The sequence below is a fragment of the Crinia signifera genome, chromosome 19 (genome assembly GCF_055691185.1).
Source record: "Crinia signifera chromosome 19, ASM5569118v1, whole genome shotgun sequence".
Lineage (NCBI taxonomy): Eukaryota > Metazoa > Chordata > Amphibia > Anura > Myobatrachidae > Crinia > Crinia signifera.
This window is the reverse complement of record NC_139226.1, coordinates 44,887,788-45,031,966: the sequence shown is the minus strand read 5'-3', so window position 1 is coordinate 45,031,966 and position 144,179 is coordinate 44,887,788. Positions and strand designations below refer to the sequence as shown.

The 144,179-nt window shown below is 42.9% G+C and overlaps 1 protein-coding gene across 1 annotated transcript; it reads left to right on the top strand.

Moving 5' to 3' along the window:
* Positions 1–22,812: 22,812 nt before the first annotated feature.
* Positions 22,813–132,241, top strand: LOC146042465 (netrin-1-like). The gene is made up of 7 exons (XM_083162457.1): positions 22,813–23,079; positions 102,897–103,921; positions 109,451–109,639; positions 112,957–113,106; positions 117,774–117,827; positions 119,642–119,722; positions 131,682–132,241. Exons 2-7 carry the CDS (start codon positions 102,928–102,930, stop codon positions 132,008–132,010), a joined length of 1,797 nt encoding a protein of 598 aa, XP_083018583.1. The 5' UTR covers positions 22,813–23,079; positions 102,897–102,927; the 3' UTR covers positions 132,011–132,241.
* Positions 132,242–144,179: the final 11,938 nt, after the last annotated feature.

Sequence of the window (144,179 nt, the reverse complement as noted above, 5' to 3'; positions counted from 1 at the left end):
CCCATCGCCGGTCCCCGCCGCCACCCCTAACCCCCCCTAACCCTGCCCATCTCCCTGAAACAGAGACAGGCAGGGTCAAGCCACCCAGCCACCGAGTGACTGGGACGCTCCTGCAAGGACGTTCTGGCGAGCGCTGGCAATGAAAGAAAGGGGCTCCATCTGTATGTTGGAGATAAATGCATTTATTGCACATTGATTTTTAAAATAGTACTTTGAAAAGTAAAGTTTATAAAACATAAATATTAGGGAAGTGTGTTTTTTTCCTCCAGAAATCTGAATCCATCTGGGTTTTGTGGATCTCGAGGAGATCTGATCTAAACCGAGTCCAGTTTAAGATCTTTCTTTTGTTTGGAACTGAAACTATAATTATGAATTTCAGGTTTTGGATTGCAAATATTACATGATTTTAGCTGTTTTTGTTGATTTTCTTTATTTTTATCAAAGTTAATCAATATTTTAGAAGCAATTTCTAATCGAAGCATAAACCGAATCTGAATCAAGCCACTTGAGTATAGATTTGCCAAAAAACACAACATAAGGATGAATAGGAGCCAAAATTCACATTAAGACAAAGATTTTGTGCCAAAATTCATATTAGGACACAGTTTTTGAGTCAAAATTCACATTAGGACACACAGCATGAGTCAAAATTCACATTATGGGGGAAATTTACTAATATGAATTCATAAAAAATAGGTGTATTCGTAGGCAGAAATACACCTATTTTTTACACATTTGTATTTTCGGGATTTACTATCCCAAAAATACAGCAATTCGTATTCCTAAAGATGGCACATTCGTATTTGTATTTACAAATATGAATGTCTACACCATCGACAGAATACGACAGGAATCACCATTCAAAAGAATGGTGGTTCCTGATTTACTAAGCAGCCGTATTGATAATACGGCTGCTAATTGGTGTAAAACAGGCACCAAAATACGACAGGAAAATACACCTTGATTTCCCTGTTGTATTAGGCTTTAGCCTGCACGGATCAGTCAGATCCGTGCAGGCTGCAGTGTAAAAAAAATAGAAAAGTAAATAAATAAATAAAAAAAAACAACGTGGGGTCCCCCCCACAGCTGTAACCAGCACCAGGCTGAAGGAGCCGGGGCCGGTAATTAAAAATCAGGGAACCCGACAAATAGGGGTTCCCCGATTTTTATCAACCAGCCCCAGGCTCCAGGTCCGGGGCTGGTTCCCAAAATACGGGGGACAAAATGACTAGGTGTCCCCCGTATTTTAAGAACCAGCCCCAGGCTAAACCAGCCAGCAGGGTAATTCCACAGCCGGGGGGGCGACTTTTTATACAAGTCCCCCCGGCCAAAGCATTAACCCTCTGACCAGTCAGCCTGGCCAGGGGCCCTGGGGGAGTGGGGACCCCCCCAATAAAGGGCCCCCCCCCTCCAGGACTTACCTGACCAGGCTGAAGCCTGGTGCTGTCCCCGGTGGCCCTGTGCGGTGGCCACCAGGCTGATAGTGGTGTAAAAAAATAGATGAATAAACTATTGTTTTAAACTGTGGAACTATGAGTCCCAGCAAGCCTCCCCCGCAAGCTGGGACTTGGAGAACCACAACGGTGGACCTGTGGAAGGAAATCCAACTCACCCAGGTCCTCCATGGAAGTTCTTCAAGCTTGATCCGCAGTAGTCCAGGACGGGCACTGAAAGCATGTGACATCATCCGCCGGCCTCAAGTAGGCAGGGGCGCGCCTGCGTTTGCTGAGTCTGCCCAGTGCTTCTATGGGCACGCCCACCATTTTTTGTGGGTATGGACATGAAACGCCAGGTGCCCACCCTAACAGTTTGCTTCCCTTTCTACTTTTTGTAGGTTTTGTAGTTATGAACAGGGGCAGATCCAGGAGAAAATGACAGGGGGGAGGGGGGCACCAAGATATGGGAAGAGGGAGAGGGGGAGAGAGAGGGAGAGAGAGAGAGAGAAAAGGAGAGAGAGAGAGAGAGGGAGGGAGAGAGGGAGAGAGAGAGAGCTAGAGAGATAGAGAGAGATAGAGAGAAAACTGACCCTTGCATTTAAAGTACACAGGCCCACCTTGGCATCAATAGTGAAGGATGTAGTTCACATAATGCTACACGGATTAAGCCAAACTTCACAACATGTGCCACAAACAGTGACATTTTTACACCATAATTCCCATTACACATTAAGCCACACACTATAATGTCCATTACATATTATGCACACTGAGATTACAGCCAGGCAGCTCACCGCTCTCTGCCTGGCTGTGAATTCTTTCTTTCTGGTGGCGGCGGGCGGAAGCTCAAGCAAAATCCCACCCCCCCTAAATCCGCCCATGGTTATGAATCAAGTAAAACAAATGAATTACTGTTCAGCTCCTATTTTATTGATTATGCAACATTCAGTTTGCTGTCATCACTTTTATCATATCCTGAAAGAGTTTCCTTTGTTTAGTCACAATTTTGTGGATTACAATGAAGATTCACAGGGGTTGGAACATTGGGCTCATGAGACATTACCGCTGTTTGATGTTCATCAACAGCTGTCATGTCATGCTCACCAGAGAGAGGAGATGAAGATGAAATATTACTGTCCTGTGATGTATTAGATGCTTGTGCACTCATAAAGGAGAACATGTGTGCAAAACTATCCTCATGTTTCACAATAAGAGACCATGTTACGCCCACATTAGTATTAATTAAGTAGCTAGTTGAACGAACTAATGATTCATTTTCATCATAAATCAATAGTTTCTATAGGGTGTGAGAGGAAGGCTAGTAGAATGGATATTTATTCCTCCGAGATCCCACTTACATTATTATTAGAGATTCTGGACTCGTCTATTTACAACAGTGAAAATATTTTTTACTTTGTCTACTACAATAGCTGGGAGGGGAATCATAGAGTGAGTTCCTCTGTGTTGTTCAATCGAGGAACTTGTGGGTTGTGGGCCCAGGTTCAAAAATATAATTTAGCTTCCCTTCCTCCACACCAACCCAAGTTCACAACATGCAATACGGCAGTGGGTGATAGGGAGAGGAAGAGGGGGTAAGGAAGAGGCAGGGGGAGGCCGAGTCTGACAGGGAAAAGCAGTGGGTGACAGGGGCAGTGGGCCCCCTTGTCTTCAGAGGTCCAGGTGCAGTGCACCTGCTGCACCAATGGTAGTTTCGGCTCTGGTGTTGTTGGGTAAGACAGTCATTCACTTAGACCATTCAGGTTTTGGCCTACCATGGTAATTAAGTGCTGTAGATGTCAGGCACATATGAAAGTAAGGATATCAGTAAGCCTTTAACATCACCTTGCAGAACGAATGGTGTTAAGGCACCTGGGAGACTAATCCTGATCAAGTGTATTTGATTGCACAGATACTGAATCTGTCTAGTGAGCTGGGAACAAGACCAATAGTTCTACTGAAGATGGGATGTAGCCAATATCAACTATACAGAATCTACTTCTTATTCATTTAGCACCTTCTAGAAGATAACAGATATAATCTGATTGGTTGCCCATAGGAACACCCCATCTTCAATAGAACTCCCATCTTTATTAAATAAACCCCATAGAGCTCTGCTTTTTTTCTTTAGTAAATCCTTTCTTCAGTTCTTTTTTTTTTATTTAGGCTCACTTGTGTGGAGGATTTCTTACTATTATCCACAGACAGACTGCGAGGGCTCTAAGTAAAACAACAATTTGGGGCCCCCCTTCTTCAAACAATCCTCACTGGGGCAGATGTATTCAGCCTTAACAAGAGATAAATGCAAGAGTGATAAAGAGAGATAAACGTCCAGCCAATCAGCTCCTTACTGACTTTTTTCAAACACAGCCTATAACATGGCAGTTGGCAGGTGATTGGCTGGACGTTATCTCTCCTTATCACCCTTGGATTTATCTCTTGTTAAGGCTTATTACATCTGCCCCAGTGTGTGCTCACGAACCCCCTTCTGGTATGTGGCAGGCAGTCCCTCGCTATGACAACATATTCAAACACATCTACATTTCTACTATAGATATTTATAAAGTTAAAATAATATTTTAAAGTGGTTGGAATAAAACAATCATTAGCTGTTCAAATAAAGGTCTTAAAAATACAGTTCAAAATCAGGTAACAGACAACACTTAGGGCGGGATGTATTAATATAGATCGCCGCCCAACCGCCACGATGCTACCTCATATGTACTAACATATGCGGCTAGCATCGGGTGCGGTGACGGAGACCCCCGCGATGTCTGTAATGTGGTGTGCGGGGGTCTCCGTCACATCCCGGCAGCTGTCAGTGTCCCCGGCGTCTCCTTCTCCCCCCTGCAGCCGGATGTCCTCCCGGCTGTAACACCTGCTGCGGGAGGAGGAGATCGATGGAGGACGGGAGGGGGGGTCACGCGGACTGCGAGCAGTGGGCGGCGATAGAAGCCCATAGACTTCTATAGGGTATCGCCACCCAGAGGTGGCGATACCCTGCCGGCGGAGACGGGGCAGACGGGTAATGGTACATAGGAAAGTGCGGTAAAACCCCCGTTTTACCACATTTTCCCTTTAGTACATCCCGCCCTCAGGCTTGTGTCAAGGGATCTAATGTGCAAAAATACCCCAAACAGTTGACAGCATCCCCTGTATAAATGACAGCCTCCTCTATATATTGTACAGTAATAGGGTGCGATTTTTACTCATGTTTGAAAATCGTACTAAATCACTTGCGAAAAAATTGCACATTTTGGGAAAACTCACAAATGTGAGTTTTCGGGTACGATTTTTTTAGTAGGAATTCGCATGAGATTTAGTGCAATTTTTAGTAAGGAAAAAGTGTGATTTTTATCGCTGTTCGATTTGCGGAAAACGTGCAAATTCTGCCAAAATTGCCAAAGTCTAAAATTCTCCCTCCATTACATTTCGCCCATACTATGCAGCTCCCCAGTCAGAGCCAATGTTAGGATGTTTGCTGCTTCCTGTCAGTCAACCTCGAGCCACATTCCATTTACGATCCATTGACAATGTCTGTGATTATTCACCCTCATGCATGCACGGTCAATTCTGAATCAGGCCCGGAGTGCCCCAGAGTCATTTACACACCACACCAAACAAACCAGAATAACTGCCTAAGTATCGCATAGAAAAATAGGTGAGTATATCTTGACTATCTGGCCCAGGGCCAAATTGCAAGATAGTCTAAATCTAAAGCACATCAAAAGTGCAGTTAGCCAAAATCGGATAGTCAAAATCGGCCATAAGCCAGAATCACACCATGTGCTGTGGGATTTTTATGGCCATATATGGATTTTTTTCTATTTATGGAATCCCAATACAGTATTTGTCCTCTTTCCGGGTGAAAGTGCTACAATAACGTTTGTCATGTAAGAAAATTGGAATTTATACTATTCATGTTTCCCTTCTCTATATCACAAGACAAAACATTTGGTTCAAATAATAATTGCAATAATCATTTTTACATACATCTATATTCATGTAAAATCAACTGTTTTACATGTGGAATGTTTATAAGTTAAAATTATACTATAGCACCCTGCTGACCATATTCACAATTTGGCGAGGGGGACAGAGATGACAAAGATGTGGTGTAGGAGGGGGACAGAGATGAAAGAGAGAGGATGAGGGAGAAAGAGATGAAAAAAGTGAGGGTGAGAAAGACAGAGGGTGCAGAGATGGTAGTGAGAGAGGAACAGAGTCTCTTTCTCAGAGTGCCCCTCTCTCTGAGAAAGAGAGAGAGGGGCACATTTATCAAGGATCACATTTACATTGCATTCGGGGTGGAATATTACCACCCAGGATTGCATTGTAGAATGCGATCCTATCACCTGTATGTATTGTCAGGGGACAGTGTCCATCCCTGCAATGCACTGAGCCGGGCGCTGGGGAGTCTGTGCATGCACGGTTAGCGCTGACCCCCTGCCGATCCTGCTGACTGTTCTGCCTCGGCGGCAGTGCGATCCATAGTCCATAGGCTACAATTGGCTACCACCAACCCAGAATGGCGGTAGCCCAGGGATGTGAAGCGCTGCTGCCCGATTTTGATCGGGCAGCTTCACATACCCCATAGAAACCTATGAAGGAAGCGGCTGGCGGCGATGAAGGAGGGCAGTGGCGTAACTACTGTAAGGCAGCCCCAGCAGCCGCATGGGGGATCAATCGGTAGCGGGGTCTGTGTGGGCACCAGCACCCGCTCGACGCACTGACATGCAGCAGCCTGCCGCTGCCTGCTGGCTGAGCACCGGAGGCGAGCCATGACAAAGACGACAAATCCCCCCACTGATTCAATTGACTGTACACAGAGATGGCTATTGGCTACTGTGTACAGGATAGGCGTACTAGGGCAACCTGGGACGCATTTGAGCCAGGGGAAGCAGAAGTGTCTGCTGGTCTCTCTGCCTCTTTCCTGCTTCAGCTTCTCCGTTATGTGTGTGACGTCATTACGTCACACACTGGGGAAACACGCCTGAGAGGAGCCGGGGGGGAGGGGGGGTTGGCACAAACTTTTTGGCAGGGGGGAGCAAAATTTATAGTTACACCAATGCAGGAGGAACTGAGATTAATTAAAAATGTTTATTTGGGTCCATCCAGTGCTACCTTTGTGGGTATTATTGATTATGCAGAGTTGTTTATATATACCATAACATATATTGTATCCTATGTTATGCAATGTATTGTAGTGTAAGTACCTTTTTCTTGTTATGATTGAACTATTTTTCATTATGTACTGTGGGAGGGATAGCATACTTCCACATGTAAGGTGGAGGATCCGGTCCAGGTTTTAGAGCAGCAGCAGCAGGAAAACTGATGTGATCAGGGTTGGGCTAATTAGCAGAAACATTGCTTTCCTGATAAAAGTGTTTCCAGGGCAGGATGTATTGCTCCCATGGTGGAATAGCTGCCCAGGTGATAGACCAGGGGTGTGGGCTACGGTAGGGACCACTGAAACATACAAAGAAGTTTGTACTATGCTGTGACATCTCTATGCTGCAATGCCGTATCCATCCTTTTTATTTTTAATTCAATACTTTTTATTAACATTTTGCTTTTCTTTTACATACATACAGATAGACAAATGACAAAAAAGACATACATTAACATGGAAGACTAGCAAAAACAAAAGAAGTCAAAATTGTTCAAGAACAAAAACAAGTCCCTGTGGTTACACAACTACCAAGCAGACAGCGTTCCTGCTATGATATATTAACTGTTAAATCAGCTGTTCCATCCTTGCCTATTCTGTTTACCCGGTATGCTGTTTACCTGCTACAAAATAAAGACCAAGACTTTATCTTATCCAGTGTATGTGATTCCTTGTCCCAGTTCTTTGTAAAGCACTACAGACCCATTGTGGTGCCATAAAAACATGTACAGTATAACAATAATAATAATTAGAAAAAAATAGGTGTATTTAATCCCAGCGGTACAATACATCATACGTACCATTCCCTGCTCCTACAATGTGCACAAAACCAGACATTTTTTAAATGTTGCTTAAATGTCCTCATCTAATGGCAGAATAATAGCTAGTTAAGGCACAAGAGTGATGCCCATAGTATCCTCATGAATCTTTGACTGAAACTAATTTGGTATGACATAAACGTTGGCTTGGAAAGACTGGACGCAGTGGGGTGTATTCAACTGAAATCTAAATTGCAGTGTGAAAATAAATTCTGCACCATCTGCATAGTGTCCATGATGCCACGAAGTGACAGGTAAAAGTGACATTATCTCCTCTGCATTGGCATCCCAAAGAGGCACACAATGACCTGGACAAGCCAGTTTCTTATAGTTCCTGGAATTTGAGACAAAACATTTGGCTTATACAAGGGGGTTACATATGTTTAAGCAATCAAAAATATTAATAATAAGCACACCACATTTTAAAGGTATGTAAAAGGAAATGAAATACAGTAGCTATTCGGCAAACAGATGCTTACAATTAAAAATGCATATAACATATTTAAAGGACACATGAACTTGAACACTTCCTAAAGGTAAGAGACAGGTCACGAATCTCACTATAACAATGGTAAATGATGACAAAGTGCAGAAATATATTTTAGTGTCATTTATGGTGACCCAGGGGGCAAATATGCATTGTCAGTAGTTCACTGCTCAGTGATAGGGCGGGATGTATTAAGCTGAAAACCCCCGTTTTACCGCATTTTCATATGTACTAAAACCCCATTGCACCATCTTCTGCGGGACCATCTCCCAATTTCGGCTTGGGGGATGATCCCTGAAAGATGAAGATTTACTGCCCAGCTGCACCTCTAATGACCACCTCTCCTGCACTTCCACTGACAGAAGGTGTCTCCCAAAATTCTGTTCACTCGATTTCCAATATCACATCTATGCGGATAATACTCAAATCTACCTCTCCTTTTCTGATCTCTCTTCCTCTAGCCCATTTGCGTAACTATAAATTTTGCTTCCCCAAGCCAAAATAGTGTCAGGTGCCCCCCTCCCTATACTACCCCTTACACTATACGCCACACACTGTAATGCCCCTTACACTATACGCCACACACTGTAATGCCCCTTGCACTATATGCCACACACCGCAATGCCCCTTACACTGTACACTACACACTGTAATGTCCCTTAAACTATAAGCCACACACCGTAATGCCGCTTACACTATACGCCACACTGTAATGCCCCTTACACTATATGCCACAAACCGTAATACCCGTTACACTATATGCCACACACCGTAATGCCCCTTACACTATACAACACACCTTAATGACCCTTACACTATACGCCACACACTGTAATGCCCCTTATACTATTTGCCATACCGTAATGTCCCTTACACTATAAGTCACACCATAATGCCCCTTACACTATACACCACACACTGTAATGCCCATAACACTACATGCCACTCACCGTAATGCCCCTTTCACTATATGCTGCACACCATGATGCCCCTTACAGCGAGGCACGCGGCTAATGCAAGGAGCCTGCTGCATTCAGCCACGAGTCTCGCTGTTTCAGAGGCCGCATATGCCGATTCCACCTCGCTCAAAAAATGGAGCGAAGGGGGAATCGGCGTATGCGGGAAGGCAGCCCTGCTCTCTGTTACAGCTTGCCCCCGGCATTGAATATGGGCCTATATGTCATACTGGGTCCATGCCCCCCCCAGCATAGATACAGCACATACACCACATACCTTTTGGACAGGCAGGTAAATAAACCTGTCCCTGCAGCAACTTCGGCACAGAGTTGAGCCGCACGAGAGGATGGGCAGCATCACTCATTCTCACATGCCCCCCTAAAGCAGCAGTGTTTAAATGACTGTGTGCTACTTTGTAGTATAACCAGTCTCTGGGTGCTGGTGCTGCACACGATCTGTTACCGCACAGGCGTGCAGCTACATTATTAAGCTCTTCTAGCACTGTCTGGCGGCCGGGCAAGCAGGGAGAGAGGCTTTTACAAGTGAGGCTGCGCGTGTGTGCTGTGTGTGCTGCTCCCTACCTGCCTCAGCGGCTAAGAAGGAAGCAAACGAGCGCCGCCGGTGGGCTGTAAGGGAAAAAATCAGGGGAGGAGTCAGGGATGCGAGCGCTTACTCCGCATCCCTGACTCACATCAGACCCTGTGGCGCTGTCTCCTCCAAGCCACTGCGGGGTCTGCGGCATTATAGCTACACCACTGCTCTAGTCTCCCTCATTTCCAACTGACTCTCTGCTATCTATTCTTGGATGACCTACTGCTTTCTGAGACTTAAAATGTTTAAGACTGAGTTGATCATCTTCCCACCCACCCACTCACCCACATAAAACAAAACAATCTCCCATCCTAAACTTCTATTTATGCTCACTTCTGCCCCTTCTGTGTCACCGCTGTCTGTCTGACCCTCCCCTTTTGAATGTAAGCTCTCACATGCAGGGCCCTCATGTGCTTTACTTAAAATATATATATCTCTGCCACCCAGGCTTGCCTACCCTCCCGGAATGGCCGGGAGCCTCCCAGAAATTGGGTCCTTCTCCCGGCCCCCCAGGAAGGTGGGCAAGTCTCCCGCTTTATGGAGATAGCCCCTGCTGCTCCCTTGCCCGCTGGTGTAATTACCTGAAATCTCAGGTCCGTGGAGAGGGGGCGGGGCTAAAATGACGCAATCGCGGCATTTCATGTCATTTAAGCCCCAAGTGATGTCAAGGGCCAAGTGATGTCAGACTTGCTCCCGCCCCCCTGATGTGTTGCCTCTCCGGGCTTCACCCGGAGCGGTGAAATTAAAAGTAGGCAAGTATGCTGCCACCCTGATAACTGCTTCAGTGTCCTGTCCCCTGATTTAACTATTTTTATTTACAATGTACTAGTACTAAATTGTCTTGTACTGTCATTCGTTGTATAGGAACAAATTGAAGATGGTCTTACAGTACTGCACATCCTATGATACAAATGAATGTCATATTTTATGAGAACACACAGAACAGGTGAATGAGGACGATATGAAAATTTGTAGGCCATGTTTTTACTACCAAGATAAGAAGACACATCAAAGGATTACACCTCTATCTGGAAACTCTTAATACAGAAAGATTTAAAGTTAAATCCTATATCAAACATAACACCTTGTAAATATTTAATAAAAAATCTCACTTTGGCTTAGCAAAGCATTCAGAACCCCTTGGCAATAAAGAAATTACAGCTCTATAAAGGTTTATTGGGAATATCAATCCTTCTTCTTAAAGCTCACACACAGAGCGCAGCCAATGACAACTTGCGCTACTGCAAAATGAGTTTCTTTTATTTGCAGTACTGCGAAATGTTATTTGTACTATATAACATCTGCATACGGTAATACAGCAAATGTTTGTTCTTAGCAAACTACAGTACTAGGATATGATACCCGCTTTCACCTTTACAGCAATGAGGTAAAGTGATACCTTTTGGACATTGACATTCGATGATGCTTGTTCTGATTTCAAGACCCACCTGCCGCAGAGGGCGAGGGAACTTTGACACGGTCTGCAATAAATTAATTAACCTGTGATCTTTTTCTCAGCTTGTAATGGGAAGTTAAAGATCTTGAAGCAAAGTCGTAAAATAAAAATTTACTAGCTGGTTTGCCTGCTCCGCTGTGAGTAGAACAAGATGTTTCCTCTACAGGTGTGATGAAAAAAGATGCAACTTGTTTGAGACTAAAAGAATGAAGAAAAGAAGGGTCGTTTACATGAAAGGTTTGTGGGAAAAGATTTATTCCCTTCAAAGAACAAATAATGTAAATCAAAACCTTTCTTCTGGTTCTCATGTTTTTGTTTTTTTTCCAACCTTCTTACTCAGAAATGCCTACAAAGCAATCATATAAGCAGGAAATTAACTGGTTAGATGCTGCAATGTAACCAGGGCTTAAAGTGGTCCTGGAGAGGTGGTGGAACTAATTTCCCCTACCACGACCCCCCACCCCCCACTAGGCGAATCCTGCTTCAGTGCCAGGGCTTTCGGCACCCACTGAAAACTACAAAATTTGTGCCCTAACTCCCATACTTTATAAAGGGACAGTGGCCTCACAATAGTACCCCCAATTCAAACTATGCCACACAGTAGTACAATCATATTCACATTACATATGTTATGACCTTAATTTATACTGCACCACAAAGTAGTGTCCCTTATTCATGTTATGACGCACAGTAGTGCCCCATTTTCAAGTTACACTACACAGTAGTATTCCTTACACACGTACTGTCTGCCACACAGTAGTGTCCCTTACACATAATGCCCACAGCAGTAGTACCCCTTACAAAAAATGTCCACAGTAAGTGCCCTTTATACAGTTATCTATCTCTGTCCCTCCAGCAGATTTCTCTCCTCTCTTCAGTGACAATGACAGCATGACATCACATATGCCATGCCAGAAAAGAAAGGCACTTGGCTATATTACAGGCGGTGGATCTCAGTTTCACCCCGTTCCCCCTCACTTTCAACCCTGAATGTAACAATCACAAATTTACAGTAAAAATACAACATAAATTGTATTATTATTATTATTATGATCGTTTATTTATATGGCGCCACGAGGTTTCCACGGTGCCTAACAATACATATATGAAAATGCATAAAGCATTATTAGCAACCCTCCTAGGGGTTTATTTACTAAGATGAGAATTGTATTTCAGATGGGATGTTGCTATGGGCAACCAGTCAGATTCTACTTATTTATTGTGTATATAAGTGATAAAAAATGACCAATCAGCTCCTAATTTCCATGTCATAGACAGTGTTTGAAAAATATCAGGCAGGATCTGATTGGTTGGTTGTTTATCACTCTCCATTTGATCACTTTTGAAGCTTAGTGAATCTGGCCCATAAATCATCTTATCACCGGGACTCTCACCGAACATGCAGTCGCTGATGATATTGATGATGATATTGATTTGACTGCATGTTCAGACAACAAGGGGGATCGTTAATGACCCGTAGGAGTGCGCATCATTAATTAAATTGTAGGTACACACTGAGGGCCTAATTCAGAGCTGATTGTGGGACAATTTTGTTATGAATGTGAGCAAAACCAAGTTGCACTGCTGTTGGGTCAGATGTAACATGTGCAGAGAGGTAGATTTGCGTGATGGTGGTGGGGTGTTGAAACTGAAATCTAAATTTCATTGTAACAATAAACAGCCAGTATTTATTCTGCATATTTACCCTGCACAGAAACAAATAACTCCCCCAAATCTAACTCTCCCTGCACGTTACATCTGCCCCATCTGCAGTGCAGCATGATTTGGCCTATTATTAGAAGATCTTTGTCCTGCGATCAGGTCTTTATTAGGCCCTGAATCATATGCACAATTATATTGTTATCATGCATATTGCTGCCTAAAATCACATGGGCCCTTATTTTAGTTGACTCGGACGGATGCGTATTTCGGACAGGAACCGAGTGTTCTTAGCCCCGCCTACCGTATGGATCGCTCACACCGTCCAAATGCGGTAAGATGCCGACCGAACGGACTGCGACTGGATGATTCATGTGAACACCTCCTCCATCTGTGGGAACCTCCATCATCCTCCGATGGTCGCCGACCATCGAATGATGGGCCGAGTGGTCAGGCAGCACCCAGTGCTCCAGACCACTCGGACATTTTTTCAAATTAAAGCAGGGATATGGGCGGGCAGCTGACATCCGGCTATGTCATATGTCCGCCCCCCACACGTGCGTCATGGCCGGATTACCATACGTATGCCCAGCGTTTTCATGGGAACAAATAAAGACAGAATTCGGTAATTTCAATCTCCCTCCCAAAGGGTACTGAAAGTCCGTGTGATAGTTTAAACACATAGTTTCAGAAATCCTTATGAAAAGGAACAGAAAAAGACGAAAAATCGGGCGCACAGATACTCAAAAGTAATCAACAATATTCAATTATAATTAATAGGGTATTGCTTGCTGCTCTCAATTAAGGCACTCTGTAACCTTAATAATAATAATAAAACTATAGAAGAAAGAGAAACTCTTATCTAAAGAGCGCAGGAAATACTCAGAATTAAATGTTTCGGTACTTGTGTAGTTTCACGGCGCCAGCATAGCGCCGTGCGTCTGAGTCCCCTTGCAGGGCTCGATTTGCTCGCCCACGCTGCGGGCTCGGTGGCTCGCTACGCTCGCCACGCTATTTAAAATCAACTCCATGCCAACATGGATAGTGGAGGTATGAACTATCCATGTTGGCATGGAGTTAAGTTACTTTTTTGGACATATTTTGTGGCGAGCGTGGAACCCGGAAGTAGCACGGCGCCATGCTGGCGCCGTGAAACTACACAAGTACCAATGTTTCTAAAAAGATTGTTATTTATTTATAATCTATAACACACACAATGTTAATAAAATACACATATAGTAAACATGAATACATACATCTTTAAATAATCAATGAATACATATAAAATAAAATAGGATCACTTTGCCAATCGTAACCGATACAGTAAACTTCAAAAGACCATATTTGACATAACCACCGTGGGGGAATAGCACTTAACCAATTTCTATAGATTATAAATAAATAACAATCTTTTTAGAAATATTTAATTCTGAGTATTTCCTGCGCTCTCTAGATAAGAGTTTCTCTTTCTTCTATAGTTTTCATGGGAACGCCCATGAATTACATATGGTAATGAGGTCAACCAGCCCTTCACGCCCCTCTCCACCCCCTGCTCGGATGGTTCCGTACGATCATTTTCTGGACGGAACTCACGCCGTGTTCGTACGTGTGAGGCGTTCGCACATGCGCAGATATACGCCTCTGCACATGCGCAAACACCAAACATCGGCCGTCCGTCCACATTCGGAGCCATCCGACTCAATCAGAATAAGGGCCATAGTGTGTACCCAGCTTCAGGGTTTCCTCGGTTACTCAAGGCACCCGAATAGTCCAGGTTTTAAGGATCTGCAATTTTGTGGTATAATCAAACTTACTGAAAATCTAGTTACTGTAAATCACCTTTGCTTAAGGAAAGATATCCTTAAAACCTGTAAGGTGCTTGAGGACTGAGTCTGGGAACAACTGACCTGAGTTTTGGACAGTTCAATTTTATTACCATTAAACTATATTATATAGTACCAATGCCCACACCAGCGGTTCTCAGCCTTGGTCCTCAAAACTCCCAAACAGTTCATGTTTTCCAGGTTACTTAGCAGGTGGAGCTAATGATTTAGTTTGCGATTCTTTGAGAAGACAAGGAAAACATGAACTGTTTGGGGTACTGAGGGCCATGTATGAGAAACCATGAACTATGCAGTGCTGTCCAGAGAATGTTTATCATTCAAATCATTCAAATCAGTACTTGCCACAGGGAGACTGAGAGGCTACTAGTCTACTAGATGTATCATGCAAATATTGAGGAAAAAGATGTTCATTGAAATGTCTTAATCATTTTCTCTGTATGGTCAATTGAGTTTAGGGTATAATGCACTGGTTCCCAAACTGTGCGCCTAGGCTCCGTGGGGTGCTTCGGAGCACTTGCAGGGGTGCCTCAGGTTGGTGGTCCAGGTCCAATTCAAGTTATTTATGGTCAATGAAATAAGCAAAATTAGTGCTTGTGGCTTCCAATTCTAAATATGTGGGTAAACAGAAGTGAATCATGTTCCTCACCACATAACTGGACCTAAGGATAAAATGTAATCACAACTTATTTAATTGAATATTTTTTTCTGACGTTCACAGTAACAAACTTTTGGCCTATGGGTGCTGTGAAAATATTCTGTTACTGCGATTCAAAAAGTCTGGGAACCAGTGGTATAACGAAATGAAAAGTGATACAATGGAGAATGGTAAATGACCAACCAATCAGCTACTAACTGCCATTTTTAAAACCAAGCCTGTAACATGACAGTTACATACCTCCCAACACGACCCTCTCCAGGAGGGACACAATGCTCTCTTCCTGGACTTCCCTCTTAATGAATGATTGCCATCACCTGTGGTGAAACACCTTACTTTGTTCAACACAGGTGATGGCAATCATAAAATAAGAGGGAAGTCCAGAAACAGAGCATTGTGTCCCTCCTGGAATGGGTCATATTTGGAGGTATGTCGTTAGGAGTTGATTGGCTGGTACTTTACCAATCTCCACTAACATGTCAAGGCTTAGTACGTCTTACCCCAGAGGAGGAATGGAACTGCCTTTTTTCAATTGCACTCTCTGAGGTGTCAGGGACAATTTTTTTTTATATTTTTTGCCGATTATTTTATTCAATTGTTTACTTTAAAGGGTGTATTGGATCCACATATTGTTCTGGTATGGGTGCTAGGTCACGTGATGGTAAGTTTGGCTTAGTGTCAGTTGGTTAGACCCCAGACTGCTAGAGACGCGACCTTCGACCCTTGTGCACTTCTTTAAATCTATCCTCCATACTGAAGGAACGTGTCTCTGAGTCTCCATAGTGTAGTGTCTGACACCCTGCAATTTCAAATGCACAACTTCTGCCACAGGATACTGCTAAACATGGAACAGTGTTTTACACAGTCCACATAGAGACACCTACTGTGCTCACCATACATTCCTGCCTGCAGTATGGCTCAGAAGGGGACGAATTCCACCCTGTTCCGATGCGGGGGGGGGGGATAAGGGTTACCAACTTTGTGTTGAGAGATTCCCAGACAGTAGCACCCCCTTGACACACCCACAGCCCACCCATTAGGGGGGATCTGCGCATGCGCAAATTTGAGCATTTACAGACCCCCTGTGTGAATGCCTTTGGCGAGTATCACACTCACTGAGGTGGTCGCACGGCCAGAGGAGGGAAGGAGGTGGGGCAGGGGGATACTGGAGGGGAACACACAGCTTTTTATAGGTGTCCCATGAAAATTCTGGGCGTTCCTGACATGACATCTGCGCCCACCCCGTCTTCGGCGGACTCTGATGGAAATAAAAATAAGACTGACAATTACAGTATGTTACTACTGCCATCCTTGCTGGCGGGTCGCCAGAACGTACGCGCTGGCGACCCGCCAGCAGCCACGCCAGCGAGGAGACTGAGACGGACAGGGTTAGGGGGTGTTAGGGGGGGGTGCGGGCAGGCGGCGGGGACCCCGGGTTACCGCCGGCAAGCCGGCGGGGACCCGGGGAAACGGATGGAAGCGCCGTCGGAAGGGGACGCGCGCGCCTCTCGTGCGCACACGTCCCCTTCTCACCATCGCCATGGCGCTGGCGGGGGATGGCGGCTGGCGACGCCAGCGCCATCCCCTGCCAAAATAGGAGAAGACCCATCTGTATTATCGAAGGGGAGAAAAATCAATTGATGGGATGATTCCATGAAAATGGGGACAGTTTGGAGGTATGATCATTACATGATTTAAAACTCATCTGTTCATTATTGTTAGTTTATACAGTGAGTGCAGAACCTCTGTGATATATATATATATATATATATATATATATATATATACACACACTCACTGTCTTTATAAACATGTACAGTATACATAACAATATATATGTATATAATATCTACATACACGCATACACATGTACAGTATATATATAAAACAACAGGTTGGCTGGCATGATAGGTTCCTGCTTTTCTTTCACCTACTCAAATTGTATATTACCCATGAGGATTGTAACATCTGTCCTGAATTAACAGATAACCAGTAAATTAGTTCAACTTGTGGGGCTAGGAAAGGCCTTGCTGAGACCAACTGCCGGCGGCACTGCAGGAAAGCCAAACACCGACCGCACATTCTTGCTATACTTCCAGTGTTGTGGATTCTTACTTTTCAATTGTACAAAAGCAAGCGGCACATTGCCAGATATAATGAGAACAACAGCCTCCTATTCAGTGCAAGAGCGCTAATCAAAGAAGTAAGGTTTAAACATTTTTCATCAAGAGCAGGTCACCGGATCGACCCTATTTAGGTCAAAGTCAAACAGTCGACATGCGTTTTTCTAGTTTTCTTTTGAGCCGACATGTGCCGACAGGCGGTATTTCATACCAAACTGTACTATCCACTACAGCATGGTGGGAGAATAAAATAGTGTGCCGAGCCATGCGAGGGTTCGCGGTACACTTATACGATGTCTGTGTAGACTATGTTGACATTTGGGACAAAACCTCATGTCGACCTTTTGACTGTGGACCTTCTTATTTTCGACCAAATGCTTGTGTCGACCTTCCGGCCCTGACGAACTTAGCCATGTCGACCTATTTCAGGTGTCGACCTTCAGTGGTCGACCCAATGCATGTTAACTTTAAGAGGGTCGATCCATACCCCAAGAGCAACACTAAGGAACTACTCTCAGCTACTTAAAAGCTAGGATACTGGTTCCCCTAAATGCAAGTAGAAATGTAATTGAAAATGACAGTTGGGAGCTGATTGGCTGGTGCTTTATCTCCACTTTATCGCTTCTCAAGGCTTAATAATACATCTGCCCCAATATTTTTAACACTGGGAAAGAAAATAATATTTTTTTTTCTTGCCAAGGATTTAAGAACGGTGTGCGAGTATTCTCAGGACCTATTTTCCCATTAGACGTTGGCTATTGCCGAATTGGCTCCAGTTTTCGAATTAATGAAAAATTATAAAATTCAATTATTTTCTCCATTTGAAGTACATTAATAATCTAGGCCAGTTGTTCCCAACCTGGGGTACAAGTACCTCTGGGGGGGACACTGCAAACTGGTTGGGGGCACTTCAAATTAATATTGGTAATGGTGGAAGTTTCCCAACGGTGGAAGAAGTCTCCCATTGCCGTGGAGATGAACCACATCGCAACACTTCCGGTTCTTTCTGCAGCATCATCAGTGTCTTCTTGCGCTTTTACCTGACCAGCAATCCACTGGGAGCACCTGCACTGCCCTCAGACATCAGTGATCATCTGGAAGAAGCCGTGGCTTTATTCCTACAGGCGGGAACCCCAGAGACAGTGCACAGCCAGCGGCCAGACACAGAGGGACCCGATCCCTGACCGCACACTACTCCACCGCTCAGGGGCGTAGGGATGGTGGCTCTATTGGAACACAAGCTCATCACTAACATACACATTTCTGATATAAACATATTACATTAAATGAAGGAATATATCAATGAGAATTATCCCAGCTTCCAGGTGGCACCTCCAGTGTCAGTGAAAATAGGCACATGCAGAACGCCTGGTACAAATATTCCCAAATATCCAAATATATACTAAACACATCTTGCTGGCTGTCATTTTCAAATAAAAGGTTTGCACCTTTCATCACACACGTCACAAGTGCTTGATGAGCGTGGCTATATCTGTATTACTGATTGTCAGTATTGGAACCTAAGGGGGAATTCAATTGCTGGCATCTTGTTCGCACATCTTAATACCCATGACACCCACTGCACTTTATGGGGGCGGGATCTCACTGAAAAGCATTTGCTATACCCATAGAGCAGCGAGCACTGTGGACATGGCCATCTTAACATTGGCGGGGGCCCCATGCCAAAACATTAGCGCTCCCCCCCCAATACCTACTGTATGTGCAGGGGTCTAGGTAGCGGCGTCTGGGAGCTTGTAGCGCTTCACTATTTGCCGGGCGGGAAGTGCTGCTGATTTTGAAAAGACTGGTCAGATGCCTATAGGCTGAAAGAATTCAGCGTCCGACCATTCTTTTAAAAATCAGCTTTCCACCCCGCAGCTCGGCAAATAGCACAGTGCTACAAGCTTCCAGCCGCCGCTGCCTGGACCCCACTGCCTGCCACCTGCTGCAGCAGCTCCCTGGGGCAGTGCCATCTTCCCCATTGGGGTGGGCCCCTAGAATCCTTGGGCTCCTGGGCAACTGCCCATTAAGCCCAATGGAATAGACGGCACTGACTGTGGAGCAAATGGCATGCAGATTGGGCCAACAAAGAGTCAAGGTCAGAACTTCCGGGGGAACTGCCAGGTCTCCAGTCCCTGGCCCAGGCAGTAAGTGGGGCACCCCTGGATTGGTGCCAGGCCGCACCATAGCATTGCAGCTGGCAAATGAGCATGTGGAAATGGAGAAGGCACTGGTGGCATTTTGAAATTGGTGCTGGCCACAAGCCAATTGGAGTTTGCAGAAAGACAGCCAACCAGGAGCTGCCACAGGGGGTTCTGCCTATTTTGTCAGTCCCAGGCCCCTCAATTTCTGATTGCACCCCCCCAAACGGTGCACAATGTTTAAACACCATGGCAACAGAATTTTGCCCCCTTCACCCACAATTGAATTTCATATTAAATGTTATTATGGTATTTGGTCTGCTGGGTTTACCTGTAAACATATCCTATAACAAGTTCCTTGATCTACAGTATTACATTTGAAGGCATGTATCTATAATATTTGAAGGCATGTATCTATCACATTTGCCGGCATGTATCTATCACATTTGTGGGCATGTATCTATCACATTTGCCGGCATGTATCTATCACATTTGTGGGCATGTATCTATCACATTTGCCGACATATATCTATCACATTTGCCGGCATATATATATATCACATTTGCCGGCATGTATCTGACACATTTGCCGGAATCTATCTATCACAATTGCCGGCATATACAGTATCTATAACATTTGCCGGCATCTATCTATCACATTTGCCGGCATATATCTATAACATTTGCCGGCATGTATCTATAAAATTTGCCGGCATGTACCTATCACATTTGTGGGCATGTATCTATCACATTTGACGGCATCTATATATCACATTTGCCGGCATATATCTATAACATTTGCCGGCATGTATCTATAAAATTTGCCGGCATGTACCTATCACATTTGTGGGCATGTATCTATCACATTTGCGGGCATGTATCTATAACATTTGCCGGCATGGATCTATCACATTTGTCGGCATATATATATCACATTTGCCGGCATGTATCTATCACATTTGCCGGAATCTATCTATCACATTTGCCGGCATATACAGTATCTATCACATTTGCCGGCATATATCTATAACATTTGCCGGCATGTATCTATAAAATTTGCCGGCATGTATCTATAACATTTGCCGTCATGTATCTATCACATTTGCCGGCATGTATCTATCACATTTGCCGGCATGTATCTATCACATTTGCCGGCATGTATCTATCACATTTGCCGGCATGTATCTATCACATTTGCCGGCATCTATCTATCACATTTGCCGGCATGTATCTATAACATTTGCCGGCATGTATCTATAACATTTGCCGGCATGTATCTATCACATTTGCCGGCTTGTATCTATAACATTTGCCGGCATGTATCTATAACATTTGCTGGCATGTATCTATAACATTTGCCGGCATGTATTTATCACATTTGCCGGCATGTATCTATCACATTTGCCTGCATCTATCTATCACATTTGCCAGCATATATCTATAACATTTGCCGGCATGTATCTATCACATTTGCCGGCATACATCTATAACATTTGCCGGCATGTATCTATAAAATTTGCCGACATGTATCTATAACATTTGCCGGCATGTATCTATCACATTTGCCGGCATGTATCTATCACATTTGCCGGCATATTTCAATCACATTTGTCGGCATGTATATATCACATACTACGGCATATATCTATAACATTTGCCGGCATGTATCTATAACATTTGCTGGCATGTATCTATCACATTTGCCGGCATATTTCAATCACATTTGTCGGCATGTATCTATCACATACTACGGCATATATCTATAACATTTGCCGGCATGTATCTATAACATTTGCCGGCATGTATCTATCACATTTGCCGGCATGTATCGATCACATTTGCCGGCATGTATCTATCACATTTGCCGGCATGTATCTATCACATTTCCCGGCATGTATCTATCACATGGCAGCTCTGCAAACGGTGCACAATGTTTAAACACCATGGCAATAGCAATTTGCCCCCTTCACCCACAATTGAATTTCCCATTAAATGTGATTATGGTATTTGATGGTCTGCTGGGTTTACCTGTAAACATATCCTATAACAAGTTCCTCGAATCACTTCTGATCATGATTCATAAACAAGGCATGTGTTTCCCACATGCCTATGTTAACAGCCTTATTTATTGGACTTGACGATGTAATATCACCAGGATTGCCAACATTTAAACATTTAAATTTCCAGGATTTCTTTTCAGATAAACATTTACTCAACCAGAAGAGACCTCATGTATCTCACCTAAACATCACACAGCTATCAAAGATGATCCACATGAATCCTTCTCAATACTCATACTGCAAATGTTGCCCAGTACACAAAGGCCCTTATTCTGGTTCACTCGCAAAGGCAAATTTCTTATGAAATGAACAAAACCATGTGCACTGCAGGGGGGCAGATGTAACATGTGCAGATAGACTTAGATTTGGGTGAGTTATTTTGTTTCTGTGCAGGGAAAACACTGACTGCTTTATTTTTACACTGCACTATAGATCTCACTTTAAAGTAAAACCCCATCCAAATCTAACTCTCTCTGCTCAAGTTACATCTGCCCCACCCGCAGTGCACATGGTTTTGTCAATTTCAGAAGGAATTTGCCTTTGCGAGTGAACCAGAATAAGGGCCAAAATATATTACAGAACAAGATAAGCAATTGTGCGGATTTTATGAACGGTAAGCAACCAAGCCTCAGTCGGGAAGAGTAAAACATACAGTTCAGTTCAGAGGCAAGTGTGTAAAACACGGACCAATCAGATGGTACAGTAACGATGAACGGTGTAACGGTGCATTACAAAGCAGTGAAACTATAGTAGAAATTTACTAAGATGGAAGTTCTGTTTCACACGGGATGTTGCTATGGGCAACCAATCAGAAATTACTTCTCATTTATTTAGCACTTCCTAGAAGATAATAGATAGTATCTAATTGGTTGCCAAAATGTGTAAAAAGTACTCCCATCTTAGTAAATTTCATTTAAATGTAATTGCCTATAAGGCAAGTTTGTGTCACCATTTAATTTTGAATAAGTAACTTATAAGTACATGCACATACAGGGGCTAATGCCCTTTTATGCAGAACTATTCCTATTACTTCCAGGTTATAGATATACATTTGATTAAGTTTTATAAATATTTAAAAGAACCATGGATACAAAAGTCTGTAGATTGTGACGTCATCAAACAGTTATCGGAATTAAACTATTGGCTGTTAGAGCAAAAATACATGCAAATAAGATTAACAATGTCTGGACTCACAGGCATATGGTTTAGTCGACTGGGGATTATGAAACTGACATGAGCTCATTCTCCCAACAGTATATTTACAAAACCATCACCTATGCTAGTGTTCCCCATCTGTCTCCCTCTCTCACTACACCCCCCCCCCCCTTGCACAGACACACACTGCTGTAACTCCACCCATTCCCCCCTGTGATGTCACTACTTTGTGTCTCTGAATGGTGCTACCATCCAACCCCACTATCAAATAAAAAACAAACCCTCCTAAATAGGTTGAGCTCTCCAGGCATTTCTGTATAGGGCAGGAATACACACTTGAGGTCTGTACACATTAACCATCCATTCAATGCCTAGGCTGTGTTTGACACACTTCTAGAGATGGAGTGGAGGAGCCAGGAAAACTTTCTGTCCTAAGTCATAACAGAGCTATGGGTGATTTAAACCAAATGAGAGAAAATTAAAACCCACTAAAATTGGACACTTCAATGAAAGCAGATGTCAACAAAATGGTAAGTGACAGATACGGCTTTGTGATGATGTTTGCTTCCAGGCATATACTTATAACTGTGTTTATTTGTTAAACCTTTTCCTGCCTGTAGCAATTAACTCCTTCGTGTCTAAATTCCATCCACTTTTTGTGTGCGCTCCCTTTACCAAGTGACTGTGGGCTGGAGAAAACTGTATTCTCTGTATTCAAACTGTGCTAAATATAATGATCCACAGAAGTGTGAGCTTGAAGAACGAACCGTGAACCGCTTAATAACAATTAAGGCATTCACTGATTTTATTCTTTTGCCGGCCTATAGGAGTACAGTATATGACTTTTTTTTTAAACATATACGGTATACTATGTGTGTGAATATATATCTCTATCTATCTATCTATCTATCTATCTATCTATCTATCTATCTATCTATCTATCTATCTTTCTTTCTATCTATCTATCTACTGTATCTATCTCTATATATGTGTATATATATAGATATATAGATAGATATACTGTATATATTTAACTCCATCCCTCTCTCTCTCTCTCTCTCTCTCTCTCTCTCTCTCTCTCTCTCTCTCTCTCTCTATATATATATATATATATATACACAAAGACATACTGTGTATATATATATATATATATATATATATATATATATATACTGTGTATATATGTTTGGAAACTAAATATTATGAAGTTATTAATCATTCTGAAGGCGAGGGGCAATGTACAGTGACTTTTCTTTATCTGTATTTAACACTATTAATAATGGTAATAATGAAAATAACAATGCAAATCATAGGCCATTAATCTAACGTGAATGTAGGTCTGCAGAGTTGCAGTATTGTGGCCAATAAGTTTTATATCATCACTGACAAATACAGCTGCCCTGACAACATTGCTTTCACGTGCACATTTGTCAACCTTATTTATTTAACATATAGCACTGGACATCAGGTTCAAATCATGGAATTTATTAAAACAAATGCTTATGTAATCATTCATTTAAAAAAAAAAAAACATATACGGCTATAGCACCATTAAATGTAGCATTGATATTATGGTACTTTTAGTGCTGTGCTTGTATATATATTATGTGTGGGCCACAGATATAAGCATAGCGTCTAACTGTTTATTTATTTTTATTTTTGAATTGGCCAATTAAAAATATTGGTACTTGTGAGTTATCCGGGCTCCCGATTTTTTGATTGTATGCCTTAAGTTAAGGCATACAATCAGATGCGATGCGATGCGATATCGCATCGCATCGCATCGCATCCGACCATCGGATGCGATGACCCGATTTTTCCATAGAATCAATGTTAAAATGGACTGAGTCCATTTTAACATGGAATTCAATGGGAAAAAGGGGTCCTTTTCATACCCCTACTATCCAAGTGGGCATGGAGTTGGATATAAATCTGTGGCGAGCGTAGCGAGCCACCGAGCCCGAAGCGTGGCGAGCGAAGCGAGCCCCGCGAGGGGACGGTATTCCGTGTCCCCTCGCGGGGCTCGCTACGCTCGCCACGCTTCGGGCTCGGTGGCTCGCTGCGCTCGCCACAGGTTTATATCCAACTCCATGCCCACTTGGATAGTAGGGGTATGAAAAGGACCCGATTTTCCCATTGAATTCCATGTTAAAATGGACTCAGTCCATTTTAACATTGATTCCTATGGAAAAATCGGGTCATCGCATCGCATCCGATGGTCGCATGCGATGCGATGCGATGTCCCGATCCGACCCGATTTAAAAATCGGACGCCCGGATAACTCATAAGTACCAAAATATTTAGTTCTTTTATTAATACCAGAGTGTATATTTTATGTACATCCATCCAAAAAGCCAACATTTCTTATTTTAACTTCTTGTTATTTACACCACACAACAATATATAATCACAGCAAAGCTTCCGGTACTTAAGGGCATCTTCACTAACGAGCAGGTGTCTTATTTGTCAACATATCTTGAATATCCCTATGGATTTCTGTAATTGAGTCGATGGCACAATATCATCATTTATTTAAAATGTTTTTTTTTCCCCCCAAACATGGACACATTTTTGAATTGCAGTAAAACTTTGTTAATCCTTTCCTCTAAGTCTAAAGGTTTTAGACAGCTTGATCTGACTAGTCTGACTAGTTTACATATTAACTGCAATAGAGTGGTAGAATCTCAGCTTCAAAGAGAGAATCCTGCTAAACAGTCACCAGACTGGTGTTTGAAGAGCTTGTACCGCTGCCTACTCAAACAGAGTTGTTGTGAACGAGAAGTGCTAGGAAGATGTTTTTGCTGAGCCATTACAGCAGCAGGGTGGCAGATCACTGGGCTATATTCAGTACATGTGTATGTAAGGGGGATATAAATTATTACTGAGTAGTATACAGAGTACAGCAGTGGTCTGGGAATGTGTTCTGACAGCTTCTGCAAGAGCCCTTATTTTGTATGTCAAAATATTCAACCAGTACTCTTTAAAACAAAATTCTATGTGTGTGTGTCTAGACAGACAGACAGAAAGATAGATATATAGATAAATAGATAGATAGATGAGCGATATAGATTTATTTATTAAAAGTTTCTTATATAGCGCAGCATATTCCGTAGGAATACGGAATAGGAGACAGTGATACAACAAACTATATTTATAGACAGTCAAAGGTATGAGGGCCCTGCTCGCAAGCTTATAGAAGTAGATCAATAGATAAATAGAGAGATAGATAGATGAAAGATATATAGATCCAGTGGGGTAAGTACATCCCAGTTGCTAAGAGGCAAGATATATATCCCCCCCCACACACACACACACAAACAACCTTATACAGTAATCTCTCTCATATATATATATATATATATATATATATATATATATATATATATATATATATATATATATATATATGTGTAGCGGTGGCACTTAAATAACCGGAGGTAACAGCAAATACATTAACTGCAACGTTTCAATGTTTTATTCACACATCATCTTCAGGCAATGATATATAGCTAGATAGATGGATGGATAGATGGATAGATAAATAGATAGAGAACACACACACACACATATATATATATATATTTCAGATCTCAGCCACAGAAGAGATATCAATGGCTTTCAATTAACTGATTCAAACTCACAGGGGAGGAGAGGTGCCCCCTTTGGAGTAGAAGCCCGGAGGCAGATGACTCCATTGCCTCCCAGAGTTCTGTATAGATCAATAGATGAAAAGATAGATTGATAGAGATAGATTGAGACATAGATAGATGAGAGATATATAGAACGATATAAGATAGATAGATAAATAGATAGTTGATTTTTAAGGATGTGTATACTTAAGGTATTGTATAATATAATAAAAATAAATATAAAAGCAGAGAAAAAATATATTTTATCATCTTAAAATTAATAAAAAAACAAATCAAATGATCTAAGTTTCGGTATGAAAATATTGCCACGTAAACATCACGATGACCGCCCCTCTTCTACAACATTCTGTGTTGCACGTAGATAGGGTGTAATCAATGCAGTGCACAGCTCCACGGAATAACCCACGATTGATGCCAAAGAATGAGTCCCGTAGAATGCCCATTTTAACATTTTCCTTGACACGTTGTATGTATTAATCTCTCATTTCATGGTAACTTGCCACTCGCCTAGTTCACATGCAGTTATTTTAATGTGCACCACGGTAGCGGATATACGATTCAAAATAAGTGATGCAAAGCAGCATAAGCAGCCAGTGGTGCAAAACAGAATACATTATTTAGGAGAATGCTTCTAAAGATGTGCTCTGGTTTTGCGTAGTGGTTCTGTGAAGCACACCCAGTTACACCGTGATTTCACAGTCGTTCTCTCAGGACAATGTTCCGTAACTTGGTAACACTGAAAGGGATCTCAGAAATGGTTGTTTTCCTGCATATAAATGTCTTTTGCCTGTCCTCACATTAGTTTTCTGCCTGAGAAAATGTACAGTACTATAAAAGGGCAGCCACTTCTGAAGTCAACGTTTTCCAGCCTTTTTTTTAAAGCTTGCCAATCTTTTCCAAACCTTTAACATCCTAGTTTTGTAACTCCAGCATTGATTCTTTGAAACAGAAACATGTTACACCAGGGCATTGGTCTTTAACAGAGAAAGCAACAGAAATTATTTATTCATAGGCTGCCTGGGCAGCTCTGCAAGGTGTCTGATCCCAATGAAAATAGCCTGCTCCCAGAAGTCTCTATCATTATTGGTATACAATAATAATGTATTATACAGATATCAGAAGCCAGCCAAGAGGTTAATAGAGGGATCAACGTATAAAATGCCAAAGCAAAACAGTAAAGTTTTAGGCCAGCAACATCTACGGATTTCAGTAGAAAAGAAATTCTAACAATTACTTCCTCCTGCTCTTGAGATATTTAAGAATTACGTTTACATACTATAGACTTGGGTGGGACGAAAGTTTCTATCTTCATCATGGATAAGTGGAAGAGAAAGGAATTTATTTACAAATAAGATCACTTTTGGCATCAATAGAAACCATTATGGCAGTGGAAAGATAGTTATACGCCATGGTCAATAATATTAATGAAATAGATAATAATATAATGTTTTACTGTGCTCTGATTGGCAGTAATGTTGTATATGCATGTTATTCTCCCCTGGAGTAGATTGTATTGGCACAGTATTCATTTATCAGGTTATCTACTGAGTCGTCTACGTACTTACCTAATTTACCAACCTCGGCCAGAAAGATCAGATCTATAGAGAGTGGGTTTTTACCACCTGATTTGGGTTACCTATGCTACAATGTAGGGTTAATTGCTCAATATTGTTGTGAAATCAACAAGACCAGCCTACAACTATTTAATCAGAATCCAATGGCGTCAAGGTGAAAATGGGGAAATGTATTACGAATAGAACAAGATGTGATATAAATAGCAAGTAAATTATTTATTACTTATAGATTTGTGTTTATTGTACCATAACGTACCATCGCAAAATGTTCTCTTCTATTCATTTATTTCCACTCAGAATCATCGCTATAAAACTATTTATTATTAATATAACTTACTATAAATGCATAAAAAATGTTCCGATTCAAACGGCTCTGGGGGAGTTCTAAGAGAATAGCATGCATATAAAACATATTAACGTCAATCTGTGCGCGGTAACACAACAGGTCAGGAAACACTTATTGTACAGAAATTACAATCATTCGTCAAGCATCCATAGTACTGGTAAATGAGAGCTGATGCTGTACAGACATAATCCCAGCCATTCTTTTTTTTTTTTTTTTTACTTTCTGAACGCAACTTACTGTACATACATGAATTCAGAAAGTTTATGTTCTTCTGCATAAAGTTTCAAGTTGGATCTGGTATAACAGGATTCAAGTTAATCATTTACTGTTTAATTAAGCCATATTTTGCGCTAGTATTAATGGCACAGAGTAATTAAGGACAACAAATAATAATAATTGTACATCTTGAACTTGAATTATTTAATTAATTGATTATAGTTTGGTGTTAAAAAAAACAGTAAAACCTTGGATTCAACTAAATATATGTTTCTTTACCAACCTGAGCTTGTGAGCCTTATTGATCTAAGCATTTGTAAATTACTACATAAAGTATCAATCCATACAATGTTTTGCTTTGAGTACTAACAGCATTCAGGACCTACAGTATTAAACCAATAGAATGTGTAAAATAATATAATACCAAGTTTTTGATTATTAATGTTACACTAATGTTGAAGTTAAAGTATATAATTGTTCACTGAATAAAGAATGTCTTTCTACAGATTTTATGGCTAGTGTTATGTACTAACACTGCTTAACTGAGTTCCACGGTTGTTGATGTGCCTTTTCACATATGGTGCCAAATATTGGGAGGGAATGTTGGCACTGTTGTGGTTTACCAATTGATTGAAAACCAAATGTGGCTTCTCTGATATAAAACAAAATTTAAGGAATAAATAAAATGAATGCAATCAATGGTCATAAAAAAACTGAAAAACAGAAACTTTTTCTTGTAGAAATACCATGCATAGAAATTGAATGAGGAATAGCAATATTTGACAGAGATGGGTTATTGGGGTCATTAAGTGGACCTGCTATATTGTGTTTTTTTTTTTTCCTATATAGTATGAGTGCTTTGTGGCGTATTCTATAATATATATAAAAAAAAAATCAATAAAAACTACATATAATACACAATAACACCACAAGCACATAGTAGGACATCATGCAATCGAAAGGACATGTCTTAGGCAACCTTTTTTGAATATTTATAAGCAAGTTATAACCAATGCATTTTAAAACATTTTTACAAATTAATTTAAAAAAAATGTAAAAATGTAAAATGTTAGTTTAGCCTAACATTCCAGCATTCATGGTGTTGGTGACCTACTTTTTATTTATTTTTTTATGTGTATTCTCTTTCACTCAAAACTGATAAGAAAAAAAAACATTTTATTTTTGACCCAAGTAACTAATTATTTGGGGTATTCACAATGTGTTTTGTTTTCTACATATAGAACAATTCCTCACAGTGCGAATAATTGGCTATCTTCACAGGTCGTTTCCCCTCAATTAGACTCTAAAACGCTAAGATTAGTATCATGTACTGTTTTCTGGGTTAATCAATTACACAAAGGATCTGATTTCTGCTACATTGTGGAAACCTGAATATCTGTTTAATCAGGACAGCGTAGCAGTAGGGATTCCTTATCTGTCTATGGGACAATCCGTGTATGTAAAAAGAGGAATACAAATGTCAACAGGGGTTATTTTTACAATTAGATTAACAGTCTTCGCTCCCTCTACACCACCGATCAAACATTTAATGAGCTGAAGATAAGTCAGCAAACTTTTATGCAACTTCAAACTTTTTTTTTAATGTAAATTTTTTGTTCTAAAAAAGGATATATACATTAATTAGAATACTTTAAACCTGTATAGGAAATGTTTAATGACTTAAACCCAATGTTAGACAGCCACTCATGTTTAAAAGTTGGGTAAATGTAAATACAATGATATAAACATACATACATACATACATGCACAGTATAGTCCAATGTTTATTCATAAAAGGATTTGTGAAGTTCAAAACTGCCTCCAGATGGCGAATATAACTATTTTCCCTATGTAAATATAATTGCTCTGTCTGGTTGTGTATAGTCTTATTATGTTTGTTATTCCCGTAGTATAAATTCTTTGATCTTTTAAAAATTCACCAGCCCACAAAACAACCCTCAGATCCTAGAGCTAAGCATGTTAAGAAATAAATAGGTTCACTATTCAAACTTTCTTTTTATATGGTATATAACAGTATGACAGAATTCAAAAATGACAGCTTCCTAGTCGGTGACCCGTGAAGCTATTTTTTTTTATTTTTGTTCCATTTATAAAGCATGTAAAAATATAAACAGTCATAGAAGTGGCATTCCCCAGATGTCAGCAGAATATGGGTCACTTCTTGCAAATCCTTTGAATTAAAAAGTAAACATAATACAGTTGTTTTATACTTGGAACACCTAGTGAGAACTTGGCTGAATTTTTACATTCTCGTAATTTAAAAAGCAACCTCAAGCTCAAAATAAAACTAATTGGTCTAAGTTTACTTTGTATGTTGTGTTTGTACAAGACTGTATTGTATCATTGGTCGGAACACTGTAGTACAGTTTTCTTAGCTATGTCAACGATAATGTGTTCCAAATATAATTGCTATAATGGTTTTCTTGGAGAATAAAAAAAAGTAGTGTTTATCTTTCACAGTCTCCTCAAATATACAATGAATTTTATAATTACATTGGATTTCCTTATGCAAGGAACTTGTTGCAATTGTGCGTTATATTGTTTAGAATAAAATGGAAGGAGTTAAGAATTTTATGTCTTTTGTCAGACGAGCTTATCCCTGAGATGTATATTGTTTTTTTTTTTAAATAAAAAAACACGGTGAATTGATCTTGAAAGCCAAGGATGCAGAGGCCCAGTTCAGAGGATTGGGAGAACATCAAACACTTACTGTATATTAGGAGTGAAATCCAGTATACAACATAAAAAGTGATTATGATGTCCGACATGAACACTTGGGAAGATTTGTGCCATGGAAAATATTTTTTTTTTAAATGATATAGGGGAATAAAAGGTTACAGCAGGTTATACATGGATATAAGTATCTTAATGTAAAAAACTTATGGATGAGGGAATATGGAGCTGATTGCCGACAACATAAAAATAGATGAAATACAATATCACACAAGGTGGCAATGATTAAAAAAACATTACCATTGAACAACTTTTTCCTCGTCTGGCAAGTGGTATGATCCCACAACAAAATAGCTTGGAAAATGACATCTCACAAATGGCATGCCTAACACGCAGTGTGTCAGTATGATGTATGGATCATTCACACTACAATATATGTTTGTAACAGAAACACAAAAATATTCTCCAGCTGTATGTCTTTACTGTAGAAAATAATTGATCTGCTCTGAGCTTAGGAATTTGCTAAATAACTTTTAGAATTTCCGAAATCGTCATGATGTTTGCTAACTCTTGTGATGGCGCCTGAGCATATCAGTCCACAAATGCAGTTAAATCATATAATGGAATAGACCAACTTTAATTTACTTCTGCCTACCATTACACTTATACAATTATACTTGATCTAATTATTAATGGATTCCTACTGTGAATGCATTTAAAAAAATTCAATATTTGTTTTTTACCGTTTATGAATCTTAAAGATTTGGGCAGGGATATTTAATGATTTCTACAATATTCAATATTACTGCTTACCAAAAAAGGGATAGGGTCATTCTAAAGATCCAGTTGTTTTATTGGACGACTGTTAATATTTATATTTTACAGTGAAAAATGGTGCCTGATAAATTTATTTCAAAGCAAGTTTCTATGTGATTTTTTTTGCACTTTGTGTTTATGTGTAATAGATCAGGTCATAATCTAATTTTAATTAGCTCAGTGATAATACTATTTTAAATATTATAACAAAGATACATCATGTCTAGCTGCCAATCGAATTTGTTGCTGGACTTAATTTTCATTTTGTGCACCAACAAATAACCATCGATTTTGCAATTGCACCCAACTTCTATTAATTTACATGCCATTTGGGTCTCTCTCTCTCTCTCTCTCTCTCTCTCTCTCTCTCTCTCTCTCTCTCTCTCTCTCTCTCTCTCTCCCTCTTTAATATCAAGCATATTTTTCATCATAGGTTATTTGCTTTGGCTGTGTTGTTGTTTTTTTACATTTTTTTCTGCACCTATTATGTAATAATTGCTACTCAACCGGTTGATTTAATCAGATATTCTTGATTTTTAGGTATTAAAGTTTCACAAAGTTAAATTTTCTTATAATAATCTGTACAGAAAATAGAATAAACTGTGGTTCTCTTAGGGATTCCCCTGTACTAAGCACGACTAAGCAGGATTAAAAGTCCTTGGGTTTATTTAGTATGCCTTTAAACATTGTTAATTTCCAACAATTTTATTATTCCCTTTTCATTGTCAGCTGACAATAAAAAATAATTGAATAACAAAGCACTAAGTTGTAATAAATGATCCTTAACTTTGAGTGTTGATGAGTGATAAATCGTGCAGGCTGGATACTCTTGTACATTTTAATTGAGTGTGCATAATTTATAGTCGACAGTAAGTGGTATACAGAAAGTTCTGTTGAAAAGGGTTAAAATCATTTTGTTGGGTAAAATACAGTGCAATTTATATGATAATTTATTTCTGTGTTGCAGCCAAGAATTGCTCTGCAATAAATAGACTTCTGTCTACTGAGTACTTGATGATTACCAGTTGTTAGCGATTTCCACTAGATTACAAGACTGATAATTGCTTGACATTAATGCAATAGGAAAGCTACCACTCCTCTAGTGACGTCATATTCATTTCAACTAGTAGCTGCCATTGTAGTTAACAGAGCATGTGTGTAAATATTTGATACCGTAGTAAACTATTGTAGGTGAAGAGTGGCGTATACTGCAGAGATGGGCAAAAGGCATGCCTGGGCCTTCCAGTCCTTCACGTCTGCTTCTACCTGGTTTGTTTTTATATTTGTTTACTATAATTTCGAATTCTGGTTTCAAAGGACTGCTGATGTGTTATTACAGGTGAAAGTATCGTTCATTGATTAAATGCATTCATTCAATTTGCCAGATAGATTATTGTGTGTTCCTTTTGACTTTTAGAGGGCTACCACTGATAAAACTATTGGAGCTGTTCAGGCTCACTATACTGGTGCCCCTGTAGGCTCAGGTGCTTTAAGGGGGGTGAACTACACACAAATGAGCTGGCAGGCAGGTAGTCTACTCTGTACTTTGCAGTTTCTTAGGGGGTATGCAATCCAGGATCAAGGATGTCGATCCCTCCCTACAGCCGTGATCCTGGCCCGTTTGAGGTCTGATCGAATGCAGAACAACAGGCGGGACTCAATGTCCCACCTGTCGATCATCGCAAAGGGGGCGTGGTCGTGAAAAGGGTGGGATTGCGACAATCCATGGCCGTTATCGGCAGAACAGGCCTGACAGCTTCTAAAGTCGGGCCCGTTCTGCCATGATCCTGCTTCAATGCTGTCGCTAAAGACAGCATTAAATAGGGAGCCACCGCTATTTCCCACGTCAGAAATAGCGGCGGCAGATTGCATACCCCTTAGAGTGAATAAATAAGTCAGTACTGCAGTGTAGAAGCACAGGGCAATCTACCACTCACTAGCACCCCAGCTCCCTTGCTGATGGCTGCCCAATCCAGGCTCTGAAGTATAACTGATCTATACCATCATCATCCCATATCAGAATAATACAGAATGATGAACATATGTAGTCTGCACAAGACAGAGGAAGACAATTACTCAGTGCTGTTAAAAGAACATTCTAGATTGACAAAAACATCTACAAATGACTAATAATCCAATTGATGTAACCATGCTGTGTAAGCATTAGAGCATTGGTCAAAGCAAAACTGTGCATGTGTAGTTGTTGTGTCTATATGTCTGCACTACATGATTATTATTTGCACACTGCTTACTACTAGTCTGTGTGATACTTTGTGCAAGACCGATATAATAAAAAGCACCGATACTCTGTTAATAGTGATTGTGAAAGCCAATACCAGGTCATTTTCTTAAAACCCTGGATTTTTGGGATATCTTGGACTGAGTTGGTCAATAAAATAAATCTTTCATGGCCCCACAGGAAAAAAAATAAAAGTCATGGCCCTGTAGCACAGGCCCTCAGGAAAAAAAGAACACTTTCAATTTTCTGGCCAGTGGATACAGCATGGGCAGCTGCCATTAGTGTGACTGGCACTGACAATCTCTAGTGTCACACCCCACCAGTCCACCACGCGGCTCGGTCTGGAATAGGACTCTCTGGAATGATGGCAGGTGGTGGTGGGTAAGCTAAAGGGGTGGGCTGCTGTGAGCCTGCGTAGCGTGACATCATGCAGCGCACTGCTGCACAGCCGGACAGTCTGTAGTGCTCATTGTTGTTGACCAGCCAAAAAAACAAATATGCACATGCACCACTTAATCATGAAAATCCTGGGATTGGAGGCTACAATACAGAATCCTGATATTTCTGGTCTGAAATCCCAGAATTCTGAGTAGGGTGGCCAATCATCTGGACTCTGGATCGGGACCGGCGGGATCCCAGAATGTGGCACAAAGTTTGCTGGGATATCAATCCTGGGAGTGGAGTTTCTAATCCCAGGATTTTTGGATTCAGATGCTGCCCGGCTTCTCCCATCCCTAGCTGTGCGGCTCTGCTCAGTGTGACATGGTCAGAGGTCACACTGCGCAGGCCGTGGTTGCAACCCACGTCCACCTGCCTCGGTCTCAGCCGCACCGCCTGCCTCCCAGCTGCATCGTCCACCTTGTTCTTGGCTGCACTGCCCGATTCCCAGCCGCACAGCCCATCTTGCTCCCAGTCGCACCCACTCATGTATAAAATATGCAGGCAGCCAGGGCATTGTTTTTTTTATTAGGGAAGCCAATCCAGGAATTTTTCAATTCCAACTCCCGGGTTTGAAAAAAATGCCCTGGGATTGGTTTGCCTAATCCTGATGATCCTAGACGTGGGATTGGCCTCCTAATAGTGATGCACATTTTGTATATAGAAATCTGATCCACTCCAAAACTAGGGAAAAGTGGGGTAGGCAGGTCAACATTATCATCGTTCTCCCTCCCTGGAAACTGAATATGACATACGGTATTTAGAATATCCACTCAACCTGACATTTAAATGGTCATTTTACAATCGGTAACATTATAAGTCCTGTTAATAAATATAGTATTATTATTTTTCTATGTAGCATTATCATATTCTGTACTTTTATACTGTGGTATTATACAGAAACATCAGTCAATGCCCTAATGAAGCTTATAATGTAATTACCTAAAACATACATAAGACACAAGTTTGGATTCAACATACAGAAAATCATAAATAGTGAATGTTCAGGACCTGAAGGTAACTTTTTTCGTTTTATATCGGTTTCAGTACACTATCCTCATTCTAGAGATAGGGCAATAAAAATACTTTTGTATGCAATTCATTCATCCTTGATGGGCTGACAGAACATCAAAAGGCTTCTTACATTACTTTCTGTATATGCTTCCAGTTTCTGCGACCTGACTACTCTTTGACCTCCAAATAGATTAAATCACAGACATCATGTATATACTGATAAAATCCCTGCATTTAAACGATCTTCAGGGGAACCAGGTTTGCGTGAATATAAATAACTGGCTACAGGGTGGCAAAACAGCTCAGACAAAGAGTCATTGCTACCTATTCTGCTTGAGCAAAATGAGTTCACAGATGACAGACCACGGACTACAATGCATGTTGGGGGAACTCATCTGTTTATCATAACATAATGCTTATTCCCACAATATAACTAGTACACTGATAGCGTCTTAAGATAGTATCTGTATTAGATGAATTGTTGTATTGGATGTGGTAATGGTTAGCATTACTGCCTCACAGCGCTGAGGTCATGGGTTTGATTCCCACCATGGCCCTAACTGTGAGGAGTTTGTATGTTCTGTCCGTGCTTGCGTGGGTTTCCTCCGGGTACTCCGGTTTCCTCCCACAATCGAAAAATATACTGGTAGGTGAATTGGCTCTCAACAAATTATACGTGGTAGGTAATATAGATTGTAAGCTCCACTGGGGCAGGGACTGATGTGAATGTTCAAATATTCTCTGTAAAGCGCTGCGGAATATGTGTGCGCTATATGAGAAACTGTTAATAAATAAATAATGTCAACAATTAATAAGGTTCTCAATATATCATTTTATATATATGTTTTCTATTAATATATGTAACAAGCTGGAAAAGTGTTATAGCGAGAAAAAAAGAAGCCACCCCCCCCCCCCCCCAAAAAAAAATTGTACTGTAAAATTTAACTGTTCCGTAAATTCGAGCACATGCTGTCTAAAAAATCGTTCAGGATAGCAAAGAGTTGGTTAGTGCAATTTTATATTAAACGCCTCCTTGTTTTTAAGTTACAGTTTTTAGAGATTTGTTTGTGGGGGTTTTTTTTCCCCTCTACCCCTGACTTTCCCTTGCGCTGTGCAGAAAATACAGATTATTCTTTCATATGTGGATACAATGCACCCACCCTGCTAAGAAGCATGAGCTGAGTGGTTATTAGATAAAGAGATCAAATATATTATAAGGAAGAAAGATAAAATGGGGTGAGCGGAGGTTTGCGCTGAACTATCCAGAGAGATCAGACAATTCCAGAGAAACAGACAATCGAGTCCAACAAGTGAATTCCAGAGGAGCCAACAACTAAGAAAGCAAGAAAAATGGCCCAGGCTAAAAGACTGTGACTGTTCAAAGGTTAACCTCTTCATGATTGTCAAAGCACTGAAATTATCAGCTTCATAAACACAGTCCATATGCCGGCTTTAAACTTCCATAGTGCCGTAGTGCCACACACATAGATGCCCAGAATACAAAGCTTCGTGTGTTGGTTTTATGATTTCCTCTAACAAGTCCCTAACTGTGTAATGGCAGGAGAAAGCAGAAAGACTGTGATACAATCCACACAAATACATCAGCACATGTTTTTTTCCGGTACTCTTGGTTTCCAATTTGTATGCAAGGATGGAATAGCAAATTCGCTGTAGAACCACCAAAAGTTCTAGCATGTATAATTTGAAAGCTGCTTTCGTAAGGGGCTGAGGAATCCTTGGCTGCTCTGACTGCAGTGGCACTCTGACGCCTGGTACGTACAGTATAGTGTTTCTGATAAAACGTGGGTCGCAGTAGGTAGCTGGCAGACATTCAATACTATCTTTTGACATCTCTTACTTGGCGTGTGAGCGAGGATTAAAATAAAACTGGGGAAGTACATTAATGCACGGACAGTGGTTTTTGGGGAATAATAGCGAGTTCAGATTACAGGATTTTCCTTCTTTTAAGAAAAACAGATAATTTTTTTTATTTACAAAAAAAAAATATATTGTGTATGTTATGTTGTGGTTTGATTAAATACAAAATATCAGCAGTGAATCTGTCAATTCGAAAACATAAAAGAAAAAAACATTGAAACAGGAAGCATCTAGGAACGTAATAAACAGGTTTTTTTTTGTTTGTGTTATCATCTGGGGGTCATTTATTCCAGATATTACAGAGAGGTGACAAAACAAAAAATGCTTTATTTTTGTACCATTCATCATTGTGACCAATTTTGTGTATATTTGGCTGAATATGCAACCAACAGTGTTTGGGGAATTCAAATACTAGTGGAAATTTACCATAGACTATTTCTTCCCCGTATAAGTCATAAGCCTGATGTCACCACTTATCGTGACTATTTTCAGGACCCACTGAGGAACAATGAATCCCTGATAATAATTACCCTTTTTCTCACATTTTGTAACAGTGAAGACGCATCGGTCAAACTTATCATGGATTCTAAGTTTATTTGCCTGAGATAGCAATTTTTTTGGAAGCTACTGTATTAACGACACCTAATTGGATTGACCGTAAAAAAAAAACAATAATCACTGTAATGTACCATTTTTAGCAGAGAAATGTATCATTGGTGGGGCCTACTGAAATGTGTGAAAAAAAGATCTTTGCAGAAAAGAATGGGAAATTTGGCTTCATTCGGCATGGATCAAAACTAAAATATTTCTTAAATGGACAAAACCATGTGCACTGCAGGTGGGGCAAATATAACATGGGCAGAGAGAGAATAGGTCCATACACACTGGGCGACTATGCCCAGCGTGTATGGACAGCGATGATGACTATCATCGCTGTGGGGAAAGCCGCTCAGTGCATACACACTAAGCGTCTTTCCCCCTGCCCGGCGCCGACGGAGGGGGTGAGGAAGGCATTGCATAGCGGAGCGCTATGAAAAGCAGATAGCGCTCTGCAGATGAGCGGCTTTCCCAGCAAGGATGCGGGAGCGTGCAGCAGCGCTCACCGCTCATTGCCGGGCCATACACACTGGGCGGCTTTGAACTGAAAGCCGCTCAAACCTGTTGTTTTGAGCGACTTTCAGCTCAAAGTCGCCCAGTGTGTATGGGTCTTTAGATTTGTCTGAGTTATATTGTTTCTGTGCAGGGTAAATACTGACTGCTTTATTTTTACACTGCAATTTAGATTTCAGTTTGATCGCACCCTACCCCAAAATATCTCTCTCTGCATATGTTATATTTTCCCTACCTGCAGTGGACATATTTTGCCCATTAGAGAATAAACTTGCTTTGTTATCCTTACTGAATTAGGCAAATTGTCAGCAGCACAAGTGGAAGATCTGGTCATACATATCTAACCTCATATTATTCCAAGCACATATACAAAAACACTTTTGAATGTGCAAACGTAAAATATTTTTAATGACAATTAAAATTAATACATTATACAAATTTTAGCAAAAAACAAGATCATCAGATATTAATTTATTAGATTGTTGTACTTTTAACGACTGACCAGCCCCAAGCATCAGGCCAACCACAGGAAGCTTAGTGAAGTTTTTAGAAAATCGTCACCAGCAAGTTTGACCTTCCCAACCTTCAAGTTCACAAAATAATTTCCAGGACATAAAACAATAAATGAAACATTAATGTTACAAGCAGCATTTAAGTAAAAAATAAAACACTAGTAAAACATATCAAGAGGAAACCTAAATGTAATATCAGGCAATATTTTTATATGTTGTTTTGACATTAGTCATTAACAATGTCATGAATTACAAGCCTACAGATTGTAACATTGCAGAGGCAGAACTCTGAGAGGCAATGGAGTCATCTGCCGCCGGGCTCCTGCTCCCAAGGGGGCACCTCTCCTCCCCTGCAAGTTTAAATCAGTTAAGTGAAAACCGTCAATATCTCTATTGTAAGGGAGTTCTGAAATATGTGTTCTCTCTTTCTATCTCTCTACCCCTCTCTCTAAATATATATAGAGCACATACATTTCAGAATATATATATATAATGTAAAATGTAAGGTTGTGTGTGTGTGAGGGGGAGGGGTCACCAATATTAATCTTGCCTCCGGGCAACTGGTACAAACTTACGCCACTGTAACATTGCGCAGGCAGACAGTAACATCATATTGTGACGTGATTGTAATGTGTGTGACTGGAGGACAAATATGCTCTGTGCCTTCTAATTTTATTATTATTATTACACGGACGGTGTAATGGTTAGCATCAGTGTCAAAACTTGTGAGTGGTTGGCTCAGGTACAAAAATATAATATTGGCGCCCCCCCCCCCCTCCTCCACTCCAGCCCAATTTCTCAATACGCCACATAACAGTGGGTAGCAGCAGTGGGCCCTTTAGTCCTTAGGGGCCCCGATGCAATGCATCAGCTTCACCAGTGGTACTGTAGTTCTGCCTCTGGTTAGCATTGCAGCCTCGCAGAGCTGAGGTCATGGGTTCGATTCCCACTGTGCAGAGTTTGCATATTATTCTCCCCGTACTTGTGTGGGTTTACACCGGGTACGCCACCCACAATCCCCCCAAAAATACTGGTAGGTAAATTGGCTTCCAACAAAATTAACCCAAGAGTTTATGTGTGTGTGTTGTAGGGAATATAGATTGTAAACTCCACTGGGGCAGGGACTGATGTGAATGTTCAAATATTCTCTGTAAAGCGCTGTGGATTATGTGTGCGCTATATAAATAACGTAATAAATAAATAAAAGTTAGTAATGAAAGGTTTATCATAATGAAAGTAATGAAAGCAAATAAAAACATTCCTATTAGTCAGATTTTCCTGTGAAGCTGGCATGGTATAATGCAGACCTCCTATGCCCCTTCCTTAACTCATCACATGAGGAATATATTATTTGGATTTCATCTCTGTGAAATCAAAACCTTATGTGTTTTGGGCTGGTATGAAAAATATGTTTTAAGATTATCTATACTGTAAAAACGATATCAATTGTGAATCATAACTACATTTAGCAATGGTTTACTATATTTCGCTACAGGCAGAGTAAGGTATGGCGTCTACCTCCACCTGCTCAGTAAAATTTGCACTTTGGGGGCCATGGGGCACCCTCTACCTGCCTGTGGCTGGCTTACAGACTCTGCCTTTCATATTTTGATGCCATAGTTACTAGCCGTGACAAGTTTCTGTCACACGTATGTAGAGAGGTCCAAGCATGTCACGGTGAATTGTGCTGGCTACTCACCAATTACAATGGCTTCAGGCCCGAGCCCTCAGCATGGCGAGTGTAGCGAGCCCCGCGAGGGGACGACGATTACTTTACATGTATTCCATGGCAAGTGCAGCGAGCCCCACAAGGGGCCGCGGAATACATGTAAATTAATCCGCGTCCCCTCGCGGGGCTCGCTACGCAAGCCACGCTTCGGGCTCGGTGGCTCGCTGTGCTCGCCACACTATATAGAGTGAGCTCCATGCGTAGTGGAAAGTGGAGTTATGAACAGGTACAAAATCGGATGAAATCGCGTGCGATATCGCATCTGCCGCCGTGAAACTAAACAAGTACCAAAATGGGCACCGTCACTGATGTTCTAATGTCGCATTCTCCAGAGTGGTAAAAACACAACATAGTGACAAACATCAGTGCAGAATCATTTCCTCCTCACAATTTTACGATCAAATAAATTGTACTTACTAGCCATCCTTAAGTGAGGTTAGTTCAGGGACTGGTAAGAAGTGGCCATCCAGCTGATGTTGAACTACACATTCCATCAAAAATAGCAAAATTGTAAAAGGCCATGCTCCAATGTGTAGTCCTACAGCAACTGGAGGGTCACTCACTTTTGCTGCTGGGTTACAGTACATGGTTTTGGGTAGGATTACAATTCTGGTTGTCCTCTTTGCTTCTAAATGGCAGCCACCTTCACAACATACTGTAAGACAGAATACAAGGAAATAAAGAGATTATGGGTTATATTCAATGCAGGGTCAAGACTGTCAGGCTGGCCTGACAGCCGTGATCCTGTTCGGCTCTTTGCCGGCTCAACACTGATTTGGCAGGCGGGATTCAATGTGCCGCCTTCTGAGTGCCGAGAAGGGGGCGTTTCCATGATAAACTGCCACAAATCATTGAGCTACGGTCGGGAGCTCAACGATTCTAAGCCGCTCTCGGCAGAATGTGCCTGACTACTTTGTAAAGTCGGGCAAGTTCTGCAGAGATCCCTGTCCAATGCTGTCGGGAAAGACAGCATTGAATAGGGTTCCACCGCTATTTCCCCCCTCGGGAATAGCGGCGGGAGATCGAATATCCCCCTATGACAGTGGTGGGGAACCTCAGGCCCGGGGGCCGTATGCGGCCCCCATAGCCGGTCTGAGTGGCCCTCCTACCCACCCTGCAGCTCTGCCATGAGTCAAGTACAGGGGACTTCTTGCGAGAGGTTGGTAGTTCTTGCGAGATTCCTCTTAATTAACAGCAACCAAAGACTATCAGTCCTATTCAGCGGCAGCTGCCGGAGCGTGGGACGGCTGCAGCAGGACAATTTGTAAGATTCATTTTTATATATGGCCCCCGAAGGATTTCTCCACCATAAAAATTGGCCCTTGGCACAAAAAAGGTTCCCCACCCCTGCCCTATGAGGTCAGAAGTGAATGAGTGAATGAGGGAGTAATACTCCCTCATTCACTTCATTGAGTAATACTCAAATGTGTAGTGTAAGAAGTGTAGTGGTGTGTAGGAATAGAATGGAAAAAATAGGAGTGGGAACAAATATGATGAGTAACAATGGGTGACACCCACAATGGGTTGGGTGGTAAGGCACACATGGGAAGAAAGAGACAGACGCACATAATAAAACAAAAAAGATAGACTAAAACAAATAAAAAGGAAGAGTTTGTATAGGTGCATGGGCAAACACTACAGTAAGTAGTGCATCCTTTGTAAATGCCTAGGCGTTGCCTCTCTTGGGCAATATGTGGCAAAGCCTTCGAATATATCTGACAAATAATTGTCTAGCAATCCAGGAACTATACAATTATAGTTTTAAACATACTGTAATACGGCCTACACACATGCCGATATTAAGGTATTTTCTAAGCGATTTTGCTTAGTTTGGCAAAGTCGCTTAGCAAATGCCCTCACATCTGCGTATGTGTGGGGGCTATATTGGCAGCAGTGCGCGTCCCCGCGCGTCTTTATCGCTGGCCGAGATTGATGGACAGTGTCCATCAATCTCGGCATCGGCAGGGTTCTCCCACCAGAGAACACTGACGCTGTCTGCTCGCTTAGCACACAGATCTGACAGCTCGCTCTGTGTGTGGGCTGTCAGCTCTGTGTGCTATGCGATAGCGGCGCAGCACAGCCCGACCTAGCATAGCTAGGTGGTCCTACACACATCGCTATGTGTGTAGGGCCCAAAACTCTGGTATCACTGTTTATTTGTGTTTACAATTCTGGTAATTTTAGAATTAATTTTTTTTTTTATTTGATAGTCTCATTTGTTGATTATTGTTAAAAGACCAATATTACTAGTGTGACTTTGTATTTTCTAGATCTTAATATTGAGTAACAAATGTTGGAAGACAAAAAAAAATTCTTTATAAATCACCCTGAAATAAACACTGTGGGTGAAATTTACTAAGATGGGCAACCAATCAGATACTATATATTATCTTCTAGAACAGGGGTGGCCAAACCTGTCCTCAAGATCTACCAACAGTTCATATTTTCCAGGCAACCTGTGGATCTATAGTAGGAATGAATGCAGCATGTTTGAAAATGTGACAGTTAGTAATGACTACAGCTGTGGACCATTGGTAGATCTCGAGGACCGGTTTGGCCACCCCCGTTCTAGAAGGTGCAAAATAAATAAAAAGTAGATTGTGATTGGTTGCCCACAGCAACATACCATGTGAAATACAACTCCCATCTTAAAAATGTCCCCTTGTGATATGTAGGTCAGGGGTTCCCAATCTTATTTTAATCACGGCACCCTAGAGTATAAGAATTTTTTTCACGGCACCCCTAGGCCAAATTTATTTTAATTAGATATGATTTATATGCGATTCTTAGGGTTAGATATGTGGAAAAGGGCAGGAATTGCTTCTGTTTGTACACATTTTATGATTGGCAGCCACCAGCACTGGTTTTGCTTATAAATAATTAACCATTAATAATTTGAGTTGGTCCTGGTCTACCAACCCAGGGCACCCCTGCATGTGTCCCAAAGCACCCTAGGGAGCCATGGCGCACAGTTTGGGAACCACTGATGTAGGTGTTGAAAGAGATGTGTGCAGGATGTGTTTTAAGAATGGTAAACCATGCATGTTATCCTGTTCCTGAAACACCATGTATGGACCATATAAGAGATATCACTTCTTCCACCAATTTACTGTTAAAGTAAATTGTTTACAATAGCACTTCATTCACATGTTTGAAGAGTTTTCAAACTCCATTAGTTTGAAAATATAATATGAAGGAGATGTTTTACATTTGTGTGCATGAACCGGAAAAATCTGAAAGAGAATTGGGCAAAAAAAAATATTTGCTTTTAATTTATTGCAAACTAAAAGACGCATAATGTAAAAAAAATGATAAAAATAATAATAAAAACAGTAATAAATCAATGTTACCTTATTCTAACTAAATGACAAATTCTTACTATTTTGCTTAACTTCATATTTACAATGTTTGCCTATATTCCAATACAATTTTATTTTGATTTAAAATTTAATAAATGTTAATTTCAACCTAAAAAATGTAACATTTATCCTGTATGTAACAAACTAACTTATATTATAAAATAAAGCATATTCAATATTTAGTATAGATTTTTTTTTTTTTTTGTAATGCCTATTTCATTTTATTCACTCATATCTTTACTGGCGACAACATCTGCTACACAAAGAAAACATGTTCACATAAGTGCATGAAATTTAAGTTAAAAAAAAGTAGGATTTTGGATTCTTCCAACTGATAACATTTTACATGCATGAGGCTTTTTAAAATAAACACAGACAGCTTCATCACACGGAGAACAGGGGGATTTTCTTTGCTTGTCAAGGAAATAAATTCCTTGGAAAAACCACGAACTGCAATTAATTTCAACATTTTAGGGACAGGTTTCTAGGGAGGGATGTGGTGTCTGTATTCAAGAGCCTGAAATATTTTGCGTAGCACAAATTAATGCTAGTTTTTTTTTAACTCATTATAAAACAAACACATTTATTTTAAAAAAAGAATAGTTTTATTGTATGTATATTGAATCAAAATGAGAAAACCAGTGTTTAAAAAAATACAATTATTCAAATTCCGTCTTTGGTATGGTTCCCTAAAATCTTCAGTAGAAAACCACAGACCACAGGAAAAATATCTCATCTTTCTCCGACAAGGATTTCTGGATCATTGCACAAAACCGTAGGAAATATCACAAATTGATTTTTCATGTTGCCCTGAATTTTTTTTTTAAGCAAAATTAAAATGGATTACCTTAATGTCTATAGTAATGCAATATATTGTTAATCACTTCACATAAAGTGTGCATTAATCTCCATTCTCCTTGTCTATTCAAACAAAATCTCATATAGTCTCTCGCTCTCTTTCTCTCTCACGCTCTTTCTTTCTCACACTGTCCCTCTTTCTCTCTCCCTCCCTCTAACTCTCTCAACATATTGAAAGATAAGTGGTCACAAAAATGTAAAGTCTTAAACTCACGAAGGAGACCGCATTTGAGTATTATATAATATACCCAGCCGTTAATGTAAGGATCTGGTATGATTTCTTGTCAAGCTGAACAATATGTCAAGTTAAATGCAACATATACCATATATACTCGAGTATAAGCCTACTTTTTCAGAACATTTTTTATGCTGAAAAAGCCCCCCTCGGCTTATACTCGAGTGATGGTCCCACTTGAGTCAATAAGTTTTCCCAGTTTTTTGTTGTAAAATTAGGTGCCTCGGCTTATATTCGGGTCGACTTATACTGGAGTATATACGGTAATATTTTAGCAAGGTTAGAATTGCATTCTAGAATAAAAATAAGTCAGTTTATTACAAAATATTTTTTTGGGGTATTAACATTTGTTTAGTCTTTTTAACTCATTTTGTTTATTTGCAATTTGTATGACTTTATACTGTACTTAAGAAGTGAATTGATTTAGGAGTACTTATACATTTTATGTTTTTGTTTCTAGGCATTGGAATCTGGTAGTTGGACCTTACACATAGGGGTGTATTTACTAAGAGGGGAGTTCTATTTCAGATGGGATTATGCATAACCAATCAGATTTTATGTAGTATCTTCTAGGTGCTACAGTATATAAAAAAGTAGATTACGATTGGTGATCCCATAGAAATATCCCATATGAAATAGAACTCCCATCTAAGTTAATAAACTCCATAGAGCACATCGGGGGTTATTTTGGTTCACTCTTTCTGACAAATTCCTTTTTGGATGGACAAAACCATGTCGGGTGGGGCAGATGTTACTTGTGCAGAGAGAATCAGATTTGGTTGGGGTTTTACTTCAAAGTGAGATCTATATTGCAGTGTAAAAATAAAGCAGTCCATATTTTCCTTTCATAGAAACAAAATAACTCACCCAAATCTAATTCTCTCTGCACATTTTACATCTCCCCCCTGCAGTAGACATGGTTTTGTCCATCTAAGAAGGATTTTGTCAGAAAGAGTGAACCAAAATAACCCCCATTGACACATGTTAATGTGAAAAAATAAATTGGTAGACATTTGAAATCAATTGCTTAAAACATTTAGTGATGGCTCCTTTACTTCCATAATATAATGTGTGCAATCCTCCTCAATATGGTGTACGGTATATTTTACCATTATCATCTGATACTGCACTCTCACGAACTGAACAGGTGTTCAGCTCATTCAGATTTAAAAATGTTCTCATCTATTGCCAACAGAACAGGTTTTTAAGGGAATTCCAATAACATCTTAAACAAGTCATTCAGTTTATTTTACTTAGCCAAATATGTTGAAATGTAAACTACTGTATAATACATTTTTTCTGGCCTGTTAAAGGATTTTGAGTTATGAAGATGGAGACTATTTCATTCAAGTAGGTTCCTGTATAACTTTCATTAAAGTATTTTTGTTTATTGTTTGTCTATCATAACTGAAGTATGATTGTATTAGGGTAGTGATCCTTATTAGTCTTGAACAGTTGGTATGTTTTGGGGCCTAATTCAGATTTGATCGCTGGGCTACGAATCTTCACAGCCATGCACACAGGGGGAAAACCATTCACAATCTAATGGTTTTCCCCTGGATCTCAGCTTCCAAGTAAGTCTATACTTACTCGTAAAAGCCATGGGGAGATAGAGGCCGCTGCTGGTGTTATCGGCCCTCCCTCCCAACTGCCAGACAAACCTCTGGTTTTCGGGGCACTCCAAGAAAATGCTGGATTTGCCACCCACAAACAGCCATGAGCTGTCAATCTTTTTGCTAACATCCAGCGATGGCTATCCATTGCTGGCTTAATTTGCAGGGTTACCTTGTGCATGCGCATATTACTAATGCCCCTTTCCCACTGCAGGCTTTACACGTGTAAATGCCGTTTTTTTAGCCTTTTTAAACGGCTAGAGCTGCAGTGGGAAAGCTCCAGGTTGCTTTACACGGGTAACAAATACCGGTTTTTGTTACCCGTGTAAAAAGCAGTGTTTTTAACGTGTAAGAGCCGTTTTTTCGGCAGTGGGAAAGGGGTAGCCCTTACACGTTAAAAAAAAAAGGGCATGGGGTCCCCCCCCACTGCCGTAACCAGCACCAGGCTGAAGGAGCCGGGGCTGGTATTAAAAAAATCAGGAAACCCGACAAATAGGGGTTCCCTGATTTTTTACAACCAGCCCCAGGCTCCAGGTCCGGGGCTGGTTCCCAAAATACGGGGGACAAAATGACTAGGGGTCCCCCGTATTTTAAGAACCAGCCCCAGACCAAACAAGCCAGCAGGGTAATGTCACAGCCGGGGGACACTTATAATATAAGGTCCCGCGGCCAAAACATTCTCCCTACCGACCAGTCAGCCTGGCCAGGGGCCCTGGGGGAGTGGGGACCCCCCCAATAAAGGGGTCCCCCCCCTCCAGGACTTACCTGACCAGGCTGAAGCCTGGTGCTGTCCTCGATGCCCCTGGGCGGTGGGCATCGAGCTGATGGTATGGTGTAAAAAATAGAATAAAAACCATTGTCTTTTACTGGTGAACTATGAGTCCCAGCAAGCCTCCCCCACAAGCTGGGACTTGGAGAACCACAAGTCCCAGCCTGCGGGGCATTAAAGGGCCCGCTGGGTCTTGTAGTGCCACAGTAAAAGAAAGAGTTAAATAAACACACTGACACACGTGAAAAATAAAAGTTTAATACATACATAACACATACATACTGATACTTACCTATCTTGAGCCCGTAGGTAGCCCTGGTCCTGATGTCCTGGTCCGTGTCGGCGTCTGTATCCATGTCGGCATCCCTGTCGGCGACGGCGTCAGCGGTCCGTAGTCCGAAGAAATCCATTTGGGAAGCTGTGGAAGGAAACCATACTCACCTGTCCCAGCGCGACGTAGTCCAGGTAAGGTCTTTGCAAAAAAAACAAACCGACACCCGAAACCAGACCGGACTGACGGAGACGCACGTGTGTTTGTTTACATCGTGCGGCTCCGCCTCCCGAATGCCGCTATTGGCCGCCTTGCGGCCTAGCGGCTCCTGATTGGCCGCTAGGCCGCAAGGCGGCCAATAGCGGCATTCGGGGGCGGAGCCGCACGATGTAAACACACCGTGCGGCTCTCTGCCTGTTCGCTTGGTTCGGGTGTCGGTTTGTTTTTTTTACAAAGACCTTACCTGGACTACGTCGCGCTGGGACAGGTGAGTATGGTTTCCTTCCACAGCCTCCCAAATGGATTTCTTCGGACTCCGGACCGCCGACGCCGTCGCCGACAGGGATGCCGACATGGATACAGACGCCGACACGGACCAGGACATCAGGACCAGGGCTACCTACGGGCTCAAGATAGGTAAGTATCAGTATGTATGTGTTATGTATGTATTAAACTTTTATTTTTCACGTGTGTCAGTGTGTTTATTTAACTCTTTCTTTTACTGTGGCACTACAAGACCCAGCGGGCCCTTTAATGCCCCGCAGGCTGGGACTTGTGGTTCTCCAAGTCCCAGCTTGCGGGGGAGGCTTGCTGGGACTCATAGTTCACCAGTAAAAGACAATGGTTTTTATTCTATTTTTTACACCATACCATCAGCTCGATGCCCACCGCCCAGGGGCATCGAGGACAGCACCAGGCTTCAGCCTGGTCAGGTAAGTCCTGGAGGGGGGGGACCCCTTTATTGGGGGGGTCCCCACTCCCCCAGGGCCCCTGGCCAGGCTGACTGGTCGGTAGGGAGAATGTTTTGGCCGCGGGACCTTATATTATAAGTGTCCCCCGGCTGTGACATTACCCTGCTGGCTTGTTTGGTCTGGGGCTGGTTCTTAAAATACGGGGGACCCCTAGTCATTTTGTCCCCCGTATTTTGGGAACCAGCCCCAGACCTGGAGCCTGGGGCTGGTTGTAAAAAATCAGGGAACCCCTATTTGTCGGGTTTCCTGATTTTTTATTACCAGCCCCGGCTCTTTCAGCCTGGTGCTGGTTACGGCAGTGGGGGGGACCCCACGCCGTTTTTTTTTTTTTAATTCTCCCCCCCCCCCCTATCTTTACACTGCTTAAACGGGTTTTTAAACGGGTAAGTGGGAATGTGACAAAAACAGCTTTTAAACGGTAATTTACCGTTTAAAAGCTGCAGTGGGAAAGAGTCTTATGGCTCTTACCCGTTTAAAGACCCGTTTAAAAAAAACGGGTCATTACCCGTGTAGGCAGTGGGAAAGCAGCAATAGTTACACAGTTACATAGTAGTTAAGGCCGAATAAAGACGTGCATCCATCGAGTTCAACCTTGGTTAGTGTGTATGATCCATTTGCTAAATCCTTTATTATGCGTTGTATATTCTGATTTATTTAAAAAGACAGATTCTGATTGTTGTTTGTACCCCTGGGATCTTTTTACCCAGTAGATGTTTGTCCAAACTTATTTTAAGCATATTTATTGTGTCTGCTGACACCACCTCTCAGGAAGAAAGTTCCACAATTTGGCTGCCCTGACCGTAAAAATGTTTTTCCTTCCAAGGGAACAAAATCTTCTTTCCTCTAGTCTAAACTCATGCCCACGTGTCCTAGAGTCCTTACTCAAAGCGAAAAGGTTGCATGGCAGTTCTTTATATTGGCCCCTGATATATTTATACATGTTTAGCATGTCTCCCCTTAAACATCTCTTTTATAGCGTAAATAATCCCAATTTGTTCAATCTGTCCACATTGAACCTCATTTTCCACTTTTTTGCCCATTCTTCTAGTTTATAAAGAGAGCTGTGTGGTCATCCGATAATTGTTCGGGCTGCGAATTCTTAGCCCAGCGATTGCTCTGAATCAGGCCCATGGTCTCCGCTGGTACTTATCATTAACATAATTTCATATTTCCATGATATGTCCCCAAGAAACCTCTTCTGTTTCCACATTGGTTTCACAGGTGGGATGTTAAATGAGATAGATTTGACTATTTGGTCCACTAATTGGCGGATTGGATCACATGAGGAGTTCAGCTCAATCATCTTCTGCCAGAAATATTTAAGATAAAAAAACACCTTGGTTTAGGGTCCACAACAATTGTATCCATGGTTGTAAATGGTATAAACTCATACAGTATCGCAGTTGTTCCCAAACTTTATTGAGTTATGGCACCCTACAGTATTATAATTTTTTCACAGTGCACCTAGGCTAAAAGTTTTTTCTTTTATTTGAGAAATCATTTTATTGAGGTTTTACAGGAAAAAGCCAAAATATGTGTAGTAAGAGTACTACAACACCAGTATTCACAGAGGTACATGTGAAGTTGAAAAAAACATACACAAATGGAAAGAAGCAGCAAAGAAGTGATGTGAGAAATACCTGTATATAGTGAGTAGAAGAAGGGAATTGAGAGAAAAGAGAGGTAAGGGAGGAAGGGGAACGTATGTTTTTAAGGGAGAGGAGGGAAAGGGGGATACCATTGTTGGGGGCTGCATATAACACAGAACTTAAGGTTGCGGGTATGAGACTCATTATAGTAAATCCAAGGAGATCAGATTTCCTTAAATATGTATGGGAATTCGTGCAAGTAACTACTGTAGTAATATAATCCAGATGGTAGGTGTGCCAAATTGTGGAGTATAGAGCAGAAGAAGAGGGTCTGCCTTCTTCCAACAAGCTGCTATGGAGTTTGGTATAGATGCTTAAAAGTATTTTCACAAATCCTGACGTAGATATATGATTTAGCCACAAGTTCTCTAATTTTATCCCACTCCTCTGGCTCCAGGTTTCTTCAAGGCGCCCCTCACAGGCCAGCTCATGGGGGTTTCTGGGTATTGGCTGATGGCAATAAGGACATGATAAAGAGAAGCTATTAGACCTTTTGAGTTCAAATGGCAAAAACAAAAGTGGAGTGGGAAAAGTGCACAAAACCAGTCGAGTGCTCAAAATCGGGAATAGATTTAACAGATTTTATAGATGTTGATGGAGTATTTTGTAGGAAGACTGATTCTATCTTAAAGGGAGGAAAATTCAGGTAAGACTTGCAGACCACTGAGCAAAAAGGTAGGGGACGAAACCAACTAAGAACCCTTTGTTGTTCCATAGAGGGGTCATAGGGAAATTGTTTTGGAGCAGTGAGAAAGCTCTATAACACAAGTCCCAGGTTGACAGGTAGAAGCAAATTTAGGCGGGAGCAAGAAGAGGCGGACACAGTCTAAGATGCAGAGGAAATAAAATGGTCAAGGTGAGCCTCAAGGTCAACCCAGTCTCTGATTTGAGGATTTGCATGTGCATGAACCAATTGAGTGAGTTGGGCTGCTAAGTAATATTTATAAAAATTTGTGAGGCCTAGACCGCTGTCTCTAGTATGGTGACATAGTATTTGAACCCCTGCTCTTGGCTTTCTGCTTGACCCTATTAATTCAGATACTAAATACTGAAGGGTGACCATGAAAAGGGAAGGGACTTATATGGAAAAGATATAAATATCACAGAAGAACATAAACAGTCATTTGAATGTCATTGATTCAGCCTATCCAGGATATAAAGTAAGTTCCCAGAGACCCAAGATCCTGATTAACTTTCTCAAAGGGGAAGGGGGGGGGGAGTTTGCAGCAAAAAGCTTTGGTGACCTGCGCTCTCAAGTCTTTCAAGGAGTAAGTATGCCAGCGGAAACCAAAGGTGTTGGGGTCAATTGCAAAGGGAGAGCTTCTGTTTTATCTTAACTAAGGTTTAAGATACATAAATGGCCATAGGTTCGAATTTCATCAAAGACCACAGGGAGAAATAGGCTGGGTTGTAGTGAGCATGACCTTATCGGCATTTAGTAGCTATTTTATAATTGTGAGGCCAACTTGGATGCCAAAGACATAAGGATTACAACACAATCTAGCCACAAAAGGTTACATAATAGCAATATGAGTTTCAAGGTTAATAATCTCCTGTCTCTCTGTCTTATTTCGAGAAGCCAAGAGTAGCTTTAAGGGCCTCCAAGTAAACAATCTATGAGGTCTGCTCTTCTGGATCATTATGATCTCAAAATTCTGCAATGGCATTAGAAAGTTGAGGGCAGATTTCATCTTTAAGGAGTGAGAAGTCATCTAGACTGGAATTGAGATGTGGTCTACCATAAATAAAACAATTTACTTGCAGAGGGATATACCACTCTCCAGGAGTCGTATAAGTTGTATAGCTTCAATAGAGAGGAGAATTGTGTACATAGGCCAGACCAGGTGAGATCTTGCCGGAGCTATTTCTAGGCCAAAAGTTTATCTTAGATAAATAGAGATAAAATTAATAAATTAAGTAAGTTGTGGTTATATGTAATCCTTAGGTTCAGTTATGTGGTGAGGGAAAGAATTTGTTTCCGTTTATCCTCATATTTTCTTTTTATCTGCTACATTGCCAATGACTATTTAAGGTGAGTTGGGCCCAGACCACCAACCCAAGGCATCCTTTAAGTGCCCCAAGCCACCGCAGGGTCTCACTGCACCAAGTTTGGGAACAACTGCAGTATAATCTTGTAGTTTTTAGCTGTTTATTTATCCTAAATGAATGTGTATGTGATACATTTATATTAATATGCAGTCTACGTATATAACTTTATGTTTAAGAAATTGTTTTTATCTGACAACAAAATTCTTACATTATCCTCTTTGTTGCATTTCAGTTTATCATTGTTCTTTCATATAACATAATATTCATTTAACTCTGTGTTCAGTATGCTCACAAAGGGATCCAATTATTAATTTATAATACACATGCAATAAATAAAATAGTGTAATACAGTTTAAATTTCTTCTTAAAGTCCACCTTTGTGCAACGTAAATCCCAAATGGTCAGAGTGTAGATTTATTATCCATCTCTGTAACTTGACTGAAAAACATACATCATGCATCAAAACACGTCCAGGAGCCAAAAGCTGGGAGTAGAATAAGGTAGGGGTGGCCAAACCGGTCCTCAAGATCTACCAACAGTCCACGTTTTCCTAATCACTTAGATGTTGCACAGCTGTTGTCATTACTAACTGTCACATTTTCAAACCTGCTGCATTCATTCCTACTATAGATCCACAGGTTGCCTGAAAAATATGAACTGTTGGTAGATCTTAAGGAAAGGTTTGTCCACCCCTGTCCTGGAGATGGATAATAATTCAGTACTCTGACCATTTGGGATTTGTTTTACATAAGGATCTGTTTGAGAATATCGGTAAAAAAAGACTATTGCAAGGTCTATTTTGCCTAATACTAACTAATAAAAATAACCATTTGATCACAGCAACTGCTTTTTCTCAATTTAGAGATCCATGCTGAATTAGGCCTATAGTCCTTTGGTGGAATGGACAGAGATATATTGTAGTGGAGAATCATTGGGCAGATGTATTAAGCTTTAACAAGAGATAAATCCAAGGGTGATAAGGAGAGATAAACGCCCAGCCAATCACCTGCTAACTGCCATGTTACAGCCTGTGGTCAAATGATGTTCTTTTCTGACGATGTTAGCTCCTCGGTTTTCCTTATGTTCTCCGCCAGATTTTGTTTTAATATATGGAAAAGAGTATATACAGGCAATGTGTTATATCCTTCCCACTTAAAACTTTGATATATCTGACAGCTCTTTAAGCAATTTAAACGCGTAAACAAACATATTGAGGTGTCTTTCTACTAGGTGACACGCACCCGTACTCACGATGTTATCTGTTTGTGTGAAGCTCATAAAGGTTTCTTTCTTTTTCAATTCTCCAAAAAACTTTTTATTGGTACACACAAAAATACAGACACAATTAAAAATATTCCTCCAAATATAAGACTGTTTGAACCACAAACTTTGAGCAGATGGTGATAATGCACAATCAACACTGCCAGATGGTATTCCAGTCCCAAGTGGCAGTGGACTTATACATACACACTCACCTGATATCAGTTGTGGTCCTCCAGTCCTTGCACACTAAAATCTGAGTCGACATGTTTCGAGACTCAGTGTCTCTTCATCAGGGCTCAGATTATTGTGTGCATTTTTCCCTTTTATGCTGAAATCTCCTCCCACTTCCTGTTTGTCCAAAACCCGGATGTGGGTGGGATAATATCTCCTACTTTATAAAACTTCCCATGATGTGTATATGGTTCCCCTTGATATGGCGCCATTGCTAAGTAGTTCACCGGCGCTTCTTATCAGTATAAATGTAGATGATATTTTAAAGCTTTCTCTGGCGCCGCGTGTGCCCGCCGGACTGACTTCCGGTAGCGTGTGACGTCACTTCCGGTCCAAAAATCAACACATGATGAATTTGAACAGTTCATCTTATTCCAAAATACTTATTTATATAAACCTTCTTCATTTATTTATTTACTAACTTATTTATTAACAGTTTTTTATATAGCGCAATCATATTCCGCAGCACTTTAAAGAGAATATTTGAACATTCACATCAGTCCCTGCCCCAGTGGAGCTTACAATCTATATTCCCTACCACATGTAAACCACATGTTCTAGGTTTAATTTTTTTTGGGAGCCAATTAACCTACCAGTATATTTTTGGATTGTGGGGGAAACCGGAGTACCCGGAGGAAACCCACGCAAGTACGGGGGGAATATACAAACTCTGCACAGTTATGGCCATGGTGGGAATCGAACACATGACCTCAACTCTGTGAGGCAGACATTTATAACTAGAACTAGTAAGATGAAGAGAAGTAGATAAACAGATTAGACAATAAGGGGCAGATTTATTAAGCTGGGAGAAGAGATAAACTGGAGATAAAGCGGAGAAAAGGTAAAAGGAGATAAAGCACAGCCAATGAGCTGTGTTTGAAAAAGACAGTTGGGAGTTGATTGGCTGGTGCACCCAAAGTGCTATCTAAAGGATGACCCACCTGGCAGAGTGGTGTTGCTGAGCCCAGTTATGACCTACAGTATGTCAGCCAAAGAACTTCAGAGAAGGGGAGTGTACCATTCTTAGCAGGTTTCATATCTAATCTGATGCTCAGTTCTGCCATCCCAGGAAACCTCAGAGATGGACTGTGGCGATATCTTGATGAATAGACATCAGTCAGTCATGGAGGTCTACAGATGGAGCCCCTCTCTTTCATTGCTGGTGCTCACCAGAATGTCCCTGCTGGCAACCACTGGAGGAGAGGGACTCCATCAGACTGGGACGTGTGTGCGCCTCACACGCATGAACGTCCCAGTCACTCAGCAGCTGGGTGGCGTGATCCTGCCCTTCCCCGCTTCAGGGAGAGGGGCAGGGTTAGGGGGGGGGGGGTTTCAGGGCGGCAGTGGGGACCAGTGGTGGGGACCGGGGAGGCAGAGTATGGTGGCGGGGAGCTCTATCGTAACAGGGCGTGCGAGCGTCTCATGCGCGTGCCCCCTTCCGACGGCTGGCGGGACCTGGCGATAGAATCACCAGCCCCTGCAAGCATGAAGTTGGCTCAATCTGTATGTACTTAGCCTTGGAGAGAAATAAAGTGAGCAGAGATAAAGGGGGCTATTCTGAATTCATCACAGGTAAAGCAGCGATTGTCAAGTCACATTTCTGTGCTATAGCCATGACTGTGTTATTATGGAGTTGCTCAATACACTAATAACCAAAGTAATACGTGTTATCTGGATATTAAATTGCAAATCCACTATTTTTGGAATTCATCAGGGACATAAAGAGGGTCTTAGATGTACTGATGGCCCCTCCGGCTTATGGTATGATTAACTTAACAGTAACTGGAATTGGCAGCATTTGAGAAGATATAGCCCTGCCAACTGTGTTAGCTAGGGTGACCAACTCATCCCTTTAATACGGGACACATTAATTACACAGGTTCTGTGGCTGGCTTTCACCTGGTTTTAAACTGCCACACCAAAGACTCCAATTCACCTGGTTTTAAACTGCCACAGAACCTGTGTAATTAACATGTGTCCCGGATTAAAGGGATGAGTTGGTCACCCTAGTGTTAGCTAACTAGTGCACTGTAACACACACTGTTATTTTTGAATCACTTAAGTGGTTGGCTATCTACTGTATATACAGGTTGAGTATCCCGTATCCAAAATGCTCTGGACCAGGAGAATTTAGGATAACGGATTATTCCGTATTTCGGAATATTTTAATATTTCAATTATGTATTTTGAAGTATCTTGCATGTTTGCTGTATAAACACATAAAAAACACACAAATATATTTTATTACCACATAAAATACACACAAATATATTTTATTTGTTCAAAAAACAAGGTTTCAAAACATGAAACAAAATTTGTGTACTATCTCAGATATTGAATTTGAATGCTAAGCAATCATTTTCTTGCACATATATAGTGCCAGTTACATATCATGTCACCATTAGTGCTGTTACAAATGTCCCCCAGTGAGTTTTTAGCAAAAAAAATATTTTTTTTTTCACTTTCTGGAATGTATGGTTTTCGGAATAATTCGGATAACAGATACTCGGATACGGGATACTCAACCTGTATATGAAAGGCTCTACGAGGTGAAGTTCCGCCACTGACCACTGGAGGCCACTTGACAGACCAAATTCCTCCTTTGTGTGCTAAAAGATGTCATAACAGAAATTGAAAGCAATTTTTTACAGGGACACTGATCTGTTATCTTATCTTGATATGGAGAGAGAGCTGTGAAGACAGAGACTAGAGGTAGGAACAGATAGGGACTGGGTGGGGTGTAGAGTTTGCGGGCTAAAAAGTCTAACAGTTCAAAGTGAAAGTAGCTTGCAGGAGCCATTTTTAAGGCTTTTAAATAGTTATGTGATAAAATTTAGTTGAAGAGTAGCATTGATGGGAGACTATAAATATTGATATGGGCACAGTACTTTCTTTATCCCGGTCAATATCCCATTCCTAATTTATTATTTTATTAATCCTACATTGTGTACAAAAACTTAAGTATGACTGACTAACAGAAGCAATTGTCTTACACCCAAAGGTTTAACATCTTTGGATCAGTAATTTTATAATTTGGTTGCAAATTGTAAATGTATTTACGGCTATTTGGCAAACACCATACTTGGCAGGAACTTCCTTTCAATGTGTTTCTGTTCACATGAATTCCTAACATAAACATTGTAAAGTCTTTCAGTCCTCTCTTCATGGCCTGTGCGCGTTTTATACTCAGATGTTTGATTTTGTTAACATTAGACTATTGAAATTTTTATATTTAATGTTAACAGTGTTAACTGTATATTGGCCGTACAGTGAGCCTAATTTAGACCAGGACTCACTGGCTATTTGGTCACAATTTATTCTTGCGCATGTGCTGGTACTGCAATGGTGCTGTGGCTCCTGTGGAGCTGTGGTGTTAACTACAGCCTGATTGATAGGCTACAGGTGTTTGGAGTTGAAAAACTGTAAGTGGATGGGGCAGGAGGCAGGTAGATGGAGCCAGTGGTGATTGAGGAAGCAGTTACGATAGGGAAGAGTGGGTTAGGCAAACATGATAAGCTGAAGTTTAAGGGACAGACTGGAGTTTGGGAGTGTGGTCAGTTTATGAATGGGGCAATGGGAAGGTAAAGAGAATTTCTCTTAATGTTAAAAAAATTATTTAAATATTCTTCCTGAAAGTGAAACTTGTTAAAGGGCAGAATAATTACAAAGGTGGATGTAGTGGTCTATTCAGCCTGCCAGCAAGTTTCATTTAATTTTATCTAACACCATCATCAAAGAATTACAGTAAGTTGATGGGGGAACAGAAGGGACATACCCCTAAATACAAGAGTTTACAGCAGGGCTGGCCACACCAGTCCTCAAGATCTACTAACAGTTGGTATTTTCCGGACCACCAGCTGGTGCACAGGTGTAGTCATTGCTAGCTCACATTTTCAAACATGTGCTGCATTCATTCATAACAAACACATACCACAGGTGGTCTGGAAAACATGAACTGTTGGTGGATCACGAGGAATGGTTGGCCACCCCTGGTTTAGACCAAATGATCTCCAAACATCCAGAAATTTCATTTAGGTAGCCTTCATTCTAATCAATCTGACAGTTGGCAATTTGGATGCAGCTAGTCTGCCCAGTAGCAATATGAATTCATCAGACAAAGTCTTGATGACGAAACGTGTATGGGCATGGCCTAGCGTCATTATTATAAGCTGGAGTTTGTGAGAGTGTAACCTGCTCCAACGATATCAGGCGTGATGTACTGATTGTTTGTGCTGTAAACTGGCGATGAATGGAGCCACCAACCTCGGTATGTAATCCATTGCCTCCGTTGGTGTTTTTTATGTGAATTATTTAAAAAATGTAAAACGTTTATCTGTACTATTGAGCATGCGTTCTCATCTTTCGTCTAGATTTCTATACCTGCTGGATTCAGGTTACCTTTGGGTGAAGAACGGAGCAGCTGGGTCTAATTGGACCTATGTTCTTTACTGCATTCTTGCTGCGAAAAAGTCAGCCTGCAGTTTAGTGATCATTGAGACTTGTAGTTCTACGAACTTTGCAAATAATGTGCGCACTTTTTATCTTTATATATATAAGTTGTGCAAAGCAACCAATAGCTTCTAACTGTCATTTATCTAGCACAGTCATGTAAAAACTGATTGCTGCTTTGGTCAAGTTTAGTTTCTACTAAACTTTTTCTCTCTCCAAAGCTTGAAATATCTCTCATTGTGTATGGCCAGAATAATGCATGGTCAGGTGAAACCTGATGTAAGAAGTTTTGCTGACTTTTTGGGTGACATTTAATAGAATGCGATTTTTGGTAAGGTTCTGAAATCACACCTTATCGCATTTTTTTCAAATCGCTAATTTTTTAAATAAATCGACTATTTTAGTCATTGCAATGTGCGAACTAATGCACATGTGCGATTTGTGTTAAAAAAAAAAAAAAAGCAATGGGGTCCCCCTCATGAGCATAACCAGCCCTGGGCTCAATGAAACGGTCCTGGTTTTAGAAATTCAGGGGTCAAAATTCATAGGGGATCCCCAGGATTTCTAAAACCAGCACCAGACTCAACGACCTGTCCTGGTTCCCAAAATACGGGGGGATAAAGTGAGTAAGGGTCCCCTATATTTTGGCAACCAGCACCGGGCCCAAACAGCCAACAGGGTAATGCCACAGCTGGGGGAAACTTTTTATGAAAGTTCCCCCAACCGAAGCATTAATTTTTTAAATTTTTTTACTTTAACACATTTTTTGGGACAGAACCATGCACAGATTGCACTGGTCTGTACATGGTTCTATTCAAACTCGACATGTTCACCTTGGTCTATTTGTTTTGCGATTTTTGGTAACGTTCTCCAAAAATCGCATCCTAATAAATTTGTGAGTTGTATACTTTTAATGGAAAAACATCTGGATGGGAAGTGTGAGAAAAAATCGTCAATTCAAAATGTTACTTTTAATGCAAATCGGACCCTATTAAATTGATGATTGATAAATTGATGATTTCGGAAAAACTTGCAAATTCGTCCGTTTTTTGACAAAAAATCGCAAAAGTCGAAATATCTCATCCTATTAAATGTCACCCTTTATTGGAAGATGACGGGTAAGCAAAGTTGCTCATTAATTTCCCTTGCAAGATGGAAGTTCTATTAAAGATGGGTTGTTGCCCATAGAAACCAATAAGATTATACAGTATCTATTATTTTCCAGAAGGTGCAAAATTAATGAGAAGTAGAATCTGATTGGTTGCTATTGGCAACATCCTATCTTCAGTAGAACTCCCATCTTAGTAATTATACCCTGTGGTCCCTCAAGAGAACTATGAACCTAGGTTCAACAATGGAAAACACTTGTGCTAAAAGCATGTCACAGCGGGCGCCTTATAGTATAATGTACGTCATTACAACTGACTTCCTGTGACCTCCAGCTAGGCAGTGATCAAGTCCAGGACTTTCCCTGCTTTTGATAGGCTCACTTCAGCAAGCTTGGTCTTTTACAATGCATTAATACTGTATATTAAGTCCCAGTGCTGTCGTTTGGTTTGCCCACCACTACCACTGGTCTTCAGGGAAATGGATTTCCCAAATTGCAGCCTCACAAATGACCTCCCTTGACTCCTGTCAATACATGAAGTGAGGCAGATTGAGCGAAACTGTGCAGTTTAACAGTGACAGCAGAATGGAACACAATATATTCCATTTCATTCATTTACTCACTTTTTGGTAATTGTTTTCAATCTATGTTTTCATTTAAATAATTAACTGTTATGATCATCTAAAATGGTCACAATCTTCCTCTAAATTGTACATAAATCCAAACGATTTTGGACATTATGAATTATTAATCAATTCTTCTCATGCCATTTGTTTATGTACATATTTTGCTTTTTATTTTATATACCCTGGAAGGTAAGTATTAAGAAATAGGTGCAGTGTGTGCGGTGTGGGCCCCCACTTTGGGACTCAGGGTTCCTGTGCACCGTGCAACATGCACCCAATCTAAATAAGCCACTGCTGCAGAGCCCAATTACAGAGTGCATTAATGAATAAGCAAATCAGGAAACAGTGACTTTAGCCGTCCATACACATCCCGATACGGGCGTGCGTTCCGTGCTTAACTTGCACGCATCACATCGCATTGCATTGCCTGTGCATGCGTTGTGCATGCAATGCGATGCAATGTGATGAAAACTAAGTACAAAAAGTATGTGCAAACACATACTTTTTGTACTGTGCGATGAGGTGCCGCGGGAACGCGCACCTCAAAGCACATAACGCACAGCCCGCATCGCAGCGTGTATGGGCTGCTTTACAGTTGAGTACAATAGAGAATACAGGGTACATAACCATAGGACATTGAAATAAGGTTCAGGTGGCAGAAAAACCACCGGATTTGGTGCAATCGCAGATGGTTTAAGTAAGAGAAGGAAAACCACATGAGGGAAGAGGGCCCTGCTCTTGAGAGCTTACATTCTAAAGGAGAGACTGTGGAAGTATCCGAGTACATACTGTATCTTTTCTAGACTGGGCCTGCTCAGGACTATTTCAATAGAACAGTTTATACAGTATATAACTGATTAGTAGTTTATCAAATACAAATACAGGCTTTGGGAGGCATTATCTCAAGCACATGTTGCTAGAGCAGCTTAGATCAGGGGTTCTCAAACTCGATCCTCAGGACCCCACACAGTTCACGTTTTTCAGGTCACCCGGCAGGTGCATTCATTACTCATTGACTCATTTTAAAAGATCCAAAGGTTGAGTTAATTATTTCACTTGTGATTCTGTGGGGAAACCTGCAAAACATGCACTGTGTGGGGTCCTGAGGACCGAGTTTGGTAACCTGGGGCTAAGATCATGTAATACATCAAAATAGTTCTATATAAAATAAAAAGCAAAATATGTACATAAATGGCATGAGAAGAATTGATTAGTAATTCATAATGGACTATATCGTTTGGATTTATGTACAATTTAGAGGAAGATCGTGACCATTTTAGATGATCATAACAGTTAATTATTTAAATGAAAACATAGATTGAAAACAATTCCCAAAAAGTGAGTAAATGAATGAAATGAAATATATTGCGTTCAGTAGGTTATATAACACATACAGTAAATTTCCGGATAGAGAAATTAACTATTTGGCTTCGTCACCCAACAATAGCCCCCTCGCAGGACAGTGCTTTATGTTATTTTCATTCCCAATAAAATGTTTTCCAAATGCTAATCTACGGCTTGTGGTTGGTTTATACAGTTCCACTATGGAATAATGAATAATTTTATCCTATCACTTTAGGGATTTCAAAGCTTTTTGAAGGCATAAATAATCCCCGGCTTTGAACCAAAGCGACTTTGAACTTGATGGCTACTTTAGCAAAGAGTTGATCAAAGAAAAACTTGCTTGCACAGTAGGGACGTAATGTGAAAAGGACAATTCGTAACAAAGAAAGCAATTAGCAACACAATTAGGTTCCATAAATAACAAAGCAATTGGCAGCATGTCATCTCTTCTCCACAGGCTAATTCGATTAAAGGAACACTGTAATATGAAACGTTTTTCCGCACAAAATAGCAAATGATACACCGTAGAAGAAACACACTTAAAATGCATAAAATTTCAAAGCTATTTTTTTTTAACCATTTCATTATCAGATTCTGTATTACTTTATGTATCGGTCTAAATGAACATATCAACATATGGGAAGACATTAATGAAATTGAAAGGGTGAAAGCTAATAGGATGAGAGATTCAAAAAGTGAGAGATTTGGTAAGAAATCTCCAGGTTTTTTTTAAAGCGGCAATCATTTACACTGCAAAATCACACTGGTTTTGCAGTGTAAATGATTGCCGCTTTAGAAAAACCTGAAGATTTATTACCAAATCTCTCACTTTCCGAATCTCTCATCCTATTAAATTTCACCCAAAATGTCTAGGGCAAGCATGGCTAGAGATCAGGTAACGTATGTACCTTGATGTTTAATGGTCATCAAAATATGACCATTAAACATTGATACAGAATGTAATTGGGATGTAGGGGTGTGACACACGGCAGCGCCCTAAAATGGCACACAACAGGGATGAGTCACCCATGACCCCCCTTGTCTGTGGATGGCAGATGTTTCGGGAAGCCCTGTTCAACAGCTTACATTACATGAATAGAGTCTTGTATGTTCTGATTCAATTTATAAGGGGGAGCGGCAACCACTAAACTGAGTGCTTTAGGCAACAATATTTATTGGAGTTACTGTAAGTGGGCTAGTGTGGAACCCAGATAGAAAGCCACCCTCTCCAGCCAGTAGCGAGACCACATCTTGATTGTGAGGTTTTTGAAAACCTTATTATAAAAAGGATATATCTGAAAAGGGATTCACTATGAAATCCCGGCGGTCGGGATCCCGGCGTTCAAAATCCCAACGCCGGAATCCCGACCGCCGAAATCCCGACAAGGGGGGGACATGGATCGCCCCCCCTTGCGGGCTCGCTGCGCTCGCCACGCAGCGGGCCCGGTGCCTCGCTACGCTCGGCACACTAATTTATTCTCCCTCCAGGGGTGTCGTGGACACCCACGGAGGGAGAAAGTGTCGGGATTTCGGCGGTCAGGATTCCAGCATCGGGATTCTGAACGCCGGGATCCCGACCGCTGGGATTTTAACTGCATCCCCTGAAAAGAGCCACCTCCTTTAATAAAGTAGATGGAAGCATTACATTATAGAGAGAGCTAGAAAAACAATGTAAATGTGTTTACTTTGGAAAAAAGGCAACTATTGGTGAACTAAATAACGTGTTACAGGTCAGTAGAGCTATTTGTGTAATACTGTAAGCTTTTTAATATAGGGAGACAGAGGCGTATCTCTGGGAGGCAATGGAGTCATCTGCTGCCGGGCTCCTGCTCCCAATGGGGCACCTCTCCTCCCTTGCAAATTTTCATCAGTTAATTGAAAGCCTTCCATATTGCTTCTGAGGCTGACTCCCCTCCTAGCAGGACCATAGACTTCACACATTCTTTATTTTAAACACAATATACATACATACACACATACTGCATCCACTGTAGGGAGATGTAACAAGCCTTTGATAGATAGAGGTAAGTTAGCCATAGTGACCAATCATTTCCTAGCTCTATCTTATTTGTGTGTGTGTGTGTGTGTTAGAGGTGGTGGTGGTGGGGGGGGGTCAGGTGAAAATTAAGGTGCTGCTATTCTGTGGGTGGTTGGGGGGGTGATACTTAAGGTGTTGCTGTGCTATTGGTGTGTGTGTGTGTGGGGGGGATGCTGAAGATGCTGTTGTTCTATGGGTGGGGAGGTAAAATGAAAGATTCTGTTGATCAGTAGTGCAGTGAACGTTTTTGGGGGGGTTGCATGTGCTGTGCTAGGTGAACCCCCAAGCAGGGCCATCTCAACGCATGGACTTACTGGGCAACTGCCCTAGGTCCCCATAATTCTAGGGGCCTTTGAGCAGGGGTTTGCTGTTGCCTATGGAGTTTCTTGTAAGTTTATTAGAGATTCAGGGCTGCCATCAGGAATTTTGGGGCACGGGACTCATTTCTAGTCCAGGCCCCTCCCCACCTCCTCACTTGACTCACCGTAACCCAGCTCCTGCTCCCCCATCTCCTCTTCCTCTGAGCTGCAGCCCGGAGTGCAGACTTCTTAAACTCAAGATGCCGGTGGCCAATTAAAATGCAGCACCGGCTGTGAGCCAATCAGATCTCGCGTACTGGCAGCGAGCTCCTATTGGCTCAAAAGCCGGTGCAGCATTTTAACTGTCCGCCGGCATCCTGGGTTGAATAAGCCTGCACTCTGGGACCTGCTTTGTTCAGCTTACTGTGTGCAGAGGAGGAAGTCGGGGGGGGGTTCCAGTGGGCTAAATGAGCTGCCCGGGACCTTCCAGAGGACGGGGCCCAGGACAGCTGTACCCACAGCACCCCCTATTGGCAGCCCTTTAGAGATTGCTACATTCTCTACCAGCCTGCAGACAAACAGTCAATAGCTTTAAACTAATGCTAATTGCTGGATAGCTGATAGCAGGTGGAGAGACACTGCACGAAGTTATGATATTATTAACTTTAGTAGGGGCCCCAGTGCATTGCTTTGCCCAGGGCCCAAGATGCCATTAAGATGGCACTGCGCCCTAGCAAACCCCCCCCCCCCCCCCCCCCCCGCTGATTCCACATATGTCAGTTAGTAGCTGCTTGGATAGTACTCTTTCTAAACCTTGATAAATCTCTTCCTTAGAGAGAGAATAGCCTATAAATCAATGGTACATTATCCCTCTTTAAGGCGTGACAAATTTGCCCCTCAAATATTTGATACATTTCCCCTGAAGCGCCACGCAGAGGACCAAGGGTCTCTACTTTTTGAAATGAAGAAAAATAGTTAACCACAAGCGCCAAAATAGATATTTTGATTCTATAAATGTGATTAAATTGTGGACAACTCAACATCATGGCAAATGGCATGACAGAATTTTAAAATGCATTTATTGTGTTCCTCACAAGCAATGATATTTGTAGCTATAATCACTGCAGACATTATGGGGCTGATTCATCCAGGGAATTCACCTAATTGATGGCTTCAGAGTGTGTCAGGCTTACCCCTATTAGGTTACATTGGCAATTCTCACACTGGGGTACTGCATGTTTTATTTGGCTTCCTCTGGTTCTATACAATTGGAGTTCATGAAATGTTAATCTTAATTTACCTTTGCCTTTTTTTCAAGCTTATTAGATATAAAAATATTTGTGACTCCTGTTTTATAAGTAAGATAAAGTATGCCCATATCATACCTCCCAACATGACCCATTCCAGGAGGGACAAAATGCTCTGTTCCAGTGACGTAACTACGGATTTTGCTCACCCCCGCCACCCCCACCTGCCGCGTCCCCCCAAGTAAGCTAACCCCCCCGTGTGCCCGCCACCAACTAAAGCTACCCCCCCCCCCCAACCATGCCTTTCCCCTCCGTGTGCGCGTCCCCCGCCGGTCAGGTCTGCGGTCCCGTCTAGCGCTGCTCGTATTCCTCTCCTCCTGGCTCCTATTGAAAACTGACCTTCAAAAAATGGCTGCCCCCATACAGCAGACCATTTTTAAGGATGCTTGAGGAGGCCGCAGCCTCCTCTAGCATCCTCAAAATTGGTCAGCTGTATGGGGGCAGCCATTTTTTGAAGGTCAGTTTTCAATAGCAGGAGCCAGGAGGAGAACCGACACCGCAAATAAGTAAATCTGCGGTCACAGCCAGAGAGGCAGAAGGTCCCGGCAGCAGCATACCATAGACTAGCAGACCCCCGGCGCCCATATTTTCTTAGCGTCTCCCCACGGCCGCTTGGTCTGCGGCACTATAGTTACACCACTGCTCTGTTCCCCCAATGTATGAGTGTACCACCTTTCTTAGCAATTAACTAGTACAAGACAGGTAACACCAATCCTAAATTAAGAGTGAAGTCCAGGAACAGAGCATTGTGTCCCTCCTGGAGAGGGTCATGTTGGGCGTTATGCCATATTATATATTGAAAATGTGAAATATATATATACGTACCTCTCATTTTAGTAGCACAGACTTCTGTCTCTTTATCACCTTTTAAATGTCCCTCCGATCCATCACTCTCAGTCTTCATCACTAGAGGGCGCAATAAGGATACTGATAATGTAAACCATGTTGCATGACTCGGGCTATAACTATGGGCGAACGAGCGAAGATATCGCACAGAGCACAGGCTCTGTTGGTGGCACCATCACTGCCCTGCGGACGTATGTACTGGCTAGCAGGTTGCCTCCAAGTGCACCCTGCAACTAGTATCGCTGCTGCAGTGCCACCCAGCAGAGGTGGAGCTACCACTGGTGTAGCAGGTGCAGTGCACCGGGGCCCCTGAGGACTAAGGGGCCGACTGCTGCCCCTGTCACCCTCTTCCTGTCACTCAATGATTTTCCCTGTCACACAGCCTCCACCTTGCCTCTCCCTGTCACTCTCTGCCTGCCTCTCCCTGTCACCCACTGCTGTGTTGCATATTGTGAACTTGGGTTGGAGTGAAGGAGGGGGGGGGGGGGAATTATATTTCTGCTCCTCAGTCACTGGAAGTATCCTCAGATGCTGCACTTGCCTCTCCCCTATGGGAAGGTGCATGGCCGGAATAGGGCGCATTAACACTCTGTTACGCCGCAGTATGTGTATTTATGTAAGAAACTTGTGAGTAGTTATACAATTTACAACATTCAAACATGTATTGTGTTTGTGATATAAAATGTGCGATAACATAAATATTCCAAACTGTACTGCGATGCAACATAACAACATGTGTTGAGTTAATGTAGGTTTAGTCTGGACAGATTTCATCCTGTTCAAGCCTATATATACAGTATAGAGAGAGTATGTTCCCTGCAGAGAATTAAATATTTCATTTGGAAGGCAGACATGGAAATGGGATAGAGAACAGATGGTGAATGACAGGGGAAGTTAGAAGTGTTTTAAGGGGTTGAGATAGATGTCCCAAAGGAGGAGAACTCGGTGCAACATGAAATTCAACTGTGTTATATGAAAATGTAGTAAAGGTTCTGCAACAAGAAGGCAATCTATTACAGCTATAGACTGTAGAGTATGAACTGCTACAAGATATGAGTTCTACTGGGGTCCCAACCACACCAGGGTCCTGGTACATAATCCAATGCTGTGTCCTCAGACACATTCCTGGATCAGGCCAAGGGGAGATTCTCTAAACTAAAAATGCGGTAAAAACCCTGTTATCTGTGTTTTTACCGCATTTTGGGATGCTCTAAGCATCCCCCGCCGGGTTACCGTGACCCACCGCCGCCGCACACCGCCCCGCACCGACCCCCGCCGCCCCGCACCGACCCCCCCCCCACACCTGTGTCCGGGCAGCACAGAGCTGTGCTGCCCGGACCTGTGACCTCCTCCTCCCTGCACTATGATCCTCTTCCGGGTGCAGGGAGGAGGAGAGCCTGGCGCAGCAACAGCAGCGCCGGCTAAGGAAGTCCTGGTGGGACCTGCTGTCTCCCACCACAAAGGACAGCTCTTAACACAAGTGCTGTCCTTTGCCATAATTATCGCATATGTTACAGCATATGCGATATTTATGTTAGTGGTAGCCGACGATGGGTGGCGGTAAGGGGGCGCGGATGTTAAAGCATCCCCCCCATAATGTTTGTTCTAAATATCATTTGCAGAACACTTTAACCATAGAGTGTACATATTTAGCTGGGAGGCAAAGTTGGAACTTTCCCTTTCAAAATGTATCATACTCCCAAAATGTAGAATAGTGTTTATTCTATTAACTCATTACATCCATCTGATTTAGTAAATGTCTGGAACTAATTTGTGCCTATAATCTACTGCAGTTGATATTAAAAACATGTTCAAATGTTCAGATGTATATTTACGGGTGCAAGGCATTGGGGTACAGTACCTCCAGACACAATTTATTTTCTTCTAACTATTAATCAGAAGTATTAGCAGTTGTGAAGTTCCCATTAGGAACACGAGGCACATGCCTAGGGGTGGCATTTGTAAGGGGCAGCACTTGGATGTTCCAGTAACTGCAAGATATTCCCACTATACTCAACCATATGCCATCTTGAATGGAGTGTAAATGGCTAGGACATGCACATAATGCTCCTGGAAGGTCTACATTTAAAAAAAATAGTTTTTAATAAATTATTCATCATCAAATGAGGGCTTAAGACCAATCAATGAACATAATAAAATAAGGCAAGCGGTTGGCCATTACTGGTGTTCCTATGGGCGCTCCCCATAAATCCACCCTTGGGTATTATTGATAAAAAGAAAACAGACAAACAAGAGAAGAGGCAGGCATGCAGCATTGTACATAGCATGATATAAGGGCCAACAGCAAATATGCAAGAATAGTAAGAAAGGAAGTATAATACTATACATAAGACATAGGGGGATATTCAATCCTCCGCCGCTATTTCCTCCTTCTGAAATATAGGCAGGAGCCTATTCAATGCTATCTTCCCCAACACCATTAAACAGGCTTCTCTGCAAAACTAGCCCAACTTTAGAAGCAGTTTGGATTGTCGAGCTCCCGTCACAGCTCAATGATCCACGGTTGTATCTCGTGGCAACACCCCCTTCTCACCGATCGTCAGGCGGGACATTGAATCCCACCTGCCGATTTCAAGTTAAGCTGGCCCGACAGTCATGACCATAGATTGAATACCCCCATAATGTGCAAGTTATATAGCAAACAAGTGTTGTGCAGGACAAGCAAGAGGCATAATCCCATACAGATGAACAAAATCAGCAGGGTGGCTTTGCTGGGGTAAAGTTAAGGTTAAGACAAAAGGGGTTGCATCAGGATATGAGAATAATAGCAGAGGCACGCTGGTTGAGTGGAAACTTTGGCGGTTTAAGAGAGTAGACCATTGTACATTTTCTGGTGGTGCTGTAGACTATTGCTATTACGGTTAGAGCTCTGCTTTGCCATGCTATCTTTCGGTTTTAACTATCTGCGCATGCGTATAATGACAAAGGCGCCAAGGGGTGCTGGGAGGGATCTGATTGGATCCCTCATAGTGAGGAAACACAATAGAAGCCCATAGGTGTTACCCACCACATCCATACTTGATGCATATTCGGCAAAACGGTATTTGAGAAGGGTTGGCCACATTTTTCTTCATGGTCATCCTGAGAAGAAAAGGTCAAGGATGAAGATCTGGAGGTTATAGAAGAGAAGAAATAGATGTGGAGACAGAAACTGCACCAGGAAAGAACAATGTCATAAAGGCACGTGGAAGGAAGTGGATTTTTTGCAGGAAACAGGGTCTGTCACAGAAATCTTGAGGGCCAGTACACTAATATATCTCTTACCTTGAGCTGGTGGAACTACTTTTAGGATATGGTCCAATACAAGCAACATTAAAGCAACTATTTATGAATATATTTGGTTTTGTCTGCACGTATTTGTTGTATTTTCTGTAACATGTGTTAGTGTCCAAAGTACAATAAAATATAGCGTAAGATTTATTTTCTATTGTTTTTTTTTACACATCTAAGCGTTCTCTGCTGGATTTATCATATTGGAACGGCAATTATGCATATCGGTGTGTATGCAAGACTGCATGCTCTTGCAGGTCACATGCAGTATCTTTTGGTTGGCCATGCTGCACAGCCAATGAGGAAGAACATATTGGGGCAGATGTATTAAGCCTTAACAAGAGATAAACATCCAGCCAATCAGCTCCTTACTGACTTTTTTCAAACACAGCCTGTGACATGGCAGTAAGGATGTGATTGGCTGGACGTTTATCTCTCTTTATCACCCTTGCACTTATCTCTTGTTAAGGCTTAATACATCTGCCCCAAATTGTGTGGGACCTGCTACAGTTTAATAAAGGACGGAATGAGAAATCGTTCTGTCATCCATTAAATCGGTCAATGTGTACTGGCAACCTCCAAATCTCTGGGACAATGGGAATTCACCCCATCCATCAGCAAGTTTGCATGTCATTCTAATGAGTGCCCGAGCTAATACATAAATAATACATTATATGTATTATTTTGTAGCATTGTTTTAATTTAAGTAAGCACTTATTCTAGTACACATCTATAGTACAACATAACGAGCAATAGTTTTCACAATATCTGAAATGCTTTACCATTTTAACTTAGTTACTGTAATAAGCTGCACATTTAAAGCACTAAAATAATTCAATCAAATTATACAGGAAAGTCTAACATTGCTAATCATTATTTTTACTAAGCTTTCCTTCGAAAGAGTACAAGTCATAAATCAGATTTTAAAACACCTGTTTTATATTTGGCGTTCTGTTTTTCTTGTTTGCAAATTCACCTCACTGTACTCTGTTTTATATTGTGTTTCATAGCAAAAATCCATATCGTAAGAAAATAAGCGAAAAACACATAAATGCACTACAAACTAATATGGAAATAACACATCAAAGTCGTGATTGTTTTCCTATAAAAAAGAGCATTGACTGGGAGACTCGCTTTTTGGTAAATTGCAGCAAAGCCCTTGCCAATTTTTTTATGCTCTAAATTTAGTTGATATAGCGAATTGTTTCTAACACTTTCCAGATACAGTAAATTTATTGGATACAGATACTTTTTGGGATATCGTAAATTAAAATTTAGCGTTTTTGCATTTATTATTAAGTAAATCAGAATATTATTGTATAACAGAAACGTTGCTTTTTCTTTTAACCCCTTCCCGACATTTGACGTACATTTACGTCATGGCCGGGAGGTACTTCCCGACACATGGCATAAATGTACGTCATGAGTTTAAACTGTCACTGCGTCTCGAGACGCAGTGACAGAGGGACGATGTCTGCTGTCCCTGACAGCAGACATGTCCCTGCATGCCCAGGGGGGGCTGCGATGCCGCCCCCCCGTCGGCGATCGCTGTGATTGGCTGTTCAGTGTGAACAGCCATTCACAGCGTTTTCCTGTGTTACCAGCGAATCAGACGCTCGGTAACACAGGTGTCAATCACCGCCGGGCGTCAGGGGGCATGAGGGGGTCATCGGTGACGATGACACCTCACCCCACCCTCACCCCACCTGCCCCCAAGGCTGTGATTGGTCCGTGGGACCCACGGACCAATCACAGCCAAGGCGCGACATTTAAACTGACGGTGACTGCGCTGCAGACGCCATTCCGGTCTGGAATAGCGTGCAGAACGGTCACCGTGCCTGCCTGCCGTGAATACCGACCTGATCCTTGCTAATACTTACCTGATCCTTGCAAATACCTTACCTGATCACCTTATCACTGCTTGTAGCGTGCTGGACGCTTCCTGGATCTGACTTCCTGAGACTTCCTGCTGCTGCTGCAGTGTGATAGAGAGATAGAGAGATAGAGAGAGAGATAGAGAGAGATAGAGAGAGATAGAGAGATAGTGACAGAGAGAGCTATATTTTGTGTCTGCTACCCCCCCTTTTTGGGGGTGCAGGGGTTTTCTATATATAAATAACTGTCAGTGCTGCTGCTGCAGTGTCATACAGTGATAGATAGTGATAGATAGTGATAGATAGTGAGAGGTAGAGAGATAGAGAGATTTGTGTCTGCTACCCCCCCTTTTTGGGGGTGCAGGGGTTTTATTTTATATATATATAACTGTCAGTGCTGCTGCTGCAGTGTCATAGAGTGATAGATAGTGATAGATAGTGAGAGATAGAGAGATAGAGAGAGATAGTGACAGAGAGTGATAGAGAGTGTATATTTTGTGTCTGCTACCCCCCCTTTTTGGGGGTGCAGTTTTTTTTTATACATATAACTGTCAGTGCTGCTGCTGCAGTGTCCTAGAGTGATAGATAGTGAGAGATAGTGAGAGATAGAGAGATAGAGAGAGATAGTGACAGAGAGTGATAGAGAGTGTATATTTTGTGTCTGCTACCCCCCCTTTTGTGCTGATCAGTATATCTGTGCTGATCAGCAACTTTTTGGGGGCGCAGAGGTTTTTTTTTTATATATATACCTGTCAGTTGCTGCCAGTTGCACTGTCAGTTGCACCAAAGGTTGTGCACCTGCTGTCCCTCACTGGTAATCAGTGTCGCATCACTGATCACCTTTTTTTTTTTTTGTGAGTGCTGTGGGGTCTTTTTTTAATTTTTTTTTTACACACACTGATTTTGTGGGTGTCCTGTGGCCACTGTGCGCCGATCAGTGACGTACATCACTGATCAGCTTTTTCGGCACAGGGTTGATCAATTTTTTTTTTTTTTTTGATCAGATTCCTGTTGCCTTTGAGCGCTGTTTAGTGACAGACGTTACTGACCAACATCTGTGCTCAATTTTTGGCGCAGGACCTTTTTTTTTTTTTTTAACCCCTTCAATTTTTTATTTTTAACCCCTTCATTTTTTTTTTTTTTTATTGGTATAAAGTATTTTTTTTTTCTGCACTACATACACACTACACACTACATACCCCCCGGGTTGAAATAAAGTTTGTACCCCCCCCCTACACTATACACGTGTTGAAACATTTCACTACCAGTAACACAAAAATAAAAATGGCATCCCAAATGTCCTCCCAAATGTCCTCCCAAATGTCCTCCCAAATGTCCTCCCAGTCATCCAGGAGAATGTATTCAGTGGAGGAGGCATATGCCATGCTTGCCTCTGACTCTGACACAGGCAGTGATGCAAGCGGGGAATTTGAAGGATTCGTCTTAAGCTCCTCTTCCTCCTCTGGTGATGAGGGACCCCCTCAAAGACGCCCCCGTAGATCAGCTGAGATTCCCCCCCCAATAATTGATCTAGTATGGACCCCACCACCAGACAATTTTGAGCCCCAGGTTCCTGAGTTTTTGGCCATGCCAGGAATCCAATTTGATTCCACAGGTCTCAGAGAAATTGACTTTTTCAAATTATTTTTCTCTGATGATTTTATAAATTTAATGGTGGACCAAACTAATTTATATGCCCAGCAGTTTATTGCTCAAAACCCCACGTCATCATTTGCTAGGTGGACCCCTGTAGATGCAGTAGAGATGATGACGTTTTGGGGTCTGGTGTTTCATATGGGCATAGTAAAAAAGCCAGAAATTAGGCAATATTGGAGTACAGATGTTCTGTACAGTACTCCATTTTACCGTATGGCCATGCCCCGGACTCGATTTGAGACAATTCTTAAATTTATACATTACACCGATAATGCACAGTGCCCACCCAGAGATGATCCCACCTTTGACCGGCTATTCAAAGTCAGGCCGGTCATTGATCATTTCAGTGCCAAATTTGAAGAGGTGTACATCCCTGAAAAATTTATTTGTATCGACGAGTCCCTTATACATTTTAAAGGAAGGGTTAAATTCCGCCAGTACCTTCCCAGTAAGAGGGCAAGGTATGGCATAAAAATGTATAAACTGTGTGAAAGCACCTCAGGGTACACCCACAGGTTTAGGGTTTATGAAGGGAAGGATTCAAGAATTCAACCGCCAGAATGCCCCCCCTCCCTCGTAGGTGTTAGTGGGAAAATTGTCTGGGATTTAGTGCACCCCTTCCTGGATAAAGGTTATCACCTCTATGTGGATAACTTTTACACTAGCATCCCCCTGTTTAAGGCCCTTGGTTCAAGAGGTACAGCAGCTTGCGGTACTGTGCGCAAGAACCAAAGAGGCCTCCCAAAAACGCACATTGCCCAAGTAATGAGAAGGGGTGAAAGCAGGGGAATATGCAACGAAAATATGTTGTTGGTCAAATATAAGGACAAGAGGGATGTCCTTATACTGACAACAATTCACGGAGACAGTACCACCTCCGTCCCTGTACGAGGTACCAGTACCCACACCTCAAAACCTAATTGTATCCTGGATTACAATAGGTACATGGGCGGAGTGGATCTTTCAGATCAGGTACTGAAGCCGTACAGTGCCCTGCGGAAAACAAAAATCTGGTACAAGAAGGTGGCCGTGTATATCATCCAGATCAGTGGTCGAAGTGGAAATTTTGAAGTGGGGGTATGGAAATTTTGAAGTGGGGGTATGGAAAAGTAAAGAGTGAATATAGTGCGCACCTTCGGACACAGCCCTGTCCATCAACGTCCCCTGCCAGACTGCCCCGTTGTACAGGGGTATTACAAAAGCACAATATGTGCTGCTGAGTGATCAGAGAGCATCCTGAGGGGGAAAAAAAACTTTTTTTTTTATCTTCAGATTAAAGTGGGGGTATGCCATACCCCCGTATACCGCCCCACTTCGACCACTGATCCAGATGGCACTGTATAACGCTTACATGCTATTCCGTTCTACCGGCCAGAGGGGGACATTTATGCATTTTCAAGAGGAAGTCATAAAGGGCCTAATATTTGGGAACCAGCAGGCAGAGGGCCCCAGTACTTCTAGTACTGGCCCCCGTATTGTACCAGGGCAGCATTTTCCTGATGAAATCCCCTCCACTGGAAAAAAGGGCAGGACACAAAAAAGGTGCAAAGTTTGCTATAAAAAGGGAATAAGAAAGCAAACTATTTTCCAGTGTGACACTTGCCCCGACAAACCCGGCCTATGTATAAAGGAGTGTTTTAAAATATACCACACATCTATGGAATATTAGGTTCATAATTTCACCGTGCTTCGGGGGTCTTGCTAATGCCACATAGCACCCACCATTCATTCCACCAGAATCTGAGCCGCAAAATCCAAAAATCACTCCTTCCCTTCTGAGTCCTGCCATGCACCCAACTGGTATTTTTTGGTCACATGTGAGGCATTGCCGTACTCGGGAGAAATTGGGGCACAGATTTTGGGGTGCTTTGTCTCCTTCATTCCTTGTGAAAATGAAAAATTTTGAGCCAGAACTGCATTTTTGTGTAAAAAAATGTAATTTTTCATGTTCACTGCCCAGTTTTATCAAAATTGGTGAAACCCCTGGGGGTTTGAAATGTACACTATACCCCTAGATGAATTCCCTGAGGGGTGTAGTTTGCAAAATGGTGTCACTTGTGGGGGGGTTCCACTGTATTGGTGCTTTGGGGGTCTTGCTAATGCGACATAGCACCCACCATCATTCCACCAGAATTTGTGCTGCAAAATCCAAATATCACTCCTTCCCTTCTGAGTCCTGCCACTTTTTGGTCACACATGAGGCATTGCCGTACTCGGGAGAAATTGGGGCACAGATTTTGGGGTGCTTTGTCTCCTTCATTCCTTCTGAAAATGAAAAATTTTGAGCCAGAACTGCATTTTTGTGTAAAAAAATGTAATTTTTCATTTTCACTGCCCACTTGTATCAAAATTGGTGAAACCCCTGGGGGTTTGAAATGTACACTATACCCCTAGATGAATTCCCTGAGGGGTGTACTTTGCAAAATGGGGTGACTTGTGGGGGGGTTCCACTGTATTGGTGCAACATAGCACCCACCATTCATTCCACCAGAATCTGTGCTGCAAAATCCAAAAATCACTCCTTCCCTTCTGAGTCCTGCCATGCACCCAACTGGTATTTTTTGGTCACATGTGAGGCATTGCCGTACTCGGGAGAAATTGGGGCACAGATTTTGGGGTGCTTTTTCTCCTTCATACCTTCTGAAAATGAAAAATTTTGAGCCAGAACTGCATTTTTGTGTAAAAAATGTAATTTTTCATTTTCACTGCCCACTTGTATCAAAATTGGTGAAACCCCTGGGGGTTTTAAATGTACACTATACCCCTAGATGAATTCCCTGAGGGGTGTAGTTTGCAAAATGGGGTCACTTGTGGGGGGGTTCCACTGTATTGGTGCTTGGGGGGTCTTGCTAATGCGACATAGCACCCACCAAAATTCCACCAGAATCTGAGCTGCAAAATCCAAAAATCACTCCTTCCCTTTTGAGTCCTGCCATGCACCCAACTGGTATTTTTTGGTCACATGTGAGGCATTGCCGTACTCGGGAGAAATTGGGGCACAGATTTTGGGGTGCTTTTTCTCCTTCATACCTTCTGAAAATGAAAAATTTTGAGCCAGAACTGCATTTTTGTGTAAAAAATGTAATTTTTCATGTTCACTGCCCACTTGTATCAAAATTGGTGAAACCCCTGGGGGTTTGAAATGTACACTATACCCCTAGATGAATTCCCTGAGGGGTGTAGTTTGCAAAATGGGGTCACTTGTGGGGGGGTTCCACTGTATTGGTGCTTGGGGGGTCTTGCTAATGCGACATAGCACCCACCAAAATTCCACCAGAATCTGAGCTGCAAAATCCAAAAATCACTCCTTCCCTTCTGAGTCCTGCCATGCACCCAAATGGTATTTTTGGTCACATGTGAGGCATTGCCGTACTCGGGAGAAATTGGGGCACAGATTTTGGGGTGCTTTTTCTCCTTCATACCTTCTGAAAATGAAAAATTTTGAGCCAGAACTGCATTTTTGTGTAAAAAAATGTAATTTTTTCATTTTCACTGCCCACTTGTATCAAAATTGGTGAAACCCCTGGGGGTTTGAAATGTACACTATACCCCTAGATGAATTCCCTGAGGGGTGTACTTTGCAAAATGGGGTGACTTGTGGGGGGGTTCCACTGTATTGGTGCAACATAGCACCCACCATTCATTCCACCAAAATCTGTGCTGCAAAATCCAAAAATCACTCCTTCCGTTCTGAGTCCTGCCATGCACCCAACTGGTATTTTTTGGTCACATGTGAGGCATTTCCGTACTCGGGAGAAATTGGGGCACAGATTTTGGGGTGCTTTTTCTCCTTCATACCTTCTGAAAATGAAAAATGTTGAGCCAGAACTGCATTTTTGTGTAAAAAAATGTAATTTTTCATTTTCACTGCCCACTTGTATCAAAATTGGTGAAACCCCTGGGGGTTTGAAATGTACACTATACCCCTAGATGAATTCCCTGAGGGGTGTAGTTTTCAAAATGGGGTGACTTGTGGGGGGGTTCCACTGTATTGGTGCTTGGGGGGTCTTGCTAATGCGACATAGCACCCACCAAAATTCCACCAGAATCTGAGCTGCAAAATCCAAAAATCACTCCTTCCGTTCTGAGTCCTGCCATGCACCCAACTGGTATTTTTTGGTCACATGTGAGGCATTGCCGTACTCGGGAGAAATTGGGGCACAGATTTTGGGGTGCTTTTTCTCCTTCATACCTTCTGAAAATGAAAAATTTCGAGCCAGAACTGCATTTTTGTGTAAAAAATGTAATTTTTCATTTTCACTGCCCACTTGTATCAAAATTGGTGAAACCCCTGGGGGTTTGAAATGTACACTATACCCCTAGATGAATTCCCTGAGGGGTGTAGTTTTCAAAATGGGGTGACTTGTGGGGGGGTTCCACTGTATTGGTGCTTGGGGGGTCTTGCTAATGCGACATAGCACCCACCAAAATTCCACCAGAATCTGAGCCGCAAAATCCAAAAATCACTCCTTCCGTTCTGAGTCCTGCCATGCACCCAACTGGTATTTTTTGGTCACATGTGAGGCATTTCCGTACTCGGGAGAAATTGGGGCACATATTTTGGGGTGCTTTTTCTCCTTCATACCTTCTGAAAATGAAAAATTTTGAGCCAGAACTGCATTTTTGTGTAAAAAAATGTAATTTTTCATTTTCACTGCCCACTTGTATCAAAATTGGTGAAACCCCTGGGGGTTTGAAATGTACACTATACCCCTAGATGAATTCCCTGAGGGGTGTACTTTGCAAAATGGGGTGACTTGTGGGGGGGTTCCACTGTATTGGTGCAACATAGCACCCACCATTCATTCCACCAGAATCTGTGCTGCAAAATCCAAAAATCACTCCTTCCCTTCTGAGTCCTGCCATGCACCCAACTGGTATTTTTTGGTCACATGTGAGGCATTGCCGTACTCGGGAGAAATTGGGGCACAGATTTTGGGGTGCTTTTTCTCCTTCATACCTTCTGAAAATGAAAAATTTTGAGCCAGAACTGCATTTTTGTGTAAAAAAATGTAATTTTTCATTTTCACTGCCCACTTGTATCAAAATTGGTGAAACCCCTGGGGGTTTGAAATGTACACTATACCCCTAGATGAATTCCCTGAGGGGTGTACTTTGCAAAATGGGGTCACTTGTGGGGGGGTTCCACTGTATTGGTGCTTTGGGGGTCTTGCTAATGCGACATAGCACCCACCAAAATTCCACCAGAATCTGAGCTGCAAAATCCAAAAATCACTCCTTCCCTTCTGAGTCCTGCCATGCACCCAACTGGTATTTTTTGGTCACATGTGAGGCATTGCCGTACTCGGGAGAAATTGGGGCACAGATTTTGGGGTGCTTTGTCTCCTTCATACCTTCTGAAAATGACAAATTTGGAGCCAGAACTGTATTTTTGTGTAAAAAAATAATTTTTCATTTTCACTGCCCAGTTGTACCACAATTGGTGAAACCCCTGGGGGTTTGAAATGTACACTATACCCCTAGATGAATTCCCTGAGGGGTGTAGTTTGCAAAATGGGGTCACTTGTGGGGGGGTTCCTAACTTTTAGCATCTTATGGTGCCTAGAAACCTACATGGTGCCTAAAAAATAATCTCATAAAAAGGAGGCTCCAAAATCAAGTAGGTGCTCCTTCTATTATGAAGCCTGTGGTTTGGTCACCGTGCACACTAGGGCCACATATAGGATATTTATGAAAACAAAAGAATTGGGGGAATCAATTTTCAGTCACATTTCTCTAGTAAAATGTACTGTGTTCCTTAGAAAAATGTATTAAAATTGCAAATCTGCAAAAAAAAAAGAAATTTTGAAATTTCACCTACACTTTGTTTTAATTCCTGTGAAACACCTAAAGGGTTAACAAACTTCCAAAATGCTGTTTTGAATACTGTGAGGGGTGCAGTTTTTGAAATGGCATCATTTATGGGGGTGTCTCACATACAAGTCCCTCAAAGTCACATCAGAACTGAACTGGTCCCTAAAAAAATCAGTGTTTGAAATTTTCTTGAAAATTTGAGAATTTGCTATTCATATTGTAAGCCTCCTAGTGTCCCAAAAAATTAAAAGGAAGTTGAAATAATGATGTCAACATAAAGTAGACATATGGTCTATGTTAGTTATTCACTATTTTGAGTGGTAAGATTATTTGTCTCACAAGCAGAAAATTTAACATTTTGCAAATCGCTAAATTTTCCATTTTTTCACGATATTTTGGTATTTTTCACAAAAAAACACAGACTGTATCGACCCAAATTTACCACTAATTTGAAGTACAATGTGTCACGAAAAAGCAATCTCAAAATTACTGGGATAAGTAAAAGCAAAAAAAAGTTATCCCCACTTAAGTGAGACATGTCAGATTTGAAAAAAAGGGCTCTGTCAGGAACGCAAAAACTGGCTCTGTCAGGAAGGGGTTAAAATTCTTCTTCTTCTTCTTCTTCTCCTCCTCCTTCTTCTTCTTCTTCTGCTTCTTCTTCTTCTTACTATTATTATTATTATTATAAATCAACCATGTTGCAATGTCAAGCAATGTGGTTGGTTGATTATTAATAATAGTATTAATAATAAGAATAATAAGAATAAAAAGAAAAATAATTGTATAAGAAAAAAGATTTTTCTTTTATATAGCTATATACAGTATTCTTATTACTTAATAATACATTTAGTGCTTTATATAATTTTTTGTACTTCAAAAGATAGTATGAGATATATAAATTTCTTTGACTTTGTTTTACGCATTTTTGTGCAACAATATAAAAAGTATGCAATAAATAAAAGTTATTAGAAAACACCTTTGAAATATAAGTGCATTTCCTCAGAATCCTTGAAGCAATGTCGTTAGCCCTTCCAGAAATGTAAATAAATCAGTTTTGATAGCTAGAAGTAATACGATTTTGACTTGTAACATATGTGCACTGTGCAACAATAAAAGAGGTTCTCTCTCTTTTTTTTTTAAAGCTTATGTATTGTTATGACTTTCATCTGTCGTTTCTAGATTTTAAACAGAAGCAGCGGTTTTTCCACTTAATTAGTAATAAGTAAAGGGATTTTTAAATTTGTAATGTTTTGTGACAATGTATAAATCCCTATGGCATATATACATTTATTTGCATTGTTGTCCAAAGTATTTTGTAACGACAGTATACACTTTTAAAGTAAATAATGTTACATTTACAATGGCCACACAATGGCTGATACATGGGCCAGACTGAGGAACTTGGAGTTCACATAGTTTTCTCAGGCAGCTATTTTATTCAGGAGTGTCACCAGTGGCGGCTCGTACCTTATTGGGGGAGGGGGGCTGTCTCTGGCTGCAGCGGGGGTGCCGCGATTTAGGCACCCCCCTGTCGCCGCCGCTGCTGCTGCCTCCTGTCCCGGCGGCTGTGTGCAGTGATGATTGACAGGCGCCGGGACTGGCGCATGTGCAGTACACACGTGTACCGTGCATGCAGCCAACTTCTATGGGCTGCTTGGGCAGCAGCCCATAGAAGCAATCTTGGTCCCGGCGCCTGTACAATGTAAGTTACAGGCACCAGGACCAGCACGTGCGCAGTACCTATATATATATGCGCATCTGCCATTTTTGCACGGCAGCCCGCACAAAGGCGTCCTGGAGGGAGGTAACACCTCCCAATGGGACTGTCTTTGTGACTGGCAGGTCAGACTTCAAATTGGAAATCACTGCCAGTCACAGTGAAGCCAGAGCAGTCTCACAGACTGCATCTGACTTCACTACAGTGGCGGATTTTACCTGGGGGGGCTGCAGCCCTGCAGCCCATAGGTAAAAACCGCCACTGAGTGTCACTCACTGATCATTTGAGCCCTACAAGATTCAGAGTATATATATTTTGGAATTCTTTCTTACTGATTTATAAAATTGAAGGGATAAGTCTGCATGAGACACACCCCTCTTAACATCATTCAATTGACCCAAAGGTCATTTTACTTCAGTGTAGATCGCTGGATATTTTAGTGAAAAAATCCTTCAATGTACATCATGTTATTTCAATACCATAATGTTTGAACCCCTGATGAAGTCTTTTTAAAAAGATGAAACGCGTTGGTTTAGAACTTTCATCTGGATAAGAATGATCAGATGTGTACTATGAGTCTTAAAGAAGAATTTTAAATAAAAATATCAATTGTATTACATTTAGCTGCATTTATCTGTCTACATATCATTGGTGTAAACTAATCAGGTGGTGGATAGCATCAGCGCGTTCTATAATTTCTTTATATATATATATATATATATATATATATATATACTGTATATATATTTATTTATAATAGGTCATTGAAGGCCGCACACAGTGCTTGTATTTGTGGTGCACAGTTCATAAAAGGTAAATATTCACACTCACCCTCCTGTAGACAGAACAGAGGTAGAACCAGTACTCCAGGTATAAAGATCCAATGTAATTTTATTAAGGCATGAGAGAAATGTACACACAGGGCCCAATAGTCATTTCAACTGTGCACAACAGTCTTCCTCATATGTGTGTGTGTGTGTATATATATATATATATATATATATATATATATATATATATATATATATATATATATATAGGAGTCCAAATCAACCGGCACTCAATATGTTCTCAATATAATAGGCCCCGGTGCCCGGAAAAAATAAACAAATATAATTCCAAAGATGGCAGCACTCAGGAGGCGGTTAAAGGTGAAGCAAAAAACGTCTGTATTAAAAGACTAGCTTTCGGGGTGTGACCCCCTTCATCAGGTACAGACAACCCTGTCTGTTTTATATATTACTTTGAATGCAACTCATAGAACATTTTAATTTGGGAATCTATATTTATTACTTGAGAGTACACCAAAAGAAACCAAAAGTCTTTCCAGCTTTAAACAAGCCTATCTATTATTCCACAACGACTAAGGTGACATATTTATGGTACCGTTATGGTTTGTGTTCTGTTCATTTAGTTTAGGTTAGAGCAGTGTACTGTATATATCTAATCCAGTGAGCAACAGAAGGTCACAAGGACACTTGGGGTCATGTCCTTTTTAACCTATAATTTCATCCTCCTAAAAGCTAATCCTTCTAATAACACTTCTCAAACAGGAGTCCCTTTCCATAACATTTCCAGTTATACAAGTGACGTCCTTGTACTCATTCTGTAATGTTCATACTGTTACTGCTTTATTTTTGGTCTCTTAGCTCTTCCTGTGTTGTTCCATCATAACTGGCACAAACTAATCCGTACCACCTACACTGTTAGCTGGAGTAAACAACTCAACACAAGTATTGTAACATATGTCAGTGACATATGCAGCGCAGGTTTGGGCAGTTTTACATTTCCGTTAAGAACACCTGCACAATCACACCACAGAAGTATGGCCATAGTTAAAAAAAATGTTTATTTTTCCCAGTCATAAATTCACAAAGTAAAATGTAATCTGTATGCAACTTGGCACATCTGTTGTAAGTCGACATCCAACTGTGTCCCAGCAGATCCTGGAAAGTTGGTTAAATGGCTTTCAAAACACTTAGTGTAAGCTCAGAAAATATCTTGGATTGATTTTGAGGGAATTGTCAGTTTTTCTAATTTTCATGTTTATTTTTTTTGTGATGATACGGAAATCTTACGTTATAAAATGAGTAAACCATGCGCATGGTTTTAAGTATAGTTACATTTTAACTTTTAAATAAGTATACAATATTATTGGGATAAAATTAATGAAAAAATCAAATTTTTCAAAGGAGGAGGTCATATTGTTCACAATTAGGGGACATGATGAAACGCGTTGGGTTGGGGTCAAATTGTTTTAAAGAGGCTTTTCAGATTAGCTGTAGACTTGTTAGTTATTGCACATTTGAATGGTGTCATCATTTTAATAAAATTAAATAAATGGTAATGGGTTTACTGTGGATGTTTTGCATCTTAGATTTGCCATCCTCATCAATAAAGGGAAGTACAGTCTGGGCTAATACAATGGAGGATTGGTGCACATCGGCTAGGAATTGATGTTAGCGTATTCCCTAGAACAGTGTTTTACTGTATATATGAAACCTGAACAAATGTGGTAGTACCCTCCCACATTGTTTATTCATATTTAATAAAAATCAGACTGCATTTAAACTTTGATTGAACAGAAAACTTTAAATAATAATAATGAAAATGCCATGGACAAAATGATGGGACCTTTAAACTACAACATAGAGAGGCAGGGCAGTATGGAGGGTGTAATGGCTAGCATTACTTCCTCATAGCACTGAGGACATGGGTTCAATTCCCACCATTTCCCTAATTGTGTGGAGTTGGTATATTCTCCCCGTACTAGCTCTGTGGTTTTTGGTCATTATCCAGTTAGAGGACAGATAACCTGTGACTGAGTTTTCTGACACTAGGCAGTATGCTTCCCTCCACAAAGCCTTGATAAAGTAGTCTTCAGATTCCATTGTAACCTACACAGATTAAGGGGTAATTCAATTTTGGCCGCTTTTTCCGACAGGGGAAATAGCGTCCGCTGCCAATTCAACTCTGCAGTTTCTAACAGCATTGAAGGCTTATTCTGACAAAACAGATCCGACTTTAAAGCAAGTCGGATCTGTTTTGTCGGACATGTCCCAGAAATGACGAAGTCATGGTCGTTTTTCAGCAATCCGTGGCACTTTTTTCCAACATGCCCACTTTTCGACATGACAGGCGGAATATTGAATTCCACCTGTCGAGTATCTGTTGAGCAGAGCGAAAACAGCCCGGGATTCCGACTGCTGGGATGTTTTGACAGTCGGAATCCATGATTGAATACCACCCTAAAGACACCCCACGCCAGAAAATGCAAAGAAGCCCACCATTCAATCTTTACAGGCCATTTAACCCTTTGAGTGCCAATGTTGCTGTCCTCAAAATATCTGCTAACATTGTTAACAAAACTTTAATCAATTGACTTGGCTGTATTTGTATTTATTGATTTATACTAAAAGAACGCTGTGTGCGACGCAGGTATTTTTTGTGAATATTTTGAGGATCTCTCACAGCAAAGTTGGCAATCAAAGGGTTAATAATATAGGGGGTTATTCAGACCTGACTGGTGTTGTGCAATTTTACAAGCCGATTGATTATCGAATGACTGGGCACGAATCTTGCAGGCATGTACAAGGCAAAAATGCAATAAAAAACAGCAGTTACCATTTTTGCAACCCCCTAGCCAGATAAAATACAGCACTGTCACCCCAATGTTACCCCCATATTACCCTAGCATGGTCGGGATGGGGTATATTTATTGTAGCACGGGAGGTAAGAAACTTTTTTTTTTTTTTACAGAATTTACCAGGTCTTTAAAGGTTAAACTATGTTAAATCCACTGATGCAGCAATAACTAATACATTAATACATGTAGTAACAGTTACTGTATGTTGTTTTTGAATATTTGGACCTTTCGGCAATGCATGGATTTGAATATAAATGTATGAAGAATTATAAATTTTCCTTCATTTTTTTAAAATCCCTCATTCGCCAGATGGATGCAGGTGGGGATTTTAAAAAATAATGTCTTTTGCAGTCCCAAATAAATATCTTGTGCTCATCGAACCATCGAGTGGATGCACAGTATGCTAGGAACTGGACTGTGAGCATCAACACAGTAACACACACATGTTGGTCTTCCCTTTGAAGGGTAGAAGAAGTTATATTGTGTGAAACAAATTAGGCATTGAAGCAGGATTTGAGAAAGAGGAAGAAGAGAGAAAGCATGTGGCAATATACCAGCCCTGAATATTTTAAATACACTGGTTGATTTACGTATTTTTCTCATGTGTTGTCCCAAAGGGATGAAGAGAATCTACAGCTGGATCTTTTTTTTTATTTTATCTTAGTGCCGGTGCACTGACAGGGGGGTGAGAAACCCCTTGCGGGCTCAGTGTCTCGCTTTGCTCGCCACAGTTTATATTCTCCCCAATGGGGGTCGTGGACCCCCACAAGGGAGAATATCCCCTGTGACTAGGGATCCCCCCTGTCGGAGCACCAGCAGTTGGGATACTGACCTGGAGAACCACCCTGTTGGGCAGTTAGTTATCAGGCACCCATATGTATATAAAATGCTGAATACTCCTCACATCCGAGGTGAAGGAAGTGCTGCCAATTGCCAATGACCACTTGAGGCCACTAGATGGACCAAATTACTCCGTAACAGAAAGTGAAAGCAAAATGATCAGTCTCAATCTTGCTGGATATGGACAGAAGGAGCTGTAAAGACAGAGATTGAGGTAGGAGCAGATGAGGACTAAGCCGTCATTTTGACTGGCTTTTAACTAGTTTATAATACAAGCTCTTAAACTACGGACTGATGAGAGCTGCCTAAGTTTATCTATAGTGGGGGTCACTATACCTTCCAGGGATTCAATTGCATATGTCTACCGGGAAGGCAACCCACTCATCCAGAGTGGCAAATGTATCCATAACATATAAAAATACATACAGTATCTGTGTGCATATATAAATATACATATATATTTATATGTAAAATATATGTAACATGTCAGTACGTTTGTGAACAGCTGCAAAGCTCTAAAACAAATCCTGCTTTCACAAATTTCACTTGAAATTCGTAGAGTGTGCAATTCATTAGTTGTCCTTGTTGAAGCTTATGTGAACAGTATAGCAAATCCTGTTTATACATCACCTGCTTCTGCATAGAGAGATATATCAAACACATGACAACTATTGGTTATAGTAGATGTAAAATAACCATTTTAGTCAGCCCTTAAAAATAACACTTTTTGCATCTGTAAATGTTATTGTCTAAGGGCTACAATGACAAATGGTTATTTGACTTTTCCTATCACCAATGAGCCTTGACAATGTAGGGGTCTAAAAGAATGCTTAATGCAACCTGGGGTTCATTCTAAAGAATTCCGTGTGTGAAGTTTATCTCTATAAAACCATCTGGGGAAGTTTCCAAATGTGCTACTTCCTGTCCAAGCATCTTGAATATATCCGTAGATAATAATTCTAGTACAAGTGGTTAAGGAAATGTCAATATTGTGGGTATGTTGTACATCGATATCAACAAAGTCCCTTGTACAACTAGCCAAGGACTTGTAAATATATGGACCCTAACTATTCAGTGGCAAATAACTGTTTTGAAAATTAGAAATAAGGTTTTACCACCATTTATAAAATCAATTTGTTTAATGCATTCACATTTACAAACCTGTAAAGTTTTCAGAGGACTCTGAACTTAGTGATTTGATAAACACATAGGGTGGTATTCAATGAGCCTGATTCGCCATGTTTTTATGGCGAATTTGTGCTGTTTGGCGAATTTTTGACTAAAACGGTGAATCACCCTATTCAATGACCACATGGCGAATACATTTCTAGGTTTTTTCGCCATGATTCACCGAGAAGCAATCGCTATCTTTTTATGGTGAAGTGGAATGTGAACTTTTAAAATAAAGTGTTTTGTTTTTTACATTTGGTGTCAAAAAATCAGGAATTTTATTCTGAGGAGGGGCATGCTATTTTTATTCATGTGCTGTAAGCACATGAATATATATTTAATAAAAAAAAAAAAATATATATATATATAATTTTTTTTTATACAGCAGCCAGCAGGGGGCGCCGGAGCCGAGCCGCTCATTAGATATTCATATATTCACTGCACCCGATCGTTACGATCGGGTGTAGTGAATATACGCGGTCCCCTGCTGGCACCCGGGGGGGCAGCCTGTGCTGCCTGGCACCCGGGGAGCCCACCTCCCCCCCACATACGCTCTGGGGCAGGCAGAGAGACTTCCATCTCTCTGCTTGCCACCGTCCTCAGGCTCCCTGCAGCGTTCGCCGCAGGAGCTCATATTCGCCGGTCAGGGGCAGCGAGCCCCTGACTCGTTGAATACCGGAGCCAGCGAGGCTCCGGAATGTGGCGAATGTGCAGCGAATCCTAAAAAGGATTCACTGAACCTCGCAGGTATTCTCATTGAATACCGCCCATAGGGGTAGATGTGAGTAAAAGGATCAGTTACAAGTGAGAAAATGGGTATTTCATTATTTCATGTGATTTTAATTTTTTATAATGTGATTTCAAAAAATAAAAAGGCACATTTTGATGAATGGGTAAATAGCCACGGAAAAAACATTGACCACAGAAAAATATTGGTATTCAATATAATATGCCCAATTATTTCAATGGACTCATTCATTTTATTGCTTGTCATACACTTTTTATTCACATCTGATTTACTACTTTCATCACTTTACTGTACCCGTTGTACACTAGTGACAGGAAACAGGTGTATTCAGCGGTATGTGAACTGGTTTAATTTCATAGATTCACAAAACTGGTGATACAGTATGTCGATCGGCATTCGGGGCTGTTAATAGTGGTTAGCCAGGTGTTGGTTGGGGGTGAGGGTTGGCATCGCATGGCTCAGCCTGCAACCCCTATGTGGCATGGCATGGCATAACCAGGTCATGAAGGATTATGACTAGATTTAAAGGCTGTTACAACACAAAAAAAAATAATAATAACATCTGGGTCAAAACTAAAGTAGGCCTCAACCAGTTAGAAAAGACTGAAGACCGTGCCTGAGTGATTCTCACAGGAAGCAAACACCTGCGGTACTAATTCACATGGCTATGGTGGATCAAACAGGAATACAGCTCATTTAAATCATAACTAATCTTGTCAAATTTTTTGTGTATAAAATTTTTCCAATAAAAAGCATTTAAAAAAAAAATCCTAATTAATCTGTGTAGACGGGATCCCGGCGGTCGGAATCCAGACACTGTAATCCCGACCGCCGAAATCCCGAAACTTTCTCCCTCCGTGGGTGTCCACGACACCCATAGAGGGAGAATAAAATAGCGTGCCGAGCGTAGCGAGGCACCGGGCCCGCTGCGTGGCGAGCGCAGCGAGCCCGCAAGGGGGGGCGCTCCACATCCCCCCCCCCATGTCGGGATTTCGGCGGTCGGGATTCCAGTGTCGGGATTCCGACCGCCGGGATTCCGACCGCCGGCATTACATATCGGATCCGTGTAGACAAGTATGGGGTCAAAAATGCATGTAGTTTGCAATGCACAAAGAAAATTATTTAGAGCCTATCCAGTTGCATTACTAGTGGGGTGTGAGCTGCGCTCGGTTGTCCCACATCGAGGGGGCGGAGGCTCAATGACAGGAGTCCGGTGCTGCACTGCAATATTATGGGCCCTTTCACACACACCGTTTTGTAAAATGTAGGTGAGTTTACTAAGATTGGAGTTCTATTGAAGATGGGATGTTGCTATGGCCAACCAATCAAATTGGGGGGTCCTGAGGACCGAGGTTGAGAACCACTGTTCTAGAAGATCCCAAATAAAAAAGAAGTAGAATCTGACTGGTTGCTATGGGCACATCCCATCTTCAATATAACCCCCTCTAGATTGTAAGCTTACAAGCAGGGCCCTCCTACCTCTATGTAGGTTTGTTACTACCCAGTTTGTTTTATCACTGTTTCCTACTGTAAAGCGCAACAGAACTTGATGCCCTATATAAGAAACTGTAAATAAATAAATCAACTCCCATTTTAGTAAATTTACCTCTGGGTGTCCACACAGGTAGGGATTTTAAAAAGAATGGGACAGATGTATTAAGCCTGGAGAAGAGATAAGCTGGAGATAAAGTGGAGATAAGGTAAAAGGAGATTAAGCACCAGCCAATCAACTCCCAACTGTCATTTTCAAACACAGCTGATTGGCTGGTGCTTTATCTCCTTTCACTTTATCTCCAGTTCATCTCTTCTCCAGGCTTAATACATCTGCCCCCATGAACCTTAATAAAATAACTAAACATAATTAATATTATCAACTTGGGCCCTGGAGGATTCTCACCAGTACTGTATATGTGTTTTAAGCAGTTGCAATCTCATTTTTGTTTTGGAAAAAGTAGCCCTAATAAGGCGATCTTGGTCATAGGCCCAATAAAGTGTCACTGACTGTACTGTCTCCTGGTAGCAATCTCCTTGTTGTTAGGACATGTGTGGTAGGCTCCGGATGCAGATGGTGTGTGAGGCTGAAGTGTAGTACATTATCTCCATAGTCATGTTTATCTGTACATCAATACAGACAGGGTCTTGATATAACTGTTTAATGTATTTGGAATGTAGCAGCAGATTGTAGTCAGCGTTAGGTAGTAAATGTTCACCGTTAGGTAGACAATGTATACAGTGGTTACATTAGTCTAGGAAGCTGTAAAATATGTTTGTATTTGAAGTAAACATACAGTAAATGGTCTATAAAGGGGGCTTCCGCCTTACAGTTTATTATGAGAACAGGAGGTGAGGAGAAAGTTTAGTGTAAATCTGGAAAGCAAAAGTATATAGATATAAAAGATATAGGTTAGATATAAAAATATGTTTACTGAACAAATGTTCCTCAAGTTGCCTTCACTAAGAAATTGTGGAACAAAAAGCTGAGAGAATTGTTTACTTTTGCGGGCACTCAGGAGAGCCACCGATGAGTTGGGAGCCTCCTGGATGTTCTGGAAGACCAGGTAAGTATACAAACAATTTAGACTTCCTTCTGCTATGGTCCTCCATCTTTCCTAAAGAAAAGACCCTCTCTAATCCAGAGATTAAAGTGTGACCTGCATACCCAACATATTGCCATTGATGTGTAGTTTATATCTAAGCACTTTCACATCAAGAAGTACTCAAGCATATGCAGTATGAAACTCCAATTGTGACATAGGGAACACATCCATTATACATGGGAGGATAAACGTAGTGTCAGCATGTTCTCCACTTATTGGGCCTATATCAGATCTGATCGTAGGACAAATGTATTTTCAAAATGGGCAAAACCATGTGCACTGCTGGGAGGGGGGGCTATGAAACCTGTGCATAGAAAGTTAGATTTAGGGGGGTTATATTGCTTTTGTACAGGGTAAACATGGGCTGCTTTATTTTTACCCTGCAATTATTTCGTTTTTAGTTTCAACACCCCTCCTCCGAATTTTTTTTTTTTTAAACAAATTTACCCTACAATCAAGACTGAATTAGGACATTTTGTATTATACATTCACCATTTACACAATGTGGCATATTTCATAGACATTTTCTACATACATAAAACAGATTTTTCTGGCGATGCCCCCCGCCTCGTTACAGCATCCCAAAATGCGGTAAAAACCCTGATAACGGGGTTTTTACCACATTTCTTGCATAGAGAATCTCCCCCCTAGTCATCACCAGTGTTCTCTCCCCAGAGAACCAAGGTATGACAGATAGCTCAGTACACATCGATGGTGCACTGCTGAACAACCAATGCTGAACGAGATTGCTCAGCACGGAGGCTCAACTTGCCCCTGTGTGTGCGGGGCATATGAAAGACTTGGGGAAAAGCCTGACTGTTTCATATAATCATATGTACATGGTATTCCAAAAACAACTGCAAAGTTGAAGAAAAAATAATAAATACTCCCTGGTGATATCACTGCAGCGATATACAGTGAAGATCCTCCTGTCCTCCTAAGAGAGTTCTCAAACTTCACTCACAGTTAAAAGAAAATCCACGGGATTGTCCACACGCAGAGCTTTATATCACACATTCCTTGTACAGTTTCTCTAACATTTGTCATAATACATTAACAGAAACAAGAAGAAACATGGTCATTACATGTCAGAGTAAAAAAAAAAACATATTTCTATGGACCGTATGCACTCTGAGCTTTTGTTTTCTACTGGGAACTCTTCTTATTGTACATGATTGATATCAGCATGATCGAGATCAGTAGGTAAGGGTCTTTTATCTTACCTCAGAAAGCGGCTTCTTTTTATTTCATTTTAGTGACGCACACACTGTTTATGATATAATGTTGTACATAAAGGTGCACTAAGCTTGAAAAGTGATAAAGAGAGTGATAAACAACAAGCCAATCAGCTACTACCTGCCATTTTTCAAACACAGCCTTTGAGATCACAGGTTGGAGCGGATTGGCTGACTGTTTATCACTCTCCATTTTATCACTTTTCAAGCTTAGTACATCTGGCCCCATATCTCAAGGGCTTTATTCCGTCTGATGCATAGGTGCCGATTTATGTTTTTGCTGGTGGGTGCTCAAGCCAAAAATATAGAGGAGTAGCTTCATGGGGAAGGGGTGTGGCCACAAAATAATACCAATTTATATTGCGGAGCACAGATAAAATTATGGCAACAGAGTTCCACATACATAAATGCCCCCACAGTGCAGGTACATAAATGCCCCCACAGTGCAGGTACTCCGCAGACAGAATACACTCTTTTCCGGCATACTGTTTCCCAGGTGGCGGGTCCGGCAATGTGGGTGCTGCAGCCGCAAATTAGCAAGTTAATATGGCGGCCCAGCAGCGGGACTCGGGCCCGTCGGTGCTCATCAATTTCCGTGGGTGCTCGGGCCCTTGATCACCCACAGAATCGGCACCTATGGTCTGATGTATGTTGCTCTGGCTTCTAAAATGTTTTTTAGTCGAAACATTAAAAGTCATAATAGATTGATATACCTCCTCTTTATCTAGCTAGCATTGTTCATAATATAATGCTGTAATGTCATGTTTGCTGAAGTGAACAAAAGGAAGATGGATAGCGCTACTGTGCACACTCCAAATTGACTCCTTTTGGGACAGATGTATCAAGCTTCAAAAAGTGATAAGAGTGATAAACAGACAGTCAATCAGCTACTAACCTCCATGTTACAGGTTGAGTTTGAAAAATGACAATTTGAAGCTGATTGGCTTCTTGTTTATCAGTCTCCATTTAATCACATTTGAAGCTTGATACATCTGGCCCTTAGGGAGATCCCAATCATTAACCAAGATGGCTACGTTCTGTACTTCTGCACTTGCACAGCGTCCTGGTGTCCCTGTGGGGTAGATGTATGAACTGTCATTATGAGACAGAAGTTATATTAGCGTACGTTACGTGCGCTGATACCGCTTCTTCCCCATGTATTACTGTGGGGAGATATGTTCAATGACATGAGCGCTATTCACCCCTGCCTATATTGGATCTGCTATCTTTAAGATAGAGTGCCGATATTCAACCAGTCAGATTCTATGGGCAACCAATCAGATTCTATCTATTATTTCCAAGGTGCTAAAAAAAAAGTAGATTCTGATTGGTTGCTTTGGGCAACATTCTATTTTCACTTCCAAATAACTCACATCCTAAAAAATAATCCTATCTTCATAAGAAATCCCATCTTCAAAAATAAACCCAAGAGATAGATACTGTAGATCATGGTTGCCTACCCTCCCGAAATGGCATCCCGTAAAAATAGGCAAGCAGCCAGGAATTGTGCTCTTCCTCCATGGGACCAAATGACGCATAGCGCGTCATTGTAGCCCCACCCTACGCTGTGCAATGCCTGAAATGCCGGCATTGCACGACAGAGGGCGTGGCTACAAGCACACAATCACACTAACAACACCCCCAAACACATAATAAAGTTCTAGCACCGCCCCCAATCCGGCCCTTTCCTACCCCTTCAACTGCCGCGGCCCACTGCCTCAAAAGAACTGGCTGCTCTATTCTGGAGAGGGCAGCAGCCCAAAGGTAGCAACCCTGAGATAGATAGATAAATAGATAGATAGATAGATAGATAGATAAATGCCAATATTGTTAATGATATCGACGGTCCCGCTGGTAGACAGTATTGCGCATACACACTGAACAATATCATTGATGATATCTAGCCAAAATTGACCTGCATGTTCAGCAGATGGAGGAGGTTGTTAATGATTGGCTGGAGCATGCATCTGTAACAATTTGGAGCATTCATACTACTACTTGCTGGGTATGGAGAGAGGGAATACAGAAATTGGTGGGAGGAGCAGATAGTGACTAGGGTTGGGGTGGAGAATTTGTGGAAGCAAAAACTGTCACAGCTCGAAGTGAAAGTACATTGCAGAAGCTGTCCTTTTGACAGGTTTTTATCTAGTATAATAATAATAATGATAATAATAATAAAAATAACAATAACACTAACAGAGCTGGGCCGCTGTAGCATTGAGCTACAACTGAGAGTGGAATTCTGCAGAAGAACATGTGACGGATTCAAAAACAGACCGGTAAACATTTTGTGGAATTGTTTTGAAAAGTCTACTCATCCTTACCCTAAATAAAAAAATAAAAAATCAGATTGTATAGAGACAATAGGCCTGATTCAGATTGGATTGCACTTGATAAGCTGCTCCTGGAAAACAGGGGGTGCCCCCATCCCTCCCCATAAACATCTCTACCTGTCAGTCAGGCAGAGATGTTCCCTGTTCTGTCATGTGATCACAGTACGCTTACTGCACATGCTCAGAACGGGTCCTGCACAAGTGAAGAACCCACACATCGGGCATAATGGGAGTTTGATGGCTTATGCGATTCAACCTGAATTAGCTCCAATATACTGTTGCTTTTACCAGGTCCACTCTAATCCTAAAAAGAGATAAACATATTTTTTTCCATAAAAATAGTACAAATGCAATAAAAAAATGCCTATATATATATATATAATCATTTCAAGAAAATATACTTAGCACCGGGATAGTTACTGAAATAAAATATGGATGAGAAAAGTATGTAAAATATCCCCTCTGTTCTTTCTGCTGTAAAGAAAAGGCTAAAGCAGAGCTTACATCTCTACAACTGGGCTAATTCTGTCCGTGCCTGCTCCGTGAAGAGAGGCTTTACGTCTGTCATCATGGGGCCATTAAACCCCTATATATGGGCTGTACAATAAAGCACATTGCCAAATTCCTAACAAATTAATTGCAGAGCTGGGGTTGGAGGAAAGAGCTGTCATTGAAACGCTTCTGTTTTGTTTGTTGGTAAACTTTCCCAGGATGTGGCGAGATAATCCCACTTACATGATTAGACGTGTAGCTGTTGTTACAAGATGTTCTTTCAGCACCTTATATACAAAGGGAATTGTTGGTCCTTCCACAGATCAGCCTGCTCTATGCAGCACTCTCATGCTGGATGCTGGATGGCATGAAGGAGGTCGGACCTAATTCTGAAGAATAAATCATTTGTGCTTTGAAGATCTTGTTCTAATACACTTACGCCTAGTCTGTATCTAGGAGGCCTTGAGTGCGACATGGCTTACATGGTGCCTAGAACAGCACCCTAAATCCTGTAACCCATGTCTTTATTCTATTCCCTGGTTGCTAGCTACATGCACCCCCTTCCCTATTCAAATCCTGGCACCCTAATTATACTAAAGCTGGGTGTAACTACCATTGGTGCAACAGGTGCAGTGCACCAGGGCCCCTATGGACTAAAGGACCCACCGCTGCCCCTGTTATCCTCTTCCTGTCACCCACTATTTTTCGCTGTCACACTCTGCCTCCCCCCATCACCCTCTGCCTCTCACTGTCATTATCTCCCTCTCACTGTCATCCTCTGCCGTGTTGCATATTGTGAACTTTGGTTGGGGTGGAGATGGGGCCAAAATTACATTTTTGCTTATAGTCTCACCACCCACATGTTCCACCACTGGATCCAGGATATGACTGATACATCACTCAAATCAGTGCATATTGGGCAGAGTGTATGCCCAGTATAAGGGAGCCTGCGGTCGCAAGCAATGTCGTTAGGTTTGATGTGCTGCATTAGCAAGAACATGTATGTTAATGAAGGGTGGAATAATGATCGTTCCATCCTTCATGAACATCGCCCAATGTGCACCCAGGTTCCGATATGTTGGCCCGCCGGGTACCATGCATCAGTGTGTAGCCATCTTCATGGTTGCTCAGATGGTGGCGGATGTCTTGAGTACCCACATGCCTTGCAGTTTTGGAAATGTTTGATCCCGTTATTTCGAAATAATAATTTGTCGCTCACGAAAGTTCAGATATTTATACCGGTCCATATCTTCTGCATTCCACACCGCTCAAATCTCTCAGCATTTTGGTGTAAAGTCAATATACTGTAGGGATGGTAAGGCTCTCGTGCCTTGGTTGAAGTACATGTCTTCATTTATTCTTCTTAGAGATTGACAGCTGGTCGCAGTTTGGCTACTGCCACTTAAAAGTTTAAATGCATCAAGTAAATTCTGTCAACGAATACAGTATGTAAACAATGGAAGTGGTGCAACCCAGTATTGCCAATATGTGTGGCGTGGTTTCTAGAAAACCCAGTGCGACTTTGACTTCATCAGGATTCCTACAAAATGAAAAGAATAAAAATGAAAAAAATAAATAAATAAATGAAGTAAATAAAACAAAAAGTTCTTGAACACATAAGTAGAACGTAGTTCTCACTGGAGAACACTGGACCTGACAGATTGCTCAGCACATACCCCATGTGTAGGCCCCATAAGGCCAAAAGCAAATTGGGATGGAAAACCAGCCAGGAAGGCTTCTGGAAGCAGCCCTCATGGAGGCGGGGTTTGTTTAAGGGGTGGGATCTGTTGAAGGGATAGGATCACTTCTGATAGGGCCTGATTCTGAGTTGAAAACAGTTGCAGCATCTGTTCCTGCAGTTGTGTCTGCAACTTTATGCTAATTCAACTACAATGCCCCAGAGGTGCCTGGGCCCACTGGAAATCTTCCCTGTGGCTTCCATTACCAATCTGCCCCTGCCTTAGTTCTGTGCATACTGTATACATATGTAATTCAAGTGCACAGTCTAGAACCTAATCCCCAGATGAGGTTCCCCATGTGCCCTTGGGCCCTGTGGACCAGTCCAACACTGACTGAAATTGTGGATTTTTGCACGCAACTCTACAGTTACTTGCCTAGGCGCTAGACTTACCGCAGGCTTTAAGCAGCCACATATACCCAACAGGTACAGTATATCCTGCAGTAGGAGCTCTGTGGTTGGATGGTTAGGAGCTAGACAGTTCTTGCACGGAAACATGGAGGAAAATATGAATTTAAGAAGTACATAGTTAAATTGGAAGCTTGAACATTGGCCCTTATTCTGGGTACACTGATACATAGGTTTATATGGTGGAGATAACCTTTGTTCATTTTTGTTCACATATGTGCAAAGTTTCAAAAAATTGCCAACAGAGTGAGCAGTCGCACACTGGCCGTTATTCTGGTTCACTCTTAACGGCAAATTCCTTTTCAAATGGACAAAACCATGTGCACTGCAGGTGGGGCAGATGTTACTTGTGCAGAGAGAGTTAGATTTGGGTGGGGTTTTAATTCAAAGTGAGATCCATATTGCAGTGTAAAAAATAAAGCAGCCAGTTTTTTCCCTGCACAGAAACAAAAAAAGCCCACCCCAATCTAAATCTCTCAGTGCATTTTACATCTGCCCCTGCAGTGCACATGCTTTTGTCCATTTGAGAAGGAATTTGACTTTACAAGTGAACCAGAATAAGGGCCATTGTGCGACTGCTCACTCTGTTGGCAATTTTGGAAACCTTGTACATAAGTGAACAAAAATGGACAAAGGTTATCTCCACCATATAATCTTATGTATCAGTGGCCATGCTTCTGGCTTCACCCCCAGGGTGTAGCCTAATGATGTCTTGGGCATAGGGGGCAGGGCTTGCGCAAGGAGCAATACTGCCTTGCTACAGCAGAGATATAGGGGGACATTTACCAAAATGGATTCGTGGAAAAAAGGTGTATTCGTAGGGAGAAATACACCTTTTTTTTACGAATTTGTATTTTCGGGATTTACAATCCCAAAAATACAACATTTCGTAGTCCTAAAGATGGAACATTCGTATTTGTAGTTACAAATACGAATGCCCTACACCATCGATAGGATACGACAGAAATCACCATTCAAAAGAATGGTGGTTTCTGATTTACTAAGCAGCCGTACTGATAATATGGCTGCTTAGTGGTGTAAAACACCCACGCAAATACGACAGGAAAATAGAACACCATTTTCCTGTTCTATTTGCGTTTTAGCCTGCACGGATCAGTCAGATCCGAGCAGGCTACAGTGTAAAAAAATAGAAAAATAAATAAATAAATAAATAAACGGCGTGGGGTCCCCCCCACAGCCGAAACCAGCACCAGGCTGACAGAGCCTGGAGCCGGTAATTAAAAATCAGGGAACCCGACAAATAGGGGTTCCCCGATTTTTAACAACCAGCCCCAGGCTCCAGGTCCGGGGCTGGTTCTCAAAATACGGGGGACAAAATGACTAGGGGTCCCCCGTATTTCAAGAACCAGTCCCAGGCACAACCAGCCGGCAGGGTAATGTCACAGCCGGGGGGAGACTTTTTATGCAAGTCCCCCCGGCCAAAGCATTAACCCTACCGACCAGTCAGCCTGGCCAGGGGCCCTGGGGGAGTGGGGACCCCCCCAATGAAGGGGTCCCCCCCCTCCAGGACTTACCTGACCAGGCTGAAGCCTGGTACTGTCCTCGATGCCCCTGGGCGGTGGGCATCGAGCTGATAAATGGTGTAAAAATAAGGTTAAACTATTGTTTTTTACTGTGGCACTACAAGTGCCAGCAAGCCTCCCCAGCAAGCTGGGACTTGGAGAACCACAAGTCCCAGCCTGCTGGGCATTAAAGGGCCCGCTGGCACTTGTAGTTCTACAGTTAAAAAAATAGTGCACAAAACACACTGATACACTTTTAAAATAAAACTTTATTACATACAAAGCCCACACATACTAATACTTACCTATCTTCTTTCCGTAGGTAGCCCTGATGTCCTGTGTCGGCGTCTTCTGGTCCTGTGTCGTCTTCTTCCTCCATGTCGACCGTCGCTGTCGCCGTCCGGATCCGACGAAATCCATTTGGGAAGCTGTGGAAGGAAACCATACTCACCTGTCCCAGCGCGACGTAGTCCAGGTAAGTGTCTTGGCAAAAAAACAAAACGAACACCCGAATCCAGCCGGACACGGAGACGCACGGTACTGTGTGTACATCGTGCGGCTCCGCCTCCCGAATGCCGCTATTGGCCGCCTTGCGGCCTAGCGGCTCCTGATTGGCTGCTAGGCCGCAAGGCGGCCAATAGCGGCATTCGGGAGGCGGAGCCGCACGATGTAAACAAACACCGTGCGTCTCCGTGTCCGCTTGGTTTCGGGCTGTCGGTTTGTTTTTTTGCCAAGACACTTACCTGGACTACGTCGCGCTGGGACAGGTGAGTATGGTTTCCTTCCACAGCTTCCCAAATGGATTTCGTCGGATCCGGACGGCGACAGCGACTGTCGACATGGAGGAAGAAGACGACACAGGACCAGAAGACGCCGACACAGGACATCAGGGCTACCTACGGAAAGAAGATAGGTAAGTATTAGTATGTGTGGGCTTTGTATGTAATAAAGTTTTATTTTAAAAGTGTATCAGTGTGTTTTGTGCACTATTTTTTTAACTGTAGAACTACAAGTGCCAGCGGGCCCTTTAATGCCCAGCAGGCTGGGACTTGTGGTTCTCCAAGTCCCAGCTTGCTGGGGAGGCTTGCTGGCACTTGTAGTGCCACAGTAAAAAACAATAGTTTAACCTTATTTTTACACCATTTATCAGCTCGATGCCCACCGCCCAGGGGCATCGAGGACAGTACCAGGCTTCAGCCTGGTCAGGTAAGTCCTGGAGGGGGGGGACCCCTTCATTGGGGGGGTCCCCACTCCCCCAGGGCCCCTGGCCAGGCTGACTGGTCGGTAGGGTTAATGCTTTGGCCGGGGGGGACTTGCATAAAAAGTCTCCCCCCGGCTGTGACATTACCCTGCCGGCTGGTTGTGCCTGGGACTGGTTCTTGAAATACGGGGGACCCCTAATCATTTTGTCCCCCGTATTTTGGGAACCAGCCCCGGACCTGGAGCCTGGGGCTGGTTGTTAAAAATCGGGGAGCCCCTATTTGTCGGGTTCCCTGATTTTTAATTACCGGCTCCAGGCTCTGTCAGCCTGGTGCTGGTTTCGGCTGTGGGGGGGACCCCACGCCGTTTTTTTATTTATTTATTTATTTTTCTATTTTTTTTTACACCTTGCAGCCTGCACGGATCTGACTGATCCGTGCAGACTGCTAGAAATAATTCGTATTAGCAGGCGTATATACGGCTGCTAATACGGATGGCTACACCATCGGAGGGTTACAAAGCAGTCGTATCTGACTGCTTTGTAAATCCCCCTCCGGAACACGAGTTTGCATACGACTTAAACAGTCGTATGCAACCGTAGGGAAAAAACCAATACGAAAAACTAGGTTTTTCATATTGGTAAATTTCCCCCTATCTTGTAGCTAATCAAATCTTCCTTGGAGTGGTCACAGCATAAACCTTTTTAGGATTGAAGCAATAGTGTATAGACAGCTGTTTATATGAGAGGGTTAGTAATTACATGTCATTCTTTCTCTGAAGACCATTATCTTCACTCGTTGAATGAGTTGTGACAGCGAGGACAGCTAGAAGCTATCATGATGACAAATAGACAATAATGGCTCTAGCCTGTCATTCTGCAATCTGGTTTGCATACAATACTCACTGCATGTTGTCCTACTTATTCCTTCCTGACTTGGGGTCTAATTCAGAATTAATCGCTGCAAACTTTTGGATTGCTGCAATCGGTATACGTGGCCCCACCGAGTGAAATTCCGCCCCGCACAAGCCTGCAAATTGCATAGCACGGCTGCAATTCGATGCAAATCCATTGGCAAGCTGTTTGCCATCAAATGACTTTCCCAGTGTCTGCAGTCTGTACGTAGAGAGATAACTGTGGGGCCCCTAACTGTCCTGTTTAAACACAGTCCACGTAATTTCAGTTAGGGGCTGATTGGTTGGTCCTTTATCACTCTTTATCACTCTCCGCTTTATCACTTAGTTAAGGCTTAATTGTTTATACTGTATTGGAGTGGTGACTTGTTTCCTTGACAAAGATCCATACTGAGAATGAAATGTTGAAAGAACGATGGCAGAACCATGAGGACTTGGTGTGTGTGTTTACATCTGGAAAATATTAACTTGCATTTTCAGCCTGTAGATTTCAACCCCACTAAATTTGATGGAGAAATTGCGTTGAGAGTTTCATCCTGTTGGATTGTTCCAGAAATGTTTTCGGCTATTCTCTGCTATTCCTGACACCCAGATTTGCTTTCTATTTTATTTATTATTTTTTACCAGATATTTTTATAGCACACACATATTTCGCAGCGCTTTACATTACTTTATATTCCCTACCACATGTACACGCACACACAGACATTCTAGGATTCATTTTGTTGGGAGCCAATTAACCTACCGGTATATTTTGGACTGTAGGAGGAAACCGGAGCACCCGGAGGAAACCCACGCAAGCATGGGGGAGAATATACAAACTCCGCACAGTTAGGGCCATGGTGGGAATTAAAACCATGACCTCAGTGATGTGAGGCAGTAATGATAAACAATACACCATCCGTGCTGCCCCATATGCATGTTTGGATGCATGAAATGCATGCCTGGGTATACACTAAGGAGGTCATTCTGGTTCTTATGCTCCCCTGCGCGTTCGATGTTTAGCTACTGCACATAAGCATTTATGCGCATGTGCAAGCTCCGTTTGCAAACAGACCCAGCAACTTGTATAGTCGCCGGCCCATTTGCACGGAGCAGTGTGGGAAGGGGGGCGATGGGTCACGCCCATTGGAAATCTCATTGTTTCATGGGCATCCCCATGGTAATTTGCCCTTGACCCCGGTGCAGGGGGTGGGCAGTTGACGTCACTGGATGTCAGCTGCCCACCCTGTTCATGCACAAGGTAGCCGCACCAAAGAGTGTCTTAAGGTGCCCATACACTAGTAAGATTTATCTTCAGACCTGGCTGGTTGGAACAAAAACATGGTTATGGATGAGTGACAGTTTGTCAGTTTTCCAGCATTTCCAAGCAAATGGTCAACTGTCATTTGCTCTCATCCATAACCATGTTTTTGTTCCAACCAGACAGATCTGCAGATAAATCTGCATGTGTATGGCCACCTTTAGATTTGTGAACGCCTTAGAAATCATTCAATGGTCGGCGGCCATCAAATGATTTTGTCCCTGCATGCAAGGCTGCGAATGGATGTTTATGCAAAACACCCATTCCCATGCGTGCAGGATATTTGACGAGCAAAGGGGGGGTTGACGTTTCTTGCAGGTGGCGTTTCGTTGGCTCGCGAAATTTGCAGCTTTGCGAGTCAACTAGAATGACCTCCTGAATACATTGGCGGTATTCAATTGTTTTTCCTAGCATTTCAGCTTGCTATCCCTGGGGGTGATGAACTGAAATGTGCAAATGCATTGCCAAATCTAAAATCAATGAGCGTGATATGCGCCCCCCAAAAAAGATCAATTTAATATCGCCCTCTTCATTTTTGACGGGAGATTGGGCGAGATATAACAATTGAATACCACCCACTGGGGCAGATGTATTAAACCTGGCAAAGAGATAAACTGGAGAAAAAGTGGAAGGAGTTAACGCACCAGCCAATCAACTTCCAACTGTCATATTTCAAACACTGCTGATTGGCTGGTGGGTTATCTCCTTCCACTTTTTCTCCACTTTATCTCCAGTTTATCTCTTCGCCAGGCTTAATACATCTGCCCCAATGTGTTTGAAATATCACCTAATTTGATGTTATTTTTTTTGCATTGCATACTGCCTTAGGGTATAGTTTCCAGAAACCTGGATCTGGAGATATAGATCTATATAATATCTATATAATATATAGATATATAGATATACACATATGATGTCATTAAATGATTGTTTGCATCTTCCTTACTGCAGTCACATTGCATTGAGGTTGACAGAGGGTCTGTCTCTGATGGACAATAGAGACCCGGAGATCTACTAGACAGGATCTTATCACGGCATGGATGTCAGATAACATTATTGCTGTGTCTGAGTTTGGAACGCTACTACATAAGAATTCTCACACACATTCCTTTAATATTTGGCCAGGAAATGTCACACCAAAATGTGAATATACACACTGTTTGTGCTCGTGGGTGATGTGTAGACAAACAAAATGGTGTGAAGAAACTGAGATAAACCAAGATAAAGCTTCCAATTAGTACTGAAGTGGAAAGGACAGGCACACAAAGATCTTGGCACACGTACAACCTTCTTTTGTAAATAATTAGCACGCAGTATACATGCTTATGCTAAGTAAGTCTATATATAGTAACATACAGTAGATATGTGTGCGGACTCCTGTGTTTTGGCTTTGATTATAATTTCATCCCCAAGTGTTTTGGTTTGGAATGGATACAGATTTGATTTTGGTTTAAAATCGATAAAAAATATCAATAATTATAAAAAAAAATTGCAATCCAAATCCTGAAATTCAGGTTTAAAATCAAAATTCCGAACAACAAGAAAATCTGAACAGAGATTCTGATTGGATGAGATCTCATTGGAACCAAGTTTTGGTTCAATTCAGATCTTCAAGACTTGGATGGATTTGGATTTCTGGAGAACTGAAGTGTACATAGACAATGAAAGTGTGCTACCTATGACCCCCCCTCCCTCCCTCACCACCCGGCTCTGCTGGACACTGGGAGAAGCAGAGCGAAGTGCAGGCCCCCCTTTTGCTGCACTGCCCCGCTGAATCCCAATGCTTACGAAGTGCTTGTATAGCAGTGCAGTCTCCGGAGGCTGGCGACCATTCAAAATATGGCACCAACTTGTGAGCTAATTGGAGCTCACAGCCCGGCAGCCAATGAGAGCTGCTGCTGCTGGTACACAAGCTCAGATTGGCTCACCAGACAGTGCCACATTTTAAATAGCCGCAGGCGTCTGGAGGAAGCCTGCGCTCTAGAAGCACTCTGGGAGCAGGGGGCTTCAGTGGGGGCAACTCAGTGGAGGTAGTTGGGCAATGGGTGAACTGAGTGGCCCGAGCCCTACCCTCTCTGTCAGAGTGGACAGCTGTGCCCACAGAACCCCCTTGATGGTGGATCTGCTCCTAGCCATTCAGTCTGCAAACATTTGTGGTCCAAAATCGGTATTTCTGAAGAGCTCAGTGGCTGCAAGCGGGGTACTGTGATAAAATGCCACCTTTGCAATAAGACGGTTCATGAAATGTTAAGTGGGCAGTACAAATCCATAACATAAGATATGTCTGACTCAGAATCACAGCATCTAAGTACAAATGTATCCTAACAAACTTTTTTTTCTTCTTTAAAGGTAATGTTTCCAACATCCTGAATGTTCTGTCATGCCTCGAATTTTGTGGGCTTTTATTCCTTTTTATATCATCTCCTTGCTGTGCCCAGTGCCCAAGGGTCAAGAGAACAATTCCAATAAAGCTTCAACCCACACTGGGTCTCCAGATGGCCCCTGCTATGACGCCAAACAGAGGCCAAAGTACTGCATCCCAGATTTTATCAATGTGGCTCTTGGACAAGAGGTAATTACACCCAGTACTTGTGGACGTACACCACAAAAACTTTGTTATTTCCTAGACTCCACAAATGCAACATTGAGAAGATGTCAGCTGTGTGATCAGAAAAAAGTCGAAACATCCTTTCCTCCTTCTTACATGACTGACACAGATGCCCAAACATGTTGGCGGTCAGAAAGTGGTTTAACATTTCCACAAAATGTTACACTGACTTTACCACTGGGTCGTAGGTTTGAGTTAGTTTACGTCAGCTTACGATTCTGTTCTCCACGCCCTGATTCTATGGCAATCTATAAATCTATGGATCATGGAAAGACATGGATTCCCTTTCAGTTCTACTCAACTCATTGTCGTCGAGTTTACAACCAAGCAACCACCAGTGCCATTACTAAACCCATGCAGCATGAAGCCACTTGTACTGATTTTCAAACCGGAGTGAAACCCCTCACTAAAGGACTAGTAGCTTTTATGCCATTAGCTGGCCGCCCGTCAGCCCGTAGATTTGAATATAGTCCAGTTCTTCAAGACTGGGTGACTGCTACAGATGTCCGTGTGGTCTTCAACCGTCTACACCACGGTAAAAAGATTGGAATCCGAAGGAAAACTGCTTTCTATGGTGTTTCTGAACTTCAGGTTGGAGGAAGGTGTAAGTGCAATGGTCATGCATCTCGTTGCACAACTAGTAAGGAGGGTCTAATGTGCGATTGTCAACACAATACCATCGGTCCAGAGTGTGATGCTTGCAAGCCATTTTATTATGACAGGCCCTGGCAAAGAGCAACGCCAAGCAATGCACATGAGTGTGTGGGTAAGTGTCCAAATTCACTTTGATATTACATACTGACCTATTGTATCATCAGAATGAATAGTTGTTTAGTTACGTAAGATCTTGTAGAACATTTTGTTATGTGTACAGTGTATCACCCTATTGATAACATAATATTTTGGAAGTATAATAATTTATTAAGTTCCGATGGTGGGGCGATCTGCACATTTGCAGACCCCAGCAATGAATGGCTTTGGTTAGTTACACACTTGCGAGCCATTCGTTGCGGGGAGGGAGGTCCGGGAACGGAAACTGGACTCTTCCATGGGAACGCAGGTGGGCTTGATGGATGCCGGGTGCGGGTGGCTAACGTCAAAGCTCCCACCCCCTCTTCTGCGGACACCAAAGTAAATAAAAGACTGACTTTTGTTTCCGTAGGCAGGAGAAATCATTTGATGGTTGGCGACCATCGAAAGATTTCTTCTGCTAGCATATGAATGCGAGGGAATGTGTTAGCGAACAAATTTCCTCGAATGGTGCCAAGAGGATTCGGCGGGGCAGCGGGGCAGTGTTTCAGTACTCCACTTTATCTCTCTCCAAAGTTTCATACATCTCCCCAGGTCTGTACAGTTTACCTGTCCTCTCTTTTGCCATGGAAGACATGCTTTCTGTATATTGATTTATGTTATCGATTTCCTTTAAAAAAAAAAAAATTGCACACAATTGTTTTCTAAAGACATTAATTTTTTATTGGTTAAATAAGCCGGACAAGTCCGCTTATTTAAAATGTAGTTGGTGACTGTGTCCCTCAGCATTCCCTGAAACTGATAGGTAGACATGAACATCTAATTTATATTAAAGGAGATACAGGGTCAGATCAAGGACTTAATTAATTTGCAAATACTAAATCACATAGCAAATGACCAAGCGGACAATTAACAGATAATAATCCTACAGAAGAACATTATTTCTTTATGTAAGTCGTGTAATGTATAAACAACATCTTTCACCTCTTTTGTTGTCATTGTCCTAAAGGAATAAAGCTATACCTTTAATTTAGGTCTGTTAATGTAATACAATAGCTGGAGGTCAAAGAAAGAGACATTCCAGGACAAGCTATTGATTTTACTTTGTAATGAAGCATGTCGCTGTTCCACCTATAGTACAATAAACATTTCTTACAGCAGGGGAGCTTCAGTGAGACCACGACGAATAATTAATTTAGTTGACATGTCTTTAATTGTTTACTGTTCCTGTAAAAGCAGATGACATAACTCCTGCAGTATAGGGGATTTTCATGGTTCATTTTGTAATGAATCTTAGCAATGCATAATTCATTTCACAAATGCATTGAATGCATAGCTGCCTACCCTCCTGCATTCTGTAGGAGACTCCCTGAAATAGTAGCAATCTCCCCGTCTCCCTGCAGAGTTTAGAAATCTCCCTGATTTCACCTAACCCATATTATGCGGCTGTTAAATGTTTTTGGGAAAAATAAAGAAATCTGAGATATATACATTCAAATACTGTAGGGTCATCAGTTCCATTTCGCTGCATTGGTTAACTCTAGGGTAGCCAACCCTAGTCCTCGAGAGCTACCAACAGTGCATGTTTTGCAGGTCTCCTCACAGAATCACAAGTGAGCTAATTAGCTCCATCTGTCTATCTTTTAACCCCTTCATGACAGAGCCAGTTTTTGCCTTCCTGACAGAGCCCTTTTTTTCAAATCTGGCATGTATCACTTAAGTGGGGATAACTTTTTTTTGCTTTTACTTATCCCAGTGATTTTGAGATTGTTTTCTCGTGACACATTGTACTTCAAGTTAGTGGTAAATTTTCGTCGATACAGTCTGTGTTTTTTTGTGAAAAATACCAAAATGTCGTAAAAAAATGGAAAATTTAGCGATTTGCAAAATGTTAAATTTTCTGCTTGTGAGACAAATAATCTTACCACTCAAAATAGTGAATAACTAACATAGACCATATGTCTACTTTATGTTGCCATCATTATTTCAACCTCATTTTCATTTTTTTGGACACTAGGAGGCTTCAAATATGAATAGCAAATTCTCAAATTTTCAAGAAAATTTCAAACTCTGATTTTTTTAGGGACCAGGTCAGTTATGATGTGACTTTGAGTGACTTGTATGTGAGACACCCCCATAAATGATGCCATTTCAAAAACTGCACCCCTCACAGTATTCAAAACAGCATTTTGGAAGTTTGTTAACCCTTTAGGTGTTTCACAGGAATTAAAAGAAAGTGTAGGTGAAATTTCCAAATTTCATTTTTTTTGCAGATTTGCAATTTTAATACATTTTTCTAAGGAACACAGTAGATTTTACTAGAGAAATGTGACTAAAAATTGATTCCCCCAATTCTTTGGTTTTCATAAATATCCTATATGTGGCCCTAGTGTGCACGGTGACCAAACCACAGGCTTCATAATAGAAGGAGCACCTACTTGATTTTGGAGCCTCCTTTTTATGAGATTATTTTTTAGGCACCATGTAGGTTTCTAGGCACCATAAGATGCTAAAAGTTAGGTACCCCCCCCACAAGTGACCCCATTTTGCAAACTACACCCTTCAGGGAATTCATCTAGGGGTATAGTGTACATTTCAAACCCCCAGGGGTTTCACTAATTGTGGTACAACTGGGCAGTGAAAATGAAAAAAATTAATTTTTCATTTTCACAGCTCAGTTGTATCAAAATTGGTGAAACCCCGGGGGGTTTGAAATGTACACTATACCCCTTGATGAATTCCCTGAAGGGTGTAGTTTGCAAAATGGGGTCACTTGTGGGGTGGTTCCACTGTATGGGTGTTTCGGGGGTCATTCAACCAGAATCTGTGCTGCAAAATCCAAAAATCACTCCTTCCCTTCTGAGTCCTGCCATGCACCCAACTGGTATTTTTTGGTCACACGTGAGGCATTGCCGTACTCGGGAGAAATTGGGGCACAGATTTTGGGGTGCTTTGTCTCCTTCATTCCTTGTGAAAATGAAAAATTTTGAGCCAGATCTACATTTTTGTGTAAAAAAATATTTTTTACAGAAAAATGCAGTTCTGGCTCAAAATTTTTCATTTTCACAAGGAATGAAGGAGACAAAGCACCCCAAAATCTGTGCCCCAATTTCTCCCGAGTACGGCAATGCCTCACGTGTGACCAAAAAATACCAGTTGGGTGCATGGCAGGACTCAGAAGGGAAGGAGTGATTTTTGGTGGTGGAATGAATGGTGGGTGCTATGTCGCATTAGCAAGACCCCCGAAGCACCAATACAGTGGAACCCCCCCACAAGTGACCCCATTTTAGTCACCAGCTTTGGGAGGGGGGCTGGCGCTGCGGCTGGCGGGGGGGTGGGAGGGGAGCTGGCGCTGCGGCAGCCGGGTGGGTGGGAGGGAGGGGGGCTGCCGGGTGGGAGGGGGGGGGGGGCTGGCTGGCGATCGGTGGTAATCGGTGCGGTATACACACACACACACACACACACACACACACACATATATATATATATGTGTATATATATATATATATACATATATATATACACACACATATATATATATATATATATATATATATATATATATATATATATGTGTGTGTATATATATATATATATATATATATATATATATATATATAGTTTTCAGTGCATATGTTTTTTTTTTTACTTTTTCTGCAGCTTGATGCTGCTGCTGCGGGGGGGAGGGGGGAGGAGGGCAGCGCTGCGTGCCCGGCGGGTTCGAGGGGGGGCTGCACATCGGTGGTGATCGGTGCTGTACTTGACAGCACCGATCACCAGTGAATCCCTGTGTTACCGAGCGGCTTAGCCGCCGGTAACACAGGAAACGCTGTGAATGGCTGTTCAGATTTGAACAGCCAATCACAGCGATCGCCGACCGGGGGGGGCACCCCTGCCCCCCCTGGGCGGCGAGGGGGGATGTCTGCTGTCAGGGACAGCAGACATCACCTAACTGTCACTGCGTCTCTAGACGCAGTGACAGTTAGAAGTCATGACGTACATGTACGTCAAATGTCGGGAAGTACTTCCCGACCATGACGTACATGTACGTCAAATGTCGGGAAGGGGTTAAAATGTGTCAGTGATTAATGAGTGCAGCTGTGCAGCAGCTAGGTTGTCTGGAAAATGTGAACTGTTGGTAGCTCTCGAGGGCTAGGGTTGGCTACCACTGGGTTAACTTATAAGGCACAATGATCTCTATGGCTTTATGCATTTTAATAAGGTTTTTTTGTGGCCACTTATATAGAACTACTTGTAAGATACTATACAGGAACAAACCCTGGCAAGTATCAGTGTCTTTTCATCAGTAACTAAAGCAGATCTTACTGACTGCCTTTTACATTTTGATATAAAGGCCCCAATACACTATATGATTTGGGCCTGATTTCACCTGATTCCGATGGATCGGGTCATCAAATCAGTCAAAAGTGCATGTGTATGACATCCGATCATCGGATAGGAGTCAGAGGTCGGACAGGCTGTGCAGGCCACCGGCAATTTAACACATGCCAAACTTGGCACATCAAGTGCCTAATCGTGTGTGACCCCTCCCGGGGAGCTGTTGGGGATGAGTCGGCCTATTGTATTCCTCATACTGAAGACATTGTATGACATGCCTCTCAGATGTAGCAGTGCACATCCACACCTCTAGGTGTCACTGTCACAATCTAACTAACAACCCCGATAAGTGAGCTAACGTTTTGCAGCTTTTGCATATTGCAAAGTTGGGTTGGGGTGGAGGTGGGGGGCCCAAATGGTATTTTTGCACTTAGGCTCACCACCCACAAGTTCCGACACTGACTATATGGTCTGTTTGTCTAATACTGTTGCTAATTATAAGTAAAACACAGAATATAGGAAATATTGGGCTATTATAGAATCATGAGACTTTGACAGTATAGTACATAGGCAGCAAAGGACTAACAATACCCTCATACATTGGTAGTAGGGATGGCCATCGTTGCCATTGCCATTGATGGTTGCCATTGATGTCAATTCTGCAACTGGCCATCGATAGTTCTAAACTATGCATATCGATGTCATCCATTGTGTTTGATTGATTGGCCTGTGGGCCAATCAAAACATGGTCGGCGGGGCTTCGCGGGTGTCGGGGGGCGGAGCTATGCTCCGTGTCCCGGCACTTTGAAAAAAAAAAAAGCAAAACATCGTTTTGCTGTTCCATCGATGGAGGAAAACCATCTGGTTCTCCCCCATCGATGGCAAAAGTATTCAACATCATCGATGGTCGATGGCCATCCCTAATTGGGAGCCAGACCTGGGTAGCACTTCTGCTATTCAACCACTGAAAAATGTGACAGTTGCTCTTCTTCCTGTTTGGAACATACACTTTTGAATACATATTCTAACAAAACAAAGCGTAATATTATTTTGCATGCTGTAGCTTCAAAAAGTTTTTGATTCTCCTTCCACGCCCTACGGACGGTAGGGTATGAAATACCACCTGTTTTGTAAAAAAAAAAGTAGTAGTAACGGGTGTTGTGTATATTGCCGATTATCTGAACTCATCCCAAGTTTCTCGTTTCAGCTTGTGAGTGTAATGAGCATTCTCATCGCTGTCGGTTTAACATGGAGCTGTACAAGCTGTCGGGCAGGAAGAGCGGCGGCATATGTTTAAACTGTCGCCATAACACCGCCGGACGTCACTGTCATTACTGCAAACAAGGATACAAACGCGACTTGGGTAAAGCTATAGCAAGTCGGAAGGCCTGTAAGCGTAAGTATATAGAGACCTCACTTCTTACTAAATTGATGTGCACATAATGCTACTGACTGACGCACAAGTGCAGCAAAGTGAATTAATCTTCGCTTATGAAATAGGCCATTTTGGCTGTAAAGTCACATGGTTCATGAGAAGGAAAGACTGAGCCGCAATTTCTCTTTAATGATGTCAGTTTGGCATTGGTTGTATTCTGTATGACCAGGGCCGGGGGGAGGGGGGGCGCCCCGGCACTCAATCGCTCACCCGCTCCACAGGGGGGTTGCCCCGGCACTCACCTGTGTTTCTCCACTTGGGGGGTGGGCTTGCCGGGTGAAGTGATGCTGCACGCGGCGCCGTGACGCTCCAGGCGGGGGGGGGGGGGGGTGTTTGCTTGCCGGGTGATGCGGCACGGGTCGCTGCGACGCTCCCTAGGTGGGGGGGTGTGATGCAGCGGCCCGAGTCGCTCCAGGGGGTGGGGGTTGTGGCCGCAACCAGCGCCGCTCACCTCCATCCAGGGGGGGCAGCTCCAAACTGCCACCCTCCAGTGACCGGCGCCCTAGGCAAATGCCTATGGCTGCCTAGTGGTGGTGCCGGCCCTGTGTGCGACCATACCAGGCAGGACTTTCCCTGACATGATCACAAACAATGTGGCAAGTCAGAAACGCCCACTGGGCGGCTGTCAGAACATAATCTTCCAATATCCAAAAATCCCAGAGGAAAAATTATTAACTTATATATATATTTTTAAATTGTAATCAAGGGCCTGATTCTGGTTGGCTCGCTAGGCAGCGTACATTCACTGACTAGAAAGCCCATAAACACCGCCCGACCAAATGCCCGCCCCCTGCCCTCGCCGCCGAAACGTCTCGGTACCATGTCAGGGGATGTGTATGCGAACACATCCCTATGTATGCGGCCGAAGGGAAGAGAAATCATTCAATGGTCGCCGAACTTTGGATGATTTCTCTCCCTTTTGGTAATAAAGCTCAGTCTATACTGACTTTTATTTCCGTTGCTGTGCGCCAAAGCTGGGGCGGGCGCTGACATCATGTGACGTGAGCCGCTTGCCCCAAGCAGAAATCGCCACGTCTGCTTCTACAGAAGCAGTTCCCCTGCTGCTGCCTCCTGCACGCCACCGGCCCTCTCTCCCCACAGCGGACGGCCCAGTGAGTGTATACCTTGCCGAAGCCGCTTGCTGCCAGGGTTTGCACATGCACAGAAATGTGCACGCACAAACCCCGACGAGCGATCCTGAATCGGCCACCAAGTTGGATAAATAGGAAAAAGATGTTCTTGACCTAATTCAATCATAAAAACCAAACAACTTCTCTGCAGTTTGGGAAGTACTATTGGCCAGCTACAGGAAGTAGATAAAAGCTTTGGCCAGTAGTTAGAGCTAAAGGCTCATAGATGGCTATGCTTAGTTCCTGGCATGCTTTAACACTATTTGCTGTGTTGGATTGCAGTAGAATGGAATGGAAGTTTGCTTATTTTCCCCTTATTGCACTGTCACCACCCCTTTTACAGCAGAAGGGCAGAGACCAACTCAGGAATTAAATTCCAGGGACATGCAGGGACATTCCCGGGTTGGGCCCCGTTCACACATTATTTTATTTATTAACAGTTTCTTATATAGTACATACTGTACATATTTCGCAGAACTTTATAGAGAATATTTGAAAATTTGGTACTTCTTTGCTAGCACAGCGCCCCCGATTTTGATCGAAGTGCATCGCGATGCGATGCGTTTCGATTTTTAATTGTACAAGCACCCTGATGGGTGCTTACAATGTTTAATGCACCCCCATTGTCAAGGCCCCCCCCCCCACTATCAACGCCAACCTGAAGCGTACCCCCACTATCCACGTCGTCGTGGAGTTAATTTTAGATAGTGTGGCAAACGGACACGGATTACTTTACATGTATTTCGCATCCCCTCGCGGGGCTCGCTGAGCTCGCCACGCTCCTGGCTCGGTGGCTCGCTGTGCTTGCCACACTGTCTAAAATCAACTCCACGCCGACGTGGATATTATTATTATTATTATAATTTTATTTATAAGGCGCCACAAGTGTTTCGCAGCGCCGTACAAAGGAACAGTACAGGGAGACAAAACAGTATTACATTGAATAAATAACAAAAATAGAGTACAAATAAGGAGCGCCACAGTTCAATACACATTACAGCTTAAATATAAGTAGTGAGGACTCAATCAACATACAACTAGAGGCTTGAGGCCAATGATGGAGATGAGTATGCAGACGAAGATGGTCACTGAGTGTTTGAGTATAGGAGTGGATAGTGGGGTTATGAAAAGATCGGAGGACGCGTACCGCCGCCCCTCGCGGGCTCACTGCGCTTTCCACACTTCGGGTTGGTGTTGGTAGTGGGGGTGGCGTTGACAATGGGGGTGCATTTAACCTTGTAACCACCCATCAGGGTGCTTGTACAATTACAAATCGCATCCCATGCCATTTGCTGGCATGCGATGCTATGCAATATTTAATTGTACATTCATGTTAATTTACGCGAATATCGCATCGCATCGCATACCATCGCATACCAATATATAGGGTATGCGATGGTATGTGATGGGCGCCGTGCTAGGAATCAAGTACCGAAAATTCACATCAGTCCCTGCCCCAGTGGAGCTTACAATCTATATTCCCTACCACATGTACACGCACATGCACACAGACATTCTAGGGCAAATTTTTGGGGAGCCAAATATCCTACCAGTATATTTTTGGAATGTGGGAGGAAACCGGAGTACCCGGAGGAAACCCACACAAGTATGGGGAGAATATACAAACTCCACACAGTTAGAGCCATGGCGAAAATAGAACCCATGATCTCATTGCTGTGAGGCAGTAATGATAACCATTAACCCGTCCGTACTGCCACACACATGCTTTTGAAGCAGGGACATCCCAGGTTGGCACCTTTCATACTGAACCTGGGATGGTCCTGCAGCCTGTCATATCTCTCCCCACTGCCGGGCTCCCTGCAATGTGGAAGGGGGGAGCGGGACCTGGGCCCAGTAAAAAGAACCAGCTCCCCCCCCCCCCCCCAACACCACTGAGCGCATCCCATTATAACTAATGCATTTTAAGTTAACATGTATAAAGTTCTATATAGAAGATTTATTTTAGGTTATTTTCTGTGCTGAGACCAGATTATCTGATTACTAATCCTCATTCCTTTAATATTCTTTATTTGTAGGATATTCTTATTACAGTTTGTTTATGGACTGTTCTAAAGTGTAGAGAAACTAACTTACAATAGTTTCTAGAATAACAGCAAGCATCTAGTAATGATATCATTTCATTTATAGCCTGCCAGTGCCACCCTATTGGAGCTGTCAATGCCATGTGCAACCAGACAACGGGCCAATGCCAGTGTAAAACCGGTGTGACTGGTCTAACGTGCAACCGCTGTGCTCAGGGATACCAACAGAGTCGCTCTCCGCATATGCCCTGTGTCCGTAAGTAATCCCAATCATATACTTTTACGGGAAAGTACCAGAGGGAGGCAAAAGCATCCACAAACGTCTATTGTCTGTGTGTCTCCAAAACACTGCCATCTGTTGGCAGTCTGTGGCATGTTGGCATGTCTGTGAAACGACATCTCTTTCTCTCTCACACATACACAAACACAGAGGCAATCACAAGGTAGCTGGTAATACCAGCAGAGGAGCGGCAGCAGCCGGCAATGATGTGGTAGCGCGCAAAAATTGCAGCCTCGCTAACAGGTCTGAATGAGGCCCTAGATCAGGCCCAATGATTCTTGTTCTCAGTTAACATGCTGACATTCGAACGGTTAACGCAACCCGTCCTAGTATGCAAAGCATTAATGCCGGGGAGCTGGAACAAGGTAAGTATGGTCAAGTCATTTCATCATAAAAGGCTCATACACTGTATTTGTTAATAACAAGGACAATGAAATGATTGTATGCATTCTGAAGGGACCATTCGGCGCGATACGCGGGATCACCGGCGAATGTCGTGTTCATAGATCTTATGTTCTGCACATAAAATCTATCGAATTGCAGGAGCGAACACGTAATTTTTAACCACATGCGATTGCTCGAATGCAATACGTAGGTGGGGGGGGGCAGAGGGAACGCTTTCATCTGCGTGGGGTTTGGGGAGAGGGGGCTGGAGGGGCCGCTCGTGGCATGGGAGAGGGCCAACTGAGGGCGGCAGAGTAGCCTAGTGCCAGAAGAAGCACTACCGGGTGGCGGGGGTCAGCGGTGGCAGCAGAATTGTTTAAAACACTGGGCAGCCCTCTGATTGGCTGAGCTCTCTCATCCCTCCCATCCAGGGCCGGCGCCACCACTAGGCAAACCTAGGCATTTGCCTAGGGCGCCGGCCACTGGAGGGCGGAAAATGCCGCCCGGGTACCTGTCCTAGCTACGGCGCTGTCTATTTAAAGCTGGCGGCGGAGGCAGCGGGGGTCCCTGCAGTCTATTAAAAATCACGAGCGCTATCCGCCGGGCTATGCGGAAGCGCTTCTAGTGTGAAAACTCTGGCAGCCAATCAGCGTGCTGCCAGTGTTTTCACACTAGAAGCGCTTCCGCATAGCCCGGCGGATAGCGCTCATGATTTTTAATAGACTGCAGGGACCCCCGCTGCCTCCGCCGCCAGATTTAGACAGCGCCTAAGGAGACAAGGAGCCTGTATTCTCTGAGTAACAAGGTGAGGGGGTGGAGTCTGTGCAGCGAAACTTATACAGGCATAGTTACTATTGCCGCCCCCCCCCCCCCCCCGGCACCGGGGCGCCCCCAGCCCGACTCGCCTGGGGCGCTCCGGTGCCTTGCACCGGCCCTGCTCCCATCTCAGGATAGCATGTGAAATCAGGTGCTGAAAGGGGGCACTTTTTGCACCACAAGATGCTTCACACAACATCACACTTCAATGTCGCATCGAATCCGATCGCATATGTGCATGGGTAGCATGACACACCGGGATAGTGTGCTGATTAATCTTACATGTAACACTTGTACATCTAGCTGTAGGAGGATTTATCTGCAAATGTCCACTAGGTGATCTCTAGTTTTTTTTTTGGTACTTGTGTATTTTCACGGCGCCCGTCACGTCGCATAGCATACCACTAATTAAGGTATGCGATGGGACCGATTTGAGGCTTTCCCCGGGATGAGTGTACAATTTTTATATCGTGTTGCATCGCATGCCATTATAATGGCATGCAATGCCATGCCATGCGATTTCCATGTTAAATGCCCACCCAGACCCGATTTTTAATTGTATCCTCACACTGATGGGTAATTACTATGTTAAATACCCCCCCATTGTTAACGGCACCCCACTATCAACGCCAACCTGAAGCGTGGCGAGCGCAGCGCAGCCGCTAGGGGCGGCGGTACGCGTCCTCCGACCTTTTCATACCTGCACTATCCACATCGGCGTGGAGTTGATTTTATATAGTGTAGCAAGTGTAGCTCGCCACCGAGCCCGAAGCGTATTACACGTCCCCTCACGGGGCTCGCTGCGCTCGCCATGCTTCGGGCTCGGTGGCTGGCGTTGATAGTGGGGTGGCGTTAACAATGGGGGGGCATTTAACAGTCATTACCCATCAGGGTGGGTGTACAATCTAAAATCGGGTCTGGGGGGGCTTTTGACATAGGAATCAGGCATCTATGTGCCTTCGACGCGATTTTGTGGTTGTACAATGCCCTGCGATGGAAATCGGGGGCGCCGTGATAACACACAAGTACCTTTTTTTTTTTTTTTTTTCAAAATGGTTTTACGCTATACAGTATACTGTAACTTTTGTCTGATACCTCAAAAGAAATAACCCCCCCATCAATACATCTTGCATAGATTTTCACTGTTTTCATATATTGTAAAACATTTCTTGTATGTGACTTGAAACCATCTACCAAATTCTGCAAATCCAGAGCTATGAAGAAATATGCTTTATAGGTTCATATTTTCTTTCATATAAAGACTAGAGAGAAATTGATTTAGAGCTCACATGGCAGAAGGACACACATATGCTAACATAATTACCAGACCGTTCGCTGCTGCTGACATGAGTGGTTCTTGCAGGTGGACAATCGCATATGAGGGGTTTGTTATACTTTCAGAATGTTGGCAGCAAAAACGTGGATGGTGTATGATCAACCTGAGAATGCCAACACGCTAGTAATATTATCTGAAGCATTTTAACGGTGTTGGTGTTTAAACTTAATGGTAAAACATTGTTAATGACGACATGTGTAAAATTTCTGAAATAATATTGTTACTGTGTCGGCATTCTCATGTGAATATTAAACCATCCACATTGTCGCTCTTGACATTCTAAATACATATTATTCTTATTTTTATTAACAGTTTCTTATATGGCGCACACATATTCCGCAGCGCTTTACAGAGAATATTTGAACATTCACATGAGTCCCTGGCCCAGTGGAGCTTACAATCTATATTCCCTACCACATGTACATGCACACACAGACATTCTAGGGCTAATTTTTTTAGGAGCCAAATAACCTACCAGTATATTTTTTGAGTGTGGGAGGAAACCGGAGTACCCGGAGGAAACCCACGCAAGCACGGGGAGAATATACAAACTCTGCACAGTTAGGGCCATGGTGGGAATCAAACCCATGACCTCAGTGCTGTGAGGCAGTAATGCTAACCATTACATGATGACGACTCTTCTACCTCCTGATTCAATGGGGCAGATGTATGAATCAGTGATAAGGGAATATAAGTTGTCCATTGCAACCAATCAGCACTGAAGTAACATCTATAATTTGCATAATATAATTTTATACATCTGATTGGTTGCCATGGGCCACTTCTCCACTGGCTAAATTCTCCTCCCTTATGACTGCTTCATACATCTCCTCTTATGACTCTTATTGATATAATTGCATTCAGATGTTATTCTGAGTTCTTACATCTAAATTAAAGATTATTTAGCACTCTAATAACTCCTTTTTGCTGGGCGAAAGCAAAAAATGCAAGGTTAACAGGATGCATATGATATCCCAGTGGTGGGGACTCTGGTGGTCATCCAATACGGAGAATCCCGACAGGGACTCTGTCAGTGTCCTAACCCTCTCCCCCTACCCCTAACCCTCCCCCACAACCTGACCCTAACCCCCCTTTTACGTTCATAAACCTAACCCTCCCTCCCCACAGCCTATCGCTAACGTTCCTGTCCCAACAGCCTAACCTAAGTCCACCTTACTAGTGCCTAAATCTAACCCCCCTTCCCTGGCTTGACTCTAACCTACCGTGCACCTCAGTATTCTGGCATCATCATGCTGATCCATTGAAGGTTCTAGCGCTGTTCTTCTGACGGCAGTCAGATGCTGACAACAGTACAGTATATACTTAAAGGGCAGCTGCCGGGGCAAATGCCCCCACCAAGAATGGCTCTGTTCAAAGGACCCGAGAGTCAAGGGCCTCTGGCAGCTGCCCTGTAAGTTTATACCTTAAGTTGCCTCTAAACTGAAGCTACCTTAAGAACCTCCAATATGATGCTACAAGCACCAGACTCCATGCCAGCTACAAATACCATAATGCCACTAGAGTATATTTAATATTCCAGTTTTGGGAGCATATCACCATATTTTAAAATAATATATTGCAGAACTCCAACTTTTAAACTGCATAAAACAGCTATGAAAATATCATTAATGACTTTCAGTGCCCAGCTGTGAAAAGGAAGCATATTGTACAATGTTGTACATTTATTTATTTTTATTTGGGTTGGTGCCAAATAACCAGACTCTAAAAGACAGGATACAGTACAAGGAGGTTCTACAGAAGTTGCCTGGGAAGGTCGGGTGATACTAATCATGCCTGAGAGAGTCACCTCTGGATCTCAAGGCCATCTGTGAGACAGTACAGCTTTCCATCTTCAATATACACCAAGGTTCATCTTAGCTTAGTGCAATATGGCAAGCATTATACTGAATGTGCCAGCGTCTGTTGCTCTTAGGCATGGTTAGACAACTTCCAACTGTACACGTTTTCTCCTGTTATCATATTTTTCATATCTGTTGCCGTCATACAATTCAGAGGACATTTTTAGTAGTTCAAAATGAGAGAAGTATAAACTAACTACATTTCATATACTGTATATTAACAATTTATTTTTTCTTTTATTCCTTAGGGATTCAAGAGGAGATGACTACAACCGCAGCTTATCCTGTACAGTGGAAAACAGGTATTGGAATAGAGCAGAGGTTCTCAAACTGTGGGTCCTGACCCCCAAGTGGGTCCCGACCTTCTCAGTATGGGGTTGCAACTATTCAAAATTCTGTTGAATTGTTTATTTTAGACTCCTCCCATAATTTTATGCCTCCACAATGCTGCCATGCAGGTGCTCTCTGATGACTACACATGTTATATGATCTTCTTCAGTAACTTTCTGGGGTCCCGTAATTATTTTTATTGTCTGATGGGGTCCCAGAGCAAAATAGTTTGAGGACCCCTGGAATAGAGGCATTAGATCTGTAACCAGGAAAGAAATGGGTAATCCTTGGTAATGTTGCAAAAGTAGAGGTGATAGGTATGCACTAGGGAATATATATGTTCAAAGAGCAGTTGGGGTTGGGGTCAATATCCATGCGGCAGGGAAAGGGTGATTTTATCAACCATGATAAAGAAATGAGGACATGACATTGGACAGAGGAAAACTTAAAGGCTATGTGAGCAGCTGGCTTTTACTCTATATCTTCCCACTTTATCACTCAACGAGGCTTAGTACATACAGTAATCCCCTTAGTTTTGGTTATGTTGAGCTTGAAATAGAGTTCAGACATCTAATACCCCTTTTACCGCATAGCAATAACCTGGTTTGTTGCCTAGTCAACCCAGGACACTGCTTGGTGTAAATGGGGTAAAAAAAAAAAAAGCAGAGTTCTGTTACCAGGGTTCAGGGGCAGTGTAAATGGATAACCTGGTCATCCAACCCGGGACCCGTTTCCACCAATGAGGGAGCCCATACCTCTCAACCACAGCGTCCTGTGGTCAGTCCGGAGGTTGGGCAGGGGCAGTGTACATGTACTATGCAGATAGCTTTGGAGCTAGGGAGGAGATGAATGGATTCCTGTGTGCGGCATTCATTCACCTCATGGAAGGAGGCTGGGGGCGCATGGAGGCTGGAGGCAGCCCGGCAGCTTTCCCAGATGCTGGGTTTGCCCCCAGCACGTTGATGACCCGGTTGGCAGATTTCACGGTGAATAATATGGAGTAGGAGAGTCTAGGCAACTGCAATGAATGTGGCAGTGAGGTCAACTAGTATGAGAAAGGAGAAGCGACCCTTAGACTTATGTTTTGTTACCTTGGGTGAGGACAGTCTTGGTAGAGAGTGTGATAGCCCAATTGTAAAGGTTCAGTAAAAGAGCAAGTATTGAGAGTTGTACAGAGTTGCTGACTAGGCGTTCAAGAAGTTTTGGAAAGAAGGGGGAATAGGGATATGGACCAAGGCTGAAAGGCTGGGTAAAGAGAGGTTTTATTGACAATGGTAGTAATGAAGACTTGTTTGAAGGGAAGATGCAAGTGGAGAGGGACAGGTTGAAGCAGTGAGTTAGGTGCTGACAAGTGTAGAGTTGGGTATTCAGGTGAAGTGGGAGCTATAGGAAGGAAATGTCTTCACAGTTTGTCAGTTTCCCTTTATATTCGGAGGCAAAGGTATGGTCAGTCATGGTGAGGAGGCAAAGGGCTGAAAATGGTGGCAAAAAGGCAATAGGGGACAGTGAACCCGTGATCTGTTGGCTCTTTAAGTAGGTCTGTTTTGCATAGGAGAGGACACTGTGATAGGCAAGTGGGATGGATTTAAATTGGCTAAAGTTGTCCATGGTGTGGAATTTACTGCAAAGGCTACATATACTGTGCTCTAGCATTTAGGTCATTCTAATGTTGCTCCAAATTTTGAAAAGAGTCCAAGTACCGAGCATTCTGGATATCATTTACCATGAACATACCGTATGATATTTTCTGCCCTTGTAAGATGAGATTTTGTTTTTTTACCTAAAGGTACAGATTGCGAATCATACTGTAAGCCATCCCACAGTCGCGTACATATGAATCTACGAAAGTATTGCAAAAAGGACTATGGTATGTATAACTAAATTAGTCTTCATTCCCATCCTTTATATCACTATGTCAAATGCCGTCTACGCATTCATGTAAGACTGTTACATTCCAAGGTGTTTATTCCAGTCAACTGTAGTTATTACATTACTAGTCTTTAAAAATATATATATTGTTAACGTATGTTGCATGATTTAGCACAGTCAGCCTAACATTGAAATATTATTATTATCCTTTATTTATATGGTGTCACAAGGGGTCCACAGCGCCTTACAAAGTACATAAAAAGAAGGAGCTAAACAAGAACACAATGACTTACAGTACACAACAGTACAAGTCATAAATCTCACGATCAGAAGGGCGGCAGAACCAAAGGGTTAGATTCCATTGTAGGGAGCAGATGATGGTATAAGTTGCAGAAGAACGAGCACATGAGGGAAGAAGGACCTTCTTATAACAGTTTACCTTCTACAGGGAGGTTTGGATAGACAGGGTGACACGTATGGGGAGACAGGGAGCAAGGAGTACAGAGAAGTGGGTTAGGATGAGAGATGGCTGGGTTTGGTAAAGAAGTGGGTGATTGAGAGCCTATTTGAAGTTCTGTAGAGAGGTGGAGAGTCTGATAAGGAGAGGGATAGAGATCCAGAGGAAGGGAGCAGCACATGTAAACTCTTGGAGGTGGAGAGGGATGAAGTAATCAGTTGGGAGGAGAGGTGTGCGTTTGTGGAGCAAAGTGGAATGGCAGTAGTGTGAACAGAGATTAGGTCAGAGATGTATGGGAGATGTGTAATGGGAGATGGATGAGTTTTGTAGTGACAACAGCCATAATGTCTACACTTTTATTTTGCGATAGTTCTAACCATAACTGCAGCCTAGCCCTCATTGTTTTAGCAGCCTAACCCTAATCCTGACTGCAGCTCTACCCTTACCTTATTTGTATCCTTTCCCAAACCACAGCCGTGCCCTATCTCTATTCACAGCCTAACCCTAATCCTGACTGAAGCCATGCCCTTTCCCTATTCATAGCCTAACCCTAACCACAGCTTAACCTTCTCCACAAACCCTAACTCTGAACATAGCCTAACCCTAACCACAGACTAGTCCTAACCCTATTTACAGCCTAGCCGAACAGCAGCATAAACCCTAACCTTATTTACTGCCTAAACCTAATCCTGACCACAACCTTGCCTAACACGGTTCATATCCAAAACTTAACCAGAGCTTAGTCGTAACCCTAGTAGCCCAACCCTAACTGCAGCCTAGCCCTAACCCTAGTTGTAGCCCAACCCTAACTGCAGCCTAGCCCTAACCCTAGTTGTAGCCCAACCCTAACTGCAGCCTAGCCCTAACCCTAGTTGTAGCCCAACCCTAACTGCAGCCTAGCCCTAACCCTAGTTGTAGCCCAACCCTAACTGCAGCCTAGCCCTAACCCTAGTTGTAGCCCAACCCTAACTGCAGCCTAGCCTTAACCCTAGTTGTAGCCCAACCCTAACTGCAGCCTAGCCCTAACCCTAGTTGTAGCCCAACCCTAACTGCAGCCTAGCCCTAACCCTAGTTGTAGCCCAACCCTAACTGCAGCCTAGCCCTAACCCTAGTTGTAGCCCAACCCTAACTGCGGCCTAGCCCTAACCCTAGTTGTAGCCCAACCCTAACTGCAGCCTAGCCCTAACCCTAGTTGTAGCCCAACCCTAACTGCAGCCTAGCCCTAACCCTAGTTGTAGCCCAACCCTAACTGCAGCCTAGCCCTAACCCTAGTTGTAGCCCAACCCTAACTGCAGCCTAGCCCTAACCCTGTTCACAGCCAAACCCTAGCCACAGCCTAAACCTAACAGCAGCATAAACTCTAATCCTATTTGCAGCCTAACCCTAATCCTGACCACAGCCCTAAACATATTTACAGCCGAAGCCTAAATGCGTACTAGCTCTAACCCTAATCACAGCATAAATATGTTGACAATGTGAATTCCCTCTTGTTAAATGTTAACATTATGGACATATAGACATTTTGATCGAACATGCCAGCTTTATAGTGTTCATATTCTGAATATCTACCTCCCCTTAAATGCAATGGCACAGAATCTAAAGGCAGGGACGTAACTAGATATTCTTAGGCCTCAAAGCTAAATTTTGTAAGGGCCCCTATTTAGCAACTGATGGTGATACATGTATGTAAAACATATTACTTAGACAGTATAGATGGGCCCCCTTCAGCTCTAGGCCCTATAGCAACTGCATCTCTGGCACCTATGGCAATTAATCCCTTGTGTAAATGTGATAACAAATGCAGAGCCCCCTTTGTAACACCAATGTAAAACAACTTTAAATCCTGCTGCAGAACCGATGAAAATCTCTGTCTGATCATATTCATTGGCAAACGCAGGGGGGGTGGGGTGGGGGGGGTTTCGGTTGCCTGGAAACCCCCCTCTTCTTGACAAGTGGCTAAATTATGACAATAGCAATATTATGCAATATAAGGGGCAGAGGAGAGCTACTGCACATGCCCAGTGGTAGCAGCTTTTAACAAGTTTCCTGTGTGTGTGGATTTGAGTCCTCCATCAGTGCAGTAGACCACAAAGCCGCTACCAAGAAGAAGAGACAGGAGCCTTACCATGAGGTGGGAGAATGTTAGCTTAGAAAGTGCAATACTAGTTCCAATTTGCTTGTGTATTATATAATGATATTTTTAACCCTTTCTTGACCACTTATTTATATTATTATATTATATATATTATTTAAATGTTTCATACAGCCTATACTATAGACCATCTGTAGTGTTAGATATTAATACGGTATTCCATACGGTATCCAGTGTATCAAAAAGACCAATGTGTACATTAATGTCCGGGATCGGTACTCTGCTCTTCTACCACTCTCCCAAGCTACCGCATTGTTTCAATGTTGCATAGAGTGTGAGATTGAGTACTGAGTTGGAAACCCCCTCTGGAAATCCTGCGTTTGACACTGATATTGTAACAGAAAATACATTTTTCAGCTCTACAGCTGCTTAACAGAACCTAAACCTATCATGTATAGAGAAATATGTTACAGTATGCCGCATTTCTGATGACACTGGGACTTCTAAAAAAGTATACATGGGTGCTAGATTGTCCCAGTAACTAGGCTGATTTTTGTTTGTTCGCCCTGGTCATTAAATATGGTGTGATAGGCCTCCAGTCTGCAGAACCTTTTTAATGCAAATGGGTTAATTAGTGGTAAAGGGCAGCTGCATTTCTGTGCTTTGTGCTGCTCTGGGCTTGGTGTGGGCCACTGTCCTCCCAGCAGGTCCCTTTCTAGATCCCACAGGCACAGCCAGGATAAGATGACTGAAGGATCATCATTTCTTAGGATTAGTTAAAGCTACGGCTTTTGGGAAATAAGGATGTTAGGGTGGGAAGGAAAGAGGGGAGTGAAAGCCAGAACGTGGATGAGCTCAAGACCCGAACCCTGCTGTGTCAGAAGAATATTGTGAAGAACACAAAGGGAATTATCAAGATAAGCCGATTTCCTCTTGAGTATTATAAAGAAGTAAGGGCAAAGGCAGAAAACAGAAGACTAGACATTGAATGACCACACATTCCACTAAGGGCCTGATTCTAGTTGGCTTGCTAAGTTTGCTGAGCGCCAGAGAGGCAGCCCTGCCTAATACCCCCCTCCCCCCCCCCCCCCCACACACACTGCCGTTTCTCCTCGCAACCATGCAAGCAGGGCCGCCACTAGAAATTTTGGGGCCCGGGACTGACCTACAGTCTGGACCCCCAGCAGCACAGCGCCATATCTCTGCCCCGCCCCCCCCCCCGCGCCTGCCAGCACCTTGCCTCCCCCTACCCCGTCCCCATTACGATTACTTACCATCACTCACGGCAACATCCTCCGGCTCCTTCAGCCTCCACGGTCCGGAGTGCACACTGCATAGTGCAGCTTGCAGAGCGCCGAGCCCCTCTGTGTTCTAGGCTCAGCGCTCTGCAGGCTGCACTGTGTATTGAGCGTGCCTGGCGCCGGTGCCGGCGCGGGGGAGGATGTGTGCGGGTGCGGAGGGAGGCTGTGTGCGGGTGCGTGGGGGGGAGGGCTGTGGGCAGCTGCCCAGGCTCCTTAAGAGGCCGGGGCCCGGGACAGCTGTACCCAGGGCACCCCTCTGTCGGTGGCCCTGCATGCAAGGGGATATGTAACTAAGACACATCCCCTCGCATGCCGCCGCTGCAGGAGAAATCATGCGATGGTCGCCAACTATCGTACGGATTTCTCCTGCCTTTGCAAATAAATGTTAGTCTCAACAGACTTTTATTTGCGTGCGCCAGGACGAAGACAGGGCGGGCGGCTGACATCATGTGACATCAGCCGCTCACCCCCGGTAGGGACCGGCCCGCCCGCGTACCCACAGGAACGGCTGGCGTTTTCATGAGGACACCCACAAAACGCTGGCCGCATCCCATGGCCCAGTGCCGCCGCCGCCTCTCCCTCCCTGCTGCAAACGGGGTGGTGAGTGAGCAACTCGCCATGACTGTTCGCAGTCGTGGATTCCACATGCGCAAACTCCGACCATCAGGCCAGGGGCCGAATTCGGACGACTATGTGTGATCCAGAATCACACACCCACTAAAATATATATATGTGTCAAAATTAAACTGACTGCAAATGTACATTTAAAAAGGATTCTGTTCTTGGAATGGTAATGCGATAGGAAATAATGTATTTTTATGTGTCCTGCCTTTTGTTAAGCAAAAGGGTTAAAACATCTATGGGGTGGCCTGTGGACCGCTAAGCTTCAGTGTGTTCCAGGGCAAGATCCCTGCAATGAAAGGGATAAGGGGCCCTCCAAAGCAGTCAGAGGTGAGAGAAAGAGAGGAAAAAGAAAGGAATTCCCCATGATTGATCGTCTTTATGTCATGACCAATAAAACTAAACAGTCTTCAAACAATTGATGAGCAATGGAGCAACCGCTCAAATTAAAGGCAGGAGGTCAGAGGTTAAGTGTGTGCAGCCACCCAAGGTGTGTGTATATGAGAGCACTACTGCGCACCCTGCTAACAGCAGCCTGAGCAGACGTGGCCGGAGAACGACAAACATTTACACTGACAATGGCAGATCAGCAGTAACTTCCCTTCCCCACAGTTAATATTTATAAAATATCATAAACATCGGGAACAGAGCTGGAAAAATCATTGTTAGCTTTTAGCACCTTGGCGGGACATCTGTTAGACTCATTTCTCAAAATAAAGATTATCAAGTAGCTTTTGTGTGAGTAAAACTATCTTTGGCGCTGCTCAGATAAAATTTTGACAATATGAAAAAATGATTTCACAAGTAAAAATAGTGGCTAGGTAATAAGAGGGTGATTCAGACACGCTTGATACGGGCCAAATTTGGGCCCCCGGCCAATGGTGGGGGTCTGCACAAGCGCTTGCGTGAATATGCGCATGTGCAACCCCCCTGTGCAAACGTCTTCCGTGGGTATCACACAGGCATTTGTTCTGTGAGGGGAGGGAAGGGGGCGGGTGAGGGGGCGGGGCACTGGAACATCCAGTCAAAATAGTCGATAGTCAAAAGTTCGACATGGGGTTTTTCACATTGTTTTGAGCCGACATGTGCCGACAGGGGGTATTTCATGCCCTACCATCCACTAAGGCATGGTGGGAGAATAAAATAGTGTGCCCAGCGCAGCGAGCCATGCGAGGGGACACGGTGCTACATTTCAGTGTCCATGTCAACTGTGTCGACATTTGGGACCAAAAATTTGAAAAACCTCATGTCAACCTTTTGACTGTCGACCTAACCCATGTCGACCTAACCCATGTTGAACTTATGATCCTGTCGACCTAATAACCCTGTCGACCTAACCCATGTCGACCTAGACTCATGTCGACCTTCCTGCATGTCTACCTAGACACATGTCGACCTAAATGCATGTCGACCTAATGGTGTCGACCTAATGACTGTCGACCAACATTGTGGTGAACTAATGATCCGTACCCTCAGTGCCCACCCCAAATTCGGCCATCTCCAGGCAGGATAGACGTCAGATTAGACTTTTATCAGTGAATGGGGAAAAAAATGAGATGCTCAACGACCATCAAAAGATTTTTCACCCGCGCGGACGCTTGCGTGGGGATGTGTTATAGGTTGACGTGAAATGAGTTGACATGGATGAGGTCGACATGGTCAGAAAGTCAACACAAGCATTAAGTCAACAATGGGAAGGTCAACAGTCAAAAAGGTTGACATGAGTTTTCTAAGACTCGTAGCATCTTTGTACCTTGTATGAATGCGCCATCTTTCCAAACATATGGCGCTGTCCGCAGCAGCAGGAGGGTATAGAGAGGGCATCTTCACTGGTGTGTGAGGTGTAATGTGGCACAACCCCCCTTGTTTATTATATTCCTCTGGGTGATGGCCCTGTTACAGTATGGGCCTTATTCAGATCGCTTTGCTCTGACCCGAATTCGGGCAGCGTACCGGTGTTGTGCATATACGCATGCGCAGAACCATTACTGCGCATGTCTGGGACCATGCAAACTCGGCGAGAAGTCCGGTCGCCGAGTGCTCGCTTCTGGCCTTCCGTGCAGGGGGTGGAGGGGGCGTTGCGTCCTGATCAAGGTCATTACCATATGCACACGCCCTACGTTTCATGGGCGTTCCCTTGAAAATGCAGGGCGTGCGTATGGAAATGCGGTTTTGACGTGCGTGCGCATGCGCGCGGGGGGGATGGGGAGGGCGACGACAGCTGACTTAAACAGATGTCAGCTGCCCGCCCATATCCCTGCTTTTCTTCGCTCATATGTACGTGTGGCCTAGGCCACTCATGCATGGGCGAGCGCTTTCCGCGTCATTCGATTGTGGGCGACCAAAAATGATTGGGATTGGCAATTCATGGTTTTTTAACATTGAGAAATTCTGTCAAAAATCACTGATCATCGATGGCCAGCAACCAGCATTTTTTAAGCAGCAGATCATATCATCGGGAAATTGTAGTTCAGCTGTATAGTCCGCATTAAGAACAGGCCTTACCAAAAATGTTGCCAGTATTATTGATTGATTATTGATTGACAATTGTAAAGCGCAACGGATCTGCTGCGCTATATAAGAAACTGTAAATAAATAAATAAATTCAGACATCTACACATTTAATTTTCTTAGGATTCTGTTAAAAAATACTTGAATTTCACTTTGGGGTATAATGTGTAAATGCCAGGCTGTTTAATAAAAAAGACACAATGTAATGTAATCAAGGCTGAAACATTACACCTTTTCTGCATCACATTGTAACTGACCCAAAAAAGGAAAATAACAAATAAAAACAAAACATCCGTTGGATGAAGTCGGGATAATTACACACACAAATACCAATCACGTTCTCGCTAGAACAACAATACCCAGTGTTTAGATGGCCGTAACGGTGTATTCCCTTTGGCACTAAGCTGCAACGTCTGATTGTCTCCTGATAATAGTTGCACAATTCAGTCAGTATTCCATGGGGTATATGTAATAAGGACCCTATAACATGATATTCCCCTTGTGTCTGTCATACTGGAACAGAACTGTCTGTTAAACCGCTTTACCCCCGGGATCTCTCATTTTTAAATCTAGTGGTGGCTGCAGATCAACAACCGATATAATTACCGTAATTACTGTATATGAAGTATTACTGTATATGAAGTATCAATTAAATAAAAAACATTTTATTTTTACTTTTGCATACAGGAAAAATGCTGCTTTTCATATAGCAGATTGGGGTGATTAAGGGCCAGATGCACTAAGCTTCAAAAGTGATAAAATTGAGAGTGCTAAACAGCCAGCCAATCAGCTCCTACCAGCCATGTCACAGACTGTGTTTGAAAAATGTCAGGCAGGAGCTGATTGGTTAACGGTTAATCACGGTTAATCACTCTCCATTTGTGATGGGCAGGTAAAAGCTTCCCGCCACCCTGCCAAACGACCGCCACCGTTCTTATATAAAAGTCAGTCTAAGCTGACTTTTAACCTGGCTGCCGATGGCCAGATTCGGAGCAGGCGCTGCTGTCACGTGACATCAGCTTCCCTCCCCATGCAAACCCCGACAATTGGGAACAGGGACAAATTCAGATCTGAGCGATTGTCAGCTTTCTTTGTTTACGCTGACTTTTGGAAGGAAGCAAGACCACACCCATTTCCAAATTTATATTTGTCTGCTCATGTTTAGTGTGCCCCTCATGCAGAAAACATTTTTGTATAGTATGCAATGCTGATGTTCACTAAGCTAAGGCGATTATCTATAGACTGCGCGTGTGCCATGATCGCACTGTGATTAACGGGAATCGACCGGTTGGAGAAGGTATCGGGGAGTGTTACGGCCATTTTTGGGAGGTGTTTCTGCCTTCATCTGCGCTCATGCAAGTAGTGGCATCCAGTACATACCTCTCAACTTTCTAAGCAGCAAATAGGGACCCGTGTGCCTGAAATTTGGGGGCATTGACACCACAGGACGTGGTCTATGATCGCGGCCTTCCGGTGAGGCCATACTACACGCCGCTGTGGGGGGCATAGCCAACCGTGTGTGAGCTGCTGCCCATGCCCCCAGCCTTGTTGTCTCCCTGAGTATTAAAAACTGCTCTGCTCAACAAAGCAGGGACTCCCGACTGCCCCCCTCCCCCCCAATGTGGGACACTTCTAAACCTGACTGGGACAGTCCCAAAAAAACGTGACTGACCCGCAAAAATCTGGACAGTTGGAATGTATGGATGTATGATGCCAGCATCGCTACATGCTGCAGCCAGTCTGCGAGACCGTCAGCTCACTCAGGAGTCTATTTCATAAAGGATTTTGCTATGGGCTACCAATCAGAATCTACTTCTTAATTATATAGCAGCTTCTAGAAGATAATAGATCGTATCTGATTGGTTGCTCATAGCAATATCCCATCTGAAATAGAACTCCCGTCTTAGTAAATTCCCTCCTATGTTCCTCATTTCTGTGTAAAAGCTGCGCTTGTGAACCCAACTGATGATGACTGTAATGACTCTGGAGGGCAACTCTAGTCTTTTCAGGGCAGCTGCGTCCCTTGTGATTATTTGTAAGTAAGTAAGTCCATCGGCTGAAAAATCACAGCTGTGTAGTCATCTGTATACAAGGCCCTTATTCTGCTTCACTTGCAAAGGCAAATTCCATCTCAAATGGACAAAACCATGTGCACTGCAGGGAGGCAGATGTAACTTGTGCAGAGAGAGTTAGATTTGGGTGAGTTATTTTGTTTCTGTGCAGGGAAAATACTGTCTGCTTTAGTTTTACGCTGCAATATACTGTAGATCTCAAACCCCACCCAAATCTAACTCTCTCTGCACAAGTTACATCTGCCCCCCCCCCCCCCTCCTGCAGTGCACATGGTTTTGTCCATTTGAGAAGGCATTTGCCTTTGCGAGTGAACAAGAATAATCCCACAAATCTGAACCAGGCCCGGTGTCTGATATTCCATTGCCATAATCACATTATATCCTTTTACAAACAAAATGCTATACTTTCTTTATTCTAAAAGTCAGCAATCACAATTAAACTTTATAAGTTATACCCCTTTTACATCGCCGCAAAACCCCAGGTCTTCGGCGGGTCAGACCCGGGTCAGCGGCGGTGCTAGGACCTGGGTAGAGGACGGTGTAAATGGGTACGCCAGGTTATCCGACCCAGCTCCCATTTACATCAATGGGGGACGTGCAACCTGCGGACCGCGGCCTCTGCAAGTTGGACGGGGGGGCACAGACAGCCTGCGCTGCTGTCTGCTATACTGTGCATACAGCAGTGGTGGCAGCGGAGGAGGTGAATGGATGCCTGTGTGTGGCATCCATTCACCTCTCGGACGATGGCTAGGGGGTGCACAGGGGCTGGGGGCAGCCCAGCAGCTTACCTTGGGGCTGGGCTGCCCCCAGCACGGCGATCAGTGTTTCCGGCGGGGATCACTGTGGTCCCGGCGCATGGAGTTGATGTCATCTCCAAGCACCGCCTCCGTCTACACTGCGGGTGGGCACCGCAGTGTAAACGGTGTAAATCCCGGATCCAACCCGGCTTGGATCCTTCTTCCAAATACCGGGTCGGATCCGGTATTTTTGGTGTAATAAGTGTAGTAAACATTTTATTTCATTAAACTAAAAGAAAATCAATTAAATAAAATGGGTCATCCAGAGAATACAAATTTCTTGGCCGCTTCTTGGAATAAAAAAAAGTTTGTACGAGTTTGTGTGTTTATGCATTTGGAGTAATTGTCACATGGCTGCGATCCAGACTTCATTCCTGCATAGTAAGCCAGATCTCCTCTGTCATCTCAGCATGCTGATTTCCATTTGAAGATACAGTATGCACAAGAACAAAAGTTTTTGCTGGCAAAAAAACCCTATCAGAATGTTAAACAATATAGGTTACAATACACCCAAGAACAATTGAAATGGATGATTTTACCTTGTCTAACAAATGCTGTACATTTTATTATATAATAATATACAAGAAATAACTGATCTATTTCTGCTTAATTATGCTTTTTATACCCCTTTTTATGTTCAATAAAGAGTATGCAAATTACCAGCGAAGTGATTATCTGTCTATGCCAGAATAATTCAGGCAACACATTTGTAGGGGAGTCACTCATCTACAGCAATTGTGACAAGGAATCACATACACCGGTTAAAGAGGAAGTCTGGTACTTTATTCTCAGCCGGAAGACAGCATTCCAGGATAACAGATAGGCATTTCTTAAGTTACAGCATGGCAGTTCTCAGATTACTGCAATGGCAGTTCTCACAATAAGGGTACTTCCAGACAATCCCTAACGTAATCCCATGCAAGCCTATTGCCCAGGCACTAACTGCCATTGGGAACATCAACCTTCTGTCTTGGGCACACATGTAACAGGATGCACCAGCTGCTGCTAATCAGCCAGTGATTCCCAATACATCCCAGGAAAACCCGGATGGGATCTCCCTAGCCCTGCTGCTGCTGTTCTAAATCCTGGACTGGATCTTCCACATTACCCTCATGTGGAAGTATGCTGTCCCAGTCACATAATTTACACCAACTATGGAATAGAAGATTATATGTGTGCGCCATGAAATTAGGGTGTGTGTTGCTGTGCAGAAGGGGGCACGGTTTTGAAATATGATGCACCTCCCCCTGTTTTTGTCAAGTTCAAGGAGATGACCACTTCTAGCCTGTCTCAGTTGCAGAGTGGCGGATGACTCAGAGTTGCTCACAATTGCTCATATGGCAAAAAACAGTTGATTGGTTTGGGAATTTAAAATGGATTTGTGAGTGGATGGCGATTAGCGATTATTTCACAATTCTCTTGCAATTTAGCAAGGAGCATTTTCTTTTTCTGTCTGGGTGGCAGCATTCTCCCGGCAGTGCTCTGTGAATTCTCACATTAGCGCTCCGGTCTGAATCAGGCCTCTGTTCTGTAGAACTGCACTGTGTTGTTACATTCGACGGAATAACACACAGAGGCATCTTAAATGTGGCAGAAGCCTAGGGGGTGATTCATTATGGGCCGAATTAGTCTCAGTCCCCGATGGTTGGTATTTGCATGGGCCCAGGTTAAGATTTGGTTCCGATGGTTGGGATTTGCATGGGATTTTTCGGGATTTGCAATTCCCAGCGTTTTATGGGCGTCCCCTGCAGACGCAGCCATGGCGACGCCTTCTTGGGGTGGGCAACACATTTGTAGGAGAGTCACATGATGTTAGCATCTGCCCCGATTTTTCTGTGGTGCCCAAAGATTTTGTGTTGTATTATAATATTTTATATAATTTCTAAAAAATATATATTTAGATATTGTATTATTTACACTGTATGTTATTCAATATATTATATTATGCAATGTTTTTCAATATATTATATTTTATTATATTAGTATTTACTATATTATTAATACTGTTATTTAATATTATTGTTTATTGATATTGCTTGGCTCATTATATTATGTTCACGTTGTATATTGGTACAGTACTGCTCACTTCTACTCTAATTATTACAGTTCTCCGAGCCCAGCTCTTGTCTATGGAGAAATCCGGGGAGTGGTGGCAATTCACGGCCACAGTGCTCACAGTATACAGACAGCGGAGGGTGCCTATTCGTCGTGGTGATCAGCCGCTATGGGTTCCAGATCAGGACTTAGCATGTGACTGTCTCCGGGTGCAAGTGGGCAAATCTTACCTGATTATCGGCAACGATGAAGAATCCCCAGATCCCGCACGCTTGATCCTAGATAAGAATAGCCTGACACTACCTTGGCGTGATGTATGGGGTCACAAACTAAGAGGCTTTCAGCAGCAAGACCGCCGTGGAAAATGCAGGGTTGGATAAATAACACTACGAAGTATGTTTAGCGTCAGTTGTCTGAGACCAAGATCCCATTTAGATTGAAGCAATAATGATGGCCATCTAGCTGCAAATGATCGCTACCTCTATATTACAATACTTCAACTGGAAAATTCATCAACAATCTAAAATATATAGAAATACCGTGCAAAACATTTTACCTTCTCTTATATGTTTGTAGAAAAAAAAATATGCTGCTTTGTTTTCTTTGCTGTTTGAAATACAGATTACACTTTGTGTGACGTTGTGATCATTCTTTTGTCCTTGTCAACTTCCTATAAAATACTGCACAGTACGTATCAGAAAAAGCACACATTGGGGCAGATGTATTAATCCTCATGAAGAGATAAACTGGAGATAAAAATGGAAGGCGATAACGCACCAGCCAATCAGCTGACAGTTGGGAGTTGATTGGCTGGTGCATTATCCACTTTATCTCTTCACCAGGCTTAATACATCTGCCCTAAAATATCATCTCAGGCCACCATCCAATGATTTTTTTATGATGGCCGTTCTTGTACAAAATCGGGGCAGGCACTGACATCATATGACATCATCTGCCTGCCCCAAACAGGCAGGGCCTCGTCTGCATCTGAAGGTGTCTCCCCAGCATTTCCATGGAGGAACGACAGCAATTGTAGACAAAATTAACAGGTTTGTAAATGTGAAGATATGATAAATTAATTCTGGATAGTGTAAGATTATCCTTCAGGTGCCTGAACTACTGTAGGTAATGTTTAAAATTGCAGTTGATCTCTTATGCAGTTTTCAAATTAATATGATTATTAGCCGTGGCAGCTCCAGAGGAGGGGCTACAGCACAATTCATAATTCAAATAGGAGACATCAACTGCCACCAACTGCCTTTCCAAACAGACTCACTGGCAGTTGGCGTCCACCTCTGAAGCTGCCAATGGTTGTTAATACTTTGTTTCTGTCTTCTGGGGAAGCAAAGTATTTTTTAAAGTTGATTCCTGATTTCAGACCATTATATTATTACTTGGTTTTCATGGCCTTCTGCTGAATGTGACATCTCATAGAAGCAGTGTTTGGAATATATACCTGCAATACAGTCTCTTTATTTCCTTTATCTTGATGACCTGTTGCTATCTTCTGGGTTTTATGGTAAGCCAAAGAGCCTGGCTAAGATAGGGAGTAATAGGGAATAATAAGGAGCTCTAAGCTGTGTGGTCCATAGACAACATGTAACATGTGTCCACAACTTCCTGATAGGGATGGCCATCGACCATCGATGATTCGAAATCATCGATGGTTCATGGCCGATGTCGAATACTTTTGCCATCGATGGGGGAGAACCAGATGGTTTCCCTCCATCGATGGAACAGCAAAACGATGTCTTGCTTTTTTTTTTTTCAAAGTGCCGGGACACGGAGCATAGCTCTGCCCCCTGACACTTGTGAAGCCCCGCCCCCGTGTTTTGATTGGCCAACAGGCCAATCAATCAAACACAATGGATGACCATCGATATGTAAAAATATCGATGGTCATCCATTGCATAGTTTAACACTATCGATGGGCAGTTGCAGAATTGCCATCGATGGCAACCATCAATGGCAATGGCAACGATGGCCATCCTACTTCCTGACAGCCAGAAACATGGATTATATAGTACCCGTCTGGGAGTCTTTCAGACCATGCTGGTAATCATTCTCAACACGTTTAACGGTCCCCATTTATATATTTTATTTATTATTATTATTATGGAATTTGGCGGCTCCTGATTGGCCGCTAGGCAGCCAATAGAATCATTCGGAGGAGAAGCGCTGAAGATGAACCTTCAGCGCTTCTCCTGTTCGCTGGTGCTGGCTTATCAATTTCTTTTTTCAAAGTACCGGAGGACTACGGCAGAGAGAAGAGGACGCGATCTACGCCTGAGGAGACCTGTGAGTAGAATTTCCTTCCACAGGTCCCCTATGGATTTCTGCGGACCCCTGGACCCCGGAGCCGGAACCCTGGACCACGGAGCCCCGGACCCCTGGACCATGGAGCCCCGGACCCCTGGAGCCCCGGACCCCTGGACCATGGAGCCCCGGACCCAGGGACCTACCGATGAGCTCTAGATAGGTAAGTATCAGCATGTGTGGGCTTTGGATGTAATAAAGCTTTATTTTTCTTGTGTGTCAGTGTATGTTTATTTTACTATTTTTAATACTGTGAACCTACAAGTGCCAGCAGGCCCTTTAATGGCCCGCATGCTGGGACTTGTGGTTCTCCAAGTCCCAGCTTGCAGGGGAGGCTTGCTGGGACTCATAGTTCCACAGTATTAAACAATAGTTTTATCTTTTTTTTACACTGAAATCAGCCCGGTGGCCACCGCACAGGGTTATTGGGGACAGTACCAGGCTTCAGCCTGGTCAGGTAAGTCCTGGAGGGGGGGGGGCCCTTTATTGACTGGTCAGTAGGGTGATGTTTTTAGCCGCGGGAACTTATATAATAAGTGTCCCCGGCTGTGGCATTATCCTGCTGGCTGGTTTGGCCTGGGGCTGGTTCTTAAAATATGGGGCACCCCAGTCATTTGGCCCCCGTATTTTGGGAACCACCCCCGGCCATAGAGCCTGGGGCTGGTTTAAAAAAATCGGGGAACCCCTATTTGTCGGGTTTCCTGATTTTTTATTACCATCCCCGGCTCTTTCAGCCTGGTGCTGGTTACAGCCGTGGGGGGGACCCCACGCATATTTTTTTATTTTTTATTTTGCTATTTTTATTTACACATTGCAGCCTGCACGGATCCGTATTAGCGGCCGTATATACGGCCGCTAATACAAAGTAATACGACATCGGAGGGTTACAAAGCAGTCGTATTTGACTGCTTTGTAAATTCCCCTCCGGAACACGACTTTGCATACGGCTGAAACAGCCGTATGCAGTCATATTCATTCGTATTAAGAATACGAATACGATTTTTTGTATTCGTATTCTTAGTAAATTTCCCCCTACAGGTCATTCTGATGAATAAAATGTTTGCATGCCAATTTTCACACCTATATTGACAAATACACGTGGCACTCAAAGGGTTAAGTCTATTTCACTTTTAGGACTGCCCCACATTTCATTTATTTACAAATGTACATATTTATTGTACAATAATGCTTAGTGTATTTCTATTTATGCCTTCAAATACATTTTTTTTAGCTTCTCTCCAGGAGAAGCCAGGAGAGGAAACACAGAGGCCTGGGGATGGGGGATGGGGACAATGTCTGACATCATCAAGCCCTACCCCCATTCCACCCAGATTCTGTGATTTGTGGGGCTATGGAGAGGAGGCGGTGTTCTAATGGTGCAACATTATGCATTTTGTGTCATTTTTGTCCCCAAAGGAGGAGGGATTTGTCTCAGCAACCAGGGTGCATGCGGGAGACAAAACCATCATCAGGTGTTTTAGTTCAGATTCAATATTTATTAAATTAAAATTGATAAGAATACAGCAAAATGATGTAATTCTCCAAAATGTGAGTGCGAGAAAATTGGATCATACATAAAATATAAAGAGCATATATGATATCATGACTATGGGGGACATTTACTAAGATTGGAGTTCTACTGTATTTCACATGTGATGTTGCTATGGGCAACCAATCATATCCTGTCTATGGCGGGGGGTGGTTTGTGCATGCGCGAATATGTGCATGTGCAAACCCTAGGAACAAATAGCATGATGGGCATGGGGTGGCAGTAAGGGAACGTGCAGTGTTTTATAGGTGTCCTGTGTCAATGCCTGTTTGGGGCGGGTGGCTGATGTCACAAGACGTCAGCACCGCCTCCTTTTTAGCGAGGGGATGTTGGAGGGGAGAGAAACCATTCGATGGCCGGCGACCATCAAATGATTTCCCTCCCCTTCAGCAGCATGTGAGGGGATGTGTTCTCCTACATGTCTCCCCGCATGCTAGCGAGGGGATGCAGGCGTTCAATGGAGCAACGGATGGCACTGACCTGTTCGCTAGGGTGCGAATATAGGTAGCCTAGCAAACACGTCCGAATCAGGCCCTATGCATATATTAGTGCCCTTCAGCAGTAGGTGCTATAATATACTGCAAACTGTATCTTGCACCATATGGGAGATGATGTGATGCAAAGCAACTGAGATACAGTAATTCCAACCCATGTAGTATTTGTACATACAATCAGTAACCAGATTGCTAAATAATCCCAATTGTTAACCTCATTAATTCCAATACTGTATAGCTATGTTGTGTCAAATGAGAGGCATCACAAGTTCGCCCACGATCGGGTTTTATTGTAGGAATATAAAACCCGCACACCGGGTTACCGCTGCGAGGGGTATCACCAGCAAAAGCCATCTGAGCAGGGGGCTGCCGGGCACACGAGGAGGTGTAGAGCCGCGGAAAAAGCCTTCCCTCGCCGGCTGCTTTACAAAGGGCAGCTCTTATCGCAAGAGCTGCCCTTTGCGATACATATGTTAGAGCTTAGGTGATTAGTATTGATGCGGTAAGAGGCTGCGGAGCATCCCGGCCCTAGTCTAGTCCACTGTTGATATAATGAGAGGAACAAAGCAATGCTGGAAGCGTCACCTGAGAACTGCTTCTGACCCAATGGTGAAATGGTAGCCTCCTGAAACCGGCTGTAACTTGACCACAAATCTACTTACGCATTTCTCCTCCCAGTACCAGGATGGTACAAACTGTAATACAAGAGGACTCTCTGGCACCGGAAAGGTATAACCTTAAGGCATCTGACTATGACAGAGCAGTAACTAGGCATTCCCTTACTCAACTGTTCACAGAGAGCACATACCTGGGAGGAGCCACAAGGATGTTGCAGCTTAATAAAGAAGAACTGGTGACCTCAGCATTAATAGCCAGCATAGGCGTGAACAGGAGAGGACTTGGGGGTGCCGCTCTGGGACTTCTCCCCTCCACTGGGTTATGGGCTACCTCCTCCCACCCTTGCTCTGATACATAGATTGCTCACCTGGCCTGCCCTGGTAAGCAGTCTATGTGGTGGAGGAAGGGCAGGGGAGTAGTCTGCAATGCAGTGGAGAAGGAAGTCCCTAGTGGCACCCCCGTGTCAGTGGCGTAACTACTGTAAGGCAGCCCCAGCAGCCGCTTGGGGGAGCAAGCAGCAGGAGGGTCTGTGTGGGCGCCGGCAACCGCTCGACTGACTGCCGCTGCACACTGACTGAGCACTGGAGGCGAGTCAGCCGCAGTGCAGGTGGGGCCATGGCAGAGATGACAAATTCCCCCATTGATTCAATTGACTGTTAACAGAGCCAGCTATTGGCTACTGTTTACAGGATGTGCAGGCGGATGGGCGTGCTAGGGCGGCCTGGGATGTGTCGGAGCCAAGGGAAGCAGCAGTATATGCTGGCCACTGTTATGCGTGTGACGCCATCATGTCACACGCTGGGGAAACATGCTGTAGAGGAGTCTGGGGGGGTCACACACTTTTTGGCAGGGGGGAGCAAAATTTATAGTTAAGCCACTGCCCCGTGTCGTCCCCTGCACATGCTTATTAGTTGTTTAAAACATTGGTCTAACCGAATATGCCCAGATATGTCAAGCTTCAGAAAGTGATAAAGTGGAGAGTAATAAACAAACATCCAATGAACTCCTTCCTCTCATGTTACAGGCTGGGTTTGAAAAATGATAGGATCTGATTGGCTGGTTGTTTATCACTCTCTACTTAAGAACTTTTTGAAGCTTGACACATTTGTCCCTGAGTGTGATGACTCCAAATAATTACTGTCTTTGGGACCTTGTTAATCACACCGCTGTTAGTACCATTGCTGGTACCCGGCACCTGACAACTGTATTGTACAGGCATCGGGACCCTGGCAACTGGGACCAGTGGAGACCTGTTGGGGAGTAGACCCAACAGTGTGGCCAGCGGCAGCCACTCTCCTACTCACAGGCAGGAGTCATAGCTGGACACAGCCCAATGGAGTCAGCATAGCACAGCAGCCGCTGACTGAAGTGTATGGGGACACAGTACAATGGAGACAGAACAGCCCAGCAGCCAGCACAACAGTGTCAACAGCGAGAAATGGCTTCCAAAACACCACCACACCAACTGAACACTGGCCATGCGAATTCACACCCTTGCAATCATGTCTGAATAAGGCCCATTGTTCCATTGTTCTCGACAGGGATCTCAACAGAACGTGCCTGACTTCACGACCAGTTGGGCACATTCTGCCGAGAACAGCCGGGAATTGACGAGTTCCCGGCCGCAGCTCGACAATTTCCGCCCACATCTCGCAGCCACGCCCCTTTTTCTAGCTCAGCTGGTGGGACATTGAATCCCGCCTGCTGATTCATTCAGTGACGAGCCGGCCATGAACAAGACAGGGTCACATCGGTTGGGCCAGCCCGACAGTTGTGACCCTGCATGTGACCCCCTTAATCCTTAATAAAACAATTGAAATGTAGAAAAGAAACATCTGCATAGAATCCAAAAAAATGGTTTACCTGAAACGTTTCTAACCACACAGAAAAGTACATGATTGTCCAATGGCAGCTTTACCACATCATGTGACGCAATGCTAACTCTACTCTTTGTTTGCATTACTGCAGCTGACCTCATATTTCATTGAACGCGCACATTTTGGCACATTATTTTTCACAAATATAATTACCACTGACATTTTTTCCAGACACCAATGACTGAGGCATTTTGATGAACCTTGTGGGAATACAGATATTTCCCAGTGTGCTCCGAGTCTTATAGTTATTCTTCCATTCTTAAAGTTTAGCTTAGTTTTAGTGCGTGGTAAATCCTTGATTCGTGGGTTACTGTGGATACTTTTGAAGCTCGTCAGATGAACATAAAAGCAGAGGGATAGTTGTTAATGCTGTTTGTAAGGCCTTGCAGCTGTGTCCCTTTGAGTTTCCTTCTTCAAAAACTTGCAGTCTTCAGGCTTTACAATTTGTCCCTTGTGTACAGCAGTGTAGGACTCCAGCAAAAATACATATATTACATATACAATACTTTCCAAGGATTTAATACTATGTGATATACAATAAATCCAGGATTAGGAATACTATTTACATGTTTTAGTCCGGTATTAAGTTTATTTAGTTTGTCAGTGTTCATTTAAGTCATGGGCGTAGGGAGGGCGGAGCACTAGCTCCGGGCGCCGTGAGATCAAAGGGCGCCGGAGCTGTGCACCACAAACTGTGCCGCTGGCTCTCCCGCCCGGCTGCGGAACTTTTCAGGCGGAGAGCGGCAGCAGCGGGATCTATGGGTGAGCCCAGCGGCTGCCTGGTGTCAGGTGAAGGGGACTGAGTTGTTCCAGCAGCTGCAGTCCGGCTGCTGTCAGTGTTGCTGAGGGCGGCCACTGCCTGTTGCTCCCCCTGTCTGAGCTACGCCCGCTGCCGCCCCCATCCGTATCTCAGCTGCTCTCCGCTGCCGCCTCCTCCCCCTCTCTCCATCCCGCCCTCCAGCACCGCTGCTGCTGCCATCCTCTCCCTCCATCTCTGTCCGGCTCCCACTCCCTGCCCATGTGGCCGCCGGGACATCCATGCCTGCACCATGACGACAGGCATCACTTCATGCGGCCTCCTTCTCCAATGCCTGCCGGTTTGGGGGCTGCGTGCTCCACTTCACCACGATGGCCAAGCTATTCGAGGACGACCATATCAGTGAGTACCCACTATTCCCACACCCACCTATCACCCTGCTATGCCAGAGGTCGGGGCAGACTATAACATTGCTCCTGCCCAGTGTGCCCACGCTCAGGACTGCAGCCATGCTCTCATCATCCTTGCCACTGTAATAGCAGCATGCCATGCTGGGGGTACCCCATATGGGGTGCATGCTTGCACTGAGGGCATGAGCCGGGCATGGTGCCAGCCCCAGCATCACATAGGCTCACCTACCCAGCCACCACCTCTGACCGGGGAACATGCACCACTGCAAGTAGCGCCCCTCTCTGCACGCCCTGCTGCTGCTTAGGTGCAGTGTCCGACCCTTGGGTGGGGGATCAATGATGCTGCAGCCACCCCTGCCCGAGTGCACATGCCAAGCCAGCAGGATGACGCGCATATGTATACTGTACATATATATCAATAGAGCCAGGGGACGGCTCAGCTGCGTGCTCTGTGCAGTACTATATCCACCGCGGTGCTGCCATTAGAGAGTGTGTTGTTGTGGGCTAGGCCTGAAGAGGAGCAGGAGGGGGCCTGTGGGCATGTAGCATGGACCACACAGAGCCCGTTACATGTCTCCAAGGCAGGGTGCCCCCTTTTTGCAGCGCAAGAGCCCCGCCTACTACAAATCGGGAGGGGGGGCGCGAAACATGCCCTTACTCCGGGCACCATGGCACCTACTTACACCGCTGACAAGGAGCATAAAGATGGAGCTGCCCTCCATATTGCAGAGCGATCGACAGATCCCCCTAGTTGCCGAGTGCTGGTGGAGGGCGGATGGGGACGTGTGAGCATCTCACTCGCCCTCGCGTTCGAATTAGCGAGGTGGCCGGGGAGCGGGGACTGGCTGCTTCCCTACCCATCTCCGCTTCAGGGAGCAGCAAGGAGCGGGTGAGATGAGCAGCCGGCTTCCAAGAGAATGAGGCGTGCGAGTGACTCGTGCGCGCCCCTCATTCTGTTGAACTCTGACGGAATGGAGGGGGTGGCGCATTGCGATTCTATTGCCAGGAGCCGCTCTAATGAGAGCTGCTCCATCTGCAGCCCCCCCCCCCCCAACACCCGTAAAGCCCTGCTTCCACAGTTTGATTGGCCCACAGGCCAATCAGTCAAAGAAAATGGATGACCATCACACAAACACTGATGGTCATCCATTGCTTAGTATGCCACCATCAATGGCAATGGCATCACTCCTTTTGGGTGCTCCCAGGAGAGGAGAAACTGAGCTGCAGTTCATGGGGCGGAGCGGATGATGATGTCATTTTAGCCCCACCCTCTCCCCGAACTGTCACATACACAGGGCAATGCAGGGTAGTGTGTGGGAGGTCCGGGGGTAAGGGGAAAATGCGGGTGACTTGCCAACCAGGGGGTGCGAGGTGGACCTGATTTTCAGGAGCCTCCTAGCCATTCTGGTAGGTAGGCAAGTACTGTATGGTTTAAGCATGCCCAAACATGTGCTATGATACTGTATGTAAAAGTATTTTTTCATTTTCTCAATCTGCGTTTGAGAATGTAGAGGGTTGAAACGGGCAGAAATGGTGTTTAAGTGTTTAAGTACAGTTATAGGGATGCAACAGTAAGGATGATGCATCCGTGTTTTAACCACTTGTCTAACAGGACTTCTACGAATTTGGGGCCTGATTCAGATCTAGTGTATCTCTGTGAATTCGCAGGCCGAGTGATAATCAAATGGCTGCACATACATATGGGTCGAGGTATCCATGCTCGATGCCTCCGTGCGATAAAATCCTGCTACTATTTTTTAATTGCTGCCCGTTCGCAAGATGATTGACACAAAGCCGCCGTTTGGTGGTGGTAACAGGACGTTTTCTGTCGCCCTCACACAAAAACATTCAAATGTAGTTAAAGCATCAAAATCCATGTTTCCATAGCTGATATTATGTATCCACTGCTTTAAGCAACAATGCAGGCTGTGCATTAAATTCATGCTGGGTAATGTCTGCGGAATCTGTCATCCTTCCGCTGCATTCTGATGTTACTGCATGGAGAGAAGGAAGGTTATCCTTAGTCTTATACTTCTGCATATTTTACTAAATGCCACCAAGAGGAATCTCTGGCCTTGGTGCTGAATCTTCTTGGGCTTTCCCCAATATACATACATAGCACTGGGTCATACTATGACCAAATGGATCCACTGGGGTGCCACTGTGCAGACTGATAGGAAGCAATAACACATCAGGTCTCCAATTTAATGACTTTATTAGAGTTTCACTATGGCAGCTTATCTAGAAACTACTAACTATTATACACTATGGGGTAACCTTACTATGATGGTAGTTCTATTGAAGATGGGATGTTGCCAATATCAGATTCTACAGCTGTGTAGCCCATGGGTTGCGCAAGCCAGCCTCCGCAGATGCAACAAAGAGGCCAGGAAATCTCCAATCCTTCACATCCTGCATTGCCTCTGATTACAGTCTGTATATGTGACTAGGCCCAGCAATACATGGACGTGGTAATCTAGTATTTGCGCAGCATAGAGAATAACACACCTGTGGTATTCCCAAAGGACCCCAATAAGGATGTTTTGGTATTGCCCAGAACGTAAATCATGGATGTCTGTACAGGTTCCAAATTCCAATCCCCACCTGATGTGAGGAGTAGTCATCAATCCAGGAACTGTTACACAGAAGGTCACGTGGCATTTAAGAAGTATGGTATAATCATGAACAAGCCCGGGAAGTCTTAGTAAGTCTAAGTAGACCCTGGTATAGAGCAGAGACTAGTCAGTATCAAGTCAGGTCATAGGGCCAGATGTATTAAGCTTCAATAAGTCATGCAGTGGGGAGTGATAAACACCCAGCCAATCTGCTGCTAGCTGTCATGTTACAGGCTGGGTTTAAAAAATGACAGGTAGGAGCTGATTGGCTGTTTTTCTATCACTCTCCACTTTTTCATTTTTTGAAGCTTAATACATCTGGCCCTATAAACTGAAACACCTATTCGTATTAGGTCATAAACTACATAGGCAGAGCAGAGTAGTAAACCCATTCCTCTGATTTGCTGCAGGGATAGAGGGGTTTATATTTGGAAGCCTCATATGCACCTCTCCATAATGTTGGCAGTCACATGACATGACAAATAAGAATAAGTAACTTGTCACATGATCGCCCCTTTTGGAAGAGCAATGGGCACCAGTAGCAGAGTCAGGGCCAGATGCACTAAGCTTCAAAAGTGATAAAATCAAGTGATAAACAACCAACCAATCAGCTTCTGTCTGACATTTTTCAAACACAAGAGAACAAAAAGATGATAGATTGTACGTGGCGCAGTGCAGCCTTAGGTTACCAATCCCTGAAGATACACCCTTACTTCAATACATAGAATTTTGGAAAACAGATGGGATATATAAACCAGTGGCGCAATAAGTGATACTTATAACTTTTATATGTCCAGACTCTTCCTGGTGAGACGGTGGTGGTTCTCAGGTAGGTTGGATTATTTTCCAGATGAAGGTGTTCAGCGTGGAAAAATAAATGAAAAGACAAAAATTAGATTGATGTGTCTGTGTCTATTTATTATAAACGCTCAAGGCGTAGTGTTCAATGGTGTATATGGAGGTCGTTTAAATGCCCCTTAGGCGTACCAGAACTCACGTGGGTTCAAAGCGGTACTCCTCTTGTAAAGGTTTCTTTACTGGGTTGATCAAAGGGGGAAATAGGACTTCTCCAAGTGGATATGTGGATTGATCCTGATGTCTCCGCGGTTACTCGGGAAAAAGAGAGAGTGTCTGAGATCTATGATCTCCTAATATGTGCCCACAATAGGTGATGTGAGAGCTGTATAAGTATAATATACTATAGTATAAGATATCTTGATAAAGGTCACCAATGACCGAAACGCGTTGATTTTATCAGAGATAAGTGAGCAGCCATACCTCCGGATGTACGTATACTTGCACTTTTTAACAGCATTTTTGTCTTTTTGATTTCCCTTGGATGTTGTAATTTTTTTTGTTTTTTTGGGGGGATTTTATGCCTTTTTCTATGCTCTCATGACCTGCCCATGAGACTATTGTACAGTTTTATCAAATTAAATTTTGTGGAGTTTTTTACCTTGAATTGACTTCCTGATATATTGGATAAAAGATACCTCTATGGGCTTTCTGCCCCCTACTGAAAGGGGTGAGTAAGGTACGCCAGTACATCTTGGTGTTTTTAAACACACACAGTGTATTGAAAACGAATGTCCCTTATGTTGGTGTATATCTCTTTGCGTTCTATGCACCCGGGAACATCGTAATTGAATATTTGCACATGAGACCCACATTTTCTTGGTGACATCAGACCAGTGTAACAGCCCATAAAAAAGAAACCTTTATAGGTTTGAAAACTTCCTGAAACTCTGTGAGTAGGGGTACACCCTCCTTCAAAACATCTAAAAGATACCTTTACATATGTATCACCTTTTCCTATCTAGTAAGTGAGGTACGCTGTTTAGGCTCCTTTGTACTTATGCAGCCCTCACAACATTATTATTTCCTGCACATAAGATGAGACTATAGATCTCATA

Excerpts from the sequence above, each read along its gene's own strand:
- LOC146042465 (XM_083162457.1), top strand. The coding sequence starts at position 102,928 with ATGCCTCGAATTTTGTGGGCTTTTATTCCTTTTTATATCATCTCCTTG. Across the intron at positions 109,640-112,956 it reads AAGTCGGAAGGCCTGTAAGC|CCTGCCAGTGCCACCCTATT; the intron begins GTAAGTATATAG and ends TTTCATTTATAG. Across the intron at positions 117,828-119,641 it reads TCCTGTACAGTGGAAAACAG|GTACAGATTGCGAATCATAC; the intron begins GTATTGGAATAG and ends TTTTACCTAAAG.